The 144,179-nt window shown below is 47.1% G+C and overlaps 2 protein-coding genes across 2 annotated transcripts; one reads left to right on the plus strand and one right to left on the minus strand.

The window, feature by feature from the left end:
• Positions 1 to 4,393: 4,393 nt before the first annotated feature.
• Positions 4,394 to 64,232, minus strand: PLCB2 (phospholipase C beta 2). Its single transcript, XM_065404271.1, has 33 exons — positions 63,902 to 64,232; positions 56,489 to 56,566; positions 52,767 to 52,835; positions 41,181 to 41,321; positions 40,628 to 40,707; positions 34,330 to 34,383; positions 31,825 to 31,900; positions 31,066 to 31,166; positions 30,101 to 30,267; positions 29,753 to 29,899; positions 28,504 to 28,661; positions 26,259 to 26,341; positions 25,671 to 25,755; positions 24,418 to 24,568; positions 23,309 to 23,406; positions 22,870 to 22,966; positions 21,690 to 21,774; positions 20,981 to 21,105; positions 19,059 to 19,213; positions 18,428 to 18,592; positions 17,482 to 17,581; positions 16,922 to 17,026; positions 16,301 to 16,386; positions 15,742 to 15,838; positions 14,196 to 14,252; positions 12,138 to 12,351; positions 11,653 to 11,821; positions 10,704 to 10,780; positions 8,227 to 8,322; positions 6,887 to 6,944; positions 6,063 to 6,149; positions 5,094 to 5,345; positions 4,394 to 4,499 (listed from the first exon to the last, which is right to left on the minus strand). Exons 1-33 carry the CDS (start codon positions 63,983 to 63,985, stop codon positions 4,407 to 4,409), a joined length of 3,690 nt encoding a protein of 1,229 aa, XP_065260343.1. The 5' UTR covers positions 63,986 to 64,232; the 3' UTR covers positions 4,394 to 4,406.
• A 36,901-nt stretch (positions 64,233 to 101,133) lies between these two features.
• Positions 101,134 to 101,544, plus strand: INAFM2 (InaF motif containing 2). Its single transcript, XM_065402388.1, has one exon. The coding sequence runs from the start codon at positions 101,134 to 101,136 to the stop codon at positions 101,542 to 101,544; it is 411 nt and encodes a 136-aa protein (XP_065258460.1).
• Positions 101,545 to 144,179: the final 42,635 nt, after the last annotated feature.

Here is a 144,179-nt window from a genome sequence, read left to right on the forward strand (position 1 = left end):
GTAAGCACAAATTTACAATTACATGTTGACTTACACATGTAGTACATAGTTCTAATGAGCAGCCAACAATTAGTATTATAAATTAAAATATATACATATAAATGAGATGCTACTAACAAATACCTATTACTATTGGAAAAAAGGTGGCAAGGTTTGGAGTTTGTGCACATTACAGATTTTGTCAATGTATCTGATGAAAAAGTAGCCATGTCTCTGTAAGTGACATAAGTATAATTTTTTTAATACCCATAAGTTTTATGGATAACCTATCTCTTGATTTACTAAACTGTTTATTAATTGTAATTCTGTTAGAACACTTCCATTCTGAAACTAAGGCTACATTAGCCAAGAGAAGCTGATGCAAGAAAGAACAAAGGGGATCAATAATTATGCCATGTTTACAAGCCAATAAAGTAAGTCAGAATTCATTTCATTTGTTTATTCACAATATCAGTACAGTGAAATCTTAGGGTGGTGCAATTATATTTGTTGGCTGAGATGTTTGGCTATGGCGCAAGGCCTGTTTTAATGGACCAGACAAATTTCTTCTACATATTTGGGCCTGCAAACCAAAAAAATTTGCCTTCCACAGCCCACTTTGGCTTGAGGCCTGTTGCAGTTCATGAACTGGACCATGCAATGGACATATTTGCAGTCTAGCACAATTTAGTGTTTAAAAAAAAAGATGATTTTGGCCAGTGATGCAGCTACATTTTTAGGTGATTTCAGTTAGGGGCAGTTCCTGAATGTGCATGGGAGCTGGTTCTGTGATGAATGAGGGGCTGGTTCTTAGCAGGCCTGGCTGTGGTCCAGGGAAGGGACTATGAAGATTGTAAACAAGGTTTGGTTTTTGCTGCTGCTGAGCTGACAGTAGCTGTACATGTACATAATGCACACACATACATCAAGTAGCTGGTCGTGAACATGGGAAACAGCAGTGATTGCAGGATCATTTATACTAACTCCTTCAGTCTACTTCTGTTTGACACGAACTGTGACGAAGTAAACTGAGTTGAGTTTTGTTAGGCTTTGGTATTGGCCAACTGCAGCACATTTCCAGATTCACCCATGATTAATATTGCTGCCACATTCATTTCTGTAGGCATATCAACAGAAAGATCCTTCTGTCTCTTGGGACTCCCTTTTTTTGGTATAACTAGAGATGAACCCAAGAGGCAGAATTCGGATCCAGATAATGAAAAGCCTCCAAGTTCTGGGATGCCCTCTCCAGCTGGAACTGCATTTTTTAATTAAATGGAACTGTGTGTCTTTGTTGGAGTTCTCTCGTAACTCAGGTTCATGAGAAGGCAGCAAGAAGGCACCACACTGAAAAAGAGTAGGTGAGGATAACTCTGGACCCTTGATTTAAGAGTGAGGAATTACATTCTAGTGGTATAAATTGCTTTGATGTAAACAGAGTTATCAATAGAATATGGAAGTCATTGGACCACTGCTATCTGGGAAGGAGTACATGCATGAGAAACATACTACATTAAGAATATCCTTCCACTTAACTAAAGCTTTATTTAAGAAATGCACAGTGGGGTTAACATCTCAGCCAGCAACATGGAAAGTAACAGAGCTGTGAACATCTATAACTGAGAACAATGGAAGCTTAATGTTCCTGTAGTCACACACCTGTACTGTAGTCTATTCCATTCCCACTAGCTTGCCCCACACTCAAGAAAAAAGTGTGTCAGAAATTTTATAGAAATGTTTTATTTTCCAGAAAATAAATATGTCACAAATTTACTATACACAATCTCACGCCTGTTATTTAATAAAATCAATGCATATCTCATGCAAATGCAATGCTACAGAGGAGGTACATTATCTCCTTTACCCAGCCCCTAAACCAGATATAGAACTTCTCTGTAGTATCAAACCTGAGCTAATTTCATGTCTATCTACATTTTGTAATGCATTCATCACGGTAGTATCCAGTATAATAACCACCATTTTTTGTAGAACCACTAAAACTAAGCCTTTCGCTCCCTGCCTCTCCAAACAAGATACAGACCCGGAGAGAACATTTCTACAACAGTGTAGAAATTTTGTTGTGGGACGGCACTTGGTGTCATAAAAAAAACAGAACATGGGGAAAAGTAGCAGTCCTACAGAAACAGTATGTGAAAGTGTATGCTTGTCCCACTTCCTTTCATTAAGTCTCGCTGTTTCCAAATGAATGACTCACAGGGCTGAATGACTTATCAAGAGATAAATGCAGTGGCGTTAACACATGTTATCATGTAATAATGTAAAGATTATTGCTTCCAATAGCATTAACTGCACTGCTTTCACAAGATCACGTGTATCAAATCAGCAGTGTTCATAAATCTCAAATCATTGCTGTACGGACCAGGAAAAGAATTGGGGGCAAGCGTGCAGAAATCCTGGAAACAGCCATTGTAGAACTGGCATTAGGGTTATTTGCTAGCCCCGTCCCAGTCCCTGGTGTAGGGAGCATGACCAGAGTCAACTGAACTGTGCTATTCTCTGCTTTCCAGCATCCAGATGCTGAGGAGGTTGCTCGAATTTACACTGGGGACCAGGCAGGGCATTGAACAGTCGTAGAATACAGGGCATGCAAAGGTCACCTTCCACACATCCCCCCCACCCCCCACTCTCCTCCTGCCCCATGCGCAGAAATGAGTAACTGGGAATATGGCCCATGATGTTTGGTTTTGTTCACTTTATGCTAGAAAGCTTTGTATTACCCAGGGGTGAAAGTAACTTAAAGGACTTACTGGTACGCCGGAGTCCTGAGTGGGGGTGTGGCCTCAACGGGAAGAGGCGGGGCCTTTCAAGATTTAAAGGCCCTGGGGCTCCGGCTGTGGCTGGGAGCCCCAGGGCCTTTAAATCACCCCGGAGCAACCAGCTGCAGAGGCGGCTGGGAGCCCCAGGGCTCAGGGGCGAATTAAAGGGCCTGGGGCTCTGGCCGCCGTGGAGCTCCGGGCCCTTTAAATCACCGCGGGAGCCCTGCCGCCGCTACCCCGGGGTGGCAGGGCTCGGGTGGGGATTTAAAGGGCCTGGTGCTCCTGCCACTGCGGGGTAGTGGCAGCAGGGCTCCGGCGGTGATTTAAAGGGCCAGAGGCTCCGACCGCTGCAGGGAGCCCCGGGCCCTTTAAAGCGCCGCCGGAGCTCCAGCAGCGGGCCTCGGGCGGCGCTTTAAAGGGCCCGGGCCTCCCTGCAGGAGAAGCCGGTCTGGTCCGGCACGGTGTACCGGCTCTTGCCGGTATGCCGTACTGGACCGTACCGGCTTACTTTCACCTCTGGTATTACCCGAGAGCAGCAGCAGCAAATGGACACCAGGTCTCAGACAATCTAAGGGTCACATACTCCCATCTGCAGTCAAAAAATGCAGAAAGTCTTAAGGTCAGGACTAACATACTTCAAAATTAAGCTGTGTAATTGAACATGTGTATTATGCCCTTCAGTCTGCAATTACAGCTAGAAATAACTACTGAGGAAGTCAGAAATCTGCAGCTACTGTAGGGAAGACGCTACGGACTGCACTGTTACACACAGTGCATGGCAGCACGTGTGGCAAAGGGCAAACAGCATAAAAAAACCTCCTTGAGCCCCTAGCAAGCTGAGATAAAGGCCACAAACCTCCTGTGGGTAGCGTATGTACTGAAGGAGTTTCTCTTCCCTCATTCCTCCCACACTGTACTTCTTCAGACTGCACCGCCTGCGGGAGAGTTTGCCGAGCTTTTGTTCTAATACATTGGTACAGAAGCATAGTGAATAGGAGGTTTTAGCTTGTGCACAGCATTTTGAGGCAGGTTTTGAAACAAATTGCTGTACTTTTTGATAGGCCAGCCAATGGAACAGGTGTCCTTACATTATGAGGAACATTTAAGGAAACTCTGTTTATTTACCCTTAAAATAAATTAAAAGTTTTCAAAATTGTGACCGTATGCTTCCAAAAGGGCCCCAAATATTGAGTTATCATAGCTTCATTAGAGAATCTTGATGGGGCTCTGTAGAAAACTTTATGGAATGTCCACAGAGAATTGGACAGGAGTTCTCTAGGTTATTTTGTAGTAACAAATGGGAGAAATGGCTCATTTCTCTGCATAATTTCTACAGGTGAGTATTAGAGAGCCCTTACAGATTTTCTGTCTATACATTCTATGAGGGGTCAACCCAAGTCTAAATGGGTCCCATAAAACCTATCTGTAGAACCACCAGCTTCCAAAAGATACAGCAGAAGTGAAAAATAGTCACTAGGAAAAAGAAGACATTTAAAAAAAATCTAGAAAACTGATCATAGAGTACTCTCCTTCCATTTCCTAGGGGTTTTTTTCCACTGCAATTTATCTAAAATGGTGTGTGAACACCAGCATAATGCTCTTTGAGATTCTTCTTTCCTCTGCCGATAGGAGAAATCCATGGAGCCAGCACTATTCTGTTTGAGAGAGGGAAAATGGTGCACTGATGGCATGAGGTTCCTTAAAGTGACATTCCAACTCGCTTCTAGTCTGTGGAAGGGCCTCCTATAAACAGAATAAATTTGATGAAGTCTGAGATAATGAAGACAAGCTAGCTGTGTCAGAATTGCCAGTCATGAAGCCACTAATGATCCTGAAATACCTGCTGCTAATGTCACACCCCCACGGCCCTGTCCCTCTCGCAGCCTGCAAAGAAATCTTCCACTCTACACTCACACCTTTGACCCTCCCCAAAATGCTTTGCGATGCTTGCAACAGTGTTAGCAACATGCAGTGCAGATCTGCCTTTCCAGGGGACCCCCCTGGGGGGGGGGGCGTGGTGGTGTGACACTAAGCCGGAGTGGAAGACAAAGTGTTTCCTACAGACCAAACCTCCCATCTATGGGTGATTCCCTAAAATCTCTTCTCTTCCACATTTTGAAAGACAGTGAAGTAAGTAGTAAGTTTCTGGTGAACTTCAGCAACCCATACAACTCCCTGGCTGGGAAGGATGGTATTCTGAGTAGATTAAGTTTATTTCACGGCCTAACTTTACTATAGCCCCTATTAATGTTTGAAATGAGCTTCCAGAAGCAGAATAAGGATTAGGAGAAGCATCTCTCATAATCTGCTTTCCCGATACTGGTCAGACAACTCAACTTTTTGGGTCTGAGCTATGGAGGTCTCAGCCATGGATGTCTCAAGCCCTGATATCTCAGCTACAGGTATCTTTCCTTCTGGTTGGTCCTTAGAGCCTTGTTTTCCTTCACTGCTGGCGTTCAGGGCTTCTTCCTTCTTGATATTAGCCTCCAGAGGGAAGCAGACTTTCACACAGTTCCTTGCCAAATCTTGTACCTCCATGCTAAGGGTTTTCACTTTCTCCTCATACTCTGCCAACGCCTCCTTCTGGAGCTGCAAATGGGGAAAAAAGAGAGGCATGTGTCCTGGTGTCACTCTCGGAACACAGGAGAAGCAATGTAAAGTTCATTCCAAACTGGGCTTTTATAGAATTCTTAATCTGAAAAGTGAATTTAGTGCTGGTGAGAGGGCTGGGATTTTAGCAGTGGAGGCTGAAATTCTTTAGCCACAGAACACATACATTAAGGCAGTGACCGTGTAAACTTCTCATCAGAGCCCCACCATGTCTCAATCCTGTTTTGGGAGGCTCATCTTACGAGGGGAGAGGGCAATTTATTGTCCATAGCTGAGGCAATCTTGGCCTCTCTGGTGAGGACTGTAATAAGGGTGCCAGTTATAATTGTATTTTTTATATTTGTACCATAGTCTGCTGAAAATTGAACTGTGATCACTAACTCACTTCACATAGGCCATCAAGAAGCATTCCGGATAGTAATAATTTTTGGTCTCTATCAACTTGCATAGGTTGGCATTGATGCAGTGACCTAGAGATGAGCTCCATGTTCTCCAAATCATACCATTTCTGTGTAACTTGTATGGGATGTGTCTGAAGTGGGGACTAATCATATGTGATATGTGTACATGGAACTGAGACTATACAGGGTGGTGTTATCAGAAGGGAGTTCATAAAGAGGACTGGCTCTCACATTAAGTCCTGGATTTACTGTACCGAGTGACCATATTAAATCCTGGATTCTTCTTTGCCTTTACCTGGCTTTCTTTCTCCTTGATCTTTTCTAAACAATGTGCCTGCTTCTCTTCCAGTTTCTCTTGGTACTTGATCATCTTTTCTGTCATCTTCAAGGAATAAAAAAACAAATTTAAGTTTTAAAAGAGACATTTCTCAGCGGAGCTGTATAAACATTGCAGAGAAAGTTCAGTATGACCAAAGCTGTATGTAACATGCTTATAAAGTGCGTGTCACATCCCCCTCTAGCTCTTCTATTTCTGCCAGCTAATGAAGTTACTCCGTTAGTCTCAAGGTGCTGTGTTCAAAAGCTGGTGATGACCTATAGTGATGGGGAGATCATTGCATGAACACACAATATATACCATGGCTGGATCTGCTCATCACAACTGATGCTCCTCCACGTACTGTAGAAAGTGTGCTTAGTAGGGCCCCATGTTTGCAAAGATTTTCACACATGCTTAACTTTAAACACATGAATAATCCCAGCAATATTGGGACATAAAGTCATGTCTCTGAATAGCCAGGCTAGAAAATTCTTTCCCTGCAGCATCCTGCTAGGTGGATTTGCAGAACCCTGGAGAAATCTCTTTTGTGATGCACTGTCTCCAGCTGGCAGGACCTACAATCCTTAGCAAGATTGTAGCTGTCGTCACACTATCACAGAAAGCATAGTCACTAAAGATTTGGATCTGCATATATCTTGAGGATCCAGTGCAGTAGGACTATATACCTAAGAGAGCTCAATGTTTGCACAAACCAGTGACACGCACACAGTACGTACACAAGACAACACCACCTTGCAGAGAACAAAGATGCTGCAGAAGGTTTCCACAGAGACACTTACCAGTTTGATCATCTGCACCACTTCCTGAATGTGTGAATTATTAATTTCTCTCTTTAATCTTTAAAAACACAACAACAGCAGGTATTAGTAAAAATAAATCCTATCTATCTGTTATCTTTATCCAAGGCACCAGTTAGTCAATATCTGTAAAATTACCATAAATTCTCATGTTTACGATAGGGCTGCTCGTGTCCATATAGAAAGACCAAATTGCATTTATAACCAGGAAGGATATTACATTGTATATAAATGTGCTAGTGAAAGTACCAATTTGAGGCATGGGCAAATAAAAAGCATAGAAAATTATTGTAACATATACAGTATAAAGGAAGGTGGCATATAACATTATATGTTCCAAGTGAACAAGCATCCAAAGTACTTTACTAAGGTTACGAGTCTCAAAAGTTGTATTTGTATCTTAACTGAGGTGAATAATAGATGCTCATAAATAGGTTCTAAAGAGAGGCTTTACGGAGGAGCTTCTTTTTAGTCTAGTCTGAGATCCATTTCTACCAAGGTGTAGCGTAGGTAAGGAGTGTTAGGAAAAGGCTGCATTCCCAGCCTTCATCTGAAAAACTGAAATGGCTGGAAGATATTGAGGCTTCTTTGCTACCTTAATGAGTAAGAGACTAAGATAAATAAGAGAGCAGAGCCTCTAGGATAGTGGAAAACACCAAAATGAAGGTACCAACCATACCAACTTGTGGTAAGTCCCATAGGGAGATGCTTCTCCATGCAAGCACACTGCTCTAGTCAAGGCTTTCCAGCCTTAAGAACTACAGCAGAACGCTTTCATCCATTTGTAATGACCTCAGGGGGTTTTCATATGGACTCTTTGGGTTCGATTCTGAGAGATGTTGAGCACTCACAGCTCCTACTAACTTCAAAGGGAATTGCAGGTGGTCAGCTCCTTTCAGGATCAAACCATTTAAGGTTGTACTATGTGGAGCTGATCTTCCCCTATAACACTACGTGTATGGAAGGCGCTGCAGAGCAATGCAAGAGCTGAGTGCAGACTGCAGCAGTGCCCTTACTACTGTGTCTAGAAATTTGGCCTCTCAGAGCATGTGTCCCTGTTTACCAGAAGGTGATGGCAACAGGGAGAGGGATGGAAATCCAGCCCACATGAAGACAGACCAAAGCTGGAGCAATACCATCCTGTGAGGGGAGTTGAAATTAGGCTGATAAGGGAGCAAGGTATATGGGTTTGCCTTCCATGTCCAATGTAGTGGCGGTTACTAACTGCCTAGTGGTGATAAAGACCATAGTGCAATGGAGTTCCCTGCCTGGGATCGTTCTCTGTTCTGTGCAGACCAAGCCCTAGGATGTCCATCCAGTACCTCTCCTGAGCAGTCTTGTCAATGGTACTCTTGGTCATGACTTGGATTCGGTCCAGTCTCTTTGCCTCCAGCTTCTTCTTTATCTCTTTAGTATCACTGCAGAGATGAAGATGTCATGAATGACGGGACCAACAACCATCAGACACTCTCTGTATATGAACAACTGGTTTCTAAAAACACATACCTTGGAGAGCTTTTCATACAAGAAAGGCAAACCTGGTAGCAAGGGAAAATTTCAGAAGAGATCTAAAATAAGACCCTTTGTTTACTGGATTTAAAATGTTCCTTACCTGAGGTGAGTGATCTCAGGGGGCTAGGACAAAATACACAAGGACATTATACCTGGGTTACATCATGCAAATCCATTCTGAATACTCTTAACACTTTGCTACACTTGTCTCCGCTAGAATATTGATAAGAGACACAGAAAGTACTCATAACCCTAAGTAAAGAGAAGCAGGAAGGCTTTGTATGATGATATGGGAAAGTTAAAAGAGGATATTTGAGCCAAACCAGTATTGTGAAAAAATAGAAATCCAGCCCATATGAAGTTAATAGAAAGGAGCGTAACCTATAGCAGATAACATGTGAAATGGAAATTAGGAAGGCTCAGGGAATTGAAGAGCAAATAGCAAAGACAAAAACAAATAACAGGAAATTCTTTAAGTATATCAGAAATAGGAAACATGCAAGTGAATCGCTAGGTCTTGCAGGCCCACTAGGGAATAAATTGCTAAAAAGCAAAAATTCTCCAGGTCAGGATGGTATTCATCCAAGAAGGACAAAGGACCTTTAGAATGAATGAAATGGCTGAGCTGGTCACAAAAGGATGCAATTTCCCATTAAACTCAGCTACTATATCAGAGGTTTTGAGGATAACAAATATGCTCATCTTTTAAAAAAGCACGGGGGTGATGTTGGGAATTAGAGGCCAGTGAGCATTACTTTAGTTCTAGGAAAATTAGTTGGAAAGTTTAATTAAAAGCAGAAATATAAAACATCTAGATGTACATGGCTACTGCATAGGAAAACTGTTCTCTAATTTACTAGAATTGTTTTAGTATGTCAACAAAATAATGGATAAAGGAGAACTGGTTGATATTATTTGCACTTTCAAAAAGCTTTAACAAAATCACTCAAAAAGACTACTAAAGAAACTATGTAGTTATAGGGGAGGCAACTGAATCAGAAACTAGCTAAGAGACAAAAAAGAACAAGACTAAACAGTTAATGTTCAACATGGCAAAAGATTAAGAATTGGGTGCCCCAATGTTCTTTACTAGAACTAGTGTTGTTTAATATATTTATTAATGATCTGGAAAATATGCTGAATAGTTAGTTGGCAACATTTGCATGTGACACAAAATTATGTATTAGTCAAGACTAAAAAAGACTAAAGAACTTCAGAGAGCAGATACAGTTTAGTGTTGAAAAATGTGAGATAATGCATAGTGGAAGTAATCATTTGAATTACTCGTACACATTGTTGCGTTCTAATTTAACCATAACCACTCAGGAAAAAGACCTGGATTTCTTTCTGTGAAACTTAAAGACAGTAAATTTAAACCTGATAAATAAAAACACTTTTTAAACAACATGTAATTATTAACCTATGGAATTCATTTTTAGAAGATACTATCCAAGCCAAGAACTTAGTAGGAGTCAGACATTTATATTGACAATGCAAATATTGTCAATTACACTAAACAGGATAAAATATAAAGTCTATAAATCTTCATGTTTCAGGACATAAGCCTGCCTGGGGTAGGAAGAAATTTCCCTTCTGAGCATCTTACTCCATAAATTCATAGATCCAAAGGCCAGAAGGGACCATTGTGATCATCTAGTCAGATGTCATGTATAACACAGGCCAGAGGCCTTCCCAAAATAATTCATTTTGAAGTATAGCTGATCTGTTAAACCAGCCAATCTTGATTTAAAAATTGCCAATAATGGAGAATCCACCACAACCCTTGGTAAATTGTTCTAATGATTAATTACCCTCACAGTTAAAAATTATAAATGTCCATTGAAGCATTTCCTGCATCTTCCTCTCATGCATTTGGCACTGGACACTGGTGGCGAAAGAACACTGGACTAGGAGGTCACTGGTCTGATCCGGTGCAGCAATGTACATATGCCTAGATCCACAAACTACAATCATCTTACAGACAATTTTACCTGCTGTACAATACTCCAAGCTGCTATCCATATAAAACAGAGTGTTGGCCAGCTAGAGCAGCTCTAACTTCATTGCTACTATGCTCTGAGGCACAACATAGAGCGCCATTCTGGAAGTCAGGAGACCGGAGTTGTCCTCCCATCTCTGCCACTGACTCATAGCATGACCTTGGGTAAGTCACACAGTTCGTCTATTTGTATGATAGTGATGCTTACCCAGCTCAGTACAGCGCTTTGTGATTACCAATGAAGTGCTATACTATTATTACTTTGTTATTCAAATGATCATAATTTACCTTTCTGACAATTCCTTCAGTGCCTTCAGCTCAGCTGCCTGCTTCTCCCTTGCTACTTCTATTAGTCTGGCAATTTGCTGTTCAAGGGATCAAAAAAACCAAACAAGAGTACACAGTCAGGAGCTAACTGATTCTCCTGCCATTGACTTCACCCTTCATTTACTTACAGCAGTCAATTAATCAACATGGTTTTGGAAATATGACACTGTGTCTGCAAATTGTGATTTGTGTATGTGGGCCAAGCTGTGTTGGTGGATTGCATCAGGGCACCTTTGGTGGAGCTATCCCTGTGGGTCACAGCACATATTTGTAGGGTATACCATGTGTGTATGTTCCTACCCTTTAGTTTGTGTGGGCAGATACAAGTGCCTCTGTTACACTGGGGCTCTGGGTTGCACTGTACTGGTGGGCAGTCATCGAGCTGAGGGTGACTCCTTGGCTATCACTAGATTTGGGCAGTGACCTATCTTCAGGTATAGTCTCTCTGGCTGTCATTCTCCCTGTGAGTGGTGATGCATCTGAGGGCACTGTGTCTACCAATGGCATTCTGTGGGATATGTTGTGTCTGATGGCACCACGTATATAGACCTGATCTTAGCTCCACTGAAGTCAGATGGAGAAAATACACTGATTCCAACAGGAACAAGATCAGGCCCCGTGAGTAGCACTCGGCCTGTGGGGCATGCTGTGTGTGGGCATTGCATCTATAGGCATTGCTTTGATTATAGCTGGTATGAAATCTGCTGGAGTGGCTTTATTCCAACATGTCATCTGCAAGGATACAGCAATGTTGGTGACTAGGGCTGTGTCAGTGGGCATTCCTGTTGCTGGCTGCATCTGCAATGCTCTAATGGTAGCAGTCAGTGAAGGTGTAACCTGGCTGGTGACACTCTCTGTGGGTCACCCCTAGTCTGTGAGTGCCCAGGTGGAGTACACATGCAGTCCATACCTCTGTGGCATGCTGCTCTTTCTTTTTCCGAATCCCATCATACTGCTCTTCCCACACTTGCATTAGGTCCATTTCCAGCTTCTCCTTCAGCTCCAAGACTCGGCTGTCAGCATTCTCTGCCATCTCTGCTGGAGTCCCTCCTGCACTGACCTCCTCTACAGTCAAACACCTGTTAACAGGAGGAACAGAGGAGGAATGCTTACTGCAGCACAGAAGATAATCCATTCTAGTTGTTGTACCATATCAAAGAGTCCTCCCGTACACCTCTCAGAAAGGAATGTGCAACTCTGTGCACACCTATGGAACTATGTGGCAGGCAACCCCCTCCATGCCTCTTTTTTGGAGGGTAGGCATGAAGACAGGGGAAGTGTGTGGCTCATGTGTGTTTCTCTGAGGGAAGCACTTAGCACGTCTTGTGCGTGCAGTCAGCAAGGCCTCCTGAGTGCCGTACAGCACATCTGGGGACTTCTTATGCTGTATTTTACCTTTTCTTTTTCTGGGTTTTCCGAGGGCATGCGATCTTCTTCCTGCCACACTGGGTGACCAATTCTGAGAACAGGGCTGAATATCTCTGCAGCAGCTCTTCCCTGCGCTTGCTTCCCTTTCGCTCCAGCTCCTTCAGCTCCTTCTCCTGTTTCTTCAGCAGCTTCATAAAAAGCTTCATCTTCTGCAGTTCCTCAAGGCTGGCTGTTTGGAGCTCTAAAATACAATATAAAAAGCGTCCTGGCTGACTGTCTAACCCACCTACCTACCTCTCTCTCATGCAGACATTCTTTCCATACTCTAATTTCCTTTTGTTTCAGGCTGTTTTTCAACACTGCCTCCAGCACCTCCTCCCTTTCATCGGGGTAACTGCAAGGTCAGTAAGCAACAGGTTGATTCATGGTCTGGGTACATGCCCGTAGAGCTGCCAGTTTTCTGTATTTTGTCCTGATGGTCAACCTAATTGTGTTGGGACACATCAGGATGTCATGAGGCACAAGACAAATTCACAAAATTAAGTGTCCCAGAAGCTAGGACAAATTTTAGTTGGAAAATATAGGGATGGGGTCGCAAAGTTATTTTAGGGGGGTCCCAGTATTGCCACCCTTACTTCTGTGCTGACTTCAAAGCTGGGCAGCTGGAGGGCAACAGCTGTTGTCCGGGCACCCAGCTCTGAAGGCAGCGCCGCCACCAGCAGCAGAGCAGAAGTAAGGGTGGCAATACAGTAATTCCCCCTTACAATAACCTCGCGACCCCCCCACAACTCCTTTTTGGGTCAGGACCCCAACAATTACAACACCATAAAATTTCAGATTTAAATTGCTGCAATCATGAAATTTACTATTTTAAAAATCCTATGATCATGAAATTGACCAAAATGGACCATGAATTTGGTAGGGCCCTAATTATGATCAGTATAGTCTTACATTGTCTGGGGAATAATGGTCTCTAGTTCTAATGTATGACATCCCCTCCAAGGTGTGAGGAAAGAGTGTTGCTAGTGGCTTTTAGGGGAGATAAAGGGTTATGGGGAAGGGTACAAGGGAAATGTTACAGAGACTCCAAGTCTAATGACTTGGGCAGCAAGTCATTAGAACTCTGGTATCTGTGGTTAAAAGGTTATTGGGGTGCTAAGGAAAGTAATGGTTTGTGCTTGGGAATCTGTAAGAACGTACCGAACTTTAGTTCTAGTGAACATTTGAAAGTGAGGAAATTCAGGGAGAAAGTGCAAACACAAATGTTTGAGTCAGGAAATTAGGCTTTATGAACTATCGCCTTCTAAAGTAATGACTCAGCTATATGCTGTATTAACAGCTATCCTTATACAACCATAACTCCATCCTAACAATGTTTTTTTAATTTATGAATATCCTTTATTTGTTGAGTAATTTATTCATAACTGTGATGTGTGGAAATTTGCAGCAGATGGATGGCAGTTATTTGGCATTTGATCCCAGTGGGGTAGTTTGACTGCGGGCAGGTGGATTCATCCTTGTGCCCTGTTTGGTGGTATATTCTGGCATGTTGGATTTTTATTTTGATGTTAATATTGTGTATTGGTTTTATCACACAGCATTATGATGCAGACAAATAGGCAAATAATAAATGCATTAAATCAACAGATGAAGGGCTCAGTCCACAGGGGGGCTTAAGCTGCCCTGTAGTCCTCTTCGTGCTGCTTCTGCCAGTGTAAAGGGGCCTTAAAGCCAGCAGATCTGGCCACTGTAGAAGTCCTTTAACATAGGAGCGTCTCTGACTCGGGTACTGGCGATGCTGGCTCTCTGCTGCCTCCTACAGGAGACCCTGGTACAATGTGTGTGTTGAGGGCAAGCTGGGAGGCATTAGAACATGGCTGAAGTGCTGCTGTGCTTCAGCTATTCACAGCTGCTGCAATGTCCCCTTGGGGCCATAGGCAGCAGAGCACAAATTAGAGCAGTCCTGAAGCTACTCTAAAATATGCAGGATGACTAAATGTGCCCCAGTTGGCGTAGGACAGGGGAGTCACAAAGGTGGCTTAAAGCTATCTTTAGAGCCCTTTAGAGTAATATTGGTGTAATTACCTGCAACTTCTTTTGCAACTTCTTTTTTAGTTTCTTTCTTCCCCAGGGCCATAGCTCCTAAAACCACAGAAGAGATTCTTGTTCACACCCTACCTCTGGGCTGAAAATGGAGCAGTGGAGAATGGGGAGCGGGGACTCTGCTCCATTCCCACTCTTGCTTACGCTGGTGTAAGGGATGCTGTGAGAGGGGAAGTATATATTCCTGCATCAAATACCCTTGCTGCCATTTTTGCTGTTTGGGAAGAAACATTACACACAGAAGCTGCAACAAGTCCCAGAAGGAACTCAGGGATCAGCTCAGCTGATCAATAGAGTGTCTAACATTCATCAGCACTCAACAGATACAATGGAACAGAACTTCAGTAAGGTCAATCTTGCCAGGTGTGGAGTGCCCTCAACGTGGCTTCAATGGGATTTGATGCACCCAGAACTTTGAAACAGGCAATCAGGACCTCACAAAATTAGGCTTTGTAAAATAACATACAGGTAAGGAACACTGAGGTGTTACTGACTAGAACCAAGTCATCCACTAAATCCATCAAGCTACATTTCCTGCCCCCAATGTTGGTGAGGATTTGGGTAGCCTTGACCTCCCCTCATACCATTAGCATAATCAGGAGTAATTCAGCTGAAGTCAGTGGGCTTCTTAGACCAATGTGAAAATAGAGTAAATGAGAGAATTAGTTTAGTGTTTATATATTTCTGAGAGAAAAGGATTCTACATCCTTGCATTGATTCAGTCATTGTGAGACTCATCATTTCAGATGACTGGGATTGGGACCTATACATCCATGGCACACGAATCCTGGTGCCATAGGCTTGAATGGATATAAAGGAATAGGTTTAATCTGGAAACCCTTCCCCAGGTCTGGATGTCTGACTGTAAGGAGGAAAGGGTATGAAGGCTGGTGCTCAATTTGTTAATCTACAGAAATTTCTTTAGCGCCTGCTGGTAATTTACAACATGAACTATCTCGCCCTCAGTTATGTGTTTCTCTTTTAACCATATCTCTGCTCCTTTCCAAAATGTTATCTTCTTGTGACTGTAGTGCTGGTGAAGGTGCTGCATTGTCAATGTTGGGAAGTGATCTCCCCTATTTATTCACAATACAGGAACAGTACAGCATAAGCAATGGCAATGTAATCTTCATCCATACTGCTGCACCTATTATGTCCCTACTCTGACCTGGAGCGACCACCTCTAGGGGTAAGAAGATAGTTCTGTTTCCATGCTCACTGGACCTTTGGTTTATCTATTGAGATTATCAACTGTGCTAATTGTGATGGTGATTTTTATAATGTTGTACACTTGGAAATGGAGTGAAATCACCCACTCGTTTCACACACACACCTAAAGAGTGACTGGATGGTAACAACTTTTGTTCAGTATTGAATGAGGCCAGAATTTAAGCAAGTGACCTAGAGGTGAAAGGCTCTGATTCCATTACCACTCTCTAGGGCTATCCAGCACCCCCTTCTTTCAACGTTTGAGCAATGTACATCTCCCTCCTCATTCTTTTAGTCCCACCTACATCTACAGCTTTACCTGCAGGTCCATTTGAAGAATGCAAACTAAAAGTCCTGGTGGAATTTGGTATCCCATTGGTTTGAGCTGCTGTAAGCGTCTTCTGCATGTCAGGCCCCTAAAACAAAGATCAGACGTGAATCAATGGTATAGCAAAACAGACCCAGGAAATAGATGTGGTGACTGATAGAGCAATCAATATAAGTATAAATCCTAGCAAAGCCGGTGAGGGAAACAGTACAATGCTTTCCCATTTGAGACAATGGAATCTCCCAGGAGCTTAACATCATAGTCTGCTTAGTTTTGCAATCTGTGGGCATGACTTTCCTGACACCAGGCAGGATCCCCTTTGGTGGTTTATGTTGTCTATACAGTCGCTGCACCAGGAGATATCCACAGCCTCAAGGAATTAGACAAGGCTTTCTGAAATAGACACTGAATCCCCTCTTACCCTTCAAAGACTGAACTACTGCTACACTGTCCTTGCTCCTGGCAGGGTGAGGAAGCATCAGGATGAGCACCCTGCATCATTTCAGACTGAACCCACAAAGCACGTTGCAGAACGTGTAGAAACACTCACCTCTGCAGAACCCTGTTTCAGCGTCACTGATCTCTTGTCCTGGGTATTAAAGAACTTAATGGGGTTGGAGAGAGCAACAGTCAGATCTGGAAACAAAGAGCAGGTCCAGATTGTCAGTGGACTCGTCAGATTTCCCCTTTCCCTGCCACTCAGATTTTATTTCTGGGAATAGCCATTCTCCACACTAACTGCCTGAGGGATGTACTGCAGCCTGAAGAAATCCCTCGCTCCCTTTCCTAGTACTAGAATGTGTTTCCATTCTCCCTGCTCTCAGCCCTCTCTCGGATGGGTTCTCTCCCACCCCGCTGTCTTTTTATCTCAACCTCATCCTGGGGAGAGCACTCCCTACAAGTTACAGGGAGGCACTGCCATTCTGCCTACTCTGTTCCTGGGAATGCTGTTTTCCCACTTGTCTCTCACTGAACCTCAGCCCTAACTAGAGCTGTGCAAAATGTTGGCAATGAGGTGGAAAACCATGTGAAGCTCCCAAATATGACGCTCAGACTAAGGCTGGTAAAAGGACCAATAAAAGCGCCCTGACTGGGGTGGGGGGCTGGACTCAATGACCTTTCGAGGTCCCTTCCAGTTCTATGAGATAGGTATATCTCCATATATTATTACCTGCCCAAGTGTCAGGGACATAGTCCTTCATCTCCAGGTACACAAAGAGGGAGGGCATAGTGAGTGGCATGTTACTCTCACTGCGAAGGCAAACGTGGTGATAGCCTGATAATAGAAAATAGGAGAGAATGAGTGAGGGCATTCCCTCCCCCTCCCCATGTCCCAACAGGAAACACAGCAGTCTGTGAGTGACGTGGAGGAGAAACGGAAGGCGCTCATATTCGGGCATTATGGGTTACACAAAGGTTCCACTGCAATGAGTTTGGAGGGTCTCTGCTGCTTGAATCCCTCAAACACAACACAAAGGAGTGCAACAATGACTGATCTCCTGTGCTCAAGAGAGGACAGCACAACATCTCCCTTCATCCCCAGAGAGAGCACCACTGCACTTTGGACCACGGTTTCTAGCACTGCTACTTGCATCAACTCCATCAGCGCATGGGGTCACCTCCTTAACACCAACCCCTAGCATAGCTCAGCTTAATATTGTACTGCACAGGACAGCAAAGGACAGTGATGAAGGACACAGAAGGAGTTTCCACAGAAAGGCCTGACTTTACCTGAATGCACAGCAATAATGGGAATGATGCGTTGACCAATGAACTTTCCTCCTTCCTCCAAAGCCACAATTCTGAGAGAAGCCAACTCTGGCATCAGAATCTGGGGAGAAAAATGTAAGAGCTCAAGCCCCAGGTGCCTTACTATGACTCCTAACAGGGTATTGGTGTCACTAAGTAAAAATGTAAACACAAGAAGGAAATCACCCCCCCTCCCCCACTGCCCAATAAGAGCTGCTTTGTGACCCCATAGTTTACAAGAATGAGCTCCAGGTTGGGAATCAGGCATTTCTGAGGTCTAACCCTGGCTTTGGGCTAGTCACTGCACATGTCTGTGTCTCAGAACCATCCTCTAAAATGGAGATGATACCCACCTTGCCTCATGAGCTGGTGAAAGCTTCCCCTGCTTTCCCAAGGGTGTTGTGAAGGTGAACATGTAAAGCAGTATGTAAGTACTAAGCATTATTATTACCTTGCTGGTACCCCCCCATACCCCACAGCTGGAATAGTAGCAACAAGCAAATCGGTTCTTCCAGGGAAAGTTGCATGGATCCTATGATCTGACTCACATGAGACTCTCTCACTATTCTACCATTGTTCCTAAAACAGTGCCTCTTATTCTGTGATACAACATGGGTGTATTTACTCTCATCTTTTCTGCTTCCTCATGGCTGGAGATTCCCAAGGCTCATTTGATTAGCAAATTCAGTTTGAAATGCTCAGAGAGGAGTGTTTTGGCCTCTGGGATGTCCAGAAAGGGTTCCCAATGATCCTTCATCAATAGAGGGACTTGTGGTTGTTCGAATCTCTGGCCCATGGAATCTCCACAAAGATCTTTATGGATCTAAGAAGGAGTTTTTCATGTGGCCCTGGAATCCCCAAAGAAAAAACTCATGATCACTGGTCTCTTTAGGGGCCCTTTATCTGAGTTACCATGAAGTGTTGTTACCTTTTCAAAAACAAAAGCCTCCTCCTTCCATACAGGGTTGAGGGAATTGGCACTTGATGTCAGCTTGGTTCTGTATTTACGTTTTGGGTCCCCTGGCAAACCAAACAGTTCCACTTCTACATATGTCTTCACGCTGCGCTCTGAGAGGAACTGGCCAGAAAGGATCTAAGAACAAATAGAAATAAAACTAGCAATGGCTAGTAAAACCCTCTCCAGCCTTAGAATTAGGGTTAGGGCCACTTCTTCTGTTGCCTGTCTCCTCTTTTTTCTTGGTCACTGCTGTCCTCCAGCCCATTCATTCCCTATAACATGCCTGTCTAATTCCTCTTTCCCTTCCCCGGTGCTCCTTGCTTTAGTGCTCCCCCCGTCATCTTCCGTCCCCATCACCAGAGCCCGGGATTATTCCATGTGGCAGATGCTAATTTTCTATTTTCATGTGATTATGATTAATTTTAAACACTGAAAGGACTGGGAGTTGCCATAGTAACACTCTCCGGCAGGAAGTTACAGGTTCATTTGCCATTAAGAGCCCTCCTGGGTGGTAAATAGAGGAGCTATAGGTGCCAGTTATCTCCCTGCTGCGAGAGTGCAGCTCTGTCAGGAGAGAAACAGCTCAGGGGCTTGTACTTGCCGTTATTGACAGGATGCTTGCTACCACCACGTCAATACGGTCCACAGAGTAAGGGTCGAACTGCTTGTCTGGACGCCGCATGAATTCGTGTTTGAGAAGGTAGCCGCTCTGGCCGTTGAACTCAAAGAGGGCCATATTCTGTTGCATGGGGACATCTGAGGGAGAGAGACAACGGAACACAGAGACAGGAATTTTTGTGGGAGTGCAGCAGTAAGGTCTGTATGTATCAAGGAGCTGTAGAGACTGAACTTCTGTAGCCTGCACCTCACACCCCCTCCTGCACCCCAAACCCCTCCTACACCTCAACCCCCCCAGCCTGGAGCCCCTTCCTGCACCACAAACTCCCTCCCAGACCCCTCACCCTTTCCTGCACCCCAACCTCCTGCCCCACGCTCAGCCAATGCACACACTGCAGTTGAGAATGTTACACTGATTTGTGACAATCCCTGAAGGGTTTTTGGGTCTATAAACCACAAATGACACTAATAAAAAGTAAAATTAATGAAATGTCCAGTGTATTCTATGAGGTTAGGTGCAGTGTGACCATATGACCCCTGCACCCAAACTCCCTCCCAGAGCTTGGACTTCTCACTCCTGCACCCCAACCCACTGCCCCAGGCTCAGCCCAGAGCCCCTTCCCACATTCCGAACCCCTCGGCCCCAGCCCAGAGCCTGCACCCCTTCCCGCACCCCAGCCCCCTGCTCCAGCCCGGTGTCAGTGAGGGAGAGCGAGTGACGGCGGGAGGGGGAATGGAGTGAGTGGGGCGGGGCCTCAGGGAAGGGGCAGGGTAGATCTTGGGTTGATCTTAAACTCAAAAAGTGATCTTGTGCGTAAAAAGGTTGGAGACCACTGCTCTAGCCCTTCTCAATCTGTCTGCTCCGCTATTAATGTTTGCCCTCTCCTCCTTCCTTTGCCATTCACTCACTCTTTCTACGCCCCATATACCATACAATCCCCTCTCCACCAGTCTCTCCGACTTTCACTTTTCCTTCCCCTCTCTCCCACTTTCCCTCTCCCCAGCCCACCTATCGATTCCAAGGCCAGAAAGGACCATTGTGATCATCTAGTCCGACCTCCTGTACAACACAGGCCAGAGACCTCCCAAATAATTCCTGTTTGAACCAGAGCACATCTTTGAGAAAAACACCTAATCATGATGTAAATTTGCCAGTGATGGAGAATCCACCTGAACCCTTGGTAAACTGTTCCAAGGGTTAATTATCCTCACTGTTCTAAATCTGCACTTTATTTCCAGTCTGAATTTGTCAGGCTGCAACTTCCAGCCTCTAGCTCTTCTACACTCTCACGCACGTGTGTGTGAGAGACAGAGGCCCTTCCTCCCCACCTTCTCACCCTGGGCATGCAGTACCTAAAGTGGACATGGGAAGGGGGAGCCCTGGAGCCCCTTCGTGCCCACCCCAGATCAACAACACTGGAAACAGCAGTGGGGAGGGAAAGTGCTAGAGTGCGGTGGAGGGAAGCTCCTCTGCCTAGTTGAGCATGCTGTCTACAACAGCATCTGTGGCTTAGGTGTAGCTGTGCATCCCAACAGCCTGTGTTAACCACTACACTCCCCACACCATCTGAAGAATGAAATTAGGCTGGCCTGAGATGATTTCTGCAGATGCTGGACTGCATGGATAGTATGTGGGAGGATGGAGTTCAAAGGTATTGTCGTGCAGGGCTAACTCTGTCTGTGCTGCTGAAAAAGGCTCTGTCTGCAAGAGAGAGAGGCTCAGTTGGAGACCGAGAGATATCCAGGGGTAGGTCGAATTTGACAAGACAAGGGCAAAGCAAACAGCACACATGTTCAGAGGCACCTGGTAATACCGGGAAATCCCAGTGAGGGAAAGAGGGGAAATAAGAGTGGGTGTGAACACAACCCCACCTATTGAGAAGCATGGGACAGCTTGCAACTCACCCATTGTCTGGAAGTTTAAGGCCACCATTTGACAGCCGACGTTCCAGAACATCTGAGGCATGTAGTTGGATGAGTCCATCCGGGTGCCCTTGGGGTAAATCCGGCTCATCTGTCGCTTGTTATATCTGCAGTTACTCCATAGGAAACGGGTCTGGAGTGGCCTATTGCTGCACATGTGTCCTGGGACTAGCTCCCAGTTCCAGATTACATGAGCTTCTTTAGGTCTGAAATGCCTGCATCCCTTGGTAACATCCCATGTTATAAACACCAGAGGCTTTAAGACATGGTATCAAAGCGAGAACGCTTTCCTGCATCCCTATATAACATGATGTGCTCTATGCTTAGCAACAAGCATTTGGTAGTCCTGACTGCACCTGCTAGAGGGCAGCAGGCATCCTATCGGGAAGCCCTGTGACCAGTATGACCTACATGTGTCCCAGATAATAGTACCATGTCTGAGTTCTCTGTGTACTTGGTACTTTTCATGAATTGTGAGTGGAGCTAATAAGGTTCTGAGCACCCAAAGCAAATTGTGCTGTCTTTACCTTATCCCAGGAGCCTGCAAGCACTCATGGGACTGTGCATTGTCGTACAGTTTACCAGAATGATACTATATGACAGGGAGTAATGCTTTCATATTCCGCTTAAAATGCATCACCCAGGTACACAGGACAATGCTGCCTAAGAGCTCATCTAGCAAAAAGGATACTCTACAAACTGCACAGCAGATTTGGTCAGTAGATCATAAGCCTTCATTTCGGTGAAGGAGGAGATGACATAACTTCGGTTCTGCTCTGGGAGTATGGAAGAGGGAAATGTTTAAAAGACAGGCACTCCCAGCACCCCATCTCATACTCTGGCAAGTGCCGCAATCAAAGCATGACACATTCATGCTGGGCCTCAGACCAAGAAACACCCAGCCTGTCTCTTTCCCCATGGACCCACCTATACCTTTCCCCATGGACCCCATGATCAGATCAAGACACCTCCATCCTTGCTTGGCCCTCTGAAATGGGATTGGAGGAGTACTCATAAAGGTTTATTTGAGCTGTTGGGATTTGGGTTGGGTTTATCTGGGACAGGCAAATGAACACATCCAGAGGATCAGCTTGCAAAGAGTTGGGGAGGGTGTTAAGAAGTTCACCTTTTCTTTTATAGAAAACATAGCAACCGTTACAGCCCTTAATTTTGTTTCCAAACCACACATTATAATCTCACAGACAGAGGGGGGCTCACATGGCAGAGATGTGTGCAACATAAATTGTTTCTTTGGTGTCAGTGCAGGAGTTGTCTTGTTTCCCCTTAGCTTGAGTTGTAGGTTCAAGTGAACCCAAACACTGACAGCAAAGCTCAATGAAAAGCTCTGCATTTTACCAGGTTTTTCACTAACACCATGAATCAACCCAGTTCACTCAAAACTGGCCCCAGGTTTGAGAATCTGAAGAACTTGGTATGTTTGATGAAAGCAGGTGCATTTCACATGGTTACAGGTGTACAGCTTTCTCCATCACCCAGCAGGGGGAATCCCCACTGAAGAGAAAGACCAGTCAAATATACTGATACAGACTGGGCTAAATTCTGCTCTCATTCACACCAGTGTAAGACAAGAATGACTCCATGGATTGCAGTGGTGGTGGTGTTGATTTTAGCTAGTGTAACTGAGAACAGAATTTGACCCATTGACTACAAAGGGATGTGTGAGCTGCACATGTCCATGTTTGCTACTGTAAGAGAGAGCAAGGAGGGTAAAAGAAGATGGCATGGGGCAACAGAGTATCTGCAAATACAGCTGCAGTCAAAATAGCTGGAAATTGTCAATATGTGAAAGTTCATACTAGCTGTTTCAATTAAAACATTTAGAATAGTGAAAAGACAAGAATCCTTCTTACCTGTTGAGGTATCAAAGGAGTCAAATTTGATGGGCTGGATGTAATTAACCAGGCTGGACATTTCCTCATAAGCTGTCACTTCCAAGCCAGCAGTGCCCTATGCAAAACGAGAATAGACAGATGAAGAGACATCTCCCAGAAAAACAACACACTCACAGTTGGTTCTCTAAGGTTATGGCTACACTAGATCTGGAAGCAAGCGTCCCAGTCCTGGTCTAGACTTGTGCTAGCAGAGCTCACACAAGTACGCTAAGAATAGCTGTGTAGATGTTGCTTTGAGGTTGTGGCTTGGGGTAGAGCTTGGGCTCTCAAGTCTGTGGGGGACAGAGGAGAGGGGGCTTTAGATTAAATAGTATGATGGGACCCCACAACAAGCTGTGATAGGGTCACTGTCCAGAAGAAGCAAATGGACCAAGAGAGGAAAGGTCAGTGGCACTACCTCATCTGACTGCATCTTTTTAATCTGTTCTTCATCCAAGTTTCCAGATTCCTCCTCCTCTTCCTCTGGGTCCTCTTCGGTCACATCACCTGCCCAGACTAAGCATACACAGAGTTCACCAGCAGCACATTTAGACAGGATAGCATGAAGGATTGCCAACATGTCCTCTAATGCTGCCTCCACTAGCAAGGGAAACATGCCACTTTTCTGAACTGAAATTCCTCCCAGTGTAAACGTGGGAACACGAAAGGGGTACAAAATTGCTCTAATGGCTGCATCCAAATATGGAGAGGCACCGCTCTGGGCTGGTGCACTCAAGTAATTCAGTTCTTCCTCTTGCCGGTCTCCTTAGCCCCAAATAACAGTAACAGGATCTAAGTTGGCTGTATCCCCAGAGCCTCCAGCCTCCCTTCATAGGCTTCTCCCATGAGAAGTGGGCTGTAGTCCCACTTCCCCCACCAAGGGTCAGACCTAATGGGACAAATCTGGGAGTGGATTTACTTTAGATCCTGATTCCTGGCTATTCTACAGAGGAGCTGTTCCTGCATTGTGTGTGCCTTCTGTAACAGGGGCATGGAGACTCCATGGGCTGAAATCTCACTTGTTCTGTCTTGGGGGTCTCCAAATGTAAGATGCAAAAGAGATGAAAGATCTGGGGGAGCTGTAGGTTGTACAGGCCTTCAAAACATTTATGGTTAGGAAATATGTCATGGTGTATTTGCTGGATGCCATAGAGCTACTCAATGACAACGCAGGACAGGAATCAAGGGCAATATAGCCTATCCATGCACACATCAGATCAACAGCCAGTATATGCAGCAGTGCATCTCAGGAGAAGCAGAATGGTTGGCAGATAACCAGGCAATGTATTGGTAACATGATCTTTTAAGGCTCTGGTATCACTATTAGTGCTATATGGTGTCTGAAAACATAATTCTATTCTGAGGAACTGATCCCCCTCATTCTTCACTCTGAAGTGCCTGAACTTATGTATATTAGATCTCTTGAAATAACACTGGGCCGGTTTGGACTTTCTCCAAAGGGCCAGGCCACCCCATCTGAGTGGAATGAGTCCCCTCCCTCACTTCGTATTGTACCAGTATCAATACCATCCACAGTGACAGGCTGGTCAGTAGCTTCATTCCTCTCTTTCTTCAGAGAGTCCCGCCTATCTTCAGATGCAGATTGGTTCTTTTTGTTCTTAATCAGGATTTTCCCTAAGAGATCCTGAGGGCTTGGCAAGGGAACACCCGGCTTCAGCTGTAACAGAGAAAAGTCCTTATTGAATTTCCCCTACAAAGAGACAGAGCTCATACACTCAGCTGTCCATCTGTATCTGTGAACATCTCCATCCACCTGTCTGCCTCCACACTGCACCATCTGCATCCTTCAACATCTCCACCCACCCGTCTGTATCTGTATCCACCTGTCTGCTTACAGTGCCATCCACATCTTGTATCCTGGCCATCTGGCTGCCAATTTTTCATTGGCATCTACACTATTTTTATACCTTTCTCTATCTACAGCCCACACTTTTTAGATCTTTGTGCCTTGCTCTGTTTCCAGCCACACATCTGCCTACATCCAGCACCATTTAAAGAACCACCCAAATATCCTTCTGTATCCATCCAACTAACAGATGGTTTCCAGGTGCTCTACCTTGTCTGCCTACCATGATTCTTCCCAAGAGGCACTGCATGCTTGCGTGATTCTATTGCTGTAGACCTTGTCCACCCTCCAACACCCCACATGCCATCCTTCATTGTGCCTTGCTGTACTGTGGACTGTAAGTACTTTGGGACACGGATATTGTCTTTTTATTTGTCTGCAAAGCACCATGTATATTTATGGCAGAGCAGTAGTAATGTGCATGGAGTTTACAAAAAGGTAATATGCATTTGTACATGCAAACTGGGGAGCTGCATGTGCAATCAATTATCTGGATATGCCCTCCACTGTTCTGTGCAAGCAGCTGCATATGTTACTTTCCTGACTATGCCTGTACATATGTATTTCACATGCACAACTCAGATGGGGTCTGATTCTAAAGTCGAAGGAGTCACATAGGTGTAACTTAGAGCAGAAGCAGGCCTCTAGTTTCAAAAAATCTGGCCCTGAAGCTGAAAAGTTCACCCTTCATTCTCCAAGTTGCTCAGCACCCAGCCCCATTTCCAGCTGTCTCCTCTCACTGCCTCTGTCTCTAGGCTCACTGACTTTAATGCCTTTATAAGCCTCCTCCCACTTGCCACAAAGGATCCCCCAAATTACCATACAGGTGGCAGAGCCAGACTGCACCAGGGTGTGATCCATGTGTGTATGATGCCCTCTCCCCAATAAAAGTTCTCCCCCATCTTCCACTTACTGGATATTTTTCTAGTGGCTCTGTCAGCAGCATGTCCCCAAATATGGTCCTGCAGTACTCAGCCATCTTAGCCTGCTGCTTGGGCCTAAAGAATAATGCAATAAAACAAGAGTGAGACACGAACCTATTGAGTCTGGAAAAGAGCATGAGCAATCCTCCTCCACCATGCACCGTGCCCTGCCACCCCACCCAAAGGGTTAACCCTAACCTCCCCTCATCCTGATCTCTCACATGGGCTCTCTGAAACCCTTCTCCAGGACTAACAGCGTCTGCCCTGCTCCATCACCTCCCCAATGTTAGGCGTTTTGGGGGAGGTTGAATGGGAGTGGCAGGATGGGATTCACTGGTTTAATTCTCTCATCTTTTGGCATCAACCACCTCTGATCCCTCCAACAAAAACTCCTAACACTGCAACTCCAATGCTTCACCTTGCTACCCCCAGCCTCAGACACCCAGGAAATCACAACCATGTGCGAGGCAGCTGGAGAGGTTGTGCTTGCCTCTACCTCCCCTCTCAGACAGCAAAAAGTTAATTCTCTCACGTGAGTTTCCCCGATGTGAGCCCACCAGCAACCACTGGATACTCACGAGTCAACATGGTTCTCAAAGGACAGGATAACTGGGTAGAGAGAGGTTTTGAAAGCACTTTCTGCAATGGCCTCAATGACATCCTAAACAAGAAGAGACAGACAGACAGACAGAGCATTATTATAGTGTCCTGAGACAAGTAGCCACCCAGCTTTCACATCTCTGAGTTGATCTCTTCCAGCGACTCTCCCAGGCATGACTAAACTTCCTTTTCACACACTCCTCTCGTCTGGTCTCTCAACTTGGATTCCCTTCGGTTCTTTTATACTCAATACTTCACATTCAGAGGTGATGCGGAAGGCACAGGAGGGCCAGTGTATATCTTGTTAAATGGGTGCGATTCAAAGTAAATGTGTCTAAAGAGAGACTAAATTTGATTCACTGAGGGGGCCAGAAAAAAAGGTGTAAGTGATGCCAGATTAAACTCTCTCAAGATTTACTGCGACACACATACTTCCTCTGAATTTGTCCATTTGTCTGTCATTTTATTTGCCTGTAAAGTCCTTCTTGATCCTGACTGTCTAATAGCACAGCAAACGGAAATGCTCAGCAACCAGCAGTTACTAACATTCCAAATGCTGATGCCATGGAACTATTCTCAACAATATTGATTTATTTTTTAAAATAATATTTTCCCCAGGCCCCTATTAAACTGCAACGAACTTTTCTCTATTTTCTTTCCCATTGTTGCTAACTGGCAGGTTACAGGAGCATAGTTTTTCTCATTTGTAATTATCTGCCCCCGCTTACTCCTGCTCCATTCATTCAGTGATATCATACAATCCATTGTATACCGCATGATAGTACATGGACTGCAGAGTTCAATCCATTGGGCCAAATTCAGCTCTGGTGTAAGCCTGAGGAAGACAGTGGCATAATGCCAGGGATGAATATGGCCCAAGGACTTCAACCTATGCAACCCCCGCCCCCAACCCCCAAACCCTGATTCAACAAGCAGTTTCTCTCTAAGGAAGGCGGCTCCAGTGCCACTTCAGGGGGCCACTTGAACGGCATTTCAAAGGAAGCTGCTACAAGTTCAGAGGAGGAGAGGGTGCAAAAGATACTATTAGAAAGACGGGGGTCGGAGAAGGGAAGGAGCAGGAGACGGAGGTTCTGTGTATTATATAAACTAAAAACCGGGCTCGTGCTGTGTTAACAGGCTATAATTCCATCCTAAGGTTCATTCACATGGTTTAGCAGAACCCCTCAGTACAATTATAGCTTCCATAATACACCGCTGTGCTATCATTTGCCCTGTCTGTAGTGAACTGCTATGCAAAAGCAACCATGATACCAAAAGAGCTAGCCTGGGAAATTGCCAGCATTGACTATTACAGGCAGGTCAAGGTACCTGAGCACTGAAGGAGAAAGGCTTTATTTTTTCATGTGTCTTGGTAATAATGAAGTGCAGGAATGGGGGGAGGGGGGGAACACAGACTAAGTACAAGAGAGCTGTTAATTGGCTTCTGTCTGGTGGGATCTGGGCTTTGCCCGAGTGGACTGAGGGGAAGTGAGTTAAATGCATGGTGCATGTTTACCGTGCATGCTTTTTGTAATTTATGTGGTTAAATGCACTAAAACAAAATCCTTCAGTGTGAATAGCAAGTTCACTAGGCAATGGCGCGTGACCCTGGGCTGGCTCTTTCCCTGTGGAGTCTCTGAGTGTAGAGTCAGGGAAGCTGTACAATCAGCACCCCAGATGGCTGCTGCTCTGCTGGATGCATATCGTGTACTCCCATGGCATGGTCGTGACAAAAGGAATTACCCCCACAGTGCCGATATTTAACATTACAAACTTGCTGTAGACATCAACCTGTAGAAGACAACAAGGCTCTCTCTTAACCCTTGTGGTCTTCTGAAAAGATGCCTGGTGCTTGTCATTTGTCTGAACTCACACAGCTATTCATTTACACACTCATCCATCCACCTACACAACCCTCCAACCACTAGGCACTCATCTATTCAACCACACATCTCTCCAGCTGCCCAACCACCTCTCTGATTCCCTATCTGACAATTCACAAGTATTTCACCTCGTTTATTCAGACCCATCCATACAACAGCCCCGCTACTCTCCCCCATCTATCTACTTTCCCCCAATTAACCTGCACATCGGGCCATCCTTGAATAGATGCTCATATATCCATACACCTGTGTCCCCCTGCCCATTCTTCATCCATTCACTCTCGGTACACAGAAATAAGTACAAAATCAGGACAAATAATCTGTGGAGACAATCCCTCACCTTGAAGAGAATCTCAGTTGTCATGGTGAATCCATGGGTGATGATGGGCTCCTCATCTGGGGGACGACCCTTCCAGCAGTCCAGCTCCACACAACGGCAGCCAGACAGCAGGCTCTGACGATACATTTCAGGAGATGAGATGCCAGAAAACTGGCCAGCTGGAGAGGGGCAGGAGGAGAAGAAGAGACTCTGGTTTGCCATTTATTCATGTGAGTGCATTCTGCATGGAGAGCAGTAAGAGGGGGAAACAGCTCTGTGCACACCCAGGGCAAGCGGGCACTCCACACTGCAGAGAGATTTTAGGTAACTGTGCAGTGGAGCCCTACCTAACACTTCTTCCTCCCTCAAAGCATGGCCTATACTAATGTGTTTACCTTCTGCACATTGAGGGATGAGGTGTGATGGTATCCACCTACCACCAATCCCTGGGGGAGACACCTGCCCAGTCAGTTGGGAGGGACACACAATTATCTGCTCTTGAATTCCTGAGGGATCTACATCTGCCCAGCTGTTGGGAAGGGGTGTGGATCTGCCTTCAAGTCTATGGGGTTATACACCTGCTTGACTCTTGGGGAGGAAACCTGCTTCTCACTGAAATCTTAGAGCATATATACCTGCCCAATCACTTTGTAGGCTAATGCATCTACCCAGGGATAGACACATGTCCAGCCAGTGAAGAGTGGCACACATCTGCTCAGCCTAGGGACTCCTGAGAGAGAGACACACCTGGCCAGCCATTTAGGAAAGACAGGAACCTGCCCTCACATCCCAAGAATACCCGTGCCTGTCTATATAGTCAGATGATGAAGCCATAATCTTGCACTGCGATGGAGTTGGTGATGGGAAAAGACCCTGGCTATGAGCTTGAGGGCAAGGAGTTGCTCACCCTTCCTACACTGCAAATGTTATATATGCCCCATCACACCCCAGCTACAGGCCATCCCAAAAAAGAATCCATCAGACACAAGGAGACTGTGACTCATTGTCTTGAGCATTTAGGCTGATCTCCCTAGTCCTTTTGCCTTGCTTGGCATCACCCAAGCGTGACTTTTCTACAGAAGAGCAGAGTATGCTTTTTCTTTTCAAACCCTTTCCAATGGGTCAATTCCTTACAAACTGCCCGATTGCTGCCTAGCATACATGGGGCAAAACCCATCTCCAGTGTCGGTACACATGCTTGGTACAACACACCTGCTTTGAAGCTAGGGGAAGATCCCTGGAATTGGTGTTTCATCCAGTGGAGAGATACCTGTCAAGTAGGTGTTGTGTGATGAGTTGATGAAGTAATGTGAGAGTGGCTGGGTCATGTCCTGGTACAGCACCACTTTGTCCAGTGATACAATATTGTTTTCAGGGCCACAGAGGAACCAGACCATCCCCTCTGGAGACAACTGCCCTGCGGGGAAAACAAAGCTATTAACTGAAGTGAAATGAAGAGGCCTGGCTCCCTTGCAGGTGGGTAATGCTGAAACACAGGGGCCTGCAGGAGTTAGACTGGCTGCTCCAGACACTCTGGTAAGTATCAGTGCAATGTGCAGTGTGGGATGATTCCATAGCACTGGAGTGACAGAGAGGCAGTGTGCTGAACAAGACTCACCTCTCTGGATGTTAATCCCACTGGGTTCGTACTTCTCGATCAGGCCCTGCACCTGCTCTGGTTTGGCAGGAGGGAAAAGGATGTCATTGAGGCGGGAATCTCGCTGTTTCTTGTTGATAAACTTTGCCAAGTGCTCTTTGGTCATGTAGGGCTTGGCTTTCGAATGGCTAAGGGCAAAGAATCAGAGAGGAATGGAAGAGGGAATGTATTTAAGTGTTACTGGAAAACCCCTTTTACAGCAGTGAGACGCAGGCTAACCCTTCCTGCAGCTAGCTGTGCATGCCCATCTCTCTGGACTCCCACCATTTCCTAGAAGGCCTTCTTTTCTCTGAAGGCTCCAGCTCTCTCTCTCTACCTTGCAGCACCCTTCCCTCTTCTTTGTATTTTATTTCTGTATCTTATTTCTGCGTATTTAGTGCTGGTGAAAGGTTACACAGATTGGAGACCAAGGCCAAGGTTTTCAGAAGTGGTTTTTGGTGCCTCAAGTTCTGGGTGTCCAACTTGAGACACTATCAAGGGGCTTGATTTTCAGAAGAGCTGAGCACTCACCTCTGAAAATCAAACCCATTTAAGCTGTCACCAGTTTGGCCACCTGCACACAGAGGGACCCAAAATCATTGGTCACTTCTGAAAATCGTGGTCTGAAGTTCTTTATCTGTCCACTGCACAGGTTCAAGCGCAGAAACTGGCAGTGCACGCTTCCCACCCATTTGATTCAGCCTTGACCTGTGACCACCTCTAGCAATGAAGAGGGTAGATCAGTCTCCATACTCTAGCCAGGCCCTGCCCTCTCTATTGAGGTTGGCAGTAAGCACATTAGGAGCAGGACTGAGACAGAAGTCACTTCATACACCCCAGTCATTTTGCTTCAGTTGTACCATATCTTCCTCCTTTATTGTCCCCCGTTTGCCTGTCTTTTCCCCTCATGAAACAAAGCCTGCCCCTGCAGCATGAGGAAGACTCACTGAGAGGTGAATATCTCATCGATCTCCGGACGGGGACACAGGTTCATCAGGAAGGTTTTATACACTTTCTCAGGGAAGTCCTCTGGATTGATCGCATCATTCTGAAACAGAAACCGCAGCTCACAAGTACTGCAAACCCATGTCTGCCTGCACTTCCTTATTAGAGCCAGTAGTCCATATTCCTATTGCCCTGCTCTGTAGTACCTGGAGTATCCCTGTTTGTGGTGGTGTGAATTAGCACACAGAGCATCAGATGATGCTTAGAGAAACAGGGCAAATAGTTTGTGATGCTTTGGGGGAAACTTTGGGGGAAGGTATTTCAATGGGGGTAGTTGAGAATTGTCCCTGGTGTCCCTTGGGACGGTGCAGTTGTTGAGTGGATAAAGCAGTGGCCTGGGATTCAGAACATCTGGGGTATATTCTTGACTCCACTATTGACCTGCTGAGTGATCTTGGGCAAGTCACTGTGCCTCTTTTTCCCTTTTGTCTACCTTATCTATTGAGACTGTCAGCTCTTTGGGGCCCTAGGTGACACTGTAATAGAAATAATAATAATTGATGTCATCATGGCAGGGAGTGAGGTAAAGCTACAATGTGGTACAGATTATACAGTTTCACAGTAATTTAGAATGTTGGTCAGGAAGTCTACCTCTTTGGGGCTGTTTTAGGGATAGCATCATCATGGTCAAGAGGTCAGGGCCAGTGAAGGAATTGTCCTGGAGCTCTGGACACCTCTGAATATCCCAAGAAGTCACTCACCTTGCCCTTTGGAAGGTGACAAGCATGTAATGCAGCTTCGACCCTCTTCCTGTCTGCAGGAAACAGCTGAAAAATACTGAGAGAGAGAAGAGCAGTTAGGCCTGCAAAATGACAATTTGTGAAGAGCAGTGAGCGAGAACAGAGGTTGGGGCTGCTGGCAGGTGCAGTCAGAGTGTGGGATAAGATGGGGTGGGGTAGTGGGGAGCTACAATCAGAGAGAGGGACAAAAGGGTGCGTGCAAAACTGGGTCACAGAGAGAAAGAGAACAGATACATGGAGAGATGTTATGTACAAAATGCTTAAAAGTATTTAGGGGCCTAACTCCCATTGATATCAATACATAAATACCACTGCTGCTTCAATTCAGAGGTTTCCCCAACCAAGGGTAACTTTAGTTTCTGCTGGGGACCCTATAGGACAAGGAAGGGCAAACTACGGCCCGCGGGCTAGATCTGGCCCATCAGGGCTTTCAATCTGGCCCGCGGGATTGCCAGCCCCATGGCGCAGCAGGGCTAAGGCAGGCTCCCTGCCTGCCCTGGCCCCGCTCTCTTCCCAGAAGCGGCCAGCACCACGTCCCTGAGACCCCTGGGGGCAGGGCCGGCTTTAGCAAGAGCGGGGCCTGATTCCTGGGGGCAGGGCTTGCCGCAAGGGCCGCGGGTCCGGGCTGGACCCGAGCCGCGCCACGCCGCGGGGGCCGGGCCGGGCCGGACCCGAGCCGCGCCATGCCGCGGGGGCCGGGCCGGACCCGAGCCGCGTCATGCCACGCCGCGGGGGCCGGGCCGGACCCGAGCCGTGCCACGCCGCGCCGCAAGGACCGGGTCGGACCCGAGCCGCACCACGCCGCGCCGCGGGGGCCGGGCCGGACCCGAGCCGTGCCGCGGGGACCGGGCAGGAGCCAAGCCGGGCCGGAGCCGCTGGGGTCGGCGCGCTCGGCCAGAACCGGGGCCGGACTGGGCCGCGCCTCCCCGGAGCCCTTCTCGCGCCCCCCCCCCGCCACCCCAGCTTACCTGGTGCTGCCTGCCTGCCCCTGCTTCTTTTCAGACTTCCCGCGAACCTCTGATTCGCGGGAAGCAGGGGAGGGGGAGGAGCAGGGGGCGGAGCGTTCAGGGGAGGGGAGGAGGGGGAAGTGAGCTGGGGGCGGGGTGCAGAGCTGCGGCGCGGGGCCCTCTTAGCGCGGGGCCCAATTCAGCCGAATCGGCTGAATCGGCCTAAAGCCGGCCCTGCCTGGGGGAGAGGGGGCAGAGGGCTCCGTGCGCTGCCCTCGCCTGCAGGCACCGCCCCCTACAGCTCCCATTGGCTGGGAATGGGGAACCGTGGCCAATGGGAGCTTTGGGAATGGTACCCGCAGGTGAGGGCAGCGCGTGGCGGAGCCACCTGCCCCATCCCACCCCCAGGAGCCACTGCCGGACTTGCTGGCCATTTCCTGGAGCGGCAAGGGGGCAGGGCAGGCAGGGAGCCTGCCTTAGCCCTGCTGCATGCCGCTGCCACCCCAGAGCCGCTCGAAGTAAGCGGCGTTGGGCCAGAGCCCGTATCCCGAATGCCTCCTGCACCCCACACCCCAACCCCCTGCCCTGAGCCCCCTAAGCCCCTACCTTGAGCCCCCTGCCGCACCCCTCCTGCACCCCAACCCCCTGCCCTGAGCTCCCTCTTGCACTTTGCACCCCCTCCTGCACCCCAACCCCCTGCCCTGTATCCCAGTATTTCTATACTACTGCAATGGCTGCTCAGGTGTGCACCAGGAGCTAAAGTAGCCCTGCTCTGTAGAAGGGGAGTGCAAACCACCTCCTCCATCACTGCACCAGCACAAGCACCGACACAGGGGAGAATAGGGCCTCAAGCCCGATTCTGCTCTCACTTGCATTGGTGTAAATCCAGAGTAACTGCTGAAATCAGTGGAGATACACAGGTGTTAAACTGGGATAAACTGGGGAGAAGGCCCAAAGATTTTATACACAGATAATGGGAAAACAATTGAAGTACAAATCAGCTCAGAATTCCTGGATGGCAGTAAGAAACATAGGCATACCAGCACTGCTGCCAGCCAGGCAGAAAGCTCATTTAGAGATGGACCAGGACCCCTTAAGCTTTTGGAGTGTGGTTAAAATGAGATTTGGATTTTAACCAGCCTTGGATTTTCAAAACAAAACCCCAACAAACGAGGCTTTATACAATCCAAACCAGCCCTGGTTGTTGATCTCTACTCTAATTGAGACCAGAGGGCTAATCCCAGGGTTCCTCTTACTGCAGTAGCAGGACAGCCCCTGCAAGTGGGCTCTCCAGACCCAAGGCATGTCCCCCATGGCCTAATCCCCTTCTGGGGACAGCCAAAGGAGACAGAAGTCCCTTTCCCTCTTCTTGGGGGAAGGACCAGAACCCCTAGGAGGTAATGACTTCCTCTCAGCTCAGCAAGGCAGACAAAGCCAGGCTGGGCTCTCGTCCCTTCACCCACCTGCTCTGTTTTCGACCTGACTGGGTGCACAATGAGATGTAAATGCCTGTACTCACTTCCTGACAGGAATTTTTCCTTCAGCGCTGAGTTGCATCTTCAGCTTCACCAGGCTGTGAAAAAGAGCAGATCAGACAAGAATATGCTTGTATAACCTTTCCAGACCACACATGCCAGAATTCAGGGAGAGGGAAAGAAACTCAGATGTTAACTGTCAAATAGAGTCCTGTCTGCAGCATTGCTGTAGTCGCATTGGTCCCAGGATATGAGAGAGACAAGGTGGATGAGGTCATATCTTTGATTAGGCCAACTTCTGTGGGTGAGAGAGACACGCTTTCAAGCTACACAGAGCTGTTCTTTAGGTCTGGCAGATTTTGAGATGCTACCCACCAGCAGAGGTTTGCTCCCAGTCTTTGGGAGGGAGGCAGAAAAAGTTAGGCAGTCAGCACAGTATATAAATACTTAGGTACCACAATGAGAAATGCCTGAGAAACACCCAAGAGAGGTGTTTTTATTGGTTGCTCTACAATGATCCCTGTGGTCAGTTAAATAATATGACAGTCCTGGAAAGAAAGACTCAGCATTTGTCAGGGCTAATGTGATGCTGGAGGGGATCTTCCCTGGATATAGCTCTTGGGGCTCTGGATTTAATTGCTTTTGTGTAATACCAAACATATGCTTAACTGGCTCACTATGTACTTTGGTTTCAGTCATTCTCATTATGGCTATGTCTACACTACACACCACCAGCAGAGACATGTAGTGTAGGTGTAGCTGCATGTCGCAGTGAAAATCATACCACATCTGAGCCTCCCTCCACCAGAGTCTTTCCCTGCTGCTGGAGCCTTTCCCCGCTGCCAGTAAAGGCACGGAGCTGACAGAGCCTTTCCCCGCTGTAATGGGCATGCTAAATTAAATTGTATTATACTGTTCAGCCACTAGGTGACACTGTGCATAAAAATCCCGTTTTTAACAACCCTCAGTCATACCCGGCAGAGCATTAAAGGATCTTATGATGAACATAGCTGGTATGTATAAGCAAGTCCTGTGACCAGTCCACATCTCGTACAGGAGCATGACATGGTGTCAATAGTAAACTTAGAACAGAAACAAAAGGAAAACAGCAACAGATGTTGCAGACAAAAGGAACAGCAACAAAGGTTCCAGGATCTCATCAATATGCCACTCTTCAGTGCCCCAGAGAACTTCAGCTTTCCCAGTGGACAGAATGGAAGCAATATTTTGCAAGAGTTTGAATTGCAAAAAACTCCACAAAGAAACTGGAGATATGTAGCCATCTTCTCTAATATATGCTACAGGGAAGCAGACAGAGCATATCTTTAAATCCTTTGACTTTACTGAAGACAGTCACAGAGATGACTACGAAAGGGTTCTGGCTATGTTCGATGCATTCTTTATATCTCAGAAATGTGGTTTATAAAAGAGCATGTTTTCACCAGACACTTCAAGAACCAGGGGGGAAATAATGAATGTTTTATAAGAGCTCTGCATACATGCTGAAAACTGATTTTTGGGAATGCAAAACATGAAAATATCAGAGACAGGCTAGTAATTACTGGGTTAGAAGATAAAAACCTTTCACAGCAGCAACAATTGAAGAGAAATTTAACACTAGCCACAGCTATGCAGATAGCAAAAGAGTCAGAATTAGTCAAACAATATAACAAAAGGTAGGAGCAATTTGAAAACCCTGAAGCTAGCTAAGCTATAAACAGACACTTGAGTGTTAAAAGTCATTGTCATAAAACCCCTGAGGCAAGGAGAGGGAATGCTGAGGCTAAAGCTGTATCTACACTGCCACTTTCAGCGCTAAAACTTTCATCATTCAGGGGTGTGAAAAAACACCCCTCTGAGCGACAAAAGTTTTTGTGCTGAAAAGTGCCAGTATAGACAGCACTCCCAGTGATACAGCTAGCACCGCTGTTCGGGGTGGGGTTTTTTTTTATCGCCAGGAGAGCTCTCCCCCGGCGATAAAGCATGTCTATACTGCCATGTCACAGTGTGGCTGCGCTGTAATGTGGGCAGTGTAGACATACCCCAAGAAAGACAAATTCCAACCTACGTGCACAAGGGGTGGAAAAAGTCATATCCCAAGAAATTATGCATGTCCAGTCACAGGCAAACAGCATAATGCATGCATGAAATATGAACATTTTGCAGCTGTTTGCTGCACCAAAACAATCAGGAAGTTGACTCACATTACAGACAATCAAGGGCCATTGTTTCTGGGATCTATCACTTGTGATGACAGAGAGCCTGCCTGGAGAGTGAAACTGAATATTCATGGCAAGACTATTGCCTTTAAAATTGACGCAGGAGCTGACCTCACAGTCATCTCAGAAGGACTTACAATCACCTTCAACCCTTCCCAAAGCTGAAGTTACCTGAGGCAGCTCTGACAGTATTCTGACCTGCATGGGCCAGTTTACTACAAAAATAACTTACACTCTGGATGCATAGCTTTTGTCTTTGTATGTGATCTAAGGACCACAGACCAGCAGCCTTCTCAGCTGCAGTGTGGCAGCCATGATGGGCCTAGTGAGACAAGTGGAAGAACTCGATGGAATATTTGGTCATATTGGATTTTTGAAAGGAGATCCAGTACAAATAACCTTAAGAGACAATGCTGAACCATACATACATACATACACCTCGAAGGATTCCTACCCCATTACATCATAAAGTGGAAACTGAGTTAAAGAGAAGGGAGTGGATTGGCATATTCGAGAAAATTTCTGAGCCAACAGCCTGGTGTGTGCCAATGGTACCAGTTATAAAGAAAAATGGAAAAATGTGACTCTGTAGATCTTAAAAGACTAAATGAAGCAGTTGTGAAAGAAAAATATATCCTCCCAACACTGGAAGACTTCCTCCCCAAAGTGAAAGGGATGCCTCAGGCGGATAACTGGCAAATTTCTTTAGCTAAAGCAAGTGCTACATTTATCACACCCTTTGGGAGATTTTGCTTTCAAAGATTACCTTTTGGAATTACCAGAGCACCTGAAGTTTTCCAAATAAAGATGGCAGAATTGTTAATGAACACAAATGAAGTTACAGTTTTCATGGATGATATTCTGATATATGGATCTTCGACACAACAAAATCCTCAATGAAGTCCTAAGCCTAATCAGTCCGGACTGATGCTAAACAAGGGAAAATGCATTTCTGCCTATCCCAAATTTTGTTTTTGAGACAGACCATAAACAGAGATGGATGGAATCAGTCCTAGCCCTGAGAAAGTAAAAGCAATTTGAAAATGGAATGCACCAACTAATGAACCAGAACTGAGATATATACTGAGCTAGTAAATTACCTTGGTCAATGCCTACAAGACCTTTCTACAGTGACAAAACCACTGAATGAATTGTTGGAGTATATCTACACTGCAACTAAACACCCGTGGCTGGCCCATGTCACTTGATTTAGGCTCATGGAGCTTGGGCTGCATGGCTGCTAAATTGTGGTGTAGACATTCAGGCTAAGGCTAGAGACCAGACTCCTGGACCCCATGAAGGGAGAGGGTCCCTGAACCCAGGCTCCAGCCCAAGCCCAAATGTCTACACTGCTTAAACAACCCTGCAGCCTGAGTCCGAGTCAGCTGTCAAGGGCCAGCCACAGATGTTTAGCTGCAGCGTAGACATACCCTTAAAGTCCAACACATCTTAGCTATGGGGCCAAATCAAGACATTTTCTTCAAAAAGGTAAAAGGATTGATCTCAACAGCTCCATTTCTCCAGTACTTTAATGTGAACAAACCCACAAGCAGGGCCAGCTTTAGGCCGATTCGCCCGATTCCCCGGAATCGGGCCCCACGCCTAAGAGGGCCCCGCGCACTCACCCCGGGTGGTCGTCTTCGGGGGCCCCGCTCCCCTGGCTGGAGCTCCGGCCAGAGCGCGGCAGCCCCGTGGCCCCACGACCCCGGCCGGAGCGTGGCTGCCCCACAGTCCCGCGACCCCAGCCGGACCTCCGGCTGGAGCGCGGCAGGCAGCCCCGCAGCTCCGCAACCCCGGCCGGACTGCCGGCTGGAGCGCCGCAGCCCCGCTCTCCCAGCCGGAGCGCCGGCCGGAGCGTGGCAGGCAGCCCCGCAGCCCCGGCCGGAGCACCGGCCGAAGCGCGGCAAGCCCTGCGGCCCTCCCTCCCCCAGCCGGCAATCCGAAGTGCCGCCCCAGCAATCGGGCCCCGCACTTGCTAAAGCCGGCCCTGCCCACAAGGGTCAGTGCCTAGGTGGGGCATTGTTGCAACAACATGGCTCTGAGTGGAGGCCAGTTGCATTTTGCTCTCACACACTTACAGAAGCAGAAAAATTATATGCACAGATTGAAAAAGAGTGCCTGGCAAGCATATGAGCATGTGAGAACTTCTACAGAGCTCTGTGTGGACTGATAGCAGACAAGAAACAGCTTGTAACCCTCATCAGTGGAAAAGACCTGGATCAAGCACCGCTCTGATGCCAACATCTACTGCTAAAGTTAATGCAATTTAACCTCGTTGCAAAATATGTTCCTAGGAAAAATCTGGTGGTAGCAGACACTCTATCAAAGAGCCCAGCATCGCACTCAGCTACCTGTGAGCTTGAAGATGATATAATGGCATATGTGGATGCTGTGGATGCATACAAACCAGTGTAAGAAAAGGGACTCCTACAGCTAAAAAAGCCCAACCTCGACAGACACTCAACTTCAGGAAGTTCTAAGTTACATATGAGGCAACTGACTCGAGTATCTAAAGGACACTAAGGAAGTGATAAGAGACTACTTTGTGGTGTGTGGACAATTAAGTGAGTCAAATGGACTTGTGATTAAAGGCAATTTGCATCGTAATTCCAAACAAATGAGTGGGGAAATCCTAAACCTCATCCATGAAGGACATCAAGGATTAATTAAATGCCATGAACAGGCCAACCAGTCAGTCAGGTGGCCAGGCATCAGCAAGGAATAAAGAATAAAGTATCTGCACATGAACATTGCAAAACTAACAGACCAACACAATACAAGGAACCTTTAATAACAGCACCTCTACCAGACAGACCTTGGAAGAGACTCGCTGCAGATTTATGTAAATTCAGAGGACATCATTACCTAGTCGTCATGGACTATTTTTCCACATACGTAGAAATAGTGTATTTGAAAGACATATGCCCCAGTGTTATTGAGAAACTGAAGTCCATTTTTGATCACTTTGGTATTCCAGAACAACTAGTGATGGACAATGGACCACAATTCACTGCAGCAGAGTTTAAGTCATTCCAAACGAAATATGATTTTGACTATATTACTAGCAGCCAGTGTTACCCAGAAGCAAATGGAGAGGCTGAAAGAGCTGTACAGATGGCTAAGAAAATCTTACAGCAGGAAGAGCCTTTCCTTGCTTTTCTGTGTTACAGATCAACACCAATAGCCACTACTGCATATAGTTTAGCACAAATCCTGATGGGAAGACAACTCAGAACTACTATTCCAACTTTGGAAAAGAACCTATTTCCAAAGTGGCCAGGATGAAGAGAGTAGCCAAATTGGATAAAAAGGCTAACAAAGCTTATGAACACTTTTACAACAGATGTCACTCAGTTAGAGAACTGCCAGGTCTAGAACCTGGTGACCATGTTCACGTCAAACTGGATGGGGAGAAAGAATGGACAACTCCAGCTGTCATAAAGAAAAAGAATTCAGCACCCAGATCATATGTGATTGAGACCAACAGTGGAGACTTCAACAGAAACCATCAACATCTACAGCTTGTTTCTCAGAAAGAACAATCAACAGAGCAAACTACAGATGGCAGATGCAGAAGAAGACGACTCAGGGATTCCAAACTGACCACAGCCAATCACTGCAAGTAATGGACACCCTTTCACCACTGCCAGAGCCTTTCCTTCAGTGGGGGAAGGGCTCCATCAATGGGGAGGCAACAGGACGCTACATTGCTAAAAACAGCAGTGTAAATGGGTAGGCATGGCTTGGGTGAGTAGAGAACCATCTAGGGCATGTACTCGGGTATGTACCCACACCCTTCAAGCATGTCTTTACTCTGCTTGCCTAAGCCAGGCTTCAGTGTTTACACTGTTATTTATACCCATTCTACGGAGACTACGCATGTATGCACCCTACACACCGCTAAAGGAAGGGTGCAGTGTACATGCACCCAAAGTGACATACAGCCCAGATACCGGCATTGCACCTGTTGTTATGGGCAACTGAGTTTAGACAAGGTTTGTTGCTGAATTGCAGAAGCCCTTTGCTCCCAAGGAGCCCACCCTGGCATCATTCCCTATGGAGACAGGCAGGGAGAGCAATGGGTTGGAGTTTTAAAGAGGAACATTAATTGGAAACCACTTACATTTTCTCCAGGAAAGTGTAGCGAGATGCATTGAATGTCAGTGGGTTTCTAACGATGGCCATGATATCCTCAGCCCAGCTCTGGGAACAAAATAAATGCAATCAGAGGTTAGAAAAGTGGCACCAATCAGGACATGGCATCTGCACGCTGAATGGCGCTGACCTCCCATCCCGTCCTCGCAGCCTGGCTACATTGAGGAGCAGTGTGCACCCTCCGGTCCCTCCACCTGCCTAATCTTGAGCTCCTGTTTCTACACCTGCTTACAGTGGGACCTTGCACTTACCCTCCTCTCCTTCTCTTTGTCCACTTTAACTGCAGGAGGAGGAGGATGAAGTGAACAGCAGCAGCACATCAGTTCCCTCCTTCTGCTTGCAGGGGCTCAAAGGCACTGTACCCCCCTCTCTTTTGGAACTGGATTCCTGTCCCTTGCAGCCGGCGAGCTTGTCAGTCATGCTCAAGAATCAGAGATTTAGAATTCCCACCCTCCCTCTTTCCGCTTATACCGCGATTCCTAGACGTCCCTGGTGGTCCATTCCCCTGAGGTCTCGGATACCTTGCCAACTCTCTCTTTGTAGGAGACAAAGTTGTGGAATGTGAGATCCACCATATCAGTGCCGGTCACAACAGTCAGAGTCTTGAGCAGGAAGTTGTTGTCTGGGAAATCCAAGTTAAAAACCTCTCGGAGCTTCTGGCTCTGCAAAGGGAAACAAGGTACGAATGAAGGGGGATGGGTAAACTGACACCAGGAAAACAAGACCCAACCCAAACCTTTATCCAAATTTCCATTCAACCTTTATGGAAGCTGGAAAAAGTTTTTAGAAAACTTTTTATATTATTCATTTTCACTGTGGGCTCCTGTACTTCCTGGGTCCAGTGGGAATGTGAAGAAGTACTAGAGCAGCCTGGCATTTCTGATCTGACCAAGAGATCTCAGGAGAAACTTTCTTCTTGCAAGATCTCCAGTTAGGGTTGCCAACTTTCTAATCTCAAAAAACTGAACACCTTTGCTCCACCCCTTCCCCAAGGCCCCACCCTGCCTCACCCCTTCTCTGAGGCCCCACCCCTGCTAATTTTATCCCCCCTCCCTCCATTGCTCGCTCTCCCCCACCCTCACTTGCTCATTTTCACCAAGCTGGGGTAGGGGGTTGGGGTGCGGGAGGGCATACAGGCTCTGGGCTGGGGGTGTGGGCTCCAGGGTGGAGCCAGAAATGAGGGGTTCAGGGTGCAGGAGGGGGCTCTGGGCTGGGGCAGGGGGTTGGGGTGTGGGGAGGGTGAGGGCTCCGGCTGGGGATGTGGGCTCTGGAATAGGGCCGGGGATGATGGGTTTGAGGTGTGAGAGGGGGCTCAGGACTGGGGCAGGGGGTTCGGGTGCGGGAGGGGATTTGGGGTGTGGGCTTCAGGTGGTACTTAGCTCAGGCGGCTCCAAGGAAACGACCGGCATGTCCCTCCAGCTCCTAAGCGGAGGCACAGCCAGGCGGCTCTGTGTGCTGCCCCTGCCCACAGGTACCGCCCTGGCAGCTCCCATTGGCAGTGATTCCTGGCCAATGGGAGCTCCGGAGCTGGCGCTTGGGGCAGGGCATGGAGTCCCGGTGGCCATCCCTATGCCTAGGAGCCAGCGGGACATGCTGACCGCTTCCTGGGAGCCACGCGGAGCCAGGTAGGTAGCCTGCCAGCCCCACACCAACCAGACTTTTAACGGCCCGGTCAGAAGTGCTGACTGGAGCCGCCAGGGTCCCTTTTCGACTGGGTGTTCCAGTCGAAAACCGGACACCTGGCAACCCTATCTCCAGTCCAAATTTGCAGACATTGCAGATGTTGTAACATATGGAATAAGGTGACAGACACTACTGAAGCAGGGTTCCTGAGCTTATTAGAGCCAGGCTGCTTGTCGCCATCACATGACAGCCTTAAGGCTAGATTACTGCTGTACTCCTTACTCCAGCATCACCATAACATCATCTCTTCCCAGTGCAGTTGGAAGTGTTAGTTATGATCTTTAAAGCCCTGCATGGTCTAGGACCCAGTTATCTGAAAGATGGACTCTCTCCCTGTGTCTTGTGCCAGTAGTTGCGATCGCTTGAGTCACACTTGCTGCCAGTTCCTGGACTTGGTCCCTCTGTAAAATGAGTGTCAGAGCCCCTCACTTCTGGAACCTGCCTTCCCTCCATCCTCCTCCCCCCCATCTGTGGTCCACCAGAGCCTGAGTTAGACAAGTATAGACTTTATCTGATTGGTGTAATATGCATTTCATTACTGGATCACATTAGGGATAATACATGTCATTTTTTACAGAATCTTTGTAGAATTATTTTTCATTAATTTTCTTCATCACCATGTAAAATCTCCCAAATGTAAGGTGCTGAGGTGCTGGGTACCATTTACAATGAAATAAGTAACATTCACAAATCATGAAAGAAGTGCATTAAATTCACTATATAAATGTAATCCTCCAACCAAAACCAAACAAAGGGCCTGATCCTGCCCCTCTTGAAGTCAATAGCAAAACTGCCATTGACTTCAGTGGGAGCAGAAGCGGGCCCAAAGACTTCTTGCTGCATATGTGCAGCTAAACTTCTAATTCACTACCAGATTCAGGGCCAGATTCAGAGGTGATGTCTAGTGGGTGTAGGTATAAGGGAGACTGAGTCTACACTAGTGTAACTTACAAGCTGAGGAAAGTGTAAGTGGCCGTCTCTTAGAATCACTTTCACTCACCTCTGAATTTGGCCCAAGTAAGGTACAATCAGTTGCTCACATACAAAATGGGAAATGACTGCCTAGGAAGGAGTACTGCAGAAAGGGAGCTGGAGGTCATAGTGGACCTCAAGCTAAATATGAGTCAACAGTGTAACGCTGTTGCAAAAAAAGCAAACATCATTCTGGGATGTATTAGCAGGAGTGTTGTGAGCAAGACACAAGATGTAATTCTTCCGCTCTACTCCACTCTGATTAGGCCTCAGCTGGAGTATTGTGTCCAGTTCTGGGTGCCACATTTCAGGAAAGATGTGGACAAATTGGAGAAAGTCCAGAGAAGAGGGAAAAAAATGATTAAAGGTCTAGAAAACATAACCTATGAGGGAAGATTGAAAAAATTGGGTTCAGTCTGGAGAAGAGAAGACTAAGAGGGGACATGATAACAGTTTTCAAGTACATAAAAGGTTGTTAAAAGGAGGAGGGAGAAGAATTGTTCTTCTTAACCTCCGAGGATAGGACAAGAAGCAATGGGCTTAAATTGCAGCAAGGGAGGTTTAGGTTGAACATTAGGAAAAACTTCCTAACTGTCAGGGTGGTTAAGCACTGGAATAAATTACCTAGGGAGGTTGTGGACTCTCCATCATTGGAGATTTTTAAGAGCAGGTTAGACAAACACCTGTCAGGGATGGTCTAGATAATACTTAGTCCTGCCATGAGTGCAGGGGGCTGGACTAGATGACCTCTCAAGGTCCCTTCCAGTCCTATGATTCTATGATTCTATGTCTTCACCTCACAGTAAGTCCAAGCTAGCCTACCCTGGTGTGGCTAGCTTTGCAGTGGGGATGCTCCGTCCATGCTAAGTGCTACCCATGTAACTGCATCCACACTGGTGCTGTACTAGTCCATGTACTGGGATGAATTTCTGGTGTGCTATCCTATAGTTCTTAGTGATACATTAAACTGGACCACTCTATTAATTCATTTGCCTGGTGCTCTCTCTTACCTAGCATGGAGTGCTGTCTGTAGGAAGAACATGAGAACAATGCTTTAGGTAAATAATTTTCAAGGGGAAATACTCCTCATTACTGCAGATAGCTTTGAAGGCAAAAGCAAACAGCATTTGGCTGCAAGAATTTTTAATGAGAATGTCATTAAGGAATTCAGTCTGCAAACTTCAAAGTGATTTGTAGTGCACCTGACTGGGACTGCTCTTTCTTTCTCTTTTTCTTTCTTATCCATTAAGCATACAAATTCCCCCAAATTATGGGTCTTACTGACATCACATCTTCTGGCCAACTGGCAGCACAAGAGGAGGGCTTCTTGGACAGCACCTCCATTCAAATGCTGTGGAAGTGCAGCAGAAACAAAGCAGGCAAACGTGAGGTCAAAAAGCCAGTGCAGAAGAAGGGAGAAGATAGACCAGAAAGTACCTCCCAGGTAGAGCTGTGGGATAGGATTGGAGGTCTACCAGCACCAGTGCTTGATTATCCTGTATTTTCACCACAAAGTAGGGTGGGCTGCCAGCCCAGGCTGAAGCAAAACCCAAGATCAAAGCTATGCCCTCAGCTGTGCTTGCTAGCTCAGGCTTAAAGCACCCTCTTAGCCAGGGTTAGAGGTTTTTGTGCATGTGTAAGCAGGGGAATGGTCCCGCTATTGTGGGGCACTTTCCTGGCTTATACACTACCCTGGTGAAACGGGCTAGCGAAAAGATCTGAGTCCTTGCTCCCACTCCCTTTATTCAGAGGACTGCCTGAGCTCGAGGGCTCTCCTTCCACGCTCCTGTGTGGCAGAGTCCTTGTAACCCCAACAAGGCGGGGCCCAGGATTCCTAGGGCTCAAATCCCCAACCTTGTCGTGGTCACTTAGGTCAGGGTCTAGGGTGTCCACACTCCTGGATGCTCTCTCTGCTCTGGATGCTTCCATGACCCACTGATCATTCCATACAGTTCAAAGCAAATACAATTCATTAAACAGCAAGTAATTTTGAAAAAATAAGGAAAAATGGGAAAGGTTAAAGGAAAACATGTCACCCCGCTCTGTGGGAAGGGGACATCACAAACAGCATCTCTGGAATGTAAGAGAAGTCCACAGTCTGTTCCTCACACGTCCCAGGCCTCCTTCTCCGGCCCTGGCTGTGCTACAGGGCTGCTGCGGGTTGGACACTTGCTCTGGCGGTGGCCACAGGCCTTCAGGCTCTAGGTGGCAGGACCCTTCTTCCCAGTGTCAGCCCCCCGTCGGGGTTATGATCCCCCTCCAAGTCTGGCCTGTAAGGCCCCTTGGCTGGGGCGTCTCCCTGCGCTGGGCCCACTGCCCAGCTCCCCTGTCGTTCTTCCGAGTTGCTCACTGCACCCCGCTCTGGACTGCTCCAGCTCCAGCCCCAGCTCCACTCTGCCTCGGCACTGCTGCTGCTCTGCCTCCAGCCGCCTGGGCTGCTTCTCTGGCCCCCCTGGCTCTGGTTGCTGCAGCTCTCCTCCCAGCACAGGTCTGCTCTCAGGACTACTTCTCTGGTTCTCTCTGGCCGGCGTGACCCTGCTCTCCAGCTCAGCTCGGGCTCCTGCTTTCTCCTTAGCTTGGCCCCACGCTGTCGGTATGTCTGTTCCAGGCAATTCCAGCTCTCATGGTGGATAGAACCTCCTGACTCCCTCATTAGCCTGCCCACCTGTCAATCAGGCTGACCTGGAGCATTGGCCTCTCCCCATTGTTCTTGGGGACTGTCAGTCTCAGGGGCCTGATTTCCCATCGATCCTTCCCCTTTCTTTTGGTACTGGGAGCTAGCCAATCAAAACCACCCACTAAGTTTTAGTAAGGGGTGTGACGTTACTGACATATCCTGTGACCATATAGATAATTGTTGCAACCACTATTATAGATTTGCAGCAAATATTGTACAAAGGTTGTCGTGTAAGGTGTCTATGGAAAGGTTATGATTTGCTGGGTATGATTACGCTGTCTATATGTGTGTATCATTTTTGTAGTTGAAGTTATGAATATTGGCTATGTATTTGTATCTCAAAGTGTTTTGATTCTAAGTAGCCTCAGGGCTTGGCTACACTTGCGCATTACAGTGCATTAAAGGAGCCCCGGGCGCACTAGCTCACTACCCGTCCACACTGGCAAGGCACCTAGAGCGCTCTGATTCCACAGCTAGAGTGCTCCTGGTACTCCACCTCGGCGAGTAGAATAACATTTGATGCGCCCCTGCTGGAGCGCCCCAGCGTCAGTGTGAACGAGGTGTTGCATTACTGCGCTCTGATCAGCCTCCAGAAACGTCCCATAATCCCCTTGAGTCAAGTGGCCACTCTTGTCATTGTTTTGGATATGCCCTTTGAAAGCTCTGTTTGACAGCTGGCATGTTTATCTGTTCCGAGATTGCTTGTGTATGAGAGAGAGAGGTGGGGGCGGGGAGGTCTGCTGCTGTCTGAACTTACAAGACAGCATGCTGACATGCTCTCAGCCCCCCAAAACCCCACTCTCTCCCCCCACATACACACAACACACTCCCTGTCACACTGCACCCCACCCCACCCCCATTTGAAAAGCACGTTGCAGCCACTTGCATGCTGGGATAGCTACCACAATGCACTGCTCTCTGTGGCTGTTGCAAGAGCTGCTAATGTGGGCACGCCAGTGCGCTGTCAGCTGTCAGGGTGGACAGATTACAGCGCTTTCCCTACTGCGCTCTACGAAGGCTGGTTTAACTCAAACCGCTCTACATCTGCAAGTGTAGCCATGCCCTCAGTGAAGCATTTGGTCAGCTTCTTGAGAAAGAACTATTCTCAGTAAGTGCCCAATCAAGAAACACTTAACTGACAATGGACTTTGGGAGACACCAATCCACATCTGAGCTTTCCTGGGAACGTTCAAACTAACATGTAAACAATGGCATCGGCCTGTAAAGAACCGAGTCATGCATGGACATGTGGCTTGCCCATGTGGCTCCAAACTCCATCTTGCTGCTGTAACCTTCCATGGGCAGAGAATATAGAAGACCCTGAAAACCCCTCCACCTTGACTTCAATCCTGCTTCTTGCCTCTGGAGCAGGGCCGGCTCCAGGCACCAGCCGACCAAGCACGTGCTTGGGGCGGCCAATGTTGGGGTGGCAGGGGGCGCTCGCGGTGGTTTTTTTTGTTTGTTTTTTTTTGTTCGGCGGGGCGGCGCTTGAGGGTTTTTTTTTGTTTTTTGTTTTTGTTTTGGCCGGGCAGCGCAGGGGGCGTTTCGGCAGTGCGGCGCGGCACAGTGGGGGTTTGGGGGGCCCGGCGAGGCGCTCGGGGGTTTGTGCGGCCCGGCCCGGAGCAGTGCTCCGGGGGTTTGTGCGGCCCGGCGAGGCGCTCGGGGGGGGCGGGGCTTTGGGCGGTGCGGCGCTCGGGGGGGGGCGGGTGTTTGGGCAGCACGGTGTGGCACGGCGCGGTGCGGCGCTGGGGGGGGGGGGGGGAGGGGGGTGTTACGGCGGGGCGGCACTCTTCTTTTTTGCCTGGGGCGGCAAAAAAGTTAGAGCCAGCCCTGCTCTGGAGGGACTTTGCTACAAACTGAAGCTCTGAACAAAGGACTGAATGACCCATCCCAGCTGTGGATGTACTCCAGAGACTTGATTTGAACATGAAGTTTATTCCATTACTGCTACAAGCCTGAACCAAGGACTTTGCCATTACTGTATGTAATTGATTCCATTTAACCAATTCTAGTTCTCTTCTATATATTTTTCCTTTTATGAATAAACCTTAGATTTTAGATTCTAAAGGACTGGCCACAGCGTGATTTGTGGGTAAGATCTGATTTGTATATTGACCTGGGTCTGGTCCTGTGGGATCAGGAGAACCTTTTTCCTTTTACTGGGGTATTGGTTTTCATAACCATTCATCCCCATAACGAGTGGTGATACTGGAGTGTCTAAGGGAATTGCTTGTGTGACTTTTTTTTTTTTTTTTAAATGGAGATATCCTATCTCCTAGAACTGGAAGGGACCTTGAAAGGTCATCGAGTCCAGCCCCCTGCCTTCACTAGCAGGACCAAGTACTGATTTTGCCCCAGATCCCTACGTGGCCCCCTCAAGGATTGAACTCACAACCCTGGGTTTAGCAGGCCAATGCTCAAACCACTGAGCTATCCCTCCCCCCTAACTTGTGGTTAGCCAGTGGGGTAAAACCGAAGTCCTCTCCATTTGGCTGGTTTGGTTTGCCTTTGGTGTGCCTTGGGCTGTAACTGCCCTGCTCTAAGCAATTTGTCCTGAATTGACACTCTCAGAAGTGTCCCACCAAAGGCAGCATCGTTACAAGGGGCCAACAGTCCCCTTACATGTGGAGAGAAGGGGGGCTAGGGCAACACCTGGGCTATTGGCTGGGCTAACTCTGCAGTGAAGATATATTCTTGTAAAACACATGCAAATACATGCTTGTATTCTATTTTACAATTCAAATCCCAGCTCTTCCTTTCCTGCCACCGAGTTTTCTGTTCACATTTGGATTGTAAATGGCCAGATTTTCAAACAGCTCAGTACCCAGAACTTCTTATGTGCTTGCAAAATGCAATGTATACCCAAAGGCATGCTATAAATTACAAGGTGTTCTTTTTCAGGCATTTTCTATTATATTTTTGGAGAGTTCAATGCTAGTTGAGTCTGTGGTAAACATCCACCGTTAGGAAAAGGTAGATACCACCCCAGGACTATAAAACTAGCATCTGTGTCTACCAAGAGCAAAGCACCTCCTCTCATAGGGTGATTCCAACAGCCAACATAACATGAATGCATTTGAAGTGTTGGGAGGGGAGGGGAAAGACTGGAACAAAGACTTTTTTTAAAAATCACCCATAAGACTTTTATTTTATAACAGAGTAGAAATCTCTAGCACAGTCTTGTAGTTTTATTTTGTGATTTCTGACCAATGCAGAGGAGTATGTGTATAGCACATGCTTCCCTTTTTGCCTCTGCCTACACAGCAAGGCCCCTGGTATGCTCAGGTCAGACTTCACTGATCCTTAGGGTTGCCAGGCGTCCGGTTTTCGACCGGAATGCCCGATTGAAAAGGGACCCTGGCGGCTTCGGTCAGCAGTGTTGACCAAGCTGTTAAAAGTCTGGTCAGTGGCGCAGCAGGGCTAAGGCAGGCTCCCTGCCTCCCCAGGCTCTGCACGGCTCCCGGAAGTGGCTGGCATGTCCTTGTGGCCCCTAGGCAGAGTGGCAATCAGGGAAGCTCCGCACGCTGCCCCCGCCTCCACAGCGCCTCCCCTGCAGCTCCCATTGGCTGGGAACCGTGGCCAATGGGAGTTGTGGGGGCGGCACCTGAGGGTGCAGGCAGCGCGCAGAGCCCCTTGGCCCCTCCGCCTAGGAGCCGGACATGCCGGCTGCTTCCAGGAGCTGTGTGGCGCTATGGTAGGCAGGGAGCCTGCCTTAGCCCTGCTGCACTGCTGACCGGGAGCCACCTGAGATAAGCACCACCCGACTGGAGCCCGCACCCCGCACCCCCTACCCCAGCCCTGAGCTCCCTCCCGGAGCCCATACCACCTCCTTCACCTCAACCACCTTCCCCAGCCCTGAGCCACCTCCTGCACCCAAACTCCCTCCTGGAGCCCATACTCCGCCAAACCCCTCAGTCCCAGCCCAGAGCCCCTCCTGCACCCCAAACCTTTCATCCCCAGCCCCACCCGAGGGCCCACATCCCCAGCCAGAGCCCTCACCGCCTCCCGCACCCCAACTCTCTGCCCCAGCCCAGAGCCCTCTCCCACACCCTGAATCCCTCATTTCTGGTCCCATCCTAGAGCCCACACCCCCAGCTGGAGCCCTCACCCCAACCCCCAACCCCAGCCCAGTGAAAGTGAGTGAGGGTGGGGGAGAGTGAGTGTTGGAGGGAGGGGGCCTCAGAGAAGGGGCAGGGCCTCAGGGAAGAGGTGTTCGGTTTTGTGCGATTAGAAAGTTGGCAACCCTACTGATCCTCATTACAAAAGGCTTCATGTCATATGATTTTAGTCTTGAATTTAAACTTCATCCTACAGACCTGCTGGCTGTTGTCCAAATTATTTATCTCCCACGTACTACACCAAGAAACTGAGACAATAGAGAAATTGTGGTTTATGTTGAAGAAGTTTCCTGTATTTGTTAGAAGCTGTCTCCTCCTCCCCTTCCTTTTCTGTTATTTGGTGTTGCTTATCATGCAGGTAGGTCCCTTTGTTGCTCACAGTTGAGTCGTGACAGTCTGAAAGCTGTCATCTAGAACTGCTACCTTTGAGTTTGTTCTGCTAGACAAACTCATCACATTCAGTACTGGCAATATCTTCATACTGTCATCTCACCATGACATAACATCATGTTTGCCGCTTTTTATCCTCAAAGCACTTTATAAACATTAACTAAGGAAGCCTCACAACACTCCAGTAAAATTAATTGTTATCCCCATTTCACAGATAGGGAAATAGAGGCATGGGAAAGCTTTAAATAGGGAAGAAGGATGGTCTTTCGGTTAAGGCCCTGGACTGGCTTTAACTCCCAGCCACAGACTTCGCATATGACCTTGGACAAGTCACATACTCTCTGTGTGCCTCCATTTCTTATCTGTTAAATGGGAATGACCTTACTTAGGGGGGTGTTGTGAGGATAAATTCAATCATGTTTGTGAGGCGCTCAGATACTGTGGTGAAGGAGGCCATATGGCTGCCATACATAAAGGTTGCTTGCACCAGCCCACAGAGTCAGAGCTGCAGACAGAACCCACGAATTCTAGCTCCCAGTCTAAAGCTCAGACCACACTCCCTTATTATATCACGACAGTTTCCGCATGTCATGCTGCAATTTCACAACACAATCAGACACGGTGCCATTTTACATGAGATTGACATGTAAAAACAGGGATGAGATCATTAAAAAGCAGGAGAGGTATCTGCCCTATAATTCATGCCCCAGCCAAAATGGGACAGTAGAAATGTACTTTATAAACCAGCAACCCAGTGATTCAGCTTTAATCTCAGCTCTCCCCTCTTTTTCCACTCCCCTGATTTCCCTAATAGCCGCACCTGAACAAACCAGAGTTAGAAGCCAGGGAAACAAACTCTCCTATGCAAATATAGGCAAAGAACCATGCCGACTGCTAGAGTTGGAGAGAAAGCCTTTCCTCACTCTCAAACACAATGCCAACATCAAAAAGCTGTGGCAACTAAATGGTAGTCAGCTTTTACTCCAGTGCTATATGCTGGGCAACCTGAGGGAGTTGTTATAAGGCAGCAGCTCCACAATATGGCAGCGAGTATGATTGCTGAACATGTCTAAGGAAAATCTAAGCCCAATAGTAAGATGTAATGCTCACTTTCTTATTAGCCCTGCCCTATCCCTAGACATCGGGACAAGGCTTACTGACGAGCATTTTCTAAGTCTCACAATGGTGAGGGCCGTTCTGCTGACGTGCATGGAGGGCCCCGCAGCTCCCAGTTCTCACAAGATTTAAGACCCCATCACTCTGAGCAGCACAGGTAGCTACCAGGGAGTTGAGGGAGAGGAGTTATCCAGGTGAAGTTCCCTCAGCGCTTGCTGTTGCCCATGGGAAAGAGTCACTTGGACCATGTGGGAGTTGGGAACACAGTGGGACACAGAAGCATGGGGCACACCTTCCTGATGTCTGGCCGAACTAGAATTCATGTATTTTAATGGAGGATTCTGCCCTCATTGCCCCCAGTAACTTTTGCCATTTTAGTATAAAATTCAATTCCTAAATAAAACTAACCATTACAGGAGTGGGGGCCAGACAGCTCCGTGCCCCAGGGTGCCAAACAGGCACCCCCACCAAGCAGTGAGCCTTTCCCTGCCTGTCTCCTCCCCCAGTATTTGTAAATCACAGAACTATAGGACTGGAAGGGACCTCAATAGGTCATCTAGACCAGTCCCCTGCACTGAGGCAGGACTAAGTATCATCTAATTCTAGACCATCCCTGACAGGTATTTGTCTAACTTGTTCTTAAATAACTACGACAGAGATTCCACAGTCTCCCTAGATAATTTGTTCCAGTACATAACTACCTGTACAGTTAAAAAATTTTTCCCTAAGGTCTAACCTAAATCTCTCGTTCAGCAATTTAAGCCCACATGAATTTACAGGCTATGGACCCATGCTTGCTTCTCACCCTCTCCCATATACAAGTGCCCGTACTGCCCAGTGTGGTAACACTCTTGTTTCCAAGCCTGAAAATGACAGGTGTCCTAGGCCAAGGTTTGTGCTCATGTGCAACGTAGCACTAGGACTGTTAAGATATGGCACTCTTCATCTGAGACGTTTGGTTACCTGCATAAGAAGAGTGATACTGGTTCCACAGTCACTGCTTTGCTAGTTTCTAATCCATTGGTTAGAGAGAGCTCTGTGTAGTGCTCTGAGATACCTTCAGGGCAGTATGAAAGATACTATCTATATAAACACATCGCACATGCTCCAGCAAGGGCTCAGCCTTGGACAGAAAAGGGCCACAGACTCACCTTGGGGATTTTGGCAAATTTTCCTACTCGGGTGTCTCGGATGCTGGTTATATCCAAAAATTCCATTTCCTGCAAAAGAATAAAAACAAGGAGGAGGCTGGCACTTGGAGGAGGAAGGGCAAGGACAGCAAGAGAGGGAAGGGTTAGAAAGGGAATGGCCGGGCTCTCTGGTGGCTCTCACTCACAGCCCTGCATTGGGGTCAGTGTGGAGCTGCACTTCCAGAGCAGGAACAATGCCACAACTCCCAGCCACACAGAGACAGCACCTGCTGCACCTGCAACACTGTGTAAGCTGACTGCTCCCCTGGCCAGTGCAGAGGGACGGTGATATGTGGTTCCACCTCCTTCCTTTTTGGGGTGGAGGTCCTGGCAGGGAACAGTTTCTGGGGGCAACAGAGCACAAGGGCTGCAATTCCGTCAAGCTCCTGCCCTGAGGGAGAGCACCTTGCACACCCACCAAAGGGCATGCCACAAACTTGCCCTAAGAAGGAGGCAGGCGAAAGGCTATAGCAGGGGTGGATTGCTGTTCAGTAAAGCCCAGTTAATCAGACAGGGTAGTATCTCTGAAGTGAAAATAGGGACTCTGCATAGAGTCCTGGAAACATCTGGCAGGATGTGCAATGCTTAGTAAGCACTCAGGAGGGAAGGCACAGCACTTATACTAACTGAACAAGCACTCAGCTCCGGCCAAGTCTGCTCACACTTGTGGAAACATCTAGTTCACAATGGCAGACTCAAAGGTTTAATACAATAATTAACATAGCTCCTCCCCTAATAACATGACATCTTGCTCCCATACGGGTGCCTTCAAGGCCTGTTAGGGCCAAGCAGTTACCACTGGACCTGGGATCAGCAATATGGTGTGTGTGCTGGGCAACTGAATCAGCTACCAGCCCAGCCATGGAAAGTAGCCTGTTACAGTCCAGTTCACCCCAGTCCCTCACCTGTTACCCATGTCATCAGCCTGCCTATTGCCCCCACCAGTGTCATTTTGCTAATCACCCATGTCACCCACATAATCTACTGGGGTCAGCCTGTTCTGTGGCTGCATCCGCCCACTCGTTGCCATGGCCACACTCTCCAGACTGGCCAACCCATGGCCCATGCCAACCCATACTGCCAGCAGCCAGCAGCCTGCCTATCAGCTACACCCAGCAGCCGTTGTCAGCTCACACAACACCCAGAGACTCTCTCAGAGTGGGAAAGGTGCCAGACAAATGCTTCTCCTAGGATGTAAAGCAGGCAGATGTGCCCTGTGGCTCTCAGATTTGCTTACAGTTTGTACTAGACGCTAATCAACTAGTACTGCATTTCCTAGTAAAATTAGGCACTTGACCTGTGTCTCCACCCACAGCAGCAAGCCTACTCCCCACAACTCCACAATTCAAGTACCAGGCCTGCTGCTCACACCCTTCCGCAGAATAAGCATTCTTTGCCCAAATAGCAGCAGGCCTTGTCCCCATTGCCTTCCCCAGCTCTGAACCTCTCGCACCAGTTACATACCCTGCACATCTGCTATTTTAGGGAGAAGGGAGGGGGCAGTCACAGTGTCTGTCAGGTTTACAAAAACTGGTGTTTCTCCTGATTTTTGTAAGTCTGTTCCAGAGCTGCCCACTTGTTCCGCTGTGTTGCAGGAGAAAGCAGACACCTAGAGCAGGGGTGGCCAACCTGTGGCTCCAGAGCCGCATTCAGCTCTTCAGAGGTTAATATGCGGCTCCTTGCATAGGCACTGACTCTGAGGCTGGAGCTACAGGCGCCAACTTTCCAATGTGCTGTGGGGTGCTCACTGCTCAACCCCCTGCTCTGCCCCAGGTCCTGCCACCACTCCACCCCTTCTCCCAAGGCCCCTGCCCCTTCCCCCGAGCCTGCCATGCCCTTGCTCCTCCCCCCACCCCACCAGAGCCTCCTGTGCACTGCAAAACAGCTGATTGCAGCAGGCGGGAGGCGTGGGGAGGGAGGGGGAGGCCCTGATTGGCGGGGCTGACGGTGATCAGGAGGCGCTGGGGGCTGCAGGCGCTGGGGGGGTAGCGGATGGGGGGCTGCTGACATATTACTGTGGCTCTTTAGCAATGTTCATTGGTAAATTCTGGCTCCTTCTCGGGCTCAGGTTGGCCACCCCTGCCCTATAGCATTCCCTATAGCTCCACTCCTGCAACCATGATGAGTAGATCTAGAGTGCCCTCAAGCAGAATGCCAAATGTTTCAGGAGGAGACACACAGCAGAAGGGAATGCAGACATTTCATTTCAGGGGAATATAACAGCATAAGTTGCTGCTGCTAACAGCTCCTTATCTCACACAACTGCTGTGCCGACAAGAGTTACTGTGGCACCGCTGTGAGGGAGTTCACTACGCTGGAGCCCCAGCTGGCACTGGCAATCACTGTTACAAGGAAACCGTCACAGCGAAGATGTCACTAATAGCACCCAAATAGTCCTAGCTAGTACTACTCTGCAATGTTACTGCTGCTGTCTCTTTATCTGCCATGCGTCAGTATGTGGGTCATGAGAAGGAAGTGAAGCTGAACCACAGTGGACTAGAAAGCGGAAGTATGTAGGCCCAGCCTCCCACCTGCCATCTCCCAGCACTCTGCCTGCTTAGGTGCTGGAACTAGGGGTGCTGCCTCACACACGGGCTTGAAGTGGTTTCCATTATATGCAGGGTTTACAGTTTGGTTCAATGGTTCTCAGCACCCCCACTATACAAACTGTTCCAGTATCCCTGCTCCTCTCCACCCCTTGCTCCAGCTATGGGAGAGTCTGCATGCTCCGATCTACCTCTCCCTTGCTGGGTACGTCTACATTTGAGCTGGGAGGTGTAATTCCCAGCTTGTGTGGATGTACCCGCACTAGCTCTGATTAAGCAAGCACATTAAAAATAGCAATGTGTCAAGGGCAGCAGAGGTGGCTGCTTGGGCTAGCCACCCAAGTACATACCCAGGGATCCAACGGCTATGTACTTGGGCGGCTAGCATGAGCCGCTCCCCATGCTACCCTGGCTACATTGCTATTTTTAGCAAGCTAGCGCAAGCACATCTACGCAAGCTGGGAATCACACCGCCCAGCTAGATATACAATTGTGTGTTCCAGTTTAGCACTGGAGGAACCAATAGCTCCCTCTGGAACTGAGGTGTGCTGTCTTCCATCTTCTTCCTTCCTCCCTTTTTTCAGCTCATGCCTGGATAAACTTCATACATAGCTCTTGGAAGCATCAGCACACGACTTAGCTACAAGCATAATCCATACGTGTTTGAGGCATGTAATAGTTGTAGCTTTTGGCCTAGTAGGCTGTGCACAGGGCTCTCACTCGAGAGTCCTGGGTTGTAGCCCCAGCTCTGCCATTAACTCATTCTGGACAATTCACTCAGCCTGTCTGGTAAATGGGGATATTAATGCTTGCTCACCTTTGTAAAGTACTATGAGATGCATGGAACTAACGAGCTATACAGTGCAAACAAAACCTGTGACAAGAAAGTGTTCATTTCCCATCAACACCTGCAGCCTAGTTCCTCTGATTCCCTGCTCTTTCCTGGAATTGCCCAGGAAATTCCTGCAGGGGCACCTGCCACAGAACAAGTGGCAGTCCCCAGGCCCTTGTGTGCTGCTTTCTTCTAAGATGGGATGTGTTCTGTGGTTAGCTGTCTGACTGCTGACCAAGCCCCTTTACTCTGGGTACTTTTACAAACTCCAATTCAGAGACACAGCTGGAAAGCTCAGCACTTACCTTATTCTGATATGTCCAATATAAGTAAAAGCCCTTTGGATCTACCCGGAGAATCACAGGCGAAGCATTCGTTGTGTCCTGACAAAACCAGGAGAAAGAAGGTTTAAAGCTTTGGAGAATCTGTAAGGGAATGTAGTTTCCCCTGCAGCCCAGACTTGGTGAATCACCTTCTGACTATTCTGTGGTCTGTGTAAAGCGGTTAGTTGGTTTGAGTTCAGCTCCAGCAAGTGAGAGCCAAGGGTTATGGAGGCTATACTAACCTATACTGCTGCTACCCCTAATGGTGGGTCCCGCCTCCAGATCAATGCTGAGCCGAGGCACATTGGCAGCAAAGTGGGAAGGAAGGATATGTTGCACTGTGTCCTGTACCTCCCCTATGAGTATCCAAGGGACTTAAATCTCCAGGGTTGGCACCTTCCGTGAGCACTAAACACGGCAATAACCATCTGTCTGTCATGCTCTCCCTCTCATCATTCCACTCCCTCCTTTCACTGCCACTTTCTCTCCTGTTCTGCAATAGGCAGAAAGATCATGTGGATACACATACCTACCCATGTCCCCATAGTTCTCAGTTAGTTCCCTGAGCTCACTGCTAGGAGCTGGAAGAGCATTCTGGACATTGACATGCAAATGAGGACCCCACCAGCCACATTTCTAGATTTCCCACACTCTCCCACCAAACCAAGCTTTTTAAAACCAAACAGGGTCTTCAGTGTAGAAAAGCCCAGAAGGACCTCCTTCCTTCCTGTTCATATGAGGAACAGATCCATGCTAGCTACAACTGGGTTCAAACAGAGTTTATTCAATCACCCAACTTTGTGAGATCTTAGATGTTGCATAAATTATCATGAACTCTTGCTGAGAATTGGCACAAACCATGGTCATCCCTGCCTCTATCTCCTTTTCTTAACAGGATAGGCTTCTCCCCTTTGGCTATAGGCCCACATGAAGAAAAAGACAGACTGAGCACACGCATCCTAAAACACATGCATCAAGGCTGGCCTGTGAGAGACTGCAGGAGGGAGTGAATTTCAGAGATGAGGATCTTCCATCAGAATGTCCTGCTGCCCATGCCCTGGAGTTCAACCCCAGGGACAGAGAGCAAGAGCTGCCTTGTGGAACACAGCTGCTGTGATGTGGCATAGCAGGTGAGATGGATGTGGGAACCCAGACCATTCAGAGCTTTGTAGATAATAAAATCCTTCACTTGCTCTTGGGGGTGGATTGGGAGCCAGTGCAGAGCACGGATTATATAAGGTTTGTGATTATAAATTACAAGTATGTTTCAATTAATTTCATCTCACACCCCAAATTTATAGTACTTTCTTTGCAAAAATTCATCACTTTAAATAAGAAGAAACCCCAAATCCCAAAATGTCTGGAAATGAACAGCTAGGGGAGCCAGGCTGTTCTCCTTTGTGGAATGACCCTTTCTCATTCACCATCATTTCCCTTGACTCATACTGCCTCACCCACCTTAACTTTGCCCCCTAATATATGCAGAGATATGCAAAAATCAAAACATCACTTGGGGTGAATTTCTGGCCCTACTAAAATCAAGAGCAAAACTCTCATTGACTCTAAGGGGGCCAGAATTTCACCTTAGAAATCCTATTTCCTGTTCAAGGGATCCATTTCCAATAATCACTTAGGGATCAATTGAGGAGTTACCTTCTGTAAGGGACAGCTTGTAGCTTTGCTGCCCTGCACTGGCCCTGGGACATAATTGTGACATAGAGAGTCACAGTTTGGTGTCTGGTTTTCCATTGCTCCAGGGAGAAAGTAAGTTGTTCCATCCCTTTACTTGGCAGAGCTTACTTTCCACTCTGTGCTGGCTCAGTTGCACTGGCTGCTGCTTTGTATGAATGGAATTAAGGCCCTGCACACTCCAAGCCCCGATATGTGGCTCCATGAAGGCTATTTAATCCCTGCACTGTGGTCTGCGATGGGAGTAGCCCACACAGGGGCTTTATGACCTCTTACTTATGTGCCATGGGTCACAATGTACTGAAGTGAATGGAGCTACTTGCATGAACTTATAAGGATTGTACGTTCAGGATGCTTATAATTTGTTCTCACTAGAAGTATGTTTAAAACTGAATCTGGCCACATTTAGAACTTAAGAATGGCCATACTGGGTCAGACCAAAGATCCATCTAGCCCAGTATCCTGTCTATCGACAGTGGCCAATGTCAGGTGCCCCAGAGGGAATGATCAGAACAGGTAATCATCAAGTGATCCATCCCCTGTCATCCTTTCCCAACTTCTAGCAAACAGAGACTAGGGACACCATCCCTGCCCATCCTGGCTAATAGCCATCGATGGACCTCTCCTCCATGAACTTATCTAGTTCTTTTTTGAACCCCGTTACAGTCTTGGTCTTCACAACATCCTCTGGCAAAGAGTTCCACAGGCTGCTTGTGTGTTATGTGAAGAAATACTTCCTTTTGTTTGTTTTAAACCTGCTGCCCATTAATTTCATTTGGTGATCCCTAGTCCTTGTGTTATGAGAAGTAGTAAATAACACTTCCTTATTTACCAGTCATGATTTTATAGACGTCAATCATATCCCCCTTAGTCGTCTCTTCCAAACTGAAAAGTCCCAGTCTTATTAATCTTTCCTCATGCAGAAGCCGTTCCATACCCCTAATCATTTTTGTTGCCCTTATCTGAACCTTTTCCAATTCCAATATATCTTTTTTGAGATGGGGCGACCACATCTGCACGCAGTATTCAAGATATGGGCGTACCATGGATTTATATAGAGGCAATATGCTATTTTCTGTCTATTAGCTATCCCTTTCTTGCCGATTCCCAACATTCTGTTACCTTTTTTGACCGCCACTGCACATTGAATAGATGTTTTCAGAGAACTATCCATAATGACTCAAGATCTCTTTCTTGAGTGGCAACAGCTAATTTAGACCCCATCATTTTATATGTATAGTTGGGATTATGTTTTCCAATGTGCATTACTTTGCATTTATCAACACTGAATTTCATCTGCCATTTTGTTGCCCAGTCACCCAGTTTTGTGAGATCCTTTTGTAGCTCTTTGCAGTCTGCCTGGCACTTAACTATCTTTAGTAATTTGGTATCATCGCAAATTTTGCCACCTCAATCTTTACTTCTTTTTCCAGATCATTTACGAATATGTTGAATAGTACTGGTCCCAGAACAGACCCCTGGGGGACACCACTATTTACCTCTCTCCATTCTGAAAATTGACCATTTATTCCTACCCTTACTTTCCTATCTTTTAACTAGTTACTGATCCATGAGAGGACCTTCCCTCCTTTCGCGTGACAGCTTACTTTCCTCAAGAGCCTTTGGTGAGGGACCTTGTCAAAGGCTTTCTGAAAATCTAAGTACACTATATCCACTGGAATCCCCTTGTCCACATGCTTGTTGACCTCCTCAAGGAATTCTAGTGGATTGGTGAGGCATGATTTCCTTTTACAAAAACCATGTTGACTCTTCTCCAATAAATTATGTTCATTTATGTGTCTGACAATTTCGTTCTTTACCATAGTTTCAACCAGTTTGCCTGGTACTGAAGTCAGGCTTACTGGCCTGTAATTGCTGGGATCACCTCTGGAGCCCTTTTTAAAAATTGGCGTCACATTAGCTATCCTCCAATCATTTGGTACAGAAGCTGATTTAAATGATAAGTTACAGACTAGATTTAGTAGTTCTGAAATTTCACATTTGAATTCCTTCAGAACTCTTGGGTGAATACCATCTGGTCCTGGTGACTTATTACTGTTTAGTTTATCAATTTGTTCCAAAACCTCCTCTAATGACACCTCAATCTGGGACAGTTTCTCATATTTGTCACCTAAAGAGAATGACTCAGGTGTGGGAATCTCCCTCACATCCTCAGCCGTGAAGACTGATGCAAAGAATTGATTTAGCTTCTCCACTATGGTCTTATCGTCCTTGAGTGCTCCTTTAGCATCTTGATCGTCCAGTGGTCCCACTGGTTGTTTAGCAGGCTTCTTGCTTCTGATGTACATACATTTTTTTGTGCTATTACTTTTTGAGTCTTTGTCTAGCTGTTCTTCAAATTCTTTTTTGGCCTTCCTAATTATATTTTTACACTTCATTTGCCAAAGTTTATGCTCCTTTCTATTTTCCTCACTAGGATTTAACTTCCACTTTTTAAAGGATGCCTTTTTGCCTCTCACTGCTTCTTTTACCTGGTTGTTTAGCCACGGTGGGACTTTTTTGGTTCCCTTACTATGTTTTTTAATTTGGGGTATACATTTAAGTTGAGCCTCTATTATAGTGTCTTTTAAAAGTTTCTATGCGGCTTGCAGGGATGTCACTTTTGGCACTGTACCTTTTAATTTCTGTTTAACTAACTTTCTTATTTTTGTGTAGCCCCCCTCTCTGAAATTAAATGCTACAGTGTTGGACTGCTGTGGTGTTTTCCTTGCTCCAGGGATGTTACATTTAATAATATTATGGTCACTGTTACCAGGCGGACCAGTTATATTCATCTCTTGGACCAGATCCTGTGCTCCACTTAGGACTAAATCAAGAATTGCCTCTCCTCTTGTGGGTTTCAGGACTAGTTGCTCCAAGAAGCAGTCATTTAAGGTGTCAAGAAACTTTATCTCTGCATCCCGTCCTGAGGTGACATGTACCCAGTCAATATGGGGATAGTTGAAATCCCCCATTATTATTGAGGTTTTTTTATTTTTATAGCCTCTCTAATCTCCCTGAGCATTTCACAGTCACTATCACCATCCTGGTCAGGTGGTCGGTAATATATCCCAACTGCTATATTCACATCTGCTTGCCCCACTTAAGAGATGGCCAAGCACATTCTGCATTAGCTGAGGCTTTGGAGTGGTCTTCAAGGTGGCTATAATGATTAGGTATCATCTGTATTACAGTAACACTCAGACTCCCTACTCTGGATGGTACCCCCTTTGAACTGGGTACTGTACAAACACAGAGTAAAGATGATCCCTCCCCCCTAGAAGTTTCAATCTAATTAAATAAAATACATTAAAGTAAGTCAGCCTAGAGGAGGATGTCCTCCGTTAGAGGGAAAGCTCCAATTGCTGGGCCAGTTGAAGGTGCTAAAGACCCGGTAGGCCATTGCTGCTCCCTGGGAATCCAAAAGCCGTGGTGGTTCCAGTACGACTCCGAGACTGCAAAGGAAATACCTCCTTGACGGATGAAGCTGACGTAATCTCCTTCATTTCATCAAAACGTTTCCCCCTGCCCACCAACAGCACCTAATCTGGATACCGTTTAAAGCAGCTAGCTTTAGTCAGGATCCTAATCTGGTCAGGTGCTGAGAAAACAAAGGGATCCCAAAATCCAGTTCAATGAGAGGGAAAAGGAGAGCCAAGTGTTGCCAGCCCACTGACAACACTGCAGCCCAAGATGTCTCACCATTTCCCTTTGCAGCACCCCTGCCCCCCCCCTCCCCGCACACACACATGTGGGACAGGAAGCATGACAAGATGGAGAAATGTGAATGGAATAACCAAATCCTGATTAGGGATATGTTTTGCTGGAGAGCCATGCTGTCGACTACCTAAGGACTAAGGCCAGCATTTTCAGCAGTGGCCAGTGTTTTTGGGGGGAGACCAGAGGGTTCAGTTCTTAGATGATCAGTTTGAGACACCTTGGATTTTAGAGGTGCTGAGCACCCAGTATTTCCAAGGGAAGGCCTTTAAAAATCAGATTCTAATTGTCTTAAGGTGGCGACCCAAAAACAGGGACAGAAAATTGGTGGCCACTTGAAAATGCCGGCTTTAGACTATGCGTGTTTGGCCAACATTGTTCTCAGAAACAAAATACTAAGGAAGCCACATTAGAAACCTGCTAGCAGCAATCATGATTAAAGATAGATATATCTGTGTTCCACTCAGCTCTGGCCTCATTCACTTATTTTCTACAGCAAATTATACGTGTCAGGAGGAGCATCTGCCCATGTTGCTGAGCTCTCCCAGTGTCATTTTGACCTGTATTACTTACCATCATCCATCTCTGCTATCTGCATGCTACATCACCTACTGGCTTGATCACTGCTAGATTGTCATTGCAGATCATTGATTACTGCATGTCCCCAGTCGCCTCTTTCATCCCATACTGCTTCTACAAAGGAGGGCCCTTTGTCTTCAAACTAGTTCTGCATCCACTTGAGTAGCTCACCATCACCCACTACATAGCCACTTATGTACCTTTAAATTGTGTCTCTTTTGCCATATTGTGTAAAAGCTTCCCCCAGATCCAGGCAAACTATCATATATCCATAGCTCCCCCCCAGTCTATTGACTCTTACCTCTAGTGATGAGTAAATCTTAAAAGGCACAGAGATCTGGCTCTAAAATAAAGAGCTGGACAGCTGCCCCATATCCCTGCCTGGGGGAATGCTGGAGGCCTTCCTGGGAGACAATGAGCACAGATTCTTAGACTCAGAGGAATATTTAGCAAATGAATTTCCTCCTTCACTCCTGTTCCAAACCCCTTCCCCCAGACTGTGATGGGTACTCAATGGATAACTCAAACCAGTCACTTTGCAGACACAAGAAGATGGATGAGCGAGCAGCTCTTCACAGTCCTCAGCTAAAAACCAACCAAAGCAGGCCCTTGAGCCCAACCCAGAATGGTGGGGAAATAAGCCTATACTTGAGCCTCCTTCCTAACACTGGTGAAAGCATGGACTGAGCAGCCACTTGGGCCCCTATATCCCATGCAAGTTCTGTAGCTCACAGACTAAACACATCTTCCCTGTTCGCGAACAGGGCTGGGAGAGAAGGAAACAGCTCACGGCCACACCCACTTACTCCGACCAGAAGGGGAAGCAACTCCTGATCTGATTTTTTCCCCTCCCTCTGCAAAACTGGAGAGCCCTTCTGCTTGAGACCCATACCCTGGCCAACCTCGTTGGAGATCTCTGAGTGCAGGGAGTGACCCTGTTGGCACAGGGAGACCTACAGCACCAAGGACACGTTTCCTTTGTCTTGGGGAGGAGGAGGGGAGCTACACTGACTTTCCATCTTTCCCTAGGCTGACCCCATTGGACAGAAGGGGGGCCTTGATCATGCCATCAGAGATCTCCTTCATGGAACTAGGACACAACTGCCTGTGCCCGTGGGGGTCAGAGTGCACTGCCCTGACCTCCCACACACACGCAGGCCCACATCACCCACCCCTGGTACCCACACACACATGCACTCACTCAGCATCCCCCTCATCCACCCATCCCTCTCCATGCATCAGGTGCTCACACATACAGCAGACATACATTTTCCCATTGCCCCCTCCTACTTTCTTGCATACCGGCTGCCCACACACACATGCACACATGAGCAAGCACTCCCAGCCCTCCAGCAGGACTTCGGCCTTCTCCGTGCCCCCAGTACATGCAGTGAAAGGCCAGGTACTCACGTCGTCCCACTTGATGAAGCGCTCGCCCTTGGATAGATACTCCTTCACCTCGAGGGGCATCAGGATGGGTGTGAGCATCGACATTCTGTCCCACAGATCTGCCCCTCAGCCAACAGGGCAGCTGCGGGGCTCGCTCTTTCTTGGCCCCCCTCTTCTTGATCTCTGCCTCTCACATTGTGTTCTCTGCCACCGCTGCCCTTGGCATCAGGCACCAAACAACCTTTTATATGCCAGGGAAACTTAGGGACGACCAGCACAGACAAGCAAGGAGCCGCTCATCTGCATTGTAAATCAGCGGTTCTCCAAACAAGCAGGTGGGTCCCAGCACAGGGAGGAGAAAATGAAGCTTACGCAAGAGGAAAGCCTGGGATGGGCTGAGAGAAACACACGCATGCACACACTCTAGGAGAGATCTACTCCTTAGAACTCTGCACTACTGAAGAGTAACGTTCAGCAGACACTTCCGGACAGAACTTCCTTAAATTTTTTTCTTTAGAACAAGTGCAGTCTCTGCCAGTGAACCACCCAGTCGTTTATCAATTTCAACAGACACCAGCACAAGAGCACCAGTGAGCCTGGCCACATGTGATCAGCCCCCTCAACACTACGGAACCATCTACCTGGGTCAAGGAATGCATTTATTTTACAGTGCATATTCTACCTATATGGTTCTCATCACTGGAGCATCTGAACACTTCAAATCTTTAATGGAATTATCCTCACAATATCCCTGTGAGGTAAAGAAATATTATACCCATTTTACAGAGGGAGGAACCTGAGACAGGGTACATTTAATGATTTGCCAATGTCATATAGGAAATCTGTGGTTGAACCAGGAATTAAACTCATCTGAGTCCTTAGGAAGACCCTTATTCACTAGGTCATCCTTCCTAGTTCAGGTTACCTCACTTTCAAGCAGGAGTAAGTGCCACTGGTGCAAATCCCAACTTTCTTTATCTGCACGAGGGGGGCTGCACCACTGCAGTTGCCCCAGCTTCTGGTCACCAATGGCTGAATCCCAAGTATAGACAAAACCTCAGAGCAGGTTGAGTGAAAGATTCATTATGGTTCATTAACCTTTCCTGCCAACCTGGGCCCTAGATTTGAATCCAAAGCATGTGAAATTCATGGGTTTGATGCAAAACTGGGGACAGCAAGACAACTTTCATGGAGTTTTGCTTTGTGTTTTGAGGGGCTTTTGAACTTTAAGCTCAGAGGAAGATTTATAGCATAGATGCAAATACCATAGATCGAAACCAAAGGAAAGATCTGCCAGAGTGCCTAAAAGGCAAAACCTCCAAGTTTCTCGTGACTCCAGTGAAGAGCGCTGTGTCTGGGAGATACATAGGACAGAGGGTAAGGATAACAGTCTCTCTGTTAACTGCAGGGGCTGCTCTCACCAGATTGGGGTACAAGTACATTGACACCACTGTACAAAAGGAGCCCGCCACTCCCAAACACAGTTGAGTGCACAGAGGGCAGAACTGTCTGTTTGCTAATTGCAGGCAAGGAGGGGCATCTCCCCGGACAGGTGCAGAAGCATTGGCAGCTGAGGAGAAGTGTGCACAGGTTGAAATGGATGGGACTGACGACATTTTGCCTTTTTTAAATAAAATAAATGGCAGGTTTACTGCAACACATGCCCAACCTAGCAGGATTTCCATATATAAGCTGGGATTTCGTAACAGTTCCCTTCTACGAAAATCAAGCTGTAGCAATTGTGGTTGTGATCTACACCTAGCACAGCCATTGTTCACGGAAGGGCAGAAGAGAAGAATATAAAAGGAAGTAATGCTTCTCTGAAAAGGGTACGTGATAAAAATGGGCAGTATGCCCATGTTGACATTCCTGTTAGTCACGGAGGCAGCCTCAGCATTTTGAACTGGGCCTGACACAAAATTTTCACCCCTGCCTTTCCAAACCTAACCCACCCCATCTGGTCATCCCGCCACTATGCACAGGGCCAGCCGAAGATTCTGGGGAAGGTCAGTCGGACGTTTCTCTGGGGCATTCTCACGTTTTGCTGATTCATTTTGTCTGGAAACTGTTAGATGCCATTAACTCAAGGTGTAGCTAGTGCTCCAGCTATAATGAAAAGCAAGGATGGAAGCAATATTCAGACAGGTTCCCGCAGCGGAAGCAGAGCAGTCTGAACAAAGTTAACATCTTTTAAAAGCATGTTGCAAGGGTCAATTCTTCCTGCAAGTCGGGAGTCTAGACCTCCAGCCACAGCTGGGCTTTGGGCATATTCTAGTACATTTTAGCTGTACATAGTGCTTTCCAAACAGTCCTTTAATTAATCATCCAAGATGCCTGGTATTATGCCCGTTGTACAGCTGGAGAAACTAAGGCAGAGAAATGATGTGACTTGCCAGAGCAATCGAGATCCTCCATGTGAGAGCTGGGGTTAGAGCACAGCAGTCCCTCACTTCTGGCCCTGTAACTAGCCCACTCAGTCTGTCATGCTACTAAGCTTCTCCCACATTGTGTTCAGAGGTCACACTAGCTGCTCAGCTTCAGGCAGCCACCTGGGAAGCAGCTTGTGATGTTCCTGGCCCCACTGGCAACAGTTTAGGCAGCGCTTCCTTTACTAGTGCAGTGTCATCCTCTCCCAAATCAAGGCACTTGTGACTGCACAGATCCCAAAGGCCAGAATGGGGTGAGTATAAGGGACATCATTAACAAACTGGGACTTTTAGGGCAAATCACAATAACAAATATTCAGCACTAGTGATTGGGGTTATATTTTCAAGGCTAACCTTGCAAGAGGCTAGAAACACAGGACCAGATCTTTAGGCCCAGGTGAGCTATGCTAAGGGCAGGAGCAGTGGGAGGGATGCAATGATGGCTTAAAGTCCTCCTTGCTCTCACCTGATCACCTGCATAAGTCAGAGGTGTCACAGGACTGCTGTATCTTATGCTGGCAGTAATGGCTCCCTAAGGGGCATTTTACGTGATCAGATTTTCTGGAGCACAGTGTGTTATGATGGAAGGTTTGGAAGGAGGTGGGATTTCCTGGGAATCACCCCAGCTGCCCTTTGTGCCGTGGGAGGAGTGCTAAAGGAAAGGGGCAAGGCTTGAAGATCTGATCCATACTTTTGAAAAAAAGGAAAGCTGAGATTAGCTTTGCCACCTACAGGAAGTGAAAAGCTGGGAGCTTGCAGTTGGGGACCTTCTGGGTGCAAAAAGGCAGCTCCAATTTTTCATCACATTCATAGTTCTGGCAACAGCTATGTCCCGTGCAGTGAGGGTGCCTCACTGTGGCCTGGTCTACACTAACCCCCAAATTCGAACTAAGGTACGCAACTTCAGCTACGTGAATAACGTAGCTGAAGTCGACATACCTTAGTTCGAACTTACCGCGGTTCAGACGCGGTCCACACGCGGCAGGCAGGCTCCCCGTCGACTCCGCGGTACTCCTCTCGCCGAGCTGGAGTACCGCAGTCGACAGCGAGCGCTTCCGGGATCGATTTATCGCGTCCAGACCAGACGCGATAAATCGAACCCGGAAGTTCGATTGCCAGCTGTCGAACTACCGCGGTAGTGTAGACCTGGCCTGTGAGAGTGTCTGCCTCCTGCTAGTGCCAGAGACACTTCCATCCTCCACACACTTAACCCTAGAGACGTGGCTGCTTTCCCTCTGTCCTGTCCATGCATCACTCTCCTCCCAGCCTAGTGAGAGCACCTTTTCCTGCTGCCAGCCAGATATTTCCATTCTTCCCAAAGACCTTGCCCCAAGCATCTCTTCTCTTTCACTGTGCTATGACTGCCCCAACATAATGTGAGAACACCCCATAGTGTTCAGTTTTCCTTGCTGAATAAAAAATGTGACTGGGTTGGAAACTATCCTAGGAGGATGTGTACGTTTCAGCCGTTCAACCTGCTTTCTGCTAAAATCCCCTCTGTGTGGAGATGACCAGAAACTCTAGCCTCACTTCCTCTTGCAAAACCCAAATCTTATCTTTAGTTTCACACTCCCTTTTGTACATGGAGGCTTCCTTCCCCCTGCATGAAAACATGGCTGATGGATCAGTGGCAAACTATAGCAAAAGGCCTGTTTCAACAGCTCAGTAGTAGCATAATTTATCCCAAACTTCCTTTCCTCTGCTATGGTTCACAGAGTATGTTCGTGTAGGGTGGGCCTGCTGTGGTTGCAAAATAAAAAGCCAAAGAAGAGACTCAAGTTCAAATCTCAAGCCTTGATCTCTGGCTTTCTGGGCTAGCTCCTGAGGAGTGGATGCACTGGGAGAGTGACCTGCTCTGCTCCCACCAAACTGTGCCTTGTCTCATTCAGTAGAGACACCTGACTAGGAGCAGTACCGGCTAGTGCTGAAGGGAGGGCTGTATTGGCTGGTAGAAGGCCCTGACTTTGAGAGGGTTCCCCTAGTGTCTCAGTTATTGGAAACCAGACAGGGAGAGAGGGAGCAGAGAATTAGGATAAAGCGGAGATGTTATAGGAAGGGTGAAAGAAAGAGGAGAAGGGAACATTTCAAAAATCTTTCCAGCCTGTGGCAGCACTGATTTTCAGTAAGCTCAGCTCGAGTGAGGAACAACAGACTGAGGGCTTGTCTACACTACAATGGCTACAGTAACCCCATAGTGAAGGAAGTATTTCTTCACACAATGCCCAATCAACTGTGAAACTCTTTGCCAGAGGATGTTGTGAAGGTCAAGACTATAACAGGGTTCAAAAAAGAACTAGATAAGTTCCTGGAGGATAGGTCATCAATGGCTATTAGCTATTTGCCAGAAGCTGGGGATGGATCACTTGGTGGATAATAGCCCAATTTAATTGAATTGTCTCATTAGAAGTGGTAAGGCAACTCCCATCTTTTCATGTACTCTGTATATATATATATATATATATATCTTCCTACTGTATTTTCCACTCCATGCATCTGATGAAGTGGGTTTTAGCCCACAAAAGCTTATGCCCAAATAAATTTGTTAGTCTCTAAGGTGCCACAAGTACTCTTCATTGGTTTTTTTGATGATTACCTGTTCTGTTCATTTCCTCTGGGGCACCTGGCATTGGCCACTGTCGGAAGACAGGATACAGGGCTGGATGGACCATTGGTCTGACCCAGGATGGTCGTTCTTATGTTCTTATGTTAGTGTAGACACACACTACAGCAATGGAAGGGGTTTTCCCATTGCTTTAGTAACTCCACCTCCCTGAGCGGAGGTAGCTAGGTTAAGGGAAGAATGCTTCCACTGACACAGCTGCATCTACACCAGGGTTAGGCCAGTACACATACGTCACTCAAGGGTATATAACTTTTCACACTGCTGAGCAACGTAGCTATGTCAATTTAAATGTAAGTGTAGCCCTGCCTGAGAAAAAAGAAACACGAGGAAACAAAAGAACATAAAACCCCGGAGGAAGTGTGAGTTCACAGACAGGAGGAGGGGAGCAGTAAACAAGACAGGACTAGAAGCAGGAGTTGGAACAGAGCCAGAAGGGAATCCTCAGCGTGAGCGCCTGAAGTAAATGAAGAGATTTAGAATCGTTAATGTTGACACTGTGCTGCACATGCACCTTGGAGTGGGAGGGACACAAATGGGTAGCTTCCCCTAGTACACCCATGTGTTCGGTTGCTCAGCCATTCCAAACCTCTGCTCCACTGGTTGCATGGGAACAGGCTCTCACAAGATGCATTGTCATTTCCCTGTCACAGCAGAAGAAGGAAGTGCAGAGGCTGAAGAAAATGACAATGAAGAGAAAGAAAGGAAAATTGACAGACCTTCTTCTAGCCGCAAGCTAGGGTGACCAGACAGCAAATGTGAAAAATCGGGACGGGGTGGAGGGTAATAGGAGCCTATATAAGAAAAAGACCCATAAATCGGGACTGTCCCTATAAAATCAGGACATCTGGTCACCCTACCGCAAGCAGGGTTTGGTTTGAGTTTGGGGGAAAGTTTAGGGCGAGGGGGTTTTCTTATTTTAGCCGAAGTGCTCATGTTCTACTAGCTTTTGCTCCTTTGTGGTGAAATTTGTGGCCAACTCTTCTTTATGGAGCACAGCCCCCTTTCAGCTCCTAGAGGATTTCTGGGGATGTTTCCCCTTTCTTGCCTTGTCTTGGCGGAATGGCTGCTCTGTTGTAAAGCTCAGTGAGGCTAGATATTTATAAAGGACTGAAACACAAAATGTCTGAATCCATCAAGTCTGCTATGAACTAAACTCTTTCTGTCTGTGCCCATCCCTTACCCATATTATTCCAAATCCCCGTGCCTTTGCTTCTCTGTTTCAGGGCCTTCTCTTCATGCCCATCCCTCCCTTGTAAGAGCCCATGTTTCTAACTTTCCCAGTCCCTGTCAGTGACCTCATCTTTATGCCTGTCCTCCCGCTCTCCTGCTGATCAACCTCTGCCTTGCCATGTATACAGATTTTAATACACAAAGTGGGCAATACTTAACCCTTGGAGATTTTGCATGGTAGGGTATGAAGGCAATGGTTTTAAGCCATCCTGTCTATTAAACTAGTGACTGAACATCTTCTGTACTCCAGGACGTCATGTGGAAATACAGAACCAAATTCAGCACTGGTGAAAGCAGGCAAAACTCCACTGAAGTCAATAACCAATCACTATCAGAATTGTCCCTTTATAATTATGTTTTGTGATATGAAATATTGACCTCTAGTGGATTTACTAGGAAACTACATACATTGCCTTTATAATTAGTATCAAACTGGAGTGATTAATTCATTCCTAACCAAAGCTGTGTACCCACCTCTCACTCCTCTCTTTTTTTCCTCCTCCTGAACTCAAGGCTTCCTATCACCCACTTAAAGAAAAACAGTGCCATACAAAAAGGTGCAAAAAACAAACAAGCCAATATACAGTTCCTAATCTCCACTGTAAAGTGAGGCCACTGATCTGTGTGTGTAACCCCCTGGTGAGCATGTGTTACGTATCTCCATCTGTGCCTGATCCACAAAGGGTGTGTGTCTTTTACCGCTGCTTGAGACCATGGCTTTTCAGCAAAAATTGTAAAGACTTGACTTAAGCATTTAGCTCTGGAAGTCCCTGGTTCAGTCCCCTGTGTTTTTGGCCAAGCTGATTGCCATCACATGTGCATAGATGGGTGGTCATGGGTGCTCAAGAAAGCCCTATGCTGTAAGGGGTGTTGTGTGTTTTCTTTACACAACAAAAGATATGCAAAGAAACCACAGGAGCACAGCTGATTCCCAAATCACTATGTTTACTAAATATACACCAAAAATGCCAGACTTGGCTATTATTATTACTGTTTGGATTACCATAGCACCCAGGAGCCTTAGTCATGGAGCAGGACCCATTGTGCTAGGTGCTGTACAAACACAGAAAAGACAGTCCCTGCCCCAAGGAGCCTACAATCTAAGCATAAGATAAGAGACAACAGATGGCTGCAGACAGATGGAGCACAAGGAAACAATGAGACACTAATGCTCAGCATGACTGGCAGTAGTCTCAGCACAGCAGCAGCCTCTTGTCAATTTTTTTTTGTAGGCATCATGGCAGAGGAGAGTTTTACGGAGGGTTTTGAAGAAGTATTAGGGTAAGTTTTGCAGATATTTATGGGGAGTTTCTCCCAAGTGTGAGGGGCAACATGGGAGAAAGCATGAAGGCATTTGTTTTAAAATTTAACAAGAGGGCGACGGAGGCTGGCATGAAGTGGTAGTTGACATCTTGATAGCAAATGAAAGATAATGGGTAAGGTGGGGATAGGCATAAAGGGCCTTGAAAGTGAAGACAAGCAGATTATGTCTGATGTGATGGAGAAGGGAGAGCCAGTGGAGGGATGAAAAGAGAGGGGTGACGTGGTGTGACCGGGGTCCTAGTGGGGAGCCAGCTGTGGTCACTCAATTACGGAGAACTGCAAAGAATGGGGCAGACAATCCCCATAAAGCTGGTGGATATTCCAATACTTAGATTCACCAAGCCAGCATAAAACAGCTTCATTACCTTACCAGTTACTCAGAAGTCCAAACAACACAGTTCCCTTAAAGTGATCCAGTCTCAGGCCTCCATCCAGCCACGTCAAATGTGATGAAAATTTCTGTAAATCTTATTTCGTCATATAAAAGAAAAGGTTCTACCAATCCCAAAGGATCAGACACATTACCTTGCAGGTTAATGAATGTTTCAGATCTTACCCAAATACATGCTACAGCCAATTCTTATTAACTAAACTAAAATTTATTAAAAAACAAAAGAGAGAGAGTATGGTTAAAAGATCAATATACATACAGACATAAGTTCAATCCACTGAGGTTCAGATTCATAGCAGAGATGGGGAGCTTCGTAGTTGCAAAGAGTTCCTTTAGTTCATAGGTTATAGTCCAATGTCCAAATCTCATATTCAGGGCGTACCACCATAACTGGGACCAGGGCCGTCCTTATCCATACGCAAAGCACGCAGCTGCGTAGGGCACCAGGAAAAATTTCCTGGGGCCCTGCGCAGTTGCGTGCTGCTCCAGCCCCTGCTCCAGATCTTCTCCGGGCCCCGCCCCAGCCCCACCCCCACTCCCCTGAAGATTGCAGCCAGGCCGGACCCTGCACTCACCGCGTGGTAAGTGGAGCGACCCGGCCCCAGAGTGCTCCGCTCCCCTGGCTCCCAGACACGCCGCCGGCGAGTGCTGGGGGGCGGTTCCCCCCTCCCCCCAAGCCTGGGAGCCAGGGGAGCAGAGCAGCCTCCGTGGGTGGGAGCAGGGGGAGCTGGCCCCAGGCCTCTGCGGGGGGGCTGTGAGGGGCCTCAGGCCTCCACAGGCTGGACCCAGACCTCTGTGGGGGGCGGGGACTGGCCACTTCCTGTGGGAAGTGGAGTGACCCGGCCCCAGCCTGCTCCGCTCCCCTGGCTCCCAGGCTTGGGGGGAGGGGGAAACTGCCCCCCAGCACTCGCTGGCGGCGAGGCTGGGAGCCAGGGAAGCGGAGCAGGCTGGGGCCGGGTCACTCCACTTCCCGCAAGAAGTGGCCAGCTCCCGCCCCCGACGGAGGTCTGGGGTCAGCCCCCTCCCTCCGCAGAGGCCTGGGGCGGGGCCCCACACAGCTCCCCCCCAACGTAGGCCTGGGGCTAGCCCCCCCTGCTCCCACCCGCGGAGGCCTGGGGCCAGCCCCGCCCTGCGGAGGCCTGGGGCCCCACACAGCCCCCCCATGGGGGGGCTGCGTAGGGCACCAAAATAGCCAGGGACGGGCCTGACTGGGACCTCAGTCTTGCGACTCAAACTTCCCCTGGTGAAGCCTAAGCAGATCTAAGATGACAGAATCAGGACCCAAGGATCTTTTATACAATTTCATGTCCTCTTTGACAAGTTGGGATTTCCTCGGGGAACAAAAGGTAATGAGGATGACTTTGAAGGAGGTCCATCACCAGTACTTGGCTATACAAATTAACATAAGGCCATTTGCTTGTTCCTCCACCATTCCCAGTACATTTCAAAGAGAGATGAATACTGAGATATCCAGTGTTTACAATTCATTTAAATGATAGGATGTTCTTTTGACCACTGAATTATCAGAATACAGCATAGACAGGGACTATTGATTGCATTGTCGACCCTACTCATACATATGTAAATACACAAATACACAAACATGATCTCCCTACGTCTTATGAGGGTTATTTATTTTGCAGGATGTTTAACCCTTTCTAGCCATGTGTCACACGTGGTCACAGCAGTGGGCTCAGAAAATGACTTTTGCAGCAGCATTCTGCTTGGATATGAGCAGGGCAAAATTGCATTTGTCAACACCACAGAGGAAGATGTGGCAGTAATCAAGATGCGAGATGATGAGAGTTTTAGCTCTATGGATGGATAGGAAAACCCATACTGTAGAGATGTTCTGCAGAAAGCATTGGCAAGATTTAGACAGAGCCTGGATGTGAAGACCTAGAGAGATCTCTCAGCTGACAATGACACCGTGGCAGGATGGCTAAAAAGCAATGATTTTTCTTTTAAATAAAAAAAAATGTTTTTTTTAAATTTAAATAAAATACAGCTTTACTTTTTTTTTTAAACAAACCTACCGGTATTTAAAATTAAATTTGAAATAATGACAACCTATGTCAAGAGTCAAGTCCTAACCTTACTCTAATCTCTTAAAATAATTTAAAGTAAATTAAAAAAAATATTAAGCAGTACATGTTGGCTGCCAAGTTTTAAAGAAAGTCAACCCTCTAAACTGGTGGAAGTCATGGGCTAAGCACCTGGAGCCAGCTTCTGACAGCAGTAGCCTCTTCTGCAGGCACAGAGAGAATATTTTCTTTATTTCAGTTTACTCATAGATTCCAAGGTCAGATGGGGCCTTGTGATCGTTTAGTTTGATCTCCTGTCTGACACAAGCCATAGGATTTCCTCAGTTCAATTACTAGCTTATTCAACGTTAAGAAACCAATGAGAGCTGAAAATGCAGGAAAGCTTGTTTTCCTCTTCCAATTAATGAATAAAAACTCGGTGCAACCAGGGCCGGCTCCAGGCACCAGCTGAGCAAGCTGGTGCTTGGGGCGGCAGATTGTTGGAGGCGGCATTCTGCCCAATCCTAGGGCGGCACGGCCACTTTTTTTTTTGTTTTGTTCCTCTCCGGCCGCCCTATAGGGGGCGGCGGTGCGGAGAACCAAAGCGCCCTGCAGGGCAGTCCTCTTCCTTCCCTCCCCGCGGACCGGAGTGGAGCCCTCGCGGCAGGCGGCAGCGCAGTGGGAGGGGCCGCGTGGCAGCACCCCTGCTGTAACCCTGGCCACCCCCTTCTCTCTCTCTCCCGCCCGCTCCCTCCGCCTCCCCCCCCCCCCCCCAGCTGGTCCCCCTGCACCCGCGCTCCAGCCGCGCCGCAGGGTTTTTTTTTTTTTGCTTTGCCGTTCTGGCCACCCCGTTTTTTTTTTTTTTTTTTGCTTGGGGCGGCCAAAAAGCCAGAGCCGGCCCTGGGTGCAAGAGGATGACATCTATTAATCAATTAATTAATTATGGATAATACTTCCTTTGTTTAATAAATTAGTTAGTTTTAAATGCAAAACATGTTTTGATAAACTTACTGATAAATGTCTTTTCATATGTCTCCAGCACATTTTGGATTTTATTTAACTAATAAAAAACCATTTTAAAATGCTGTTTTGTGCAGTGTTAATTGAATTTGAATTTCCATCCAAATAGAGCATGACACAAGTCAGAAGTAAAGAATTACCGTATATACTTGTTCATAAGCCAATTTTTTTTAGTAAAAAAGGGACGCATCAGAGAAGGGGGTCAGCTTATGAACAGGTATAGAGAGGGAGAGGTGGGACACAGCTCCTCCCCCCAAAAGAGGGAGCAAGGAGAGGCAGCACAACCAGCAGAGCCAGAAGGGAAGAGGCGAGGCCAGAGTCTCTCCGCTTCTGGCCACACTGCTCTTCCCCCAGCCTCCGAAGCAGCTGCAGCTCTGGGGCTGGCAGGCTGCAGCTGCACCGCCCGATTTGGCCCACCGGAGCAGGCTGCGGCAGCGCTGCCCAGCCTGCCGGAGCACATCCAGCCAGGCCAGAGACATCCTCCCCTGGCCTGCTCCAGCTAAGGTGGGAAGGGATAGGATGGGGAGAGTGTGGGGGCCCTAGGCTAGGGGTGGGGTCATGTGGGGGGTGATCCCCAGCTTCTCCCCAAAAAATTTCCCCACCAGTTGCTGTCCCGGCCCATCAGGGTAAGCCGCTGGCGCGCCGGGACACTTTGTTTACTTAGGTTTACCTCCGTGCCTGCAGACACTCGAGGTAAACAAACCATCATGGCCCGCCAGCGGCTTATCCTGATGGCCCGGGAGCCAGTTTGCTGACCCCTGAATTATAGGGTCGTCTTATGAATGGGTCATAAAAAATTTCCATTTTTACTTATCCATCTTGGGGGTGGGAGGGTCGGCTTATAAACGAACCGGCTTATGATAGAGTATATACGGTAATAATCATCTAGTAAATAAGAAATGTATCATTCATTTTCGAACAATAAAAATGCAAAAATTAAAACTGTGAATAAATGTAAATTAAGCTATATAATAATCACTTATATAAATGTGTACAGCTAGAGTGAATCTGCCTGGTTAGCCAAAAGAAGCACCAAATTTAGTGTAAAGGCTACATTTAGTTGCAAATAACATGTTTTAACGATTACCAACCAATGAGAATCAACCTACATTTAGGACTATAACTAAAAAGTACCCATGAAAACACAGTTAAAATTGATTGTTTAAACTAAGGTTTCCTGCTTGCTGATTTAAATCATAATTAAAATTGGTGATTTAAATCACTGGGATTTAAACTACAGTATTCAGCCTACAGCTGGGTTAGGGCCTGAGTGCCAGAAAGGATGATGCTGTTGTCCTCTGTGATTGAGAAAGCAGGTAGCAGTAGGGGGAAGATTAAGAGCTCAGTTTTAGCCATGTTGAGTTTGAATTGATGGGTAGACATCCACAAAATGTCAGAGAGACAGGCCAAAATGTTAGCATGGAAGCAGGAGACAAATTTGGAGTAAAGAGATAGATCTATCCATTGTCAGCATAGAGATGGTAGTTGAATTGGTTTTTGTGGATTGGTTTTTGTGGATGAGATTACTCAGAGTTAAGGAGTAGAGGGAGAAGAGAAGGGAACCAAGGAGAGAGCCCTGAGGAACTTCCACAGAGGTCTGGAGGCAGGATAAGGAGGATCCTCTGAAGGACATGCTGAAGGAACAATTAGAGAGGTAGAAGGAGAACCAGGAGAGGACAGAATTGTGGAAGCCAAGGGAGGAGGAGATTTCAAGAAGAATAGCATGGTTGATGGTGTCAAAGGCAGCGGACAGGCCAAGTAAGTTGAGGACGGAGTACTAGTTCTGAGCTTTAACTAGGAAGAGGTCTAGAGACTTTGGCAAGAGCAGTTTTACTAGAGTGCAAGGGGGGGAAGCCGGATTGGAGGGTCTAGGATGGAACTGAAGGAGAGGAACTCGACAATGATTGTAATTAGTGTGTTCAATGGGTTTGGAGATGAAAGGGAGATGGGATGGTAGTTGGAGAGGCAAGTGTGTGTGTGTGTGTGGGGGGGGGGGTGTCAGTGTTGATTTTCTTAAGGTGGCAAAGACTATAGCATACTTGTATTGTGAGGGAAAAGAGCCAAAGGAGAGTGAGAGGTTAAGGAGAAGAGTAAGGAAGGAGAGTTGCCAGTAAAAGAGAGACATGTATGTACAGGAGAATGAGAAGCAAAGCTGGATGAAACGGGGCAATTCCAGATCAGAGATATTGGATGAGACAAAACAGAACAACCCTCAATATACTGCAGATAACCAAGCAGCAAGAATGGGAAACACAGAGCTTTGACTAACCTATCTAATTTTTCTATGTATTCGCCTAGTGAATAAGGTGTGGGCTGGAAATCAGGAGACCTGGTTCTATGTCCAGTTTGTCACTGACCTACTAGTTGACCTTGGCAAATTATTTCACCTATCTGCACCCATGTCTCCACCCACCTTTTGTCTGCCTTGTCTATTTAGATTGTAAACTCTTTGAGACGGGGATTGTTCATCCTATTTGTGTGTTCAGTGCCCATCACATTGGGGCCCCAATCTCAGGTGGGGCCTCTAGATGCAACTGTAATATAAATAAGTTTTCTACCATGTTCAATATCATGGTATCTGAAAGCTTTATTCTGATATCTAAAAATTCTGCCCACTGGATATTTGTTTCTCTCTCTCCATCTCTGAGTCGGTGGGATTGTTTTCTTTTTTTATGGGAAGGTTAGCACGCGGAAGTGGGTTTTACATTCTGCTCGGCGGGAACTGAGGTCTGTGGTCATTTTAATCTCTTCTGGACGTAAGTCCCAATGCTGTGGACCAGGTGCCAACATAGATCTCTCTCTGTGCTCATGAGAAGGGCTGAGTGTTCTTGGTCCACAGGAACACAGCTCTTCTGAGAAGCTCTCATATCATGGGGAGCAATGCAGTCTCTCAAGTGCAGTCTCATAGATGACTTTGAAGATCAGGTCCAATACCTGGAACCTGACTTAATATTCAGCCGGGAACTAGTGCAGAGAGTGTAACACAGGAATAATGAACTTTGGGGAGCTTATGTTGCTGAGCTATAGTGAGTGCTTTCTGAGGTCAATGCTTTCATTCACAGGAGTGACGTATGGCAATAATCGAGTCTGGAAGTCATGATTGCACAGATAACGTGACACTAACATTCTGAATCTCTTTCGTGAGTCCTGTCTTCAAGGAGCTGGGTTGAGGAATGTGCTCGCTTTGGGCACTTGCTTCTTGCCACTAATTCAGCCATTGGGTGGTAACAGTTGCTCTGGTCATCTTTGTCTCTGTTCAGTGTGTGGCACACCAGTGCTGTGGCAGCATCTCGTATGGGAGGGGTATTAGTAGCTGCCTCAAGATGTAAATAATGATTTTTTGAACCAACATTATCTTAAAATATTCCTAATGGTCAAAATGGATGTCTAGAGCTAGGCTCCTAAATCCCTATTTAAGTACATAAGTATAACAGGCCTGCTTTTCAGAAACACTGAGCTCCCACAAATCTCATTTGAGAGAGAGAGGTTCTGAGCTGCACCTCCTGAGCAGTGCCACTTCAGAGGCACAACCCAGTCAGGGGTTGAGGGATGGCAAAGATGGCTTTAAATCTTCATTGTACTCTCCAAATTATGGACCCTGCCCCCCTCTGTCTCCCCATGCAACTAAGAACAACTGGGCTGCTCTAAGTTACAGCAGTCTTGAATGGCTGCCTATGGGCCATTTTACCTACCCATAATAGCTGGAGCTCAGTGCATTTCAGCCTTGCTTTTACCTACTCCTCTTACAACTAGGACCAACCCTATTCCAAGGGCTGGGCAGTTGGGCAGCACAGGACTGTTCCAACAATCCTACACTGGCAAAAGAATCCCTGCTATGTCAGGGGGATTTACTGATGAGGCGACTTGCCTGAGCTCCAGAGGAAAGGGGCCAGAATGACACCCAGAATGCGGGTCACAGGCTTTTACCATTTCCCAGCATTTCTCAGCCTTATAGTAATATTAACTCTTCTCATCTCAAAACCTTCTGCAAACTACATTCCAGATCACGTCATCTATCACCTTTGGGCTGAAATGAAGTTGGTGTCTTGCAAAACAACAGTAAGTTAACGTATAGGGCAGGAAGTAAAGAATATGTTCTATAGCTGAAACTGCAGAGGAAATTTAGTAGGCAGAGCCAAATCCTCACCTAGAGTAAATCACGAGCTAGACCCTTTACACCAGCAGAGGCTCTGGCCCATAGAATGTAATTACTAAAATTGAATTTTACCAGGACACTGGGGATGATGTCTTCTTTTTGTACAAAGTTATGCAGAATCGTTAATAACCACATGTGCTCAGGACTTTGTTGTATATCTGATCCCAAAGAGAGCAGCCCAGCTCCCTTCCCAACACCGCAGAGCTGCTATTTTAGGAAGAGTTCTACAGGAAGAATTCACTCTCCTGAAACACCAGTGCTATGGCCTGAACCACCTATGTGTTCATGGGAGGGTTCCTATCCTAACCCTGCCTAGTTGGTGAGGGCAGACAAGACCATAGCACAAGGTGGGGTGGTTACCATCTCTTGCCAGTGAGTCTCTTTGATTAAGTGTTCTGCCTTGTTTATCCAGAAACCCTTTTTCTTTTCTTATTTGTCTTCGTTCTTTTATTCAGCTCTTCCAGCCTTGATTGGTCCTGATTACCATAGTATGTTTGAAATAATCTTACTTCTTTCCTGAAGGCAAAATTAGACATTGGGAAGAGATCAGTTTTCTTTTTGCATGACATAACTGAATGGAACAAACAGTGCACAAGAAAAAAGAACAGGAGTACTTGTGGCACCTTAGAGACTAACAAATTTATTTGAGCATAAGCTTTCGTGGGCTACAGCCCACTTCTTCGGATGCATAGAATGGAACATATATTGAGGAGATATATATGCACATACAGAGAGCATGAAAAGGTGGGAGTTGTCTTACCAACTCTGAGAGGCCAATTAAGTAAGAGAAAAAAACTTTTGAAGTGATAATCAAGATAGCCCAGTACAGACAGTTTGATAAGAAGTGTGAGAATACTTACATGGGGGGATAGATTCAATGTTTGTAGAGACTCTCCGGTTTGGCCAATGTACATGGCAGAGGGGCATTGCTGGCACATGATGGCATATATCACATTGGTAGTACCCAGAAGTCACTTCCTACAAGACAGGCCCAACAAAGAAAATAACAGAACACCACTAGCTGTCACCTTCAGCCCCCAACTAAAACCTCTCCAGCGCATCATCAAAGATCTACAACCTATCCTGAAAGATGATCCCTCACTCTCACAGATCTTGGGAGACAGACCTGTCCTCGCTTACAGACAACCCCCCAACCTGAAGCAAATACTCACCAGCAACCACACACCACTGAACAAAAACACTGACCCAGGAACCTATCCTTTCAACAAAGCCCAATGCCAACTCTGTCCACATATCTATTCAAGTGACATCATCATAGGACCTAATCACATCAGCCATACCATCAGGGGCTCGTTCCCCTGCACATCTACCAATGTGATATATGCCATCATGTGCCAGCAATACCCCTCTGCCATGTACATTGGCCAAACCGAAGAGTCTCTACGCAAAAGAATTAATGGACACAAATCTGACATCAGGAATCATAACATTCAAAAACCAGTAGGAGAACACTTTAACCTGTCTGGTCACTCAATGACAGACCTGCGGGTGGCAATTTTGCAACAGACAAGCTTCAAAAACAGACTCCAACGAGAAACTGCTGAGCTTGAATTGATATGCAAACTAGATACAATCAACTTAGGCTTGAATAGAGACTGGGAATGGCTGAGCCATTACAAACATTGAATCTATCTCCCCATGTAAATATTCTCACACTTCTTATCAAACTGTCTGTACTGGGCTATCTTGATTATCACTTCAAAAGTTTTTTTCTCTTACTTAATTGGCCTCTCAGAGTTGGTAAGACAACTCCCACCTTTTCATGCTCTCTGTATGTATATATATATCTCCTCAATATATGTTCCATTCTATGCATCCGAAGAAGTGGGCTGTAACCCACGAAAGCTTATGCTCAAATATATTTGTTAGTCTCTAAGGTGCCACAAGTACTCCTGTTCTTTTTGCGGATACAGATTAAACGGCTGCTACTCTGAAACCAGTGCACAAGGAAATTACTAGCAGAGATTTTTGGAAAACAGTCCCCAAAAGCAACAGCTCAATATTGCATATGACTGCAGTCACCTCCTTTGGGTTCCTTAGCTAAACACAGGATTTGAGGGAAGCAGCAAAGTGAAAAGGGGTTGCTGTGGGAGTACAGGGACGCTTGCCTGATCCTTTATTAGAAAGTTCTCTGGTGCTCATGGTGCTGGAGAGCAATTGAAAAGCATGGCATTTTCATAAACCACACTGTCAAGTGCAAGGTAAGGGAACTTGTTTCAACTGTACTGTTACATGACGCATGCTGTGGGGTTAAGAGAGGCAATTCCCACCGCACTGAGTATAAGACCTGCTTCTCCACCCAACCCAAATATTGGTGACTGGAATTTCTGTGTTGGTTCCCTATGCAGTACAGTAAAAACTTACATATTAATATCCCTCGGATGGTCCCTCTATCAAAATGACAGCAAGACACTTCACCCAAGATTCTGCATGTCTCCTGGTCCTTCTAGCCTCTTTCTGAGGCAGGGACAATCTTTTTGTTCTGTGTTTGTGAAGCACCTAGCATAATGGGATCCTAGCCCAGGACTAGGGCTCCTAGATGCTACAGTAATATCTATAATAATTCAGGCTGCGTGTTTGTCACGGAAGTCACGGATTCCATGACTTTCCATGACCTCTGTGACTTCTGCAGTGGCTGGGGCCAGCAGCAGCAGCAGCAGGTTTGGGTGTGTGGGTGGGGGCTCAGGGCTGGGGCAGGATGTTGGGGTGTGGGGCGGCACTTACCTGTGGGGGGCTACCTGGCTCCCACCAGCATGTCCCTGCAGCTCCTAGACAAAGGGACCAGGGGGCTCCGTGTGCTGCCTGCACCCACAGGTGCCGCCCCTGCAGCTCCCATTGGCTGCAGTTCCCGGCCAATGGGAGCTGCGGAGCTGGCGCTTGTGGCAGGAGCAGCACACGGAGCCCACCTGACCGCCCCTCCCGCTAGGAGCTGCAGGGACCAATGCTGGTTGGGGCTGGGTAGGGAGCTTGCCAGTCCCACCAACCCTCTCTCCCCTAGTACCAGAATAGGCCCTGGGCCGCGCACCACCACCTGCACCGCTCCCCCCCTCCCCAGCACCAGCAATAGTCCTGGGCCATGCGCCTCTATCTGCCCCCACCCAGCACCAGTCCCGGGCCACCACCCCCCAGCACCCGGAGCGTCCCCGGATCACCCCCCCAGAGCACTCGTGGCCCCCCGGACCAAGTTTTAGTTAGTAATATATAGTAAAAGTCATGGACAGGTCACAGGCTGTGAATTTTTGTTTACTGCCCATGACTTGTCCATGACTTTTACTAAAAATACCCGTGACTAAAACATAGCCTTAATAATTATGACATTCTTGTATTCTTCATCTTTGAGATGGGGCTTTTGATCAATGCAGGGAAACTTCACAAGGGAGAAGACTGATCACCAACTATATATATAATTAAAATTTAGGAACCTTCTGCTGGTGGCCACGGGATTACCGATGGATGCACCTGAAGCAGTTCAGAAGTCTGGTTTGGTTTAGATTGACACCCAACACACTGGATGCTTCACTGAACATCTTTGATACGGAAGGAATTTTTTGAGAGTAGTGTGGCCAGGAGTTTGTAGTAATCTTAATAAAATAGCCCTTTTATATTGATTACAACCAAGCCCTGTCTCTTCTCTTCTGTGAGGGACAACACAGTGGCAGTGGGCTTTCTCTTGAGTTGTCCTTAACTTCCTGTTCTTGGTAAGGCTTGAAATGGCATGAGAATAGGGATTTGTTGCGTTTTCTCCTGGGATTTAGGCAGCTTCCATTTCCAGTTACATACAGAACCAGAAAGTGCGGAGGAGTGTGAAAGTCAAAAACAGAGGCAAACCTTAATGAGTAAATAAAAAGGTTCAGCTCAAGTGGAGCCTTGGAAGACATTTCAGGGGAGTATTTTGTGTGAGGTAGTTTGCTCATCTCTAAACTGCAGTGCTGAACAGGGACCTGGTCAGTGTTAATGTGAGTCAAGTATCAAACCTAAGGCCAGAGTTTTCTAAACTGGTAACTGATTTGGTGCACAGAAATGGAAAAACCCAGTCAGTGGCCACTTTTGAAAATTTGTCTATAAATAAAAGTCCACTCTATTTCAATTGCGATTTTACTGCTGTGAGGCCTTGTCTGCATTCAGTGTTGCACCAGTGTAATGAAAGGTTCTATTTTAAACCAATTTTGTTAAACTGGTGCAAAACTCTGTGTGGGCACTCTGCATTCAATTTAAACCTCATTTATATTGATTCAGCTAAATTTAGTAAGGACTAAACTTCAGCTAAATAAATATAAGCCCAGCTGAAATTGAATTCAGAGTGTCTTTGGATGCTCAACAGCAATGTTCTTTTTGTTTCCTGCTTATGAAACTTCTGCTGAAGCAGCTGCTTTCTGATTTCTGACACCAGGCCCCTGCAATGCGGGTGTCACAGATGACTATGAATGCAACTCTCAGATTCACACCCTATGAGAAATACTTTGCATTCAACTATGTGACTATCAGAAGATGGCAATTACCAAGGTAGGTGCAACTTTCTTTTAAATATTTTGATGTGTGAAGCACAAGTGGAGATTAGAGCGAGTTTTTTCACTACAGCATTTGGCAAAGCTCTTTTTCCCACTGACTGCTGAAGGGGACTGCCAAGCAATCTCTGTCATCCCTTTCTGATCTGAAAAATCTCTTCAGTCCTTTTTTTTTTTTGGTAAGAGATTCTTCAACCTCTTGTTTATTTAGTATAATTCATTTCCTGCTGCTTCTCATTTTGTGTGTATGTGTGTGTGTGTTTGCGTTTGTGGAAAATTCTTTGGGAAGCTCTGTGGCTTCTGCCCCTACCTGACATTGTGCCAAACCCCCAGCTGATTCCAAAATAAAACAGGGTTTCCCAAGCTGTGTGAACTTTACCTTATATAAACCCAGCTAGACTGTTTTCAGTCACCACAGAGCCTGGACTCACCCTCAACCTTCTTCCATTTGTATGCATTTCAAAAATGCTTTAAAAATCTCTTCAGAACAAATTCACCAGAATAGTGCCTCACAGCACAGAGTAGCTGTCACTGTCTCCCACCTCCCTCTGGACCCCTGGCGGTGTTTTTCTTCTACACACACACTGCAGTAGAATACACTCTCATTCTGTGGATCTTCTGCAAGATGTAAATAAAAAAACCATGTTCTAATGTGCCATAATGACATGGAGGCTGCTGAGGCATCAGTGCCCTGAGCAACAGAGGGCTGTCTCCATCGGAGGGTACTGCCTTTGGAAAAATACATCTTCGGGGATTGCACAGAATGTAAAGCAGTAAAGAATCTTCCCTGTGTTGTGCAAACTGCTGTCACAGCAGCTTAATCAGAAACAAAGAAGATTAAAAGACCACCTATCCTTCAATTAAGTTGACAAGGGACACTTGGGAGAAACAGAGACAAGGTCTTCCCACATGAGCCACAGGCGATGCCAGAGCATGTATGAAAATGTCCCTATAATGAATAGGAGAAATGGCTGGGGAGGGAGGGAGCAGGCTCCATCTCCAGGACTGGAGTGGGAGGAGGGAATCAGAGGATGAAATGAGGAATGCTTCATAATAAGGGAAAGAGGGCAGAGTCAGAAATCCTACCTGTACCATGAAGGGCCTAGGGATCTTGGGGTGATATGACAAAAAGCTCAAGGCTAAGCAAGCAAGCAAGTATTTACTCAAGGTCTCTTCCACCTAGAAAGGAGATGAATGTAAAGGGATGGGCTAGACTTGTTTAAGATTAGGAAGCACATACTGAAAACCATCAGTCTCTTCTTTTTTAAAATCCTGATCCATAATACAAGAACAAGGGGACAGTGTGAAATTTAAAGGCAGCACAAGTGTAACCAATAAAAATTAATGATTCTTTACAGAGTCTGTAATCAGCCTGTAGAAGTCACATCATGGCAGGAGGGCATCGAGACAAAACTGTGGCTAACTTTAAAAAAGGATTGTATAATTTTATAGTAATGAATAACATTTGCAACTCTGCAAGCTACGATAATAAGGGTAATCAAAACTCATAGCTTGGGGTGAAAGCTGATCACCTGCGGGGGTCATAAAGAATATTCTTCCTGTGTTCAACACTGCACAATTAGAGAGATGCATTGCATATGTGGAGAGGGCTAGGGCTTATGTGGAGGAGGACCGGGAAGGTGGCTGCATGCAAGCACCAAATACTATCCATTACCAGACTCAGAACTTGGTATAAGGTCAATGGTATGAGTCAATCTGTCAACTACATTCTTACGGGGCACTTAAAAGAGCAGACTAAAACCTCTCAGGACATAGACAACAGCCAGGTCTAAGCAACAGGATTCTAAAATGCAGGTTTGAGGCTGAGTCGATGTCAGCAACCAGGAATTAAAACTAATCCTAAAGGCAAGGAAATTAGTAGGACCCATTTGACTGGGCAAGGCTCTAGAGCAGGGGTTCTCAAACTTCATTGCACCGCAACCCCCTTCTGACAACAAACATTACTACGTGATCCCAAGGTGGGGCAAAGGCTGAGCCCGCTCCGGGCGTGGGGTCGGAGGGAGAGAAAGCTTAAGCCTGAGCCCTGCTGCCCCAGGGCTTCGGCCCCGAGCCCCAGCAAGTTAACACCAGCCCTGGCAATCCCATTAAAACAGGGTTGCAACCCACTTTGGGGTCCCGACCCACAGTTTGAGAACCGCTGCTCTAGAGGAAGCAGAAGCCCAAGAAAGAGTGGAGCTCAGCAAGCAGCAGCTAATGAACAGTATGGTCTCAAAGGGAGAGTGTAGCTCTCTGTTAAAAATAAACAGATGGCAGAGAATGCCATAAAGGCCAAAGGATTTCAAGGGTCTTGCTCCTTCTTATATTTATAGAGGGTCCAATTCTGTGAGGTGCTGAGCACCCTCAACTCCTAATGTCTTCCGTGGGCATTGAGGACACTTAGCAAGTATCAGGTGGCTGTCTAGAACTCAGCTGCCTCTTGGCACCATTGCCTGGCAACCCCGCTGCTCCCAGAGTGGACAGAAGAGCCAGCAGATCATCATTTAAGCCTTGTAGCAACAGCAGCACAGTGGCTGTTCAATGCATTCTATTTCTGCAGCTGTGCCAGACCTGCTTCCTGTACTGATCCTTGCTCCAACCCACATCTGCTCCTGTTCCAGCCCTAGTCTCTACCTTTCTCTAAAATTCCTGCCTCCGGCCATTGGCTTGTCTCCTGGCTCCGGTTCCACCTTCCAGCTCTGCTCTGACCATTAGGCCTGAGTCTTTCTCTGACCACTGGAGTGTACTGCCCACACCACAGTGTGGGACAGTGGCAACCCAGTAAGCTACATTCTGTTTGCGTGCCTGACATGTTCATTGGCTACAAAATACCTCTGCTTTCTCTCCACCCCTGCAGCTCTTCCCTCGAGCTATGGGAGACTATTCAATGCACAGTTTGACCCTTTTCCTAAAATGCCAGGGATAAAAAGAAAGTATCATTAAGGTAGATCTGGCTTCCTGGCTCTCATTTGTCTGAGTGTGTTGCTTTAAAAGTTGTTATTAACAGAGTACTAAAGAGATTAGGAACACAGGGAACACCCCTTCAGCTAGCTGGCTGCACTCTAACAAAGGGACATCAAGAGAAAACCACACTGATTTGCTGGTGGTGAAAAGAAAAGCTTATGCCTGACTGGTGCGCACGTCAACAATTTCTTACGTAATTAATTGAGCTTGTCATATCGAGCACAGAGGCAGCCAGGCCTTGGCATGGGGGAGGGCAACCTTTAACAACATCTAATTCCTCTCAACATTTTGGTGGAGTTATTTTCTTTCAATTAACCTTTAGTTGTGACAGTTTTTAAAATCCCTTTTGGCATGGTAGTCGATCGTGTTTCTGCAGAGCATCTGTGTAACACACAGTCTCATAAAATGCGCTGCAAGAAGTCAATCCAAAACTGAAAGGAAAAGGGATGGTTTAAGATGAGATTTTTTAAAAAGGATTTGACTCAGTGGTTCAGAGGAAGGATGGGAAGATTGTTCCAGATAGATGGGGCAGCGCCAGGGAAAGAGTAGCCATCAACTGTGGAGAGTCAGAAGTAGAACAGGACAGAAACCAAGAGGAGGAGTGGAATGGGCTGCTGGGAAGTAGGTGGATTTGATATCAGGGAAGTAGGATTACGTTAGGCAGCTGTGACTGCTTCTTATTACACTAATCATAACCATCTCACTGTTACCTTGTGCTCCCACTACCTCTTAGATGTATCCACCTGTTATCTCTTATATGTAGATTGTAAAATCATGGGGGCAGCGACTGCTTTTTGTTATATGTGCGTCTAGCAGTGCTTGAGTCCTAAAAACAGAAGTGTTGAAACACACTTCCGGTACTATCACTAATTGACAGTACTGGAACGCTGCTCCAGCTCTGAAAGTAAGTGCTTGAATGGTGTTCCTGAACGTTGTTGGCCAAATAGGGCCCGTTTCCCCCCGGAGCTTACCTAATTACACCAAGGAGGCACGGAGAGACAAGAAGACGGGTACCAAGTACTTTATTGATCGGTTAGCTAAGCGGGTGAGCTCTCATCGGCTAGTGCCAGAAGAGAGACACACCTTACATGGGCGACATGGGCCCTTTTTATAATCAGTAACAAACAACTCAGTTCTCATCCTTTCTACGTCATTATGCTGACTGATAGATAATAGGTTACACAGGATACAGATATTATTTTGAGGAGGGGGGATACAAGAGACATCTGTTGCGGATACATTTGTCATTTTGAAGGGAGAACACGGTACGTTCCTTGACCCTTTGCACTAAATACCTTGGGGATATATGGGAAAGCAGCTGCATATACTTGTGGGCCCTTGTTCTGTTACTCCTTATCTCTATTATTTCTGCTAGTGTGAGTGAAACTGCAGCCATCTGCTAAAAACGCTGACCAATATATAACTGCTTTAACATGTAAGCAGTTAGCACAGAAGTAGATGAGAGTTCACAAGATGGAGTCTGGGGGTTTCAGATAGGCCCAGAGCAAAAGAGCTTCATCGACACTTTGGCCTTCCACTCTCCCGAGTTACCTGGTAGCTATGCCTAGTGGATCCCAACAATCCCCCCTTTGAGAACACTCAACAAACCTTTGTCAGAGTTTTCTCATACTTTAAAGACAAAATGCGATTAAGCTCCATGCAATCAGGATTATCAATAAGAGAATATAAGGGAACCTCTGGGGTATGGGAGGTACAACTTTTACGTATGAGCACTTTACAGCAAATGAGCAAAAGAATCAAGAACAAAACATATCACCACACCTGTGAGCAAGATGCGAACAATGCTTCCCCCCATATCCCCTAGTTCCCCTAAACCAGGTATCCAACCCCAAAGGGAATCTAAAATAGTGGGTTCCCCTTCCTGGGCCTTCCACTGGTTAAAGGCCCGTTCAGCTGACAAGATGTGCTTGTTAATGTCCTGTGAAAACTCTGGGACATAGGTACAACACTTTTTTCCAATAAGGGCACAGACCCCGCCTCGTGAGGCTAACACACAATCTAGGGCCTGACGGTGCTGCAAAGCCAGCAGTCGAAGCTGGTACAGCTCAGAACTTATGCTTTTCTCTATGGCTAGGGTATCATTGGCAAACTGGGTGAGAAATTTAGACAGTCTTCTGTAAAGTTGGGCTAGTCGTCCCACCCCATAGGAAGGGAGGGCTATCATCCCAAACCTGTCTTCTTCACTGATGGGTTTTAAGGTAGTCCTTAAGGACCGATAGTACCTGGGACGACCTGAGGGAGCCTTGGGTAGAATGCGGAGGGGAGGAGCAAGATAGCCTTTGTAACAGCTACCATGCCAACCATTAGGAAGCCATTTGTAGGCACTAGTACCACAAACCCAAAAGGCTTCACCATAACTAGCCTTTCCATTGTTACCTTGTGAGTCCCGTAGGGAGGCTTGTGGGGAAAGGGCAAAGAATGCAGCTCCGGTTTGCCAACTGGTGGCATTCAGTAAAGGAATAGTGAGACTTATACGAGGACCAATATAAAATCTACACTTACTGATGCCCACAAACCAGGTATGTTTACTCGTACTGGCTTGCTGATAACATATGAGACCAGTGGGTGGAGAACATAAACGAATAGGCTGGGGCTTACGAGTGGCCTTATAATGGGAAATCCAAGAGCCATTGTGTAGGCCATAAGAAGCTTCCACAGTACAGTTAGATCGCAAACCTAAATTGTCAGAGGTGCTGCTGCTGATAACCATCCACCTTTGACAAAAGTCTGACCAATTTCGAGGTACTACTCTCCAGGGCAATCCCGCTGAATGATGGGGAGTCTGGGCACATATCCAACAGTTGGAAAGATTGAACTCACGGGCAAAGGCAATTTTCAGGGCCTCATAGGTATTGGTAGCCATATCTGCAGGGATGGCTCCCCATCCTGCATGTGATGTGGGTGAACAGAAGAATTGCCTCTGTGATAAAAAGAAATGCTGTGAGAGACCCTAAACCTAAACCCATATTATAATTATCACAACTCAAATACCCAGAAGACAAAAAGAATTATTGACACTAAACAAGTCAAAAAATAACAAGACCAAATACATAGACCAGGTCGGCCTTCTGTGAGAAAATAAAACCAATGCTCAGGGTTTTCGCGGGGAGTATGCTGTGACTGTTCAGAAAGATCACAACGCATTCCCAGTGACCCTTACTGTCTTTTGAATAGCAGCTTAAGTCCCAAATCGTCGTTAACAGTCTTTTCCGCAGGCTGGACAGTCCACTGTTTAGGAGCGGGCACTGCTTTCAGTCGGGAGTGATGAATCCAGTTCTTGTGTCCTTCGACCTTTGCCACTGTATGGGTGACAAGCAGGATGGTGTGGGGTCCCTTCCACTTCTCTTGGAGGGGCTCGTCCTTCCAGGTCCGCACGAGAACGGAGTCACCAGGCTGCAGGGAGTGGACCCGAGGTATCCAGCAGAAGAGGCTGTGAATCTTTGGTATACCTGTAAAGAAAAGAAAGAACAGCAGACAGAGGGCACATGTACTGAGACAAGAAACCACACCCCATCTCCCACTCCCCTGCCAGAACTGGGGTACCATTCATAGGCCATGCTCTTCCAAACATAATCTCGAAGGGACTAAACCCTATCCTACCCTTAGGGAGAGCACGAATGCAAAGTAACACAAGGGGCAAAACATCAGGCCACTTAAGAGAGGCCTCCTGACAGACCTTTGAGAGGTGTCGCTTGAGTGTCTGATTTGTGCGTTCCACTACTCCACTGGCTTGTGGTCGCCAGGGTGTGTGGAGTTTCCAGGGGATTTGCAGAGCACTTGATATTTTTTGAACCACTTGAGATGTGAAGTGTGTTCCATTGTCAGATTCCATCCACTGAGGAAGGCCGAAGCGAGGAATGATCTCCTTGACAAACTTAAGAGCCACTGTCTTGGCAGTGTTGTTGCGACATGGGAAGGCTTCAGGCCATCCGCTGAATCGATCCACTAAGACAAGAAGGTACTTGTATCCTTGGGTCCTGGGAAACTCAGTAAAGTCTATTTGCCACACCAATCCTGGGCCTGGGGTAGGTTCCAGGGTGGCTGGAGGCACTGCTACTCCTGGTCGAGGGTTATTCTTTTGGCAGATTAAACATTCAGCTTGTACCTATGATGCTAGGGGTTTAAGTCCAGAGGTTAGAAAATATTTATTCATAAGCTGGGCAAGAGCCTCTTTGCCTGCGTATGTGGTTTGATGCAGTTCCTGCAACACCAGTCGAATCAGGCCCTTGGGCAGGAGGATTTTTCCCTTTGTGGAATAAAGCCATCCCTCCTTTTCCTGGAGACCGAGACTGTCAGCCAGGTTTCCGTCCTCTTGGGAGTCTTGAGGGGCTGCAAGCTCACCCACTGATGGGATGAGGACATGCATTTGGGCATTCTCCTCTGTTGGTGATTTCAGGATAGCAGCTCGCTTAGCTTCCCTGTCTGCTCTGGCATTGCCCTTGGTTACATCTTGATCTTCCCTTTGATGGGCTTTGCAATGCACCACTGCTACTGCCGAGGGGAGTTGTACTGCTTCTAAAAGCCGGAGAATTTGAGACCCATGCTTGACCGGAGAGCCTTGGGCTGTTAGCATTTTCCTTTGCTTCCACAAACCAGCGTAAGCATGCAATACCCCAAAAGCATACTTTGAGTCAGTAAAAATACTAACCCGTTTGTCTTTTGCCAGCTCAAGTGCCCGAGTCAGGGCCACTAGTTCAGCAAGCTGGGCAGATGTTCCTGCCGGTAAATTTTCAGCTTCCACGGTATCATGAAGAGACACAATAGCATAACCAGCCCCCCTTTGCCCATCCACAACAGTACTACTTCCATCTGTATATCATTTTTGGGAGTGGCTGATCTTTTAGATCTGGGCGGCTAGAATACTGAACATCTATGATTTCTAAACAGTCATGTTCCTGCTTTTCTGTCTCTGGTAACAGTATAGCTGGATTAAGGGAGGGACAGATCTGTAGGGTGACTTCAGGATTCTTTAACAGCTTCGCCTGGTACCGAGCAACCCGAGCCTGTGTGAGCCAAAGACCACCCTTAGTGTCCAGCAAGGCTCGGACCATATGGGGAACATACACACTTGCACAGTTTCTCCCAGTGTCAGCTTGTCAGCTTCCCCAAGCACTAGAGCAGTAGCTGCGACCGCCCTCAAACAGGCTGGCCATCCCTTTGAAACTTGATCCAGTTGTTTAGAGGAGTATGTCACAGGACGCTTCCAGGCACCTAATAGCTGAAATGCCCTGTCCGCTTCTGGGGACCAGTGAAAGGGATCATGTTCCGCTCCCTTAACACTTTCATACAGAGGTTTAGCCCATAGTCCAAACTCTGGAATCCATATTCTGCAAAAACCTGCCATGCCCAGGAATGCCCTAAGCCGCTTACGGTTGCTGGAGATGGGAACTTGGCAGATAGCCTCCTTTCTTTCGTTTGAGAGCTGTCTCTCTTTCTGCCTGATGTGAAATCCCAGATATTGAACCTCTGAAAGAGCAATTTGGGCTTTGCTTTGAGATACCCTGTATCCTCGCAGTCCAATAAAGTTTAGGAGACTCACAGTAGCTCTGAGACAAGGGATTAGACCCACAGCAGCAATTAACAATCCTTGAGCCAATACTGTTCAACAAAACTGCTTTTTAACCCTTCGTTGTCCTCATTATGCCTTGCAGTATTTTGCAGATCTCAGTTGCTTGGGCACATTCAGGCCCCCCCTTTTTCTTGGTTGTCAGCAAAGTCTTGGCTATGAACAATGTCCTTGGACTGAGGCCAGCTGTATTTTCCTCTCAGTTAACTCATTCTGTGCTTTTTCCTTTTCTCCCTTTCTTGGCTTTTTCTAACTTCCAAAGGAACCTTTCACTCTTCACTCATACACCTTTTCTCTAACCATTAACACATACTCATTGCCATCATACATCTTTCCCGTAACATAATTTCTGTGCAAAGCTTTGAAGCAACAAACCAGGACAAGCACACTCACTTCTGAGGATTTCACTTTGTACAACCTCTGGTGTCCAATAGCTTTCCCTTTTTAAACCTTAAATGCCTTCTCTCTCTTTACCAGATCTTTTATCTGCTATTTTGTTACCCAAAAACAAATTCAAATCTTTTATTCTTCTGGCTTTGACTACCCTGCTGCAGCCACAACCTTTGGTCTTTAGTTAAAGCATTTTAAATCTTGTAAAGCGTTAAGTCACCTTAGGGATTAAATGCTAAATACCTTAAACAACACAAGTTTCCTGTGTCTGGCAAAAGTATTCTCAGTTTTGCAACTTTAAAACAATACCAATTCATCTCAAACTTATAAAACACAGATTGTATACAGCAGGAGTGTTCTTCAGCAAATTAGACTAACGTATTCATAGTCGAATAATTCCACTTAAATAACCTCTTGCCTGAATTACTTACAGACATTCCTACCAAGTTTCACTGCTTGATTCCCTCTAGCAACTACAGAGTTAACTTCTCACTCTCTTTTCTTAAATCACTTGCTTGTCTCCCAAAATGACACCCAATCAACTCAGATTTTACCATTCCAATTATTGTCCTGGGGATTTGAAATCCCCATGCTTATAATTACTTACTCTTTTCCTTCCACTATGCCCTCAAAGTTTCCAACCTGTTTTCCAATCTCTCTGTCTGTTGCCTGCCCGCTTGGGCCCGATCCTGCTTTTCTCGCTGAACCGTCCCTTCCATGGGCACCGGCTTTTTTCACTACCAATTTAGCTAGGAGGGTGGGTTTCTCAACTAGCCCCCACCCTTCCTGGTCTCTTCCCTTAAACATTCTTACTCATAAGGCTACCCGAGTCCTCCCTCGTGAGGCTTATGGCTAGCTAGACAACCTTCAAAGATAGAAATGACTTGCTTGGATTCATTGAAAATTCTCCTGCCTCTGCCTTAAAAGCAGCCAGATATTAAAAGCAACATGACACAAGATCCTGTGTTCCTGGACGAGCTACCACACTCTTAGTAATCAACGGATACAATCCCACCAAGGGGGGGGTACTCTCTAAAGCCTGTGGGGGTGAAGGAGCCGAAGGGGACACCGATTCTGGCATTACAACAGTGGGAGGGTTCTGGGGTTTAGCAGCCATTACTACCGAGCCTGTCGGAGTCAAATGGCACTTGAGCAAAATATCAGTCCTATTTCTTAACACCATAAACATATACGTTAACATACATTCCAAGGGTGTCCCAGCATATGTGCTTTGTCCGGACCCCATTATGCTCGTGTTTAATTAAACCTGGTCACGGGTTCGACCGACCCCCCTTGCGATCAAGATATCCTGGTCACGGGGTTTCCCCTCGCAGGAGTCTCGGTGCGGCTAGAGTCGGTTTAAGTCCTAGACCTGGTTATCACAATTTTGGCTTCCAGCATATCATTAATATGAAGAAAAACAGTACCCCTGCCAAGAATAAAAGCAAGCCTTGGGGTTTTTCTCCATCCCAATAATTGTCAAATACAGTCCACAGACTAGTGAAATTCGTGAAACTATTCATTAGCCGTTGCCTGGCTTAGTTACATGACCACAAAACATTTATCCATTTACAATACCTTCCCACACAGGGATTACCTAAAGGGTCCAACCACACTGCGGGGGTGTTATATCCCTCAAACCCAAGAGGTAAACGCACTTACCGCCCGGAGTGGCCGCGTCCGGCTGTTGGACCTTCCCCTTCTTCTGGTACCGTCTTATCTCCGTGTCGTTAGGAGTTCTCTTTAGAGAGGACACAGCCGCCCCGACCGATTGTGACGACCCAAGGCCCGAGCAAACCAACAGCTCGAGGTGGCCACTCCTCGGAATCGCCCCCGGTCGTCGGTCAGTGTCCTCCACAGGGAGAGAAGTCCCGGCGGAGTCGCCAATTTGTTGGCCAAATAGGGCCCGTTTCCCCCCGGAGCTTACCTAATTACACCAAGGAGGCACGGAGAGACAAGAAGACGGGTACCAAGTACTTTATTGATCGGTTAGCTAAGCGGGTGAGCTCTCATCGGCTAGTGCCAGAAGAGAGACACACCTTACATGGGCGACATGGGCCCTTTTTATAATCAGTAACAAACAACTCAGTTCTCATCCTTTCTACGTCATTATGCTGACTGATAGATAATAGGTTACACAGGATACAGATATTATTTTGAGGAGGGGGGATACAAGAGACATCTGTTGCGGATACATTTGTCATTTTGAAGGGAGAACACGGTACGTTCCTTGACCCTTTGCACTAAATACCTTGGGGATATATGGGAAAGCAGCTGCATATACTTGTGGGCCCTTGTTCTGTTACTCCTTATCTCTATTATTTCTGCTAGTGTGAGTGAAACTGCAGCCATCTGCTAAAAACGCTGACCAATATATAACTGCTTTAACATGTAAGCAGTTAGCACAGAAGTAGATGAGAGTTCACAAGATGGAGTCTGGGGGTTTCAGATAGGCCCAGAGCAAAAGAGCTTCATCGACACTTTGGCCTTCCACTCTCCCGAGTTACCTGGTAGCTATGCCTAGTGGATCCCAACAACGTGACATCAGGACTTTAGCCCTGGCCCGTGATGTGTAGTGCCTAGCATAATGGACCCTAGGCACCACCAGAATACAAAATCAATAATCATAAAGTCGGAGGGAGTGCATGTGGGGAGTTTTGAAGATGAAGACAATGTTGGAGAGGAATCCGTTGGAAAGACGAGAGATTGGGGATGAAATGGTTCCCTATCCTGCAGGCAGGGCCGGCTCTAGGCACCAGCTAAACAAGCTGGTGCTTGGGGCGGCACATTTTTAGGGGCGGCATGGCCGGCGCCAGAATGCTGCCCCTAAAAATGTGCCCTGGCCACCCTAGCTCACCTCCGCTGCTGCTGCCGCTCGCGCGCCGCTACTCGTCCTCAAGCCTGGGAGGGAGGGGGAGAAGCGGCGCCTGCGCCGCGGCCACTTGGAGTCTCCTCCTCCCTCCCAGGCTCTCAAACCTGGGAGGGAGGGGGAGATCCCGAGCGGCCGTTTCGCGCGCCGCTGCTCCCCCTCCCTTCCAGACTTGAGAGCCTGGGAGGGAGGGGGAGAAGCGGCGTCCGCGCCGCGGCCACTCGGAGTCTCCCCCTCCCTCCCAGGCTCTCAAACCTGGAAGGGAGGGGGAGATCCTGAGCGGCCGCGGCGCGCGAAACAGCCGTTTGGCGCGCCGCTGCTCTCCCTCCCAGGCTTGAGAGCCTGGGGGGAGGAGGCAGGGCTGGGGATTTGGGGAAGGGGCGGAATTGAGGCGGGGCCGGGGGTGGGGGTAATTAAAAAACGGGGGGGGGGGGGGAATTGTTTTTGCCTTGGGCGGCAAAAATCCTAGAGCCGGCCCTGCCTGCAGGGAGTGAGTAGACCAGCTTTGTCAGTCTTTACACCCTGAAATTTAGAGAGCAGGACTTAAGGAAGCACTTTATGAATTACAAGAACTGAGATAGTAAGTCATTTGGGTACAAACCAGGATTCACAAGAGGCAAGATGATGGTAATGCAAGAAGAGGGTGACTAAGAAGAATTTATGAATTTGGGGCAGACTAATTCCTAGATATATAAACTCAGAAGGAAGTTAGGCATTAAACTGAAATTGATAGGGGGTTCAAGAATACTTTTTTCCCCAGAAGAAGGACCTCAGCCTTTGTAGCATTCAATAGTAGGAAGTTACGGTATAGCCAAGAGCTGACTCACAATGGGGAGATAGATGGGAGATAGAGGGATCAGTGAGTAAGCTGAGGGAGATACAAATGTGGGTGTCTTCTTGTTAGAAGTGATATCCAAGACTGAAGATAGCAATAAAATGTCTCAAAGTTAGGAGATAGGTGAAGAAGAGAAGAAGTCCGAAGACAGAGCCTTGAGACACTCTGTAACAGAGGGACTGATGAGAAATTGTAAAGCCTCCTTCCAAAATGAGGAGTCAGAAAGATATATTCAAAGCAGGAGAAGAGTATGCTGGTGTGTCTGATTTTTTGCTTGAGGTGCTAAAGAAGGACAAAGTGGTTGACAGGATTGAAAACCACTGAGAAGTTGAATAAAAAAAAAAAGAGACAGGGATGAGTTTATAATTAAATGTTAAGAGAAACCAGCCAGGAAGAATTAGTAAAAACTCTGCTTTTGTGAGACTAGGGTCAATTAAAAATGTATTTTGTTGGAATTGAGAAATTGCTTCCATCTACTTAAACTCAAAGTCTATGAACCAGGAAAACCCTTGTGTGTTACAGAATTTCTAAAACAACGACAACTTATTTCTCCAGTTCATGAAAGGTTTACTATTGTAAATCAGATCTTATAATTATTCAGATCCCTGGAACCTGACTTCAGTTAGGGCAAAGTGCTCAGGTACCACAGTGACAGGTGTAGTATAAAAACTAGAATAGAATAGAATAGAATAGAATAGAATAGGTGCTTGTATGAAGATGTAACAGCCATTAACACATATTTTCCACAGATATAAACTGACATTGTGGGTGATGCTGGCGTTCCAAGAAATAATATTTTGAAATGATAAGGCATGTCATAAATTGAAGTTTAGTAAGTTGTCTATGTTAAAGAACAGTCCTGTTAATTTTTTGCTCCTTTCAGATCACAATAAAAATGCTCATTGTTTGCCAAATGGAAAAGAACAAATATTTCATTTCCCAGTTTCTAAAATGCTGTTACTAGTAATACAAAAATAAAATAATATAAAAAAGCAAGTACAATATAAAATATGGTTTTATATTGTCTGTTTCAAGTGTACCTTTAAGTTTGACTGGACTGATCTTGAGCACTCTGCCCCAATTTAGTTGTTTCCTTTCCCAGTAGCCTGTCTAGGATTTATAAGGGGGAAGGATGGAAAGAAGAGTTGGGGTGGGGGTGGCTTGCTATGCAAATTATTAGCTGAGCTTTCAGGTCAAAACAAGTCAATTTTTGCAAAGAATTTTGAAAAAAACAATTTTAAGAGTTTTCAAAACTTTTAACCCTTTTCAGTTAAAAAAATTAAATATTTTGTAACCTTAATTCTCTTAAATTATTTTTCCAGAAAGGTAATCTCACATGGGTGCTAATTTCTTCATGGCCTGTCAGGGCACCACTAGTTTCTCTAGCTCCCTCTATACCAGTGGTTCTCAACCTGTGGTCTGCAAACCCCTGGAGATCCACAGATCTTATGTCTAAGATTTCCAAAGGGTTTCCCACCTCCATTTAAAATTGTTTAAGGGTCGGCAAATGAAAAAAGGTTGAGAATCACTGCTCTATACCATTTCATGTCATTTTCATCCCTTTCACAGTTACAATATCTGTAGCCATTGCACCTACAGTGGCAACATATCTGAATGTAAGGGGACTGTTGCCCCCTTACTAACATTCAGTGGGGGTGTTTTGATTGGCTTGCTCCCAGTACTAAAAGGGGAAGGGTCGATGGCAAATCAGGAGCCTGAGACTGACAGTCCCCAGGAACAATGGGGAGAGGCTAATGCTCCAGATCAGCCTGATTGACAGGGCGGGCAGGCTAATCAGAGGGTCAGGAGGCGAGGGAGGTCCCGTCCTCCGTGTGAGCTGGAATTGCCTGGGTCAGACTGAGTGGGGCCGAGCTAAGGAGAAAGCAGGGGCCCAAGTTGAGCTGGAGAGCAGAACTGTGCCAGATCCAGAGGGGCCAGAGGCGCAGCCACAGAGCCAGAGACAAAGCCCAGGAAGAGCAGATCCTGAGCTGGGAGCAGAGCTGCAGCCCCAAAGCCAGAGCACAGCCAGGAGAGAGCAGGGGCCTGAGCTAAGTTGCTGGGAGCAGAGCTGCAGCCCCAAAGCCAGGAGAGAGCAGGGGCCTGAGCTAAGTTGCTGGGAGCAGAGCTGCAGCCCCAAAGCAGAGTTACAGAAGCAGCCTGCAGAGCAGACCTGCCCTGGGGGCAGAGCTGTAGCAACCAGAGCCAGAGAAGCAGCCCAGGGAGCTGGAGGCAGAGCAGCAGCAGCAGCCGTGCTGAGGCAGAGTGGAGCTGGAGCTGGGGCTGGAGCAGTCCGGAGCTGGGTGCGGTGAGCAGCTGGGGAGAGTGAGGGGGACCCTGGCAGTGGGCCCAGCGCAGGGAGATACCTCAGCCAAGAGGCCTTGCAGGCCAGACTTGGAGGGGGATCGTAACCCTGACAGGGCGGGGGCGACGCTGGGAAGAAGGGTCCTGCCACCTAGAGCCTGAGAGTGTGTGGCCACCGCCAGAGCAAGTGTCCAACCCACAGCGTCCCTGCAGCACAGCCAGGGCCTGAGAAAGAGGCCCGGGACCTACAAGGAACAGACTGTGAACTGCCCTGACGTTCCAGAGACACTGCTTGTGATATTCCCTGCCTCAGAGCAGGGTGATGTGTTTCCTTTAACCTTTTCCATTTTTCCTTATTCTTTTTTAAAAGTAATTGTTAATTAAATAACTTGTATTTGCTTTAAATTGTATAAAATGATCAGTGGGTCAGGGAGGTGCCCAGTGCAGAGAGAGTACCCCGGAGTGGGGACACCCTAGCCCCTGTCCTAGGTGACCACAGCAGGGTTGGGGGTCAAGCCCCCCAGGAATCCTGGGCCCAGCCTTGTTGGGGTTTACGAGGACTCTGCCAGACAGGAGAGTGGAAGGGGAGTCCTCAAGGGCAGGGAGGCCTCTGGGTAAAGGAAGTGGGAGCGAGGACTCGGATCCTTTCGCTAGCCCACTTCACCGGGGTAGTGCAGAAGCCAGGAAAGTTCCCCACAATAGCGGGACCATTCCCCCGCTTACATGAAGGAGGGAAGATTTCAGGGGGCGTTACTCTTAATTGACTGAGAAAATCCCTCCCAACAAAAACTCAGATTAGGCAAATCTGTACTTTGTTTTGTTTTGCTTAAAGCCATCTAAGGTCTCAGCGGTCTTTGGAGGACCTTATGCAACTGAGTTTGACTTTACAAGAGTTTAAATGTGACAGGTTGATCGTTGATCCAAAGCCTATTGGAGTCAATGGGAAGCCTCACTGAGGGCAGCGTGGCTCTGGAGATAGAGCACTGGCTGGGCCTGCATGAGGAATGGGCTTTATTTCTGAGTCTACCCAGGGCCGGCTCCAGGCACCAGCCTGGCAAGCAGGTGCTTGGGGCGGCCGCTCCGGAGAGGGGCGGCACGTCCAGCTATTCGGCAGCAATTCGGCGGACGGTCCCTCACTCCCGCTCGGAGCGAAGGACCTCCCGCCGAATTGCCACCGCAGATTGCGATCGCGGCTTTTTTTTTTTGGCTGCTTGGGGCGGCCAAAACCCTGGAGCCGGCCCTGGGTCTACCACTGGCTTGCAGGATGACCTTAAGCAAGTCACTTCCTCTCTCTATGCATCAGTTTTCTCATGTGAAATTAGGATAATCACACTGATCTCCAGGGCTTAAATTCTCATAGAGTATTTCCTGGAGGAGCCGGGCTGGGGCTTCTGCCCCACGGATTTGAAAATATTTACCTGAGCTCTGCTCCGGACAGCTCCTGCTGAATTTAAGCCCTGCTGATCTCCTTTAGAGCTCTTTGGGATGTAGGGATAATAAGCTCTATATAAGAGTTTTATTAGGTGTCAGCCCCCAGTAGAAGGGTGCCATAATTGCCTCTCACCAAATTCCCATGACTGCCAGGTTAGCTGCGATTTCCTCTAGCATTTGCTGGGATTGCAAGCTGGACCACACACCCATTGCCATTGAGACACTATAAAGTCATCCATCCCCTGACAAGGAAACCCATGTGGTAGGTATTTCTCACCTCTACCTCCCTTCTCCACTGCTGGACAGCTGTGGCCTGCTTCTTCCCCCCTGCCTCCCATTTGGTTCTATATCTCTGTGGTGTTGCACTGCCCTGGGCAAAGCTTGGTAGGTTGGGTTGGGTGATGACACGTGTTATAAATATGAGCGTGAGGACACTCTGTGCCAGCAGGGCTTAGCTGACACGGTGCTGAACCCGGCGACTCCCGCCTGCACAGCCGCCTCAGCCGTGCTCGTCCTGCCAGCTGATATAATCCCGGTCAGGCGCCATCCCCGGGCCGTGCTGACAGTCGCAGGGAAGCGCTGCGGGCCTACTGCGCAGAGCGGGACATGGCCAGCAGCAGCCAGCCACGTGGGTAGGGCCGCGCGCCGCCGCGGGTCTGTGCGGGGCCCGGAGCAGCGTGGCACGTGGCGCTGTTGACAGCTCAGTGCCCATGGGTGGATTCGGGGCGGGCGGGGCCGAGACAGCGGTCTGCCCTGCTCGGCGCTGGCAGGTGGCTGCCCGGGCGGGCGGGCATTGCCCCTTTAAGGACACTCCCTCCTCCCTGTTGCCCCTTTAAGAGCCGCCCGTCGCTACTCCTCCCCCTCCCGCGCGTGTTCCGCGCTGCGAAGCGACCACCGGCACCGCTGCGAGGAGACACGGAGCGCGCGGGCCCCGGAGCGGCGCGAAGCGCGGGGATCTCGGCGGAGACGGCGCCTCCTGCCCCGGCGGCCGCTTGGGTCGCAGCCGCAGGGCCCCGCATCCAGGCGGGCAGCAGCAGCCGCGGGGCCGCCAGCCCCTCCCCCGCGCCGGGGCTCCCGGCATGTCCTGAGCGGGGCCGGCTCGGCGCGGAGCCCCCACCACGGAGGGGGCGGTGGAGCAGCGGGCCAAGGGCCGGGCCCCCATGAAGGAGAAGGAGCCGCCGGCGGAGCGGGGCAAGCCCGCCACCTACACCGGGGACAAGAAGGCGCGGATGGCGGCCAAGACCAACAAGAAGTGGGTGCGCCTGGCCACGGTGCTGGCCTACGTGCTCTCCGTCTCGCTGGCTGCCATCGTGCTCGCCGTCTACTACAGCCTCATCTGGCAGCCGGTGCGCCAGCCGACAGGGCCCAGCACCCCCGGCCGGACGACGCACGGGCCCCACACGGAGCGGCACGGGGGAGCCAGCCCCACGGAGCCGCTTACGCGGCCGGGTTCCGACCAAGGGGCGGCCGGGACTGAGCGCGCTGCCACCTCGACAACGTCGCCGCCGAGGAGCGAGCCCGGCCCAGCCCCCGACCCCACCGTGCTGCAGCGGGTGCATCGGAGCCACTGATCGCGGGGAAGCGGGGGCCGAGCTCGGGACATGGCGCAGCCCAGAGACCCCACCCGGACAGGGGCACGGCGGCTCCCTCTGCAAGCTACCGCCCTCCACCGACCCTGACTCGGCTTCGCCTCCGCCCGGAGGCCACGGGACCATCGCCCCTCGCTCCGGCGTCTGCTCCTTGCGGACAGTGGCGCGGACACGCAGCTAGATGCTCTGTTTGCCCGTCCATCGGTTTGCGCTGGACTCGGGCAGAGCGAATTGTAATTATTAGTTTTAATACGGTGTAAACGGTACTGGGAAGCCACAGAGAGTGGAGCTCAGGTATGTCAGCCTAGCTGAAATGTACCCAGATGCATTTCGTTTATATCTGTGTATGTATTTGTAGATATATACACTCAGACGAGAACTGTATAGAAGTGAGAGATATGCTATGTAAACTACACAATGAGCACACCCTGACTGGTTTTAAAGGGCTATCGCAGGAAACCAAGCTCGAAAGTTGCAATGATCCTGGTGGCTAAAGGATGCCTAAAGCCATACAGACCCCGTCAGAAGAGTGCATGTGACCCCCAGCTTTACTAAGTTTCTTTTAGTAAAGAAAACTCCATGCTGTGTTGGATTTCTAGGCTGGGGGAGGGAAACAATGCAGCGTATTCTCTTATTTGCTATGCTCATCAAGAGTGATTCCAGAGGGCTGTCTTCTTCTGATTAGCATCTCCAGATCTATGGTTTTGGGTCTCCTTGTATGCTTCAGTAGGGCCTGGTTTAGATTAGGGGACAGGGTGGGTTTTTTCATTCCGGCTAGATTACTTCAATTGAAAACCCTATTTAACACAAATGTACTAACAAGTGAATATGTTTAAATCTACTTTTGATCTGGTTTAAAAAAAATGAATTGTACAGCGGTGTCTGCATTTGAGTTAAATACGGTTTTCAATCAGTTTCCTAGCTTGGTTTTTTTTTATAGCACCTTTTCCCTTAATTTAGGCATGGTTTAGGGAACTTTAACTCTCAAGGCAAACATGAGTGGTAGGCATGGAAAGAGAACACTTCTACCAATAGAATCTTAGCTAGTATTTTTAGTCTTTCCTTCAAGAGAATTCTGTGGCTTAATATTCCCCATCACCAGGGTCAGCTTTTCCCTTTGACTCTCTGTTGATGCTCTGTTCTTCTATTTATGCCACTCTGTTACCTGTGAAATGATACTGGTGTTCAAATTTTTCACCACTTATAGGATCAACTGAGAGCAGAATATGAATTTAGAGGCTGTGTTCCATTGTTTTGGAAAAATAGCTTTGTTTACTAATGAACAAACTTATTTAAAACATGTGAAAGGTAAATTGACTTGTTTACTATATTAAAATATTTTTTGCATATTAAAGTCTCTCTCCAATATGGCATTTTGTTTTTTTGGGGGGAGGGGGAATATTGGGAGGAACATAAGTGAAAACTACATATGTGCTACATTGGCTGGGGATGGTGAAATCTCCACTGATTTGGGAGCTTAACTCCCTGTATGCAGTGATGAGAGATGAGTTTCCATTTGAGAACTTGCTACATAAGGCAGCTGAAATGCTGTGTCAGTGGAAGCCCCAGGGCCTGTTCCCTTGCCAGCTTGAAACTAACCAAGCTTACAGGCCAGTAATTGCAGTGTAGCCTCATCTTATGGCCAAACAGCAGAACTTTCAAAGTTCATTGATGTAGTCTGGTGACAACTAACCTGTGATGGGCAAGGCATGTTGAGTAGACTTTCTTTAGACCTCTCTTGGTGTGTCAGTAACTCCATGGGGCCATTTTGAGAAACTCTGAAATGCCTAGGTTTAGCAAATAGCAAAAAGAACTTGAACCTTAGTGCTTACTAGTCTCTTATTAACAAGTTGTAAATTTAAATCCGATTGCTCATGAGCCTTCCAAACGCAGACGAGCAAGTGTATGACATTTTGTAGTGTCCTGAACTGTCAGCTCGTCACTTTGCAAACAAAAGAACTTGGCAAACCATTTAAATGTTAGGCTGTGGAGCCACTAAGCTCTTGTGAAGCTGCCACTGGAACTGAGTTTTCAGCTGCTAAGTTTAAAGATGTAAATGTGCTCTGATATTGTCTATATAATTCTGCCATGTAAACTATATCTGTATTCAAAAGAACTGTATATTTAGGAAAAAAATTAAGGGGAACAAAAATACATTGAGATTTCTGCCTAAACTTGTATCCTTTAGACTGATCTTCTCAAACTTTTTGAGAACATGAGTGAAGATTAGGAATAGAGGAAAGGGACTTAACTAACATAGTGAAGGAGATTGACTTTCCTTGTGGTCCATGCGGGGTAGGTGAGAATGGGTGGGAAAGGGAATTGTATTTAACTTACCTCTGTGGACCGGGAAGAGATGGGAATGCTTGTGCCTTGAATGGCACTTGACAGAAGAGGGAGAGTATAATGGTTTTTGGTGGGGAGGAGACCAGGCACAGAGGTTAAACTTGCCTGTGGTTGGTAAGCATCTGGGAATAGAACTCCATAATTATCCTCAGAGCAATGCTATCACAATATGCCTGACCCTGTGAATGGACAATTAAACTAGCAAAGAACAATTATTTCTAATTTTGTATGGGCTGTGGGGATGAGGAGATGGGGTAGCAGAGGGTCTGGCAGCAACACTTTAGACAAACCGCTCTGAGATGTGGCTTTTAGTTCCGATTGCATTGGTTCCACAGTTTGGCTGTTTTCATTTGCTGGACCGCTTGACCTATAACTGGACATGAGGATTGTATTATCCATTTCCTGCAGGCAAACCCAGAGATGTAAGCTCCAAATCCTGGGGAGGGAGACACTTGTAATTCTTCCCAGTTATAGTTCTCACTGACCAGGGGTGGCCTCTATTAGAAATTACAGCTCTCCATAGGGTTGGGAATGATGATTATTTGAAATGCTGCCTGTGTGCTAGTTTGATCTGGGATTTGTCTTCAGTATTCTAAGGGAGATGGGTGTGGAAGAGAAAAAACAGACTCATTCCTTGGTGCCAGTAGAGTTTAGACTGTTCCTGGGGTTTGTCACTAAAAGCAGGCCAGTAGGGCAAGGCTGGTGTTAGGAAATTTGGTTTTTAATTTATGAAAAAAAACCAAAAAAACTCCAGAGGCAAAAAACAAGGACTAGATGGCCCTCTACATAGATCTGAACTTCACTAATTGGGCATGTCTGGCTGCTGCTCTGATCAGAAATTGTGGTGGAGGGTCTCACGTGAAACAAGGAATGTATTTGGGAGATACATACTTAGTATTTTCCTCTTTAAAAACAATTGCTCTCTGAAGATTAATAAAGCACTGTTCAGTATAGCAGCCCATTTAATTCAATTCACTTCCCCTCCTTTGTGGCCACTTTCCAACCTGTCCTGTTACTGTGGAGAGATGCCCTGTACTCAATGTTGACAACTTAAAGCTTTTCATCTGTTCAGAGGCATTTATGTGAAAGTGTCTAGAGTATAGTACAGTAGTAATTTGACATGGTAAGCCCCATCTGCTCTATGAAAATTGACCCATTGCTGAAAACTCAGCTCCCCTGAACTGGTGCTGAATATGGTTGAATTGCTATCGTAATAAATAGGACAAAACCATCTTCAGCATCCTTGCATGAAGTGTGAATGCAGTTTGTTCTTGTACAAAGAGTTTGTTCCAGTGATGTCCTGCTTGCTGATGGAATAAGGCTGAGGCAAAGCAGAGACCTTTATCTCTGAAGTGGTTACAAATGGTTATTGGAGCATTCCATTAACTTTACTGCTATGCTACCAAATGTACAAAGAGAAAATGTGGCGTTTAAAGCTTCCAAAGCAGCTGCTCAGATTCAGCCTTGTCATAGAAGATTTCCAAGAGACTGGTCATGATTGTCATGGCAATTTTAGTAGCTTTAATACATTCATTTGGCTTTTTAAAAAGCCTTATAGATGTTTGAAAAATCTTCAGACCGGAGCAAGGACTCCAGATACCAGATTTAGAAGTTATCAGGTGGTATGCAGGATGCAATGGCTTCTTCATCTGGGAATGCAATGCAATGCAGGAATGAGCAATTTCGTAAGTCTGTCCTCTTACTGCTTTTGGTGTCTGAGAGTTTAAGAAATAAGGTATTTTCTTACTAGGTACACTTAAGAATACTTATAATAACTGAAATGACTTGTCATAATTGGTTTCTATGTGCACTAACATTTTCATCTAGAATTTTATGGATTTCTTAGGAAATGGGCTTACTGCACAAGGTGTAAAAGCTGGATTGCTAATATATTGGGTCATGAATCTCTGGATTTATAGCCATGCTGTGCTGTCTTTGGGCTGAAGCTGAGTCATCTGTGTCTAGAATCTCATTTTAATTCCTTAACTACATAGCATATGCACTAGCTTGCTCAATTTGACAGATTTTTATTTTATTTTGTAAATCCATGCTACATTGCCAAATGATGATCTGCACAGCACTGACTCTGGCCCATTATAATGCATTTCAACCTTTCCCTTCCCAGCCATTAAATAAAGGGGGGGGGGGGGGGAAATCAGTTGCGCAAATTAGAAAAGAACCATGCTGGTTAAAGGAACACTAGCAGGTCAGATTTGGCCTCAGACTTGTTTACATCTGAGGGGGAAAATATTACAAATCCTAAATTCCTGAGAAATATTTCCTTTAAATTTTTTTAGAAAGTCCAATGGAATCAGTTTCTTTAAACAGACATTTCTGTGCACTATTTCCAGCCCAAACACTGAAGTGGTATTATAGCAGAGCACCATCTTTGCTGTAAAGGTTAAGGCCAGCTTTCTGTTTAAATTCTAATGTATGCAAATCCAAGAGTGGAAGTGAGTAGTCTTATCTTCATTGCCCAAACTGAATTTCAAAGAGTAAACATTTCACCCATTCTGCTAAGTTAAATATTAAAATGCTTTGTTTTAATAATCAAATGTGGTATAGCTAACAATCTTCCCAAACAGCCTTTTACCTTGCAGTGTCCCCTTTTAAAAATGTGGTGGTTATAAGAATGGGACTGCTATATCTTCTGACAAATCCTGTTGTGATTTTTAATTTATTGAGTGTTGGTTACTGACACATTCAACATGGTAGTGTTAAAAACCGCTCAGGAGAGGAAACTAAACAATTTTCTGTGTCAAAAGTTACAGCACGTTCTTATCATACGTTGGCTTGATTTTTGTCTCAAACTAGGAGATGCTTAGATAATCCCACCGAGTTGCAGTCTTGCCCCAGTTGAGAACAAGATGACTGCAGTGGTGTCAGGTCCAGTGTGCAGAAGAAGAAGTTATGCTTATTCAGAAGGTATATAGAGCTGAGGTTGAAGAAAGCAGAGCATGAGGCCAACGATGAATGAGGTTGGAAGATGCAATTTTGAGGCATCTAAAAAGCCTAAATCCACCCATACGGACGCTTGCTGCAGGAAGACTTGCAAGGGACCATTCAAGATGAAAGTCCATTCTGTGCACTACCATAGCTACAGCATAGCCATCTGACTTTGCTGCTGTTGGTTACTGATGGGCCTGCAATACTAATACAGCTGTAGAGATTAAAGCTTTATTTTAGTCTTCCTCTTGTTTTAAGAACCTAACTGTCAACTTTGTTCTGATCAAAGAATGTTTTATTGTTGTATGGAACAGAGAACATATTTTTTTTTATTGTATCAAGTCTAGCTTGGTGCTGAAAGATGCATTTATAAAGAGTAAATTTGATATGGTGACTGCTGAGGGAGAATAAACAAATACAGGGCTGGCTCAAGCTATTTTGCCACCCCAAGTAGCGAAGCGGGGGGGGGGGAGGGGGGGAAGAGATAAAGCTGCAGTCGGCGGCACTTCAGCAGCAGCTCTACCGCGCCGCTTCATTCTTTGGTGGCAATTCCGCGGCGGGTCCCTCAGTCCCTCTCAGAGTGAAGGACTCGCTGCCGAAGACCCAGACGTGCCGCCCCTTTCCATTGGCTACCCCAAACACCTGCTTCCTTCGCTGGTGCCTGGAGCCGGCCCTGAACAAATACCAAGTTGCCTCTAAATTGCTCTTCTAGACCATATTAACACTTTTTTGTTTTCAGAGACAACATCAGGCCACGTTGCTTTAGCCCTTAATTCTGACTATATTGTGTTTTGTGGACTAGAGCTGCGATCCTTTTCTACTATGTGAGAGAATTCTGAAAGAGGAATCACTTACTACTACTCTCATGGTTCTCTTCCAGGGAAAGAAATGGAGCCACCGAGACACAACTCTGTCAATGCCTGACATGGCCTACAGCCTGGTCAGCTGTATCAAAAGCAGCTGGCAAAACTAAAATAATCAACATGGTCACTTGGTGAAATTCATAGGCGAGTACAAGCCTTCACATCAGAGGTGGAGGGAGTCCCACATCAGAATATCCCATAACCTGGTGGCTAGAGCACTCACCTGAGAGGTGGCAGACCCCAGTTCAAATTCCTTCTTCCCCTCAGGTGGAGCGGGGACACTCAAATGGGGTGTCTCCCACATCACTGGGAAGTATCCTAACCAGTGGGCTAAAAGTTATGAGCTGTGGTGGTTGCTGCTCCTCACCTATAGGGGCCAGTTTTAGTGGGTGAGGTTTGGACACTCCTAGTGGAGTTAGGCACCTACTGCAGTTGGCAACAGCAGAGTGGGAGTCAGGGTTGTGAATCTCAGTGGGGCCTGATTCTGGGATTTAGGTGCCTAAAGTGTCAGGCACCTGAATCCTTTTTTGAATCTAACCTCACCTGCTTATTACAGTAACCTTGTGTAACGGCTGTAGAAATCCCTATTTGAAGTCGATGATGGGTTTGTATGCAGTAACAGTGTGAGGGGAGTTATCTCTATAGGTGAATTGTTTAACCCATCATTGTTCAGAGTCTGTTAAGGAAGACTATTGGCAGCTTTTTAAACAGTACAATATTTCCATACTCCGCACTAGCTCTGTGCTTGTAATTAGCTGTACATAGCTCCCCTACCGTATAAAACACTGTTAGCTCTTATATTTTGTACTTTAAACATAAAAATGTTTTTCATTGACTGGCATTTTTGGTTCAGGCTTATAAACCAATTACAGCCAATTTGTCCAGGGCAGAGAACTGGTGTGGAAAATCAGTAATGCTCCTTTTTACTATGAAATACTTCCCCTTTTAAATAATACTCCGTATGTGTCTGGGGCATTGTTCTAACTAAGCCATGCAGTATACCTCTGAAATAGATATTAACTTCATTACAGCTGGGCCTACTGAGCTTGAGCTGCTGTCTAGCATTCTCATTTGTTTCCCCTGCACGGACGGAGCGGAAAGGGTTTAGAACGACCACCTGACCATTCCAGTTGAGCTGTGTTTGGGGGTGTCTTTCTCTATGGACTGTTTCACCATTGCCACCCCTAGTTTTCTTTGTCAGCAGATCTTGGAGGCAAGACTTCAGTCCACCGAAACCTGAGAGATCATTTTCAGTACTGGTTTTAACTGCAGTGCTTAGCTCACCAGGCTGGTGCTAAATCTTTCAAATTGTGGAAATAACTATCCACAAACAAGCTGTTCTCTTGGTAGCAAGACTGTACTCCATCTGAAAGAGTCCTTGCTGCTTTCCTTCTAACTGGAAGTCCCAACGTCCAATGTGAAGGAATCACAGGGCTGTCAGCCAGTGTTGAGAGAAAACAAATACCTCTGTAAGCAGATGACTTAGACTGACTGACTGCCCTTCACAGGCTTCTATTATATTTATGCCCAAATAAATTTGTTAGTCTCTAAGGTGCCACAAGTACTCCTGTTCTTTTTGCTGATACAGACTAACATGGCTGTGACGGTGTTCCCCATAAGGCTTTATGGGGAGGGGGTGCTTATAAATGTATGTATGACATAACTGGAATATGTTTTGTGCTGCCTGTGCCAGGTAACATATCTCCGTAAAGGTTATGGTCTACTATATCTATTCATCCTATTTGTACATATATATATCATTTTCTACTTGAGGTTAAGAATATGGGCTGTATGCTTGCTTGGTTTCTAAGTAAGCTTTGGGAGGCATTTGGTCAGCTTCATTAGGAAGGAATTCGCCAGGTTAAGTACCTGATCAGGAAACACTTGGGGAACAATGCATCTTGGAATGCTCCAATCCACATAAGAAGTCTTCCTGGAGACATGCAAGATACCATGTGGACAATGGCGTCGGCCTGTAAAGACTGAGTCATGCAGGGGCATGTGACTTGCCCAGGTGTCTCCAAAACTCCATCTTGGAGCTGGACTTTGCATAGGAGGGAGGAGGGGGGTCTCCTCCCACAAGAGAGAGCCTATTTATACCTGGGGGAGACCCCTCCATTTTGTCTTCAGCTGGCTAAAGAAGGAGCCTCTCCACCCCCCCAGGATACTTGAACAGAGACTACAGGGGTTGTGAGAGATTGCTGGACCCAGGCTAAAGGGAGAGTAGCCTGTAAAAGGGAGCATTCTGGAACTGGTGAGGAACTTATCTGTATTTAGTTTGATTAGGCATAGATTTGCGCATTTTATTTTATTTTGCTTGTGACTTACTTTGTTCTGTCTGTTACTACTTTGAACCACTTAGATCCTACTGTCTGTATTTAATAAAATCACTTTTTATTTAGTAATTTACTCAGAGTATGTATTAATACCTGGGGGAGCAAACAACTGTGCATATCTCTCTATCAGTGTTATAGAGGGCGAACAATTTATGAGTTTGCCCTGCATAAGCTTTATGCAGGGTAAAACGGATTTATCTGGGTTTAGACCCCATTGGGAGTTGGGCATCTGAGTGCTAAAGACAAGCACACTCCTGTGAGCTGTTTTGGATAAACTTGCAGCTTTGGGACAAGTGATTCAGACCCTGAGTCTTTGTCAGAGCAGACTGGAGTGTCTGGCTCAGCAAGACAGGGTGCTGGAATCCTGAGCTGGCAGGGAAAACAGAAGCAGGGGTAGTCTTTGCACATTAGGTGGCAGCTCCCAAGGGGGTTTCTGTGATCCAACCCGTCACAATGGCTACCACTCTGAAATCTATTATATTTGTGCTACTATTCTTGCAAACAGAAATGAATGGCCGTTGTCATCAGCATGGAAAGGATCCAGCCTCAGTTTACTAAGTAGGTATTAGGCTAGGTAATCCCTGCAAACTTCCCATAGGCCAGGTTAGCTAAGTCAGAGCACAGAGGAGTGTGGTGGCTTGTATATTTCCTTAAAATATGTAAGTTCTGTTTTTAAATAGAGCCTTGACTTGCAAGGCACAGCACGGTAGAACTTGTAGACATGGACCAAATTCTTCATAGTGATTCACAGTGAGGTTGATGAGTCTGTTAAATGGGATGGCGTTAACATTCCTACTAAGAGTAGGGTGGATTTGGGAAGACTAAGGTGGAGGACAAGAAATAAAATTCATATTACGACTCCCTTTTAAAGACCTTTCCAGCCATCCTCAAGAGAGAGAAATGTTAACAAATTGGAACTTTGTCTTTTCCTCCTTACAACTTTTATTTAACAAAAATAATCCTTACACTTCAATTTTTCAATCACCTCAACCTTCCCCTATATATAACCCTTGCACAGAAGAAATAAATAGTAGTCATGATTCTCCAACAATTGGAACAAACTGTTTTCAAACAGAATGACCAGCCTGTCCTTAATTAAGGAAACTTAACATTAATAGCATGGACCATCTGTACTGTACCTTCCATGAAGTCCATAATCATGTTCCTCCTTATGCACTACTTATTACATGAGCTTGTGGGGAAGAGGGGGAATTAAGCAGCAGTTTTTCCTGATGCTGAATTTAGCCTAGCACAAGATGCTAAGTGTACCACAATTGAAACTGAACTCATCTCTTTAGCTGTAGACCTGAGGTCATGAGGCAGTGAAACATTTTGCATACTACCCCATCCATGGTGCCTTAATTCTGACTTGGAGGAACAACCTCCAGGACAAAGGGAATATTTTGGTTGTGAACCTTTTGGGAATTGGACTGAGATTACCATCTCCTTTTTACATAGGCTACCAAACTATAAAGCTATATACTGCTAATTACTTTAAAATTCCAATCTGGTTCAGAGTGAGGTCAGGGTGCTAAATATAAATGAGTTTGTAACTAATTACTGGTCCCCTGATCCAGCTGCTCCTCCAACCCAGTATCTTATGGGATGTGGAAATTTACCCTTTAATGAGCTAGAAGAACTTCCAGGATTGAAGCAGTTTTATAACCCACTTCATCTGTAACTTTAGCTCTAAACCGCAGGAAAATTGTTTCTAATAGCATGCTATAATCATGTTTTATCTTCTGCTTCTTCTCTTGCTAACAGCCTCAGGGTGGGTCAGTGAACTATCACAAATTTGGTATACACAAGAGATTGCCTAACTCTGTCCTCTTGAGTGAAAGCCAGCTGAATTCATTGGCTCTGAATTACGGGGAAAACCAGAACATCTCTCTGTGCAAATATTAGTTTATTAAAACAGCATTCCAGTGCACTCATGCCAACCTCCTCAGTAAAGCAGTCTGCCATTTAGGTTAGCAACACTTCTTGAGGGGAAACCAAATAAATCTCCATGCCCACAGGCACACATCCACACACACGTTCACATCTCCCTTCAGTGGAGAGGATGAAACTGCTTCACGTCTCAGGCCAGGTTTGAAAATGAGGACAGTCCCCCTTCTCTGTAAGTCATCAGCTGAAAATATGTAATGTTATCTCTCAAACCCACTTCCCATCTTTTCTTTAATTGGATGACATTTTTGAGCCAGGTCCTTGATGTAAATTAGCATGTTTCCATCGAAATCAATGAAGCGATTCTGATTCACCCTAGTAAAGGATTAGTCAAGTCCTTATGAAAGGTGTCTTGTCTTAAGGCTAAAACAAAAGAACCCAATGTGGCAGATTCCTGGGAAGTCACTACTGTACCACCTTATGCAAGCAGAAGGCTTTGGAAGGTTAAGAGAGCAGAGGGCATGGTTAGGAAAGTGAAAGGATCTCAGAGGAAACCTGGATGTTCAACCCCAACTAGCCCAGAAGTCTTTCCACAAATATCCTCACATGTGCTAGCAAATTCTTGGTGGGTTGGGTAGAGAAGGAGGATTACCATGTTTGAATGCCCCTCCTAACCCGGCCTGGTGCATGTGATTTTAGGTGCCATTAGCTCACTTGACCAAGTAGGTGCCAGTTGCTACTGGGTTTTAAGAAGCGGACCTGATGCTTTGCCAGGATCCCTTCAAGTGGCACTCATATCCATTCAATCCAGTATCCTACTCATAGGGTGACCAGATGTCCCGATTTTATAGGGACAGTCCCGATTTTTGTGTCTTTTTCTTATATAGGCTCCTATTACCCCGCACCCCCGTCCCGATTTTTCACATTTGCTGTCTGGTCACCCTACCTACTCAGGAAAGCCTAATCTCCACAGAGTTAATGTGCTGCCTGCCACTTGTGCCTGCTAAATCCAAAAGGAGGAAATGGTGACCTCCTTAATAACAGAGTGGCACCAATGAGTCGTTCTGAGCCTCTCAAAATTATTCATGAACCACAGTGTAACTCCTTAACACTCTACCTCCTCAATGCCCTGTTGTCTACAGGATGACCGTACGACAGTACATCCTTGCATCCCTGCCAACTCTTCAGCCATTTTGAGGCTCTAGTATAATCCGCCTTACCCAACAACCTTCAATTTCTCAACCACCTACAAAACTACACTTTAACACCTCCCCAAAAAACCCATCTCTTCTGTCACCGTTTCTCATGAGGAGACAGGAACCCCCACCCTAATACCTTCTAATCTGGCAGTTGCCCATTAACTACAAAGCTACAAGATAAGCGCTCCCCATAAACCCTTAAACACTTCTATCGCCCTTTCCTGGAGGGTGCAGTATCCTGTCAGCCCTTAAGCAGGAGGGAGGTGCTGAAAACCAAACCTCAGTTTTAAATAGAATTGGTTATTAACTAAAATAAAGTGCATACAGTATATAAATCATGGCTTGCCACACACTCACAATGTAAGAACAAATACAAAATAAAAGTGACAGTGTTTCATCTTCTCTCCCCTCTGGCAATTTGATTTGTAGGTTTCTCTGTCATTTGGCACAGAGACAGGTACTGAGAGGTGATGCCAAAATGGTGACCAGTCAGTTTCAGGGAGGTGAATGGCTACTGACCAGTGAGATCTAGTTTGTGATGAATGTTGATATTGGATGATGAAAGGTGAAGGCCTGGTGCCCAAAGCTGATTTCATACAAGCTCTGAGAGTGAGAAGAAGATTGTGCTCAGCTTCCTTTCTCATCAACCACCCCTTAGCACTTTGTCCTGGAAAATCAAAACAAAAAATGCCAGAATTATCAGCCTGCAGAGAATTGCTGAGCAGCAAATTAAAGTATCTACTGAGTGCTAAAGTGATCTTCCTGCATAGATAGGATGTCCACAGGATTCCAGCATAAGTAAACTAGGAAGGATTAGAGTTTATTGGGAAATGTCAGTAAATGTCAATTTCACTGTACGTACACAAACCAATTAAAAAAATATTTCCATCAATAATAAAAATTTACAAATAGGCAAAGTATGAAAAATGCTGCTTGAGAACTTATTAGAGTCTGATTTAAGGATGTTTACTTTGTATATTTTGACATTTGATGTTGACAATTTGAGTTTTAATGGTTATAAAGTTTTAACTTTTTGAATCTGTTTACTATCATTAAATAGTTATTGTCTGACCTCTGCATAATTTCCCACAACTGTGAAAATTGAAATAGATAAAAATAGAAAAGATGCTTATAAATAAACGTCAGTATTATGTGTTGAAATTATATATATAAAAATATCTAATCCTGTCAAGTTTAAGCCTAATCTACCTGGAGGCTTAGCTTCTAGATCTAATGGCAGCAGCAGACACCAGGGGGATAAGTGTGGTGTAAATGTCTAGCTAAAACATAGAGACTGAATCCTCCTCTCTTTCCGATAATACCCTACCTTTTTGTCTTGACCAGCAAGAGCTAAATATCTTCACTACAGGGACTATGTCTTTGTATGTACTTGTACAGCACCTTGTACAATGGGGATTGGAGCCTCTGGGCACTACTGTAATATAAATAGTAAATAATAATAAATTTGATCCCATGAGGTTCATGTGGCTTGGTGTTGAAGCAACAAGTGTAGATGAGGAGGGGTATATCAGCTCTTTACTGGACATAGCCTGGTATTTCCCATGTGCTGGACCTTCGCCCTGTAGCAGCTTCCAGACCTAGATACAATGATTTTAACAAGGAAAGACAGTTTTTCTTTTCCTTCACTGGCTGCTCCAGTGCCCATCAGAGTTACTGAATTAGCATTTTCAGGCATCTGTGTTTAAATCCATGGACCTGCATTTTGCTGATGCAGATTTCACCACCCAGTATGCACAAGACAGAGTGGGGATGACAGAAGGAGGGATATAAAAGGAGACAGGCATGTGAAGTACCATGAAGGAAGGAGAGAAATAGCCTTCGGACAAAAAAGGGAGACACTGAGAAGCATTTAAGAACATAGTCGTGCACATTGGATAAGAGGCTACACGTCAGTGATTTGTAATAATACCTTAGATACGGAAATAAACAGTTACTAAATCTAATCAGAATTTTCAAAACAGTTCTTGCAAACACTTGTCACTGTTCCCGTATCTACATTCAATGAGTTGGGTTGGTCTCTCTCTCTCTCTTTCTCACAATGGGGATGCCACTTTAAATGATGCAGCAGTGTGCTTCCCAGCAGAAGCCAGGCATAAAGGTGGAGAACTTGGCTCCTATTGGAAAGGGTTGGAAATCAGATTTTCATAGTTGTGTTTGCGATACATAAGTTCTAGCTCTCTTTCTTTTGACAATTTTTAGTAATTTAACAGATGATTATATCCAATTAGTCAGTTACAAACAAACAAAACCCAGCCATTTTGAAAGCCCCTTGATTTCCTGTGCTTTCAAGTAGGATCTAAATTCTCTCTTCTATTCTGTAGCATCAGCCTTTCAAAATGGCCACATTTCTACCGTTTGTTAACTACTCTTTTTTACTAAAACACTGACTTTTTAAAAGTTATTTATTCATCTTTGTAATGCAACGTAGTAATTAGTAGAGCCCTGCAAACCTGCTGATATCCACAGACCATGTTTGTGGATCGGATGCAGATACACATTTTGTATTTGCGCAGGGCTCTAGTGATTAGGGTGAAATGATGCAGTGATTAGAATCAGTTTCCCCATCTGTAAAATGGGGATCATGTTACTGGCCTCCTTTGTAAAGTGCTTTGAGATCTAGGGATAAAAAGCACTATATAAGAGTTGGGCATTATTATATTACAGTGCATCTTATCTCGCTTGCATAACCCAACACCTGGCTGGTAGATGCAGCAGGTCCTGTACTGGCACAACATTCTCCTGACAGGTTCTCTCTTTGGCATGAGCAGAGGCTCAGGAAGGAGATATTGCTGTGATTTGTCTCTTTCTTTTTTCTAGGGATGCAAGTGTCAGAGGTGCTAAATTTGACAAATTTGTATGCATCAGCCTCAGGTGAGTCTTGGTATTGGATTATATTTGGATTTATGGCTGTGTACAGCACTGATGCACTTCAGATTTTCCAACCCAATTGAGTTTGGTTTCGTGTTGAGAGTCACTGAGGCTTTTGGTCATGGGACACTGACATCCATGCCAATAAGAGATTGACTCAGGACCTCATGGTTGACTGTGATAAAAATTCTAATGCTATGACAGGTAGTTTCTGGCTAAGCACACAAAGGTGGCTGGCTTCTTTTGAGCTGGGACTGAAAATAGACAATGTGGTGATATTCCCCTTGTCACAGTTAGGTCATTACCTCCTTTGGGCTGAGATCAGGGCTTATCCTTTATTTGATCAGGTTGGAGGACTTAGTTTATTGATACATCCTTGGCGATAGATAGTTGGACCCACAAGGTTCCCGAATCCCTGGGTGAAAATTCTGTTCTGATAGTGAACCACTCAGCTGATTGGTCCTGTGAAACATCATACAGTAAAACTCAGAAGTAATGTCTAAGAAGTGTAAGTTGGATATTCAGATTTCCTCCCTTAGACGTACCCATTTTAACAGTAGGTAAAAGTGTCTAATGTAGTGTAACTTACACACCAGGGAGTCAGAAGAAGGTGTAAGTTATTGTATGACAGTGGCTTTTTGTACCTTCTGGCTCCTTGGCATCTAAATCAGCACTTAAGACACTGTTATACATCAGTAAGTAGCTCTAAGGACGTCTAAGAGGGTGTAAGGTGGTCCAATTTATATATCCTTATTCATTGCCTCTGAATGTAACCCTTTGTCTGTCATTAATAATTCAGTAGCTCCTAGATGTTTCTTCTCTATACTCTGCCTTCATAAGTCATCTGATGTATCAAAGAAGCAATAGGGGCAGATTTTCAAAAGTGCTGAATTTATGTAGGAGCAGAAGTCCCCACTGAAAGACCTGTGCTCCTGAATCTCTTAAGCACTTTTGAAAACCTTCTCTTAAATGGCTTGTCCAGCTCTGTATTTGATTGCTGCACTACCTAATTTTGCTGGAGTACTAAATTCTCCCACTCTGCTGTGCAGCACACTGTGCAGGATGTGTCTCTGGGATCTGTAGTACTCCATAATACATTGCATGAGAGTGCAGGTGAATTCAAAACTTGGGTGGCATTATCAGGGCTCAGCGCTGAAGCCAGCATTACAGCAGGCAGGGAAGAGAGCCTTATGCGGGTTGTCTGGAACATGGGTAGACCCCAAGGGCTACAAAGCCCAGGAGAGTTCTGCAATGGGCACCGCTCAAGCCAGTTACATAGGCTCCCCAATTTATCACACCTCTGAAGGCTGATGGCAGTTGGTCTCCTTTATTTCCTATAGGTCCACAGAAAACGGAAGCCCTCTTTCTGCCAATGTTTCTCTGAATTTATCAAGAAGTGTGTGTCAGTTTCTGCATACATTGCTTGAGGCTGTAACCTTTAGCACTGGTTTGCATCAGAAAAGTGACCACCTATGTCCTTTTCAATCCTGCAGCATACAGGGCTTTGGCTTCACAGCTCCTGTTGACGTCAGTGAGAGCAGCGAGGTCAGATCCCTGTCACTGCTTTGGAAACTCCCCAGCTGCATTTACTCTAAAAGGCTAAGCTTAATTTTCTCAAGAGAATTGAAGGAAAGTTTCTGTGCCGGTTTTTTGCATCATTTATTTCTCTGGGACTTTTCAGAGGATTCCAGGCCTGCACGTTGGGTAAATATTTATTTCTTGTTCCTTGAAGCAGAGGACGAAAGCCCCCTCAGGCTCTCTGAACAGCCTCTCCCACTGGGCTGGGGATATGGTTTGAAGGTGAGGGGTTTTTTTTGTACTATGCAGGGCAATTAAACAGACATTAACAGCGGACATTGTGAGATTCCAGTGGCTAGCCTTGTGCCTGAAGGTGAGTGCTGCATGGAGCTAGTGTTCTGTCCGGATGTACAGATTGCTTATGCTGAGGGAAATTCAGGGCCGGCTCCAGCATTTCTGCCGCCCCAAGCAAAAAAAAAAAAAAAAAAGCCGCGATCGGGCAGTTCAGCAGCAGGTCCTTCGCTCCTAGAGGGAGTGAGGGACCTGCCGCCCCCGAATTGCCGCAGATGTCGCCCCTCTCCCTTGGCCGCCCCAAGCACCTGCTTGTTAAGCTGGTGCCTGGAGCCGGCCCTGGGGAAATTGTATGTGGGTGTTAAAGTTAATGCCACTCCACCAAAGGGCGTGTTAAGGGACAGATGGAAGCCCCCTCCGGAGTATCTAGTGTCACTCATACTGCTAATGTCTAAAGGATGGTTGGTGGAATGGGGCATCCATTCAATGGCCCAGAGTTTTTCAGAAAGAAGTTTATTCTTCAGAGAATCCTCCTTGGAGTTTTAGATCCCCTATGATCTCATTTATGCCAACTCTGCATACTTCCTCTGGCCTAAGCTCCACATCACAGTCCCCATCCTTCTGCTCAATGGGCCTGGCTGGGGCTCCTTTCAGAGACAATCAGTGTAATTCCTTTAGCCATGGAAGGGGTCACTGAGAGCTGGCAGGACTAGAACTGGGCGGGAACCAGATTTTCTATTTTGCTGGGAATTCTGTGAGTTCAACATTTTTTCCATTCCGAAATGGAACAGAAACAGAACATAGGAAATGAAATTCTGAAGAAGAGTTTGCTTTGGGTCAATTGGAATGTTTCATTTCAATGCAGTCAAAATACTATGTTCTGATTTTGACTTTTTAAAATTTTTATATTGGATTATATTAAAAACCATTGAAATGAAAAGTGATTTCAAAGCAGAAAATCAAAATGTTCCATTCTGAAAAGGTTGAACCGTTCTATTTTGACCTGATTGGAATGCTCCATTCCACTTCTTTTCCTAAATGAAATTCTGTCAAAATAAATGTTTACTTTTGACGAATCAGCATTTTCTGACAGAAAAGATATTCCATTGGAAAATTTCTGACCAAGTCTAAGCAGGAGCTTGCCTCTTCAACTTCTGAGCACAATACCTGTGACCAGGGAGAGGGGTGAGAGACTGGTAACAAAAAGAATTTGAGTCTGAAGTATAGCAGTTTAGAGAACTATCATTAGTCCACAGGATTACGCCCTATGCAGATTGCCCCCTTTAATGCAGTTCATACCCCATACTGCCTTCCCTGTTACACTGGTTACCTTCCCACTTCACTACTGCACTCCTCCTCTTCTGCTACATTCTAAGATCCCCCACCCGCCCTCGCTCATACCCCTTTGGTATCCTGAGTATTGCAGGTCTCAAAACTTCTGACAGTTTTTCTAATAGCACATTCCTTTTCCAGTGTTGCCTTATGCTTGAAATCTGGTCCTCCGCAGCAAAGTATTCAAACCCGTGTGACTCTGGGTGCATTATCAAATCAACTTTCTGACTAAACTCCCTAGTGCCAGCACCTGTGATTCCTGGTGCTAAACACCGATGCAGAACATAATAGAAGCTTCCTGCTGGGCCAGGCTGGAGTCACCAAGACTGTATGACTGCCTTCCCAAGGAGACAGTTACTTGTATAATTGCAGCCCATTTAAAGAATAAAATCTTTTGTGTTAAAAAGTACACACTCTGTTGCTGTTGATACACCAGACGGTGAAAAACACCCCGTCTCCCTGTGGTAAAAGGATAATCTTGTAATTGTGTTGGCCTGACGTAGGATCAATAAAATTATGCATTGACGTCAGCAAGACAATGTAAACATAAACTGTTCAAAACTATTCACAAGGCACCAGCCTTCAAGCCCCTGGAATGCATTACGGTCCATTCACTCAGGGCTGCCAATTCTTCAAATAGTAAGAGGAGGCAAATGATCAAGGCAGTTTGGGCATCAGGATTTATGGTCTACAAACTGGAGAAATAACTGGATGTCATGGGAAATATAAACCCCATCAGACCACAGCCACTCAGGGGTTGACAGTTAGCTTAGCTATCTCCTCAGCTGCTGCTAATTGCTGGCTCAGTAACAACCAGGTCATTAGAAGTCTGCAGATGAGAGGAGAGGAGCGGCTGCCACAGAGACTACCATGAGGAAAGTCTTTCAATAGCAGACTGGTAGGAAGCCTCCCAGGACTTCCAGAGAAAGAGACTCAGCGAGGGTGAGCCTAGGAAAAGGGCTACTAGAGAGGCAAGGGAGAAGGTGCAGGGAAGCAGCCAGGGATTGGGACAAACCAGTTCTGGCGGCTTAACGCAGGGTCCCTGGGCTGGAACCCAGAAGAATGGGTGGGTCTGGGATTGTTGCCTTTTTGCTAGGGTCATAGGAATGCTGGTCTATTGGACTCTTTATTGCCCTGGAAAGGGAGAGGCTATTAACAACCTGGCTGGAGTCCTAAGAAGCAGCAGCCATCTCACACAGAGACAAAGGACTGTTGTGGGGAGGGAACTGAGGCAGAGTTGCCACAACACCATGCACGGCCATGAGAAAGCAGTGGCTGGTAAAGGTGCCCCTGGACACTGGACATTTAATTTTCCATCATAATAAAAGAATGGGAAATGCCACTCTTTGATGTAACAGCTGAGGTGATTATCACTCTTTTGGTTGCTTGAACAATTCTCTGACCTTGGCTCTTGCAGAAACCCATGAGGTAAAGCTGGATCTTTTAGCAGACTCATAGTGAGAGAGGCAAATTCACTAGTAATCCACACCTGGCTAGTTTTGTTATAGGTTATGTGGTGGCTTTTTTTGTGGGAGGGGGTTGGGGGAAGAAGGGGGTGGGGGTTGCCTTTCTCTGAACTAGCTACTGCTAGAGGCAGGATACCAGCCTTGCCAGCAGGGCCAGCTCCAGGCACCAGCAAACCAAGCAGGTGCTTGGGGCGGCACATTTTCAGGGGCGGCATTTCAGCCAGCCTTTTTTTTTTTTTTTTTTTTTTTGCGCTTGAGCGGCAAAAGCCTAGAACCGGCCCTGGCAGCAGCAGCGCGTCCTGCACGGGGGGCGCCCTGGAGCTGCTGCGATTCACGTGGGGGAGCAGCGCCCGCACCTTATGGCCGGCTGGGCTCCGAGCGCGGGACACTCGGGCTGGGGGCCGCCCCACGGGGCACACGGAGCCGCCTGCAGGTGCCCCAGGGCGGCTGCCCCCCAGCGCCGCAGCCGGGGCTGGGCGAAGCGGCCCGAGCCACCCAGGGACTGTGGCAGGGCGGCCAGGAGCAGCAGCAGCAGCGGGGCCATAGTGGGGACCGGTGCCCGGGGTGCTGCCGTGCGGGGCCCGCGTCCCGCTCTCCGGGGCTCCGCTCCCTCTGGGGCTGCCCTGCCCCGGCTCCTCAGCCCTCTGTGGGGCGGTCCCCTGGCTCTGCCCTCCCGGGTCCCGGCCAGTCCTGGAGGCCGGAGCCCCGGCTGGAGGGACCCTGAGCTGAGGTGCGGCCTGGGAGCCCAGCTGCTTACCCCGACCCTGCCAGCGCCAGACCAGCTGGAGGGGAGGAGGGAGTGGGCGGAGTCAGCACTAGTGGGGGGAAGCCCAGCACTGGGGTGGCAGGGAGTGTGGGTGGGGTGGGGGTGGGGGTGGGAGCCCAGAGTTGGGGCAGCAGGAGGTGCGGGGGGGGGGGGAGAGCCCAGCGCTGGGGTGGGAGGCTGCCAAAAAATTTTTTGCTTGGGGTGGCAAAAAACCTAGAGCCGGCCCTGCTTGCCAGGACAAGCTCTGGCTGGCTTGTTACATCTCTCTCCCTGCAAGCTCAATAGGGTAGATTCTTTGGCCTAAATTTTCAAAATTGTCTATTGAGTTTTGGTGCCCTACCAGAGACAACCTTAAAGAGGGCTGATTTTTTTCAGAGGGTGGCTCCTTAACACTTTCAGAAAATCAGTCCCCTTTAAAGGTGTCTCAAACTGAGGATCCAGAATCCCTAGTCAGTATTGAAAATCTTGGTCCATGCTCCTATGTAAAAGGAGCCACATTATCTTGGCATCTCTGTTAATAGCATTTTAAACATCATTGACCAAGGTACCAATGATATGAAGTCCCTAGAAGGGAGAGAAGTCACAGAAACTAAAGGTTTTATAGCCGAGTACCCATGGTAATAACATTTTGTAATTGCCCGAGTATGTGACAGATAAAATGCAAAAATCCTTGGGGGTTTTGCATTTGATTACAAATTGGAAATGGGCCCATTCCTGCAGGAAATTTGGATGAGGCATATGATTGTTGGAGCAAAAGCAGGGCTATTTTCCAACAAATAATGTGTCTGTTTTCAAGCAAAACTGGGCCAGCTTCTGAGCAAAACCTGACCAGTTTGTTCACTGCACAAGGCTTTCCACTGAAAACATGCAAAATGTCCTCTTTTTTTCTTTTTAAAGGCAAAAATAATCCTGTTGTGCAACCTGCTAATCAGGGAAAGCCTGGAGTATGCTGCTTGTGTGAAACAACAGAACTTTGCCCAAACTCCTGTGGAAATAAAATTGAATTTTGCAGAGCTTTGTGTAATGTGGTCTAGCAAATCATTTGTGTGCAGACCACCGAAAAACAGAGGCTGGGGGGAGCAGGGAAGCTACGGCAACCAGCCCATGATTGTTCTAGGGATGCCAGGGCTGTCATTACTCTGCACACCATGTTGATATAGGAACTTTGAAAGCAACAGCAGGAGTAGAACTGAAACCTTCTTGCTCCAAATGCATTGACTGCAGACCATTTCAGTAAAGACTTGTTTTTAAACTCCTAGCAGCATCTGTACCATGATATGCAGAGAAGCAATTCTGATTCTGCTGAGTTAGATGTTAGAAATACATACTGGCTGGCTAATTACATCTCTCTCCCTCAGGGCCGCCCAGAGGATTCAGGGGGCCTGGGGTCTTCGGCGGCGGGGGTCCTTCCACTCCGGGTCTTCAGGGCACTTCGGCGGCGGGTCCTGGAGCGAGTGAAGGACCTGCCGCCAACTTGCCGCCGAAGACCCGGAGCGGAAGATGCCCTCACTGCCGAATTGCTGCCAAAGACCCAGAGCAGAAGAAACTCCGGGTCTTCAGCAGCGGGTCCTTCACTCGCTCCGGGTGTGTTCGGTGGCACTGAAGGACCTGCCGCCAAAGACCCGCCAAAAAACTCTTGTAGGGGCCCCTGAAAACTCTTGTGGGGGCCCCTGCAAGTCCTGGGGCCTGGGGCAAATTGCCCCCACTTGCTCCCCCACCCCTCACCCCGGGCGGCCCTGCTCTCCCTGCAAGATTTGTTACTGATGATTCAGAACTGGGAAACAGAGTTAAAGGCAGAACTCTCTCTCTCTGGCTTCTGTGCTTTCCCCACCCTAACTAAACCATGGCAAAACATTACACTGCCTGCAAATGGGAAATCTGTCCCTGACAGGGGATCTACATTCATGGATGCTGGGACAAAGACAGAGCAATGTGTGCTGAGTCTCACTAGTGACATGTGACTAGTCTGAGGTGTCACTATCACAGGTCTGCTAAGTCACTAAAGAAGTACAGTCAAGCGATTGTCAGTTCCAAGCAATCAAAAATAATTTAGTTAAACACTGTTTTAATTTAAAAGATAAAAACAAATAACCTGTGCTAAGGAACACTGGGATTGCCATATGGGCTCAGACCTGTGCCCCTGCCAGTCAGGCATCCTGTCTCTGACAGCACCCACTGCCGGATGCTCCGGGATAGGGGCAAGAAACTCCATACTGGACAACTATTGAATAATTTGCAAAGAGGAGAAGTTTCTTCATGACTCTGTAGTGAGTTAGTTATAGGCTCATGCCCTGAAACGTGATGGTTTATGCTCCTGATTTTAAGACATTGTATTTCCATCTTGTCTGAGATGACTGTGAGTGTTCCTGTTATGCATATAAATGTCTGATCCTTTTCTGAGCCCTACTTGGCTCTTGCCATCGAGAGTCCCAGAGCCAATTATGCACTGCATTAAAATGTCCCTTTACCCCTTTTAAATATGCAGGGAGAAATCCTGGCCCTTCTGAAGTCTGTGGTAGGTTTGCTATTGATTTCAATGGAGCCAGGATTTCATCTGTTGCCTTTTGAAAGTCCCCTTGTTCTCTCTACTATCCAGGCTCTTCATTCCTACTAGACCCGTCAGTCACCAAGCAAAGGGTTTAATTCCCCATCAGGAAAACCAGCCTTCCTGCAAATTGAAGTGGCACAATTTCCACGCCTGCTACTTCCTCCTCTACAGAGCACAGGAAAAGCCTATTTAAAACTCATGTGCTGGCTGTCCACAGAGGTGTTGAGATCTATCTGGTGAGAATTCAAGCATGTAGAAAGTCAAATGCTCAGCTTGTCCTGCATCATTCAGCAGGAATTGGTTAAAATAATGTGTTTTTAAAGAAGCAAAAGAGACAAAAGATTAAACTCCTGCAGGACAAATAAACTCATCCAACTAAGGCTTGATTGACTTCTCAGGCTGAGAAATTGTCTGGATCCTATAAGGAAGTGTACAATGTCACACTCACACGTTAGCCAGTCACTACAAGCTAGATGAACGGACCTTGGTGGAGTCAGCCTTTGGGAGGAGAGAACTGCGTGCTGTGACACCCCAACAAGCCATGAACATAAGAACATAAGAACATAAGAAAGGCCGTACTGGGTCAGACCAAAGGTCCATCTAGCCCAGTATCTGTCTACCGACAGTGGCCAATGCCAGGTGCCCCAGAGGGAGTGAACCTAACAGGCAATGATCAAGTGATCTCTCTCCTGCCATCCATCTCCATCCTCTGACGAACAGAGGCTAGGGACACCATTCTTACCCATCCTGGCTAATAGCCATTTATGGACTTAGCCACCATGAATTTATCCAGTCCCCTTTTAAACATTGTTATAGTCCTAGCCTTCACAACCTCCTCAGGTAAGGAGTTCCACAAGTTGACTGTGCGCTGCGTGAAGAAGAACTTCCTTTTATTTGTTTTAAACCTGCTGCCTATTAATTTCTTTTGGTGACCCCTAGTTCTTGTATTATGGGAATAAGTAAATAACTTTTCCTTATCCACTTTCTCAACATCACTCATGATTTTATATACCTCTATCATGTCCCCCCTTAGTCTTCTCTTTTCCAAACTGAAGAGTCCTAGCCTCTTTAATCTTTCCTCATATGGGACCCTCTCTAAACCCTTAATCATTTTAGTTGCTCTTTTCTGAACCTTTTCTAGTGCTAGAATATCTTTTTTGAGGTGAGGAGACCACATCTGTACACAGTATTCGAGATGTGGGCGAACCATGGATTTATATAAGGGCAATAATATATTCTCAGTCTTATTCTCTATCCCCTTTTTAATGATTCCTAACATCCTGTTTGCTTTTTTGACCGCCTCTGCACACTGCGTGGACATCTTTAGAGAACTATCCACGATGACGCCAAGATCTTTTTCCTGACTCGTTGTAGCTAAATTAGCCCCCATCATGTTGTATGTATAGTTGGGGTTATTTTTTCCAATGTGCATTACTTTACATTTATCCACATTAAATTTCATTTGCCATTTTGTTGCCCAATCACTTAGTTTTGTGAGATCTTTTTGAAGTTCTTCACAATCTGCTTTGGTCTTAACTATCTTGAGTAGTTTAGTATCATCTGCAAACTTTGCCACCTCACTGTTTACCCTTTTCTCCAGATCATTTATGAATAAATTGAATAGGATAGGTCCTAGGACTGACCCTTGGGGAACACCACTAGTTACCCCTCTCCATTCTGAGAATTTACCATTAATTCCTACCCTTTGTTCCCTGTCCTTTAACCAGTTCTCAATCCATGAAAGGACCTTCCCTTTTATCCCATGACAGCTTAATTTACGTAAGAGCCTTTGGTGAGGGACCTTGTCAAAGGCTTTCTGGAAATCTAAGTACACTATGTCCACCGGATCCCCCTTGTCCACATGTTTGTTGACCCCTTCAAAGAACTCTAATAGATTAGTAAAACACGATTTCCCTTTACAGAAACCATGTTGACTATTGCTCAAGAGTTTATGTTTTTCTATGTGTCTGACAATTTTGTTCTTTACTATTGTTTCAACTAATTTGCCCGGTACCGACGTTAGACTTACCGGTCTGTAATTGCCGGGATCACCCCTAGAGCCCTTTTTAAACAAAATGGCCTTTCAAAATATAAACAGTTATGTAAGGCCAACCCCTTGGGGTGTCACTGACGTTCAAGTCCCAATAGTAGAAATGGCAAGCCTGGATGAGAGAAAGATACACTGCAACTTGACACCTGATCTCTCTCTTTTGTGTATCCAAGATCACCATTCCAATCTGGCAATTAATTAGATTTATGGAGTTCAATGACAAATTGTTTTTATACATGTCAGGTGACTCTGATTCAGAGGAAGTGAGTTTAGTATTCTCAATTAAAATCACACCTCTGATTTGTATAATGGCAATATGTTCTTTTCAGTGTTATTTTCTATCAGACTGGTTATCATCCAAATGTTTTGTTTGCTTTTCTGACTGCATTGAGGAGAGATTTTTATAGAGCTACATGCAGTGATACTTGGGTCTTTTTCCTGAATGGTTACAGTTAGTTTAGAACCTAGCAATGTGTAGTTGTACTTCAAATTGTTACTTCAAATGTGCATTACCTTGAATTTGTCAACACTGAATGTCTCCTGCCATTGTGCTGCCAGGTCTCCTATCTTTGTTAGGCCCCTCTGAAATTACTTAGTCTTCCTAAGCCTTGAATAACCTAAATAACTTTGTTTTGTGCAAATATTGCCACATCACTACATTTGCCTGTGTCCAAATCATAAATATATTATGTATATCGAACAATACTTTTCTTATGTCCCAGTTCAGCAAAGCATATAAGTATGTGCTTAAGTCCCACTGATTTCCCATTGACTTCAGTGGGACTTAATGAGGTGCTTAACTTTAAACTTTTGCTTAAGTACTTTGCCGAAGAGGGATGGCATCACGGATGTATTTAAATGAATCTACTGCTAACCAGTTGCCTTGAAAAAAATAGATATTTCCCACTCTTTGTTTCCTCTTTGCCAGTGTCTAATCCATGAATGTACTTTTTCTCACCCCATGGCAACTTAGTTTCCTTAATAACCTCTTGCATGGGACTTTGTGCAAGACTTCTGAAAGGCTGAATAAAGTATGTCAGCTGCTTCCCCTTTATCTACTGAGCCATGCTGGTTTATGTTTCTCATGTCATGTACCTCTAGATGTTTTCTAAGTCTATTTTTAATGATTGTATCAACCAATTTGCCTTTCATATGGATTCCAAGGCCAGAAGGGACCATTGTGATCATCTACTCTGACCTTATGTATAACACAGACTGCAGAACTAAATATTTCCTTTTGAACTAGAACATATCTGTTTTAAAAAAATCTAATCTTGACTTAAAATTTGCTAGCAATGGAGAATCCACCATGACCCTGGGTAAATTGTTCCAAAGGTTAATTACCCTCACTGTTTAAAAAAATAGCATAGCTCATTTCCAAACTGAATTTGTCTAACTTCAATATCCAGCCATTGGAGCTTGTTATACTTCTGTCTGCTAGCCCATTATCAAATATTTGTTCCCCATGTAGGTACTCAGAGGCTGACCATTTCACCCCTTAACCTTCTCTTTGTCAAGCTAAATAGATTGAGCTCCTTGTGTCTATGACAGGCTACGTTTTTGTCACAGATATTTTTAGTAAAAGTCACGGACGGGTCACAGGCAATATGAAAAATTCACAGAAGCCTATGACCTGTCCTTGACTTTTACTAAAAATACCCATGACAAAATGGGGGTAGCCTGGGCAGCTGGGGAGCGGGGGGGGGGGGGGGGGGGGGAAGGGAGACTGGGAGCTCCAGGGTCTGCCCCCCCCCCCACTGCAGCTGGGAGCTGCCGGGGGTCCCCCCTGCCGCTGAGCTCCAGGGCTCCTCTTGCTGCCCGCGGCGGCAGGGATCAGAGTGTTGGGGGTCTCTCTTGCCACCCGCAGCAGTCAGGAGCTCTGTGGATTCCCCCTGCCACCCGCGGTGCATATGTAAGGGGACTGTTGCCCCCTTACTAACATTCAGTGGGGGTGTTTTGGTTGGCTAGCTCCCAGCACTAAAAAGGGGAAGGGTCGATGGCAAATCAGGAGCCTGAGACTGACAGTCCCCAGGAACAATGGGGAGAGGCCAATGCTCCAGATCAGCCTGATTGACAGGCTAATCAGAGGGTCAGGAGGCCAGGGAGGTCCCGTCCTCCGTGTGAGCTGGAATTGCCTGGGTCAGACAGAGTGGGGCCGAGCTAAGGAGAAAGCAGGGGCCCAAGCTGAGCTGGAGAGCAGAACCGTGCCAGATCCAGAGGGGCCAGAGGCGCAGCCACAGAGCCAGAGCACAGCCAGGACAGAGAGGGGCCTGAGCTAAGTTGCTGGGAGCAGAGCTGCAGCCCCAAAGCCAGAGCACAGCCAGGAGAGAGCAGGGGCCTGAGCTAAGTTGCTGGGAGCAGAGCTGCAGCCCCAAAGCCAGAGCACAGCCAGGAGAGAGCAGGGGCCTGAGCTAAGTTGCTGGGAGCAGAGCTGCAGCCCCAAAGCAGAGTTACAGAAGCAGCCTGCAGAGCAGACCTGTCCTGGGAGCAGAGCTGTAGCAACCAGAGCCAGAGAGGCCAGAGAAGCAGCCCAGGGAGCTGGAGGCAGAGCAGCAGCAGCAGCCGTGCTGAGGCAGAGTGGAGCTGGAGCTGGGGCTGGAGCAGTCCGGAGCTGGGTGCGGTGAGCAGCTGGGGAGAGTGAGGGGGACCCTGGCAGTGGGCCCAGCACAGGGAGATACCTCAGCCAAGAGGCCTTGCAGGCCAGACTTGGAGGGGGATCGTAACCCTGACAGGGCGGGGGCGACGCTGGGAAGAAGGGTCCTGCCACCTAGAGCCTGAGAGCGTGTGGCCACCGCCAGAGCAAGTGTCCAACCCACAGCGTCTCTGCAGCACAGCCAGGGCCTGAGAAGGAGGCCCGGGACCTACAAGGAACAGACTGTGAACTGCCCTGACGTTCCAGAGACACTGCTTGTGATATTCCCTGCCTCAGAGCAGGGTGATGTGTTTCCTTTAACCTTTTCCATTTTTCCTTATTCTTTTTTAAAAGTAATTGTTAATTAAACAACTTGTATTTGCTTTAAATTGTATAAGATGATCAGTGGGTCAGGGAGGTGCCCAGTGCAAAGAGAGTACCCCGGAGTGGGGACACCCTAGCCCCTGTCCTAGGTGACCACAGCAGGGTTGGGGGTCAAGCCCCCCAGGAATCCTGGGCCCAGCCTTGTCGGGGTTTACGAGGACTCTGCCAGACAGGAGAGTGGAAGGGGAGTCCTCAAGGGCAGGGAGGCCTCTGGGTAAAGGAAGTGGGAGTGAGGACTCGGATCCTTTCGCTAGCCCACTTCACCGGGGTAGTGCAGAAGCCAGGAAAGTTCCCCACAATAGCGGGACCATTCCCCCGCTTACACATAGGAGTAGTCAGGATTCCCCCTGCCACTGGGTCCCCCTGCCGCCCAGGGCGGTAGGAAGCAGCATGTGTCCTCCCCTGCCACCTGGGGCAGCTATGAGCAACGTGGATTCCCCCCACCAGCAGGTCCCCCCTGCCTCTGGGGGTGGCGGGAAGTGGTGCGGGTCACCCCCGCAGCGGCCGTGAGCAGCAGGGATTCCCCCTGCTGCCAGGTCCCCCCTGCTGCCCATAGCGGCCATGAGCAGCGAGGATTTCCCCTGCCGCCTGCGGTGGCTGGGAATGGCTGATTCCCCCCCACCATCCCTGGTGGCCGGGAGCAGCGGGGGAGCTGCAGGGCTCCCCACTTGCCACCCGCGGTGGCAGGAAGCTGCGGGGCTCCCCCACAGCTCCGTGCCTCCGCAGGCGGCAGGGGACTCTGCAGCTCCCAACCGGTGTTGTCTGAAGCCATGGAGGTCTTTGGAAGTCACAGATTCCATGAAATCTGTGACTAAATCACAGCCTAAACTATAAGGCATGTTCCAATCCTTCGATCATTCTTGTGGCCCTTCTCTCAGCCCTCTCCAATTTACTGACATCCATCTTGAATTGTGGACACAAGAACTGGACATAATATTCCAGCAGTGGTTGCCTAACTTCAATAAGTTTCAATTACAATTACTGTGTAATTCCCAAGACCATCTGCCTTGAAGTGGGGGGTCTCCCACATGCCAGGTGAGTACCCTAACCAATAGGCTAAAATGGGGGTGGGCATACTTTTTGGCCCGAGGGCCACATCTGGGAATAGAAATTGTATGATGGGCCATGAATGCTCACAAAATTGGGGTTGGGGTGTGGGAGGGGGTGAGGGCTCCAGCTGGGGGTGCGGGCTCTGGGGTGGGGCCAGAAATGAGTTCAGGGTGTGGAAGGGGGCTCCAGGCTGGGGCAGAGGTTGGGGTGCGGGAAGGGGTGCAGGCTCCGGCTGGGGGTGCAGGCTCTGGGGTGGGGCTGGGGGTGAGAGATTTGGGGTGCAGGAGGGTGCTCTGGGCTGGGATTGAGGGCTTCAGAGGGTGGGAGGGGGATCAGGGCTGGGACAGGGAGTTGTGGCGTGGGGAGAGGCTCAGTGGTGCAGGCTCCGAGCTGCACTTACCTCAAGTGGCTCCGGAAGCAGCGGCATGTCCCTTTTCCAGCTCCTACGCGGAGGCGTGGCCAGGTGCCTCTGCACGCTGCTCCGTCCTCAAGCACCGCCTCTGCAGCTCCCATTGGAGGGCCGGAGGGGGCCATTGGAGTATGTAGGAGCCAGAGTGGGGCCATGCCCCCAGCCCTGCGCCCTGGCTGGAGCGCCAGAGTGGGGCCATGCTGCCGCTTCCGGGAGCCACATGGCACGACCCCTGACCCTGTGCCCCAGCTGGAGCACCGGCGCGGGGCAAGCCCCAGATCCCACACCCCAGGGTTGTAGTTTGCCCACCCCTGGGCTAAAAGTTATAAGGGAAGTCCTCTTCCTCCCACACCCAGCAGTTTTGTGTGGCACTAGACAGCCTCTAAGCATGACTACCGGTCAAGCCCTACATGTGACTTAGGCGGCCCCAGTTCATGAATCACAAGCAGAGATAGGCACCTCCCTGAAGTCTGGAGAAAGCTGAGAGCGGGATGGGACTTGGCATGCACCCCCCTCATCTGCATCTTCTGTTGGTTAGTTTAGGTGTCCCCCTGCCTAGCATGCTGGCTTTGTGGGTCTCACTGTAAGGCATCTAACTCTCCCTAGGCATTGTATAGGGAGCCTAGGTGCTCCACTCAGGCTTTGTGGATCACACTGTTATTCCAGTGACTTTCCAGACACATAAAAGTTGGGTGTTGTGGATTGGGGCTTCAGGATCAGGCCCTAATTTATCAGTTTGTTCTAGCACCTTCTCTGTTGACACACCAATCTATGACAATGCCTCATCCTTATTACCTGAAAAGAGCAGATCTCCCCTGACAGCCTCTGTGGTGAACACTGATGCAAAGAAATCATTTTGCTTCTATGCAATGTCCTTATCTTCTCTATCTGCTCCCTTCACTTCCTGGTAGTCATGGGGACCCACGGAATCTCTCACAGGCTTCCTGCTTCTGAGCTACTGAAGGAATTTCTTATTATTTTGTTTTATGTCTTTAGCTCTTCAAATTCCCTCTAAGCCCTGCCTCCTAATTTACATCTTGTTTTTGCCTGCCATAGTTTATATTCTTTTCTACTGTCATCACTTGGGCGGGATTTCAGGTTTTTTTGGAAGATGCATAGTTGGCTTAAATAATATCCTGAGCTTTTCAATTTAACCAGAGTGGATTTTTTCTGCCTTCTGTTTCAATTAAAAGGTCTCTGGAGTAGGAACGTTGTCATCCTTTATGTTTGTAAAGTGCCATATATGTTAGTGTTGCCATATAAATAATTATATTATCCGTTTGTTTGCACTTCATGCACTGGGGAGAGAATCACATGATCCTCCTGATCCTCTAGCCTGATGTTCAAACTATTGCAGACAAGAGGGGTCTATAATACGAAGAAAGATGTTGTTGGAATGGCACTCAATGGGCCACTAATTTTTCTACCTGTGATCGCTGCACAGTCAGAAGGAAAGGTCCACGCAAGAGGTTGCCACTTCTTCCTGGAATTTCAGAGACTATCTGAAACAAGTATTCAATTTCAAAGTCTGAGCCCCCTGAATTGTTGAGTATTACATGTCACCAGCAGGAAACAGCCATGGGGAAACCTTCTAAGGTTTCTCTCTTTACTGTATTCCAGGGGCAGGTAATTGTGGTGTGGAGATTTAGATTTTCACAGTTGATTCGTGTAATTTGGAACCATGGGGATGGGACAAGTTGGGTGCAGATGCTGTCTGCTCAGTGTTAAAATTCATGAGCATATTTGGGCAAATATTTAGTAAATTGCCCTGCTGACCCCCAAAAAGCTGAGCTGTGGACCTGTCTCAAGTCTGCACTCAATTAAGTGCACCTGGGATTATTAAAATATCTCAGAGTGAGCTATGGACCGTGCACTCACCTTCAATCTCTTGCAATCCAGTGTATTCTCCTTGAGTTCTGACTGTCCCCACTGTTTTTGTAACTGCACTTCTCAGGCGGGTCACCTTTCCTGTTCTGTGAGACCCCAATCTTGGCTGAAACGTCTTTCCTCGGGGATGCAGGATCCCCTCTATGTTCAAGGCATGTGGCTACCTCGCCTCCTTTCATTGTGACTTTTTGCCCCTCAGAACCAGTGTATTGGGTCACCTCATCCACTCTCCTCAGTGACAGTCCTTTGGCTCCATCACATCTACCACGTGCTGCCTCTTCCAGCTTTCCGCTGAGGCTTTCTGAAGAGTCCTCAATGGGTTCTCTTTCTGACGGAGCATTTTTCTCTAAGCCATTTCCCAGGGGTGTTGACGTGCTCCCCTTACTGCCAGGGCCAGCAGCTTGCATAGTGCTTGTAGTGATGATTTGGGAAGTGCTGCTGTTCATGCAGCTGCCCTGCTGGGAGAGATTGGTAGTGCTAGGCTTCCCAGTGTTAGCTTCCAGAATTCCTTCCTGACTTAGCTTGGATTCTGGCTCTGAGTCACCCACACTGGACACTGCCACTTCCTTGCTGAGGCACTTCCCTGCCTGCTGTTTCTCCCTCTGATTGTCCTGTGCAGACAGAACCTTTCCACCTCTCTCCCCTTGTGATGAGAAGAAACCAGGGTCTTGGGGCCTTTGCTGCTCCATGTTCACTTCCTGATCTGCTGTGCAATTCTGTTCCATCACCTCCCTGCCAGCTGGAACTTGGCTTTTCAGTGTGTCAGCACTGGTGGATCTCTGGAGTGAGAAAAGAGAGAACGAGAACCATTTAGTTCAGTTTATTTAAAATATCGATATGCAATTATATTGTACTTCTCCTCTGAAGACATACATTTCCCAAAGCTAAATAAGTATTATCCTGATTTTCAGAGGGTGAAACTGAACCATAGAGAAGTTTAAGGACTTATCCTAGGTCAAAGTGTGTGTGGGGGGGGGGGGGGAAGGTCTGTGACTGAGTTAGATGTACCTCCCAAGTCTCCCTGTCTCTCAATTCTGTGCTCTAACCAATAGATCCCAATTTACCTGAGACTGCAAGTTTTTATTCAGGACTAACTGCAAGAATTGAGCAAATTTTCTTTAAACTCACCTGGTTATCAGGGTCATCCTTTAGAAAGAGCATGTCTTCACCTTCCTTCGCATCCCATCTGTCAAAATAATACACAGAACTTGGTTCCGTCAGCTCTTCAAATGACAAAGCACCCCTTCCATCCTGAGGCATAGACAGGAATCCCTACAGAGTCAATAAGTGCTCAAAGGGATGAACTGCTGCTCCTTAGCCAGGGAACAAGACACACAGACTGGAAGCTGAATGAACTTAGCTCTATGGCAGAGAAGAGCAATAGCCACTCATCCAGTGGATTCATTTATTAAATAAAATGCCACAAAGTATGACTTTACAGTGTTTCCTGGTTACCTTTGCTGAGTCAATACAGGAAGTGTTTCAGAACCTTTCTAGGGGATTGAGATGCTGACTTCCTTCTGTTGGCTCACCTCTAAATTCATAGTACAGGAGAAAACTGACTCATAAGACTTTGCTTCCAAGGAAATAGTAGGGGTGGGCCTCAACTAACTACAGTACCTGTCGATCTTTTGTCCTCATAATTCCTGATCAAACATAGAGCATGCGATATATGACCAGGCAGCTCTTCAACCTACTGCTCGCACACAGAAGTGGGTTTTTTTTTGTTATGGCAAGGGAAGGAGGACATTTCCCCTTCCTTCTATCCTGGAGGCAGGGCCGGCTCCAGGCACCAGCGCAGCAAGCAGGTGCTTGGGGTGGCCAGTGGAAAGGGGCAGCACGTCTGGGTCTTCGGCGGCGGGTCCCTCAGTCCCTCTCAGAGGGAAGGACCTGCTGCTGAATTGCCACCGAAGTGCCGCCGATCGCGGCTTTTTTTTTTCCGCCGCTTGGGGCGGCAAAAACGCTGGAGTCGGCACTGCCTGGAGCCCCCCCCCACACACACACACATACTCTACACACTTCTTCTCCCTCCCAAACGCTTCTTGCTGTACTAGTGCTTTGGCAGGCTTGGACACAGATCCAAGGCCCATTCGGTTTTAGAGTTTATTGTGCTGATTGGGGCACAAACTTTTTCCTGCATTAACATTCCTACCTGCCACCCAACCAGTCCCTCCTTCTTGATAAGGCTATGTAGATACTCCATCAGGTGTGATCCCAGTCCTCCCAGGAGGCTATGGCATCTGGTCTGTGATGGAAGAAAAGGGCTCCTTATCCCCAGTGGGCTTTTACTCCTTCAACAGCAATGGTTCAAATTGCTAATCTGGGTTTGTGTGATGGGGCATACAGGCCCCGCACTGGCAAGGAGAAGGTTAATGAGGGCCTTTGGAGCAAATTGACTCCATCCTGCTACACGTACAACAGATGTCAGGAGTGGAGAGGGGAGCCTGAGGCTAGCCAGGAAGGAGAGCGGAGCTCTGCTTCTCCCTCAGTGAGGGAAGCCTGGTTTCAGCCGGGATTGGACAAGCCTCCCAGTGGCGGGATCACTGGGCCCAGGGAGACTGACAAAAAGCGCCGGCTGCATGAAGACAGGCCCTGAGTAGGCAGGTGGGGTCTTGCCTGAAGACTCATTGGATGACCTTGTTTTGAGCTTGTAGCATTCCTGTAGTTTTGGACTTTAATACCCCTCAGGGCCTGGGACTCAAGTGTGTCTTAGCCAGGGGACTAAAGCACCATTGCACTGGACCTGTGAGAGGTGGCAACCAACTGAGACCCCATGACAGGGTGAATTGAATAGGGCCCTGTTGGGCCACATGGAGGTGAACCTTGTCACAACTTGCAAATCTTATGTCTACAAAATACCTGAGTCCAGCTGGCCTGAGGAACAGAACACTGCATTTGGGACTCAGACTCTCATTCCATCCAAACACCGCACCCCCACCCCAGATCTACTAGGTAACTCAGAGGTCTGGTCCAGACCATTAGGCCATCCCTTTGAGAATAACTATTTAGTAGGAAAGGAAAATGTGACTGGTCATCTGGCAAGGATGCAGACTCGCTCTGGTACAAATCACTGTGGGAAAGCATCTTGATAAAGCAGATGATGATGAATGGTACGATTGTGAAATACTGATTTGGGGGGTAGGGAACCAGCCATCTTCTGAAGTCACTAGCCCTTCTAGCAATTTTTCTTCTAAATAGGCTCAGATTCACCTGACTTGCTCCCATACTTGCTTGTATATTGATGACACCTACAAAGCACTGCTCCTGACAAGGAGGAACTCTTCTGAGGCCACTAAATCTAAACATTCTAATCTAATGAAATCATACAATCCAGTTTCTAGTACAGACACCTGTCATTAGGCTAGACTAATCACATGTACCAGTTGTTTCTTCTGATGTCTGCCACTGTCTCAGCTTTACTGTACTAACACTGATAGGGGACTCTGCCAGCTACTACATATATGGAGGGAGAAGGTGAAAGCCCAGATTACTCAGGGCTAGACCAACGAATAAGGAGATATGCTTATGAAATAAGTGACATTGGCCTCTAGCATTCAAAAATAGGCAACATTTGTATGTGGTGAAAAGTCTAATTTTGTATTTCTAGAGAGCAAGTACGTACCCCCTTAATGAATCATGTCAGACAAGATTGGGTGAAGCTCTACATATATATCAGAGGGAACCTATAGAGTAATTATCCTGCATTAGTTGGGGATGGACTAGAAGACCTACCATGTAGTCTTTGCTTTTATTTTCTAAGGTTTTCTGCTAGAGAGCAGCACAGCTTGGTAATTGGATAGTCTAGGCTTTCGATAACTGTAGAAATTAGTAGTTACTGCTGGAATTATTTGTTAATTTAGTTTCAATTTTTAATAGAAATGCAGGGTCTGCTGCTCCCTCCCCCCATTTAGAAAAAAGAGGGGAAGTATGCACACTGACTTCATTCATCCCTGATGTAACTCTACTGGGGTCAATAAAGCCTCTAGCTGCTTGGTCTCTCTTGATAAATTTGGGCCAAAATACGAACATTTGAAAGGCATTTTTTTAGGACATGCAGAGTCCCAAATTTTCAAAAGTGCTTGTGCACAATTATAGTGACTGTGTGTGCAGTCAAGATAATTGTGTGAGCAAATTATGCTCAGGGACCCTGACCCTCAGTTAAACTAAAGCCACTTTACAGTACTCTGGCAGCGTGAAGCATTGGCGAAGCCAGCATGGGATATTTGGGTGGGCCCTGACTTCGGGTGGGAGGGCAATTACTGGGGAGGAAAGGGGGGCGGCTGGGAGGGCAGGATGGATGGGGGCCCACCTCCCCCAGCCCCTGCAGCTGGCCTTGCAGGGGGCGATGGATGGACCCTCTGGCCAGGGGCTCCCCGAGGCCTCAGATGCACACCCAGCTCTGGGAGGAGATGCTGCTCTCCTGCGCTCCTGGCTCCCTTCCAGGTCCCACCACCCCACACCGGGCCTGGCTCCCCCAGGCAGTGGGCCTATCCTTTTTGAAGATCTCCTCTACGGCCGCTCGTTTGCTCGCCCTCCTCCCAGTGGCAGATTAGGTGGGAGCATGGGGGCTTGCTCCACTTTGCCCACCCGCCTGGCGCTCCATCTTGGGAGTGGGATCTGGACACAGGGGCTTGCTCCGCTCCGCCTGCCCGTCTGGTTCTCCAGCCGGGGCGTGGGGTTGGGGCAAGCCCCTGTGCCTTGACCCCTCTCCCTGGCTGGAGCGCCGGGTGGGTGGAGTGGGACAAGCCCCCATGCCCCAACCCCACTCCCCGGCAGGAGCGCCGGGCAGCAGTGGTGCTGGAACACTTTTAATAGTGGGGGTGCTGAAAGACAGCCCTCTTACCCCTTCCCCCCCAGAGCTGGGGCCAGGAGAAAGGCCTTGTCTCCAGGAGGGGGGGACCTGGACAGGGGTAAGGGGGCCGATGCTGGGACCACAGCTGGAGGCGGGTGTGGGGCTGGCAGCAGGGATCCCGGGAGCAGAGCTCCACATAAAACCTGGGGGTGCTGCAGAACCCCCCACACCCTTAGTTCCCGTGCCTATGCCGGGCAGGTGGGTGGAGTGGGGCAAGTGCTCGGGCCAGAGCAGAGCTGGGGTGGGGGAGGGGCTTGGATGCCAAGTGGGTGGGCCATGGCGTGAAGAGGCCTTAAAGGGAAGTCAATTATATTTATACCCACTTTAAGGCATTCTTGCAGAACTAGAGTAGTGTAAAGTGGCCTTAATGTAAATGAGGACCAGAACTAAGCAGTCTCACAAGTTTGAGCCTAAAATGGTAGTTTAATTTCTCTCTTAGGGAGACCACAGCAGTAAAAACAATGACCAAGAAAATTTGTGTCATTTATGCGAACCATGCCTCTGACTGGATGTAAACTTTCACTGACTACTTTTCTCTCATGCGTTTGCTATGCATGGCACCTACTTGTCATAATATTAGTGAAACGGTCATAAAGTTACCATGGTGCAACCATAAAGGGTGGTTTCTCAGCAGCTATTGAGTTACTGTCCCAATGTGGATTTTGCTGAGATTAAATCACAGAATATCAGGGTTGGAAGGGACCTTAGGAGGTCACCTAGTCCAACCCCCTGCTCAAAGGAGGACCAATCCCCAGATAGATTTTTACCCCTCTTCCCTAAATGGCCCCCCTCAAGGATTGAACTCACAATGCTGGGTTTAGCAGGCCAATGCTCAAACACTGAGCTATCCCTCCCCTTGTTTACACTGCCTTGTCTACACTGCCACTTTACAGTGCTGCAACTCTCTCGCTCAGGGATGTGAAAAAAACACAACCCCTGAGCACTGCAGGTTTCAGCGCTGTAAAGTGGCAGTGTTAGACAGTGCGCCAGCACTGAGAGCCGCACTCCCAGCACTGGGAGCTGCGCCCCTCGTGGAGGTGGTTTTTTACAGCCCTGGGAAAGCTCTCTCCCAGCGCTGTACCGCGACTACACAGCCACGTTAAAGCGCTGCCGTGGCAGTACTTTAATGTTGCTAGTGAAGACATACCCTAAATGTCACAGCACACAGATGGTAATGTGGCAATGCACTTAAAAGCACTGAATCTGATGCCTTAGATGGTTTCGAATCAGACCCTAATGGAACTAAGTGGGAAATGTAGATGCATCCAATTTTTCATCAGAGTTACATCCATCCTTTAAATACTTGACTGTAAATTGAATCATCCCATACAACACTGAGAGGCCATCTGATCTAGTACTTAGCGCACAGGCCAGGGAATGCTAAGTACTGGATTCTAATACTAGCTCTCCCACTGGCTTGCTGTGTGGCCTCACATAAGTCCCTAAGGCACACATTTTAAAAAACGACCTCTAATTTGGAAGCAGCTGTGTAGGTAGCTTTCATCCCCATTTTATATATGGGGAAACCGAGGCAGAGAGATTAAAGACCAAATTTAAGTGTGACCTCTAGCTTTTGGTAGCCATCTTTGGACACCTGTGATCTGATTGTCAGAGGTGAACCCACAGTGTCCTCAGCATCTCTGAAAATCTGGCCTTAAGTTCTAAAGATGGCCACCAAAAACGGAAGGTAACCCTTGGAAATTTTGGTCTGTAACCTCTCTGCTTCAGTTTCCTGATCTATAGGCAGGCCCTGCTCACAGAAGCTGGCAAGGAAAGGGCTGATGCTGCAAAAAAAAAAAGACAGACCTAAAAGGTACTGGACACCAGATATCAGAACATTCGCATACTTCTACATTCCACACAGATAACAAGGAACAGGCTGACCCATCCCAATGACAGGGCCAAAAGAGTAATATGATGGATAGAGTCAGGGCCGGCTCCAGGTTTTTTGCTGCCCCAAGCAAAAAAAAAAAAAAAGGGGGGGGGGGGAAGGGTGCCGCTGCAGAAAAAAAAAAAAAAAAAAAGCGCTCCAAGCACATGCTTGGGATGCTGGTGCCTAGACCCAGCCCTGGATAGAGTTGTTTTGTTCGAACCAACATGTACAAGGTGAGAGGCGACACCTTGCTACATAGAGGGGTTGCACCTCACTACATCGGGAGTGATGTGTAACTTGTTTGTACCTGTGTATAAGAATGCATCCCTGGGGCGGTGTCTTTGTCTGGCCTAGGGGGCAGTGGAACGTCCCACCACTGACTGAGCCGGTCCATTGCCAGGACGCACATATGTACTAGCTAGCAGCACCTTGGATATCTAATCCAGGGAGCTAGAGACTGTGTTTCTCTTCGACAATAAACCTGGCCCGGGTGCCTTCGTACCTTAAGAGAGTCTGTGGTCATTGGGGGTTCTCTCGGGGTCTGCTGTGTCAGCTATCTGCGCAGAGCCGGGGCAGCATACAGAGGGAACACACGCACGCAGCTGACTGATATCAACATTGAATAGAGCAGAGCACCACACCGGTAGCGTCTGACGACACCTACCACAATGGTGTCCTGGCCCATGACTAGGGGTCCTAGCTTCTACGATAATACAAAAAAGGAATAATAATGACAGGCCAAATATACTTGTTGAAGCACATGCTTTGAACCCTTCATCAGAAGGTTCTAAAAACTGTGCTGCATAAACTGATTAGCTGAGGTTTGGAGGCCCAAAAAGGAGGGTGGGGCAGAGAAACAAAGAAGGGTTTATGGGGAATGCTATCTCCACAGGGAAGATCTTTTTGCTTTAAAACCTTCCCACAAAAAAGGCTTGTTTTGACTCTGCCACTGATTGAGCTGAGTCTGTGTGAATGTGCAAACTGGTTGAACCCCAATGCTCAGGAATGACAAACTGACGTTTCAATGCTCAGAAGGCCTGGGCTGCCGCGAAAGGAAGACCCAGCAGTGTGCAGGCGTTACACACCCACCAGTGACCGCATCAGGTATAGCAGGAATAATTATTTCCTTAAGACCAAAGCAGTGGTAGTGGACTTCTAAAAAGCACAGCCAGACCATCATAGGAGATGTCCAAGGCACAAAGGATCTTAGCTTGTTTGGACCCGTGTTCATAAGTGGGGCTCTGGTAGCGCAAGTTAACGTTATATTTTTACAAGCCTTTATAAGGTACCTGTCACCTGGTACAACTTTACATAGCTAAGAATGGTACCATGCATCATGTTCCCAAAGCAGGGAGCATGTCCTCTGCAAAAACTGACCCATCTTCCTTGGGAGCATCAGAAGAGGCAAAAAGCCAGCTCCAGTGTGAGGAGATTCCCAGGCTTGCTGTTGGTGGGAAGCAAGAACAAAGATGTTCTGCAGCTCACTCTAAAACTGGTCAATTTCAGGCTCAGATGTATATGCACCAGGATAAGATTCCAGAGATAAGGGCTTGACACTGGGAACACCCTTGCTTCCGTGAACTTTAGCCTTGTGACAGATAGCCACAGCATTCCTTCTGAGCACAGTCCTGATTGAATGGCAAACAAAAGACACTATCTCTAAACTAAATGGTCCAGGAACCAGTTAAAGCTTTATGGTTACTAACCAGCACCTTGAATTTCAAACCTCATGCTTCAGGGCTAAAGCCAGTCTCTTCCAACTATCAGAGATCAAGAGGAGTTCTACAGCGGGGTGGGGGGCAGATTATCCCACCTGTGCCTACTGCAGTATGGCAATTGCTATGTTCCAGCTAGCACGGAGCATTGTGTAATATGCTGTTGTCAGTCTGCCCTATCTCCAAGGGAAACAAACAACTCTCCTTGTTAATTCCAATAAGCAGCTCAAGAACTTGGACTGCTTTTTAGTGCATAGCATTTTAATGATAATTACACACAAAACTAATTATACAGAGCCTAATTTTATAGCTAAAATATCTATAAAACAAGAATACATCAACTACTTAGCTCACTGCCTAGGAACCAACTAGAATTAGGCTGTATTAAAGATTAAACATTTGGCGGGGATGAGGCCTAATGTTGTTAGGGTTTTCTAACATCGTCATTCTTCCTAAACCAGCTCCTTATATCCCACTGATTGGGAGCAGGGAAAGAGCACAGAGAGGGCATGGACCAGAATCAGAGCAGCCAACACTTGGCAGATAGACCACTTGCTGATAAATTTACTTCATGGTTCCCATCATCTTGGCTGCATTTGCCTTTCCCAGAACAGCCCAGAGGCATGTCCTAGCCTTCGCTCCATGGGAAAAGTGGTGCAGAGCCAAAGATGTGAAATTGAGCTTTGACCAAAATAAACCGCCCTTCCCTATGTATGAAGCTGTTTAGGAAGCCATTCTGCCCCTCTGTATCTCCAGGCCCTCAGGAGCAGCAGCAATACAGCTGTCAGTCACCACACAGCATTTTATTCATGAGGAATTAGACTGTTTCAAAAGCCAAAGTGTACCTGCAATTCATCCTTCCCAGCCAATCGTCCAGAATATGAGCTCCAGGGCAGTTATCAGGGGTCTTTTATGTGACTCTTTGAGGCACTTGTCCCAAGCAGATGTCATTCCTAAGAAAGTACCCCAAGCCCACTCCCACCCCAGCACCTCTTAGCGGACATCATTCTAGAGAATAGGGTGGGAGATCCAGGCTGAAGCAGAATTCACAGCTACTGCATGCTCGGCAACCTTAAACTACCCACCCGCAACCCCGTCCTCCCAAAAAGTCATGAAAACTAGCAGACTCTAAAGGGAAGGAGGAATAAAAGAAGACAGAAGAAAGAAAATCATCTTTATAATGGCTCATCTCACATTCCCAGGGCAGCCCAGCCATGGAAAATACAATTTGTTTGTTCTGTTCGGTTTCCTAGAGTAGCTGCTCTTGGGGGACTTATGTGCATCTCCCTTAGCAAGACACAGCCTGTTCTTGGAACAAGAAGTTGTCCAGCAAACTCTCCAGAGGTGGGGACTGTTAGTGTGTTTATTTTCAAGGAATGGATCACGGTCCATTATAAAACGAGTTTTGGACACTCGGCTTGGCGTGCAGTTCTGAGCAGTGATACTAACTTAACTGCTGAAGTGCTGGAGGAACCAGTGATGGTGATTCTGGAGCTGGTAGTCTTTCCTCTGATTCAGGGCTGAACCAACAACCCAGTTAGAGTGACCACCTTTTCAAAAGGCAAAAGCAGGACACATACAGGAGCCCTGTCCCCGCCATGGCCCTGCCCCTGCCCCTGCCCCTGCCCCTGCCCCTGCCCCTCCTCTCCTCTTCCCCTGAGGCCACCCCACCCCCCTGGATCCTCTTCTTCCCCTGAGGCTCCCACCCCTTGTCCAGACTGGAAGAACTGGGCCGTGGTAAGAGCTACCCAGGGAGCCCAGGCCCCTCCACCTGCCCTGGGCAGGGAGACAAGGGGCCAGAGAGCCCCCTGGGGCACGTTGCCCAGGGCAGGTGGGGGGTCCAGGGCTCCCCACAGCAGCCTGGACTCCCTGGGCAGCTCTTACCATGGCCCAGCTCCAGCTTCCGACCTGGCCAGGGGGCATGGTTTGGGGGGGGGGGGAAGGAGGAGCAGGGGCGGGGCTTCATGGTGGTTGGGGAAATGCCCACCTCACCCCCACACACACACTGGGATGAGGCTGAGCCTCAGGCAGGCACGGAGCAGCACCACAGGGAATCCAGGACAAATGCTGTCCTGGAGTCATTCAGCCCAGGACCGGCACCTGAACTCTGCCTTTCTAGACTGTCCCACCCATCGGGATGGGTGGTCACCCTAACCCCAGTATGGTGTTGGGGACACTGTGTTGTGAAAGTGCTGTCTTTCATATGAGATGGAAAACTAAGGTCCTGACCACCTGTGGTTATAAGTCCATAGTACCTTCATTCTCACAACAGCAGGGGCGCTAGCCCCAGTGCCCTTGTCAGTTGGGTACTACATTTGACCTCTCTAAATTCCCCCTGTAGTTTCAGATGGATACAGTATTGTCCTTTGCTTCCTGTTATACAGTGTTGGGTAGTCCACCCCAGAGGTGGCTGCAGTTCATTGGGTGAAGTAATTCCTGTGCATATATTACAGATGGCCCTAAATCACAAACTTCAAGTTTGGAGTTGTTCAGATCTGGGAATCTGGTTTGGGCCTGTGGGGGCTAGAGTATTAGGAACTGGGGTGACATTGGGTAGTTACTTTCCCTTTTGAGGTCAAGAACTGTCTGTGTGGCAGAGTTGCATGGCACCTTTTCTTTTGGAAACAGCTGCTACTGTGGCTGACTGGAGATGGAACGTCAAAATGAAGTGGGGCTTAATGTAGCTTATAAACAAAGACTGTGATAACTTGATTATTTTTTGCTGTTGATGTTATTCTTACCCAATTAATGTTTTGTAATTAACTTAAGATGTGATTAGATGATTGGATTTGAGGAGACATAACAGGACCCATCTCTCTGTTATAAATGTATTCCAACACAAAATGTAATTAACATAGAGTAAGGTTGCTCAAATGTCTTTCCTCACAATGCAGAAACTAAAAAGCAAGGAAATCGTAAGTTAAAACAGCCATATACAAGACAATGCCAGTCCCACTACCATCATGACATGTCACCATACTTCACATGATCAGCCTCTCTAACACATTCAATTTCAATTCAAGAGTGCTATCACCTTCAGTGCATATATCAAGAAACTAATACTACATAGCAAGGTACCAGCTTACCAACGTTCTGTAACATATTGTAGATGTAGATAGGAAACATATCTGTTTATGCATCAGTGTAGCTGTGTGTTTGTTGCATGACTGACCTGATTATTTTAAAAACACACTGTAAACATATAGTAGAATTTTGTTTGTGGTCTTGATGTGTTAAGTTTTGGGTATATAATCAACTTAGACTACTCTTGTTGGCTGGTACACAGTATGATTGTAGTTTGAAGATTAGAATTGTTATTAAACCGTTAGGCAATGTAGCACTGGAAGGCTGGAGTTTGCCTTGAAGTGTGCCAAATTT

Source organism: Emys orbicularis, chromosome 4 (genome assembly GCF_028017835.1).
Source record: "Emys orbicularis isolate rEmyOrb1 chromosome 4, rEmyOrb1.hap1, whole genome shotgun sequence".
Lineage (NCBI taxonomy): Eukaryota > Metazoa > Chordata > Testudines > Emydidae > Emys > Emys orbicularis.

What these genes read in the sequence shown, in the direction of transcription:
- PLCB2 (XM_065404271.1), bottom strand. Translation starts at nt 63,985, where the DNA reads ATGTCGATGCTCACACCCATCCTGATGCCCCTCGAGGTGAAGGAGTAT. An exon ending in ATTGGACATATCAGAATAAG is followed by an intron (nt 52,836 to 56,488) that starts GTAAGTGCTGAG and finishes ATTCTTTTGCAG; the next exon opens with GAAATGGAATTTTTGGATAT. An exon ending in TGTCCCTGACACTTGGGCAG is followed by an intron (nt 16,387 to 16,921) that starts GTAATAATATAT and finishes CTTTGTTTCCAG; the next exon opens with ATCTGACTGTTGCTCTCTCC.
- INAFM2 (XM_065402388.1), top strand. Translation starts at nt 101,134, where the DNA reads ATGAAGGAGAAGGAGCCGCCGGCGGAGCGGGGCAAGCCCGCCACCTAC.